The 144,179-nt window shown below is 43.5% G+C and overlaps 1 protein-coding gene across 2 annotated transcripts; it reads left to right on the top strand.

The window, feature by feature from the left end:
* Positions 1-33,879: 33,879 nt before the first annotated feature.
* Positions 33,880-112,456, top strand: TSC22D1 (TSC22 domain family member 1; the record flags this gene model as incomplete). Of its 2 annotated transcripts, none has more annotated exons than XM_079549045.1 (3): positions 33,880-36,743; positions 111,582-111,633; positions 112,199-112,456. In XM_079549045.1, the coding sequence occupies 3 exons, from the start codon at positions 33,880-33,882 to the stop codon at positions 112,454-112,456; spliced, it is 3,174 nt and encodes a 1,057-aa protein (XP_079405171.1). The 2 variants fall into 2 exon arrangements, with proteins under 2 accessions (XP_079405171.1, XP_079405172.1); XM_079549046.1 differs by lacking the exon at positions 33,880-36,743 and adding an exon at positions 111,327-111,451.
* Positions 112,457-144,179: the final 31,723 nt, after the last annotated feature.

Genomic DNA, 144,179 nt, shown 5'->3' on the forward strand with positions numbered 1-144,179 from the left:
TCCCCCCCAAGTATGGAATGTTGCTGTATTTTAATATATTACAGAAATAAACAAATTATATACATGTGGGGGATGAGTATAAATCAGACATTACTTGAAAGGCAAAATGGCCAAACAGAGTTCTCTGGGCCAGGAAATCTCTGGAGAATGGGGGTTGCGTGGGGTGGGGGTGGCTATGATGACGCCCCCACCTCACTCTTTCAGCCATGTCTGGCTCTACATGTTGCCAGGTTTCCAGTCCATGCAAGCTTTCTGTGCTGGTGGTTACAGAGCTTGAGATATATGATATGGTTTGGGTCGTGTGGTCCATGCAGCAGGCAGTGATGCTCCATCTGCTTCATCTCAAAGCACTGCATGAGGAGCCCCCCATTCCTGCTGTGCCGTCTCCTCACCATACGCTGCAGCTCTCAGCACCAAAGCCTCTTGAGAGCCACAGCCAGGCTCTGGGTACTCCCATACCCACCTTCATCCATCCACTGCCACGGTGTCCACATTTCTTCTTGTTGAAAGGAGTGAAGGCTGGTGCCTGAGTGCCTATAGATGTTGGCTTTCTCCCCTTCCGGCCATCCAGGTCTTGCATTTCTCCTTTCATTAGTGACCTTGTTTGCAAAGGAAGACTGTGGCTATGCTCTTCCCTGTGGAGTTGTGACTTCAGCATCCTCAGCTTGAGGAGGGAGCCAGACCTTTTGATGACACACTGATGGTGTCACCTGGTGGTGTCCTGCCACTGAAAGGGCCAGAGCTTTTTCAGAGAGCCCTTCAGGTGTGGGCCTGAATCCATGGGCTCCGTCCACTCGCTGGCCTAGCTGTAAGACACCAAACTCACCCCTAAACATGCTGTGCAGGCAATGTAGTTCCTACCTTGGGTCATCAGAGAGAGCTGGTTGGTGGCCACCAAGCGCTAAGCATTGCAGCACATCTCCCCACGATGCCCAAGTCCCTTTGGCTCTGACTTCGAGTTTGCCATGACGAACTTCCCAGCCCAAACATTTGCACTTTGATCAATTCTCTGTCACAGAGGGAGAAGGGAAAAAAAAAAAAATTGTATTCCTCCTGCAAGAGCCTTTTCTTCCCTCTGGATCAATGCGTACAACTTCATTTGACATCAGTGGGAGTTCTGTCACAGCTCAAGAACAGTAAATGGCCTAATGGAAAGAATAATAATGCATCCGAACCACTTCTCATCTATCTTGTGGTTTTACAGATCTTCTTCCAGCAAGCTCGCTGGCCATAATGCTCACCCTCAGCTAAATCAGATCTTTTAATTATCTTTCAAAAAGCACTACTGAAAATCAGGATGAAAGCGGAAAAGCACAGAATACGCCGATTGTAAGCTGAAATGAGAAGATCTAAAATGTGAGTCTTTCTGCCTTTGAAACATAATAGGCAATACAAGATTAAAAAAAAAAAACAAAAAACAAAAAACAACAAACCCAGCAACTTTTATTAAAAGCACCTCTATTTAAATATTGTGAGCCTGATTTTAATTTCATCCATAAGCTGCAGTGCCATACTTAGTGACCTCGAGTTGTTTCATACTGCATTTTTCTTCTACCTCTTAATGCTAAGAAGCATATATTTATGAGCCCCTAGATTACTTGCTAATGCAACATTTTCATTGTATTTCAAGTGGGAAGCAAATCTATTTGTTATAGGATTTTATTTTTCATAGGGATTTTTCTATCAATGTTGCTTTGCACGTGCCTTTTGTCTGATATGATATTATCATTTACAATGGGGCTGGCTGCTTTGCTGATATTCATTGAACTTGGAAAGTAAACTGGGAAAGGGTAAGAAGACAATAGAAACAGTAAAGCCTTACTTATAGGTGATGGCTACTTGTCTTTCAGCAGCATCATTACATCCTAAGAAAAGTGTCTCTGACATTTCACTCTTGTTTTGATTGGCTCAGTTTGATTTTGTGGCTCAGTGGACACATAATAATAATAATAATAATAATAATAATAATAATAAATTTTTCTTTATCAAATAGCAAAAATAATGCTGACTTTCTCAGAAATGCAGTGGTCTCATACATTTATAGTTCCAGAAGTTGAATTGTCAGAGAATATATTGTAGGACAGTGTGCAGTGATCCAAATAGCGCACACAGAAGGGACGTGAGTCAAGCTCATATTTTCTCTATGCATTTTATAATCTAGAAATATATAAATCAGCATTTTGTTACTGTAAATGGTAGCTGTGAAGTGAGTTTCTTGATCAGACAACTGATGACTTCTTAAAAATGAAGACATCAAACGAGTGTGATTGTGTTAACAAATTGATTGATTCTCAAGAAATATTCTATGTCAGGAACATATATTCACATTACGGAAGACTTCCTACACAGTGAATAAATAATATTAGTCTGAACTTGAGGAATCCCGTTAAAAACATTTCATTTCACAATGTACCAAAAAGCTAAAATTACACCCATGCTTCCCCTCCTTCATCAGCTGATTCATCTCAGTCTTCAAGAACGAAGCAGGAGCACATCTGTATGTGACACGATAAAATGCAGAAATTGAGACTACTGGTAGAAGATGATTTTGGGGTAATTACTGTTTGCATTTATCCCGCTCCATGGAGATGAATGAGTTGTTGCTAACCAAACATTCGACAAGGTTATGTGTAGGACTGCATTCCTCACATGGCTCGTGAGATGAGCTTTGGATGACACAAAGGGTTACTGGGATGAGAAAGGCATTGTAACAGGAAGCCTGCTGCAGTGTGCCACAGTTCTCAAACAAAAGAGGCAACTTCCTCTGCAGCAGGGGAAGAAATTCATTCAGGAATTCTGAAATTTTCAGAGCGGGCAACTAGGGCTGAATTCACACAGTGAGGATGAGGAGTGCACCAGGAGGCGAGATACACAGCAGTAGGGCAGGGGAGAACTCAGTTGCTCAGCAAAGCCTCGGGATGAAGGCAAAAAGATATGGAAATGTTTGGTACGTTCCTTGCAAACGTCTGGGTGAGAGAGAGCACAGCGCCGAAATGCCACGTGAGCATGGGGGCCCTGCCAGCCCCATGGCGGGAGATGCGCGGCTCCCACGGCTCCTCGTGAAGGCCCAGAACATGCAGGTCAGGTAGCGGGGCACAGCGCAGGCATCAGAAGGGATTATCGGGGTCATATGCTATTTCTTTCTCCACTTTTAACTCCGCTGAGCTCTCGTTAACGAGCAAAAGCAGCTCATTCCCAGCTTCCAGAGCACTTCTTGCGTGAGGCTGTGGAACAGTTTCTTTCACAGAGGTCACAACTGAATCGCAGGGAGGTTAAGTGCCTTTCCCAGGACTTGAGGGCGACAGCAATCAGGGCTATGGGGAGCGATGACGGAGATAGGTCATGGAGCAGAACAATTGCAAGTCAGGAAAGGAATCTGGGCCATGCGATGCTCAGACCCCCGCACGGCCGCGCAGCCGGACGTACGCTCACCATGGTGGGAATCTGAAAGAAGATATTGTTTCCTCAAACGTCTTGGGCCCGAGCGTTTATTAACACTGAGCCGTCTTCAGATTTTTTTCTTTTTCCCCAAAGCAAAGTGAAGCGCATTTACTGGATACCAGGGAAAGGCTTGGAAGGAGTTCATAAAAAGCAGTGAAGACTGTGAGCGTTCATCTGACGACGCAATCCAAGCTCCTCTTTCAAAAAGGAAATAAAAGGTAGCTACGCCAACTTCCTTAAACCATACTTATTATATATAGCATTCTCAGTTCTGCTTTTAAAAGTAGATTAGGATGATGGGAAGTGATTGAAAAAAAAATGATTTGAAATGAGTGAAAGAGCTCTGAATAGGAACACAGCTTTGGGAACACCTGCATCAAGATGAAGGAATTCTTCCCATGAAGTTCAATTGTAGATGGAGGGTGTTGTTGCAAAGCCCTTGCAAGCTAAAGATGCTAGGGAAGGCATTCAGACATCCAGACATGTGGACACAGGGAGGGCCTTGTGTTGTGAGAAGTACAACCATAAGCAGAGGGAGCCCAAAGGATAGCCCAAAGAAGAGAAGGCTGAGATTCTAGCAGAGAGAAATGAAAAGAATCTCAGTGTAAAATCTCTTTTTCCTTTTATATTACATTAAATATATTAAATATAATATAATAAATGCACGTGAGAGACAGAGAGAGCATTTGAGTTGCCTTTTAGTATGGCTTCCCCTTTTTTTCTCACCATGTCCCAAAGATACTCAAGCACAATAAGCTGAGGTAGGGCTGGGAAATGAGGTGCCTTACCCTCTGCATGCAGCTCAGCCACACGGACGGATGCAAAGCTGTTCCTTTTGGCTGGGACTCATGGACATTTTCTAACTTCTACAATTGTCGTAAAGGTTCATCAGTGGCCTTATTTCACCAAAAGATCTGAGTATGCTAGATCATCCCCAGGGATTGTATAAAAGCTCCTCTGTAGACTTTACACACACTGTCTGGGTTTCAAGGGTAGGAGGGAGAAGCAGGTAATGGGGGAAGACACCTGCTTGGAAAAGGCTTAACATGGAGGCAATTCCTAACTGATCTTTTTTGACCAGTTGAGTTCTCTTTGCACCATTTGCAACGATGAAAATGATGTGGTTGGGTTGTATGAGTGAAGGCGTGTAACATAGAGAAGGTCCAGGGCAAGCTGGATGCAGCCTGGCTCCAGAAAGGAGGAGCTTCACCCAGCTCCATGGCGCTAGCACCACGCTCAAGGGAGAAACTTTGAGAGCTGAGGGCACCAGCCTGCGCCACCATCAGACCCCATCACCTCAGGCGTCACATAACCACAGGTCAGAATCACCTGGTGTGTTTTCTTCAGCTGCATCCTTTGCTTCCCATCACTCCCAGCTCTCCTCCTGAGCTCCAACTTTCTAGGATTCTCATCCCCTGGAACATCTGTGTTTCAGCTGCTTTTTCCCCAGATGTATCATGTTTCCTTTTCTGAGTGAATGTCACTTGTTATTTTTCAGCCGGTATGTGCAGACTCTTTCCATCCCACTGGTGTTTGCAGCAGCATTGTCTGTGCATCTCAGTAAAGCAGAGCAGGGCTACCAAAGGCAAGCGTGTGGGACTTGGGGAACACAAGCTTCCACTGAGCTGTGGAAATGGGAAGACCTGCCCATGACCTCAGTGGTGGGCTCGGGCTCTGATGGCACGAAGGGTGTCTGAGCTGAGGTTGTGCCTGATTTGTGAGGATAAGGTTTTAATCTGAAAAGAAAACAACAGCAGCGATGACCCCTGTCTCCAACTGTTTGTATAAATGCATAGGGGTAAAGACAAAAAGTGCTGCAGATGGAAGAGGAGCAGCCACCCCTCGTCAAAGCACAACGGGCATTTCAGATGCTGCTTTTGCTTTTAAATGTATGGGTTTTGGAAACGACATGCTACTCAGTGCTATAAAAGATTATTTTTTGTGGAGCGGGTCGGTTTGGTGCTGTGTAGATGGGCAGGTGGGAGGCAGGCACTGCCCAAAGGAGTTACAGACTCAGCCTGGCATTGCTGTGGCATAGAGAGGTGAGCTCTGGGACAGCCAGCAGCCCGGGGCTCTCCCAGGAACCAGTGGGATCTCTCCAACATGTGCTGGGCTCTGGGAGGACACTCAGAGCCTGGCTGGAGCTGATTGCTAAAGGCAGCTTTAGTCTGGGACAGCCTGACACTCCCTCTGCATGGGGATCCTCTCTTTTCCTTTGGAGAGGACTGTTTTCCTCATCCCCATTTCGATGTGCATCTGCATGTCATGTCTATCCCTTAGCCATGAGATACAGTAGAGAGTTTTTTAAAACACCATTGGCGTATCTCTTTAAAAGACATTTCTTCTTCCCTTTTCTTCTCACCTTTCACATCTTTCTTTGCTGGCTTCAGGGTGAATGGTCAAGGGCAAACTCAATTTCACAGGCTGGGTATTATGTATGGTAGGCTGGAGAGCAACAGCTTTCTAAAGCAAGTATAAATATGGAAGATCTCGTGGGAAAAGAACGCAGAGCACACATATAGAAAAAAGGAAGGCTGGGATGAATGAAAAATGAAATACTGGGGGTGATTTCCTTACTGCTGGTGAGTGCTTGTTTAGTTTTAGACAAAAGGTATTATTCTAAAATATATTAGCTAGCGTGTTCTAACCAGTACCTTTTAACATTCATATTAAAGAACATTTTCAACTGTAACATATTATCATATATTTAAGAGTACAGCTCAGACTGAAGCGAAGGCTAATGAGGAGGCACCTTTTCTCCAGCTGGCTGGTCTGTGCTGGAATAGTTCCCTTGCCTGGATGAAGGGCGTAGGTCTGTGGCTGTGAGCAGCTGGAGGAGCTGCCCTTTCTCAGCTGACCTGTAGCACTGGTTGAGTGCCTGCTCTGAGCTCATCCTGACATTGAACTCACCTGATTTTTTCCAAGGGGACCCCCATGGAAAGCCTTAGCCACAGATTCTGTTGAGATGAGTGGGACAGGCAGTCACTGTGATCCTGTTAGGCACTTTCAGCAAAGGATCTACCTAATTTGTGTGCCAGGGTTACGTCTCCTGATGCCGTAAGGTCTGGGATCTGGATCACTCATCAGTGCTTTGATCCTTTAAGAATCACAGCTCGTATGTGAGGCTCTCCTGATAGCAGTCTGAATAAAGCCCCTTTCTCTATCTAATCTGACTGGACTGATGTAATGCACGATATGAGCCAGCATCTTCACGAGATAGGAATCTAGGAGCTGCTTATGTGGCTAAGCCTTATACCACACACTGCTTGGTAATGCTGACTGGATGGGGGAATTAACTAGAGGAACAGTCAAGGTTCTTTGATTAAGGGATTGCATCAATTGTCAGAAGATAAATTTGCAACAAAATCTGTGGCTCCTGCTAGTAGGTCAGTATCACTTGTGACTAAGAACACTATCTTGCCATCTGTTTTTGGCAGCAATTGTACAATCCTTTCTTTCAAGTTGCAGATATTATTACACTTACTCAGCCTTTGTCAGCTCAGGACTTGACCATTATAATGCTCTCTGCAGGATGCTGCTTGCTGTGGCCATCTGGAAAATGAAGCCAGATATACAGTATACAGCTGCTTGCTTATTCAGTAGCATTTCATACTGCAAATATCTTACACATCTGCCTTATCGACTGTCCAAGCTATTGGTAGGAGGAATCTATACAAAGCTGTGCATACACATTGAAAGCTGTTGAAAGAGCCCTGAGTCGCAAAGTGGGGTACATCTAGGAAATGTCAGTGTGAAAGCTGGCTGTGAAATCTTTCTATTAATCGTGTGACCATTTACAAAGGAGTATTCACACCTCCTGTTGAGGTACATGGGCACAGCCTCTCGCTACTGACCTGACCTCTCAACTGACCCTGAGTCAGCTTGCTGTGACATCTCCAGCCACTGTCAATACTCACCACCAAGCCCTTCCCTCTTTGCTTGCACAGAAGGGATGGTGCCCACTAATTGAGGACAGCTCAGTGTGTTGCTTTTCACCATGCTCAATGCATAGCCTGATGCCCCAACGACCTTAACAGAAGAAGTCTCTGAGGATCAGAAGCTTCTCAGGGAGAGGAAGGGAGAGACATTTCAGAGGAACAGAGGTTGTGACTGGGGCAAAGTTTTGCAGGCCAGCGTTGTGCAGAAACCACACCAAGAGCTGGGAGGAGAGGACAGGCCAAGGGTAAAGAGCTCACAGACTGAAAAACAGGAAAGGCTGGAAAGGTTGAGAGGCTGGGAAAGGAAATCAGGAATGAGAAAAGAAACAGAACAGGGACCAGAAGAATCTGGAGCATGTTCTCCACCAGGCTCTGGGAAAGACAAAGCCCATCCTGGCACTCCTCCATTAGTAAGAAACAGCCATGAAACTCACCCATTGGCTGTGCTGTCACCTTCATCTTCTCACTGGTCCAAGGATTGGATGGCAACCTTCTGCTGCTATCAGTTTCTCCCTCAGATCAAATGTCTGAGCTACTTCAAGTCTCGGAGAATCAATCTACCACAGGCCACATCTAATCTGCTGGCTTTTCAAGGCAGATCTTACCGGTAGACACAAAGTGGAAGCTAAAATTCAATCCACAGTGAAAAATCCTTGGCTCTATGGCCATACTAAATGTATTTTCCCAATTAATGCTCCTGTAAGTTGTAGCAGCAATGAACACGAAGCTTTCCTGTATGCAGTTATAACTGCATAAGGAAATCACACAGTCTATTTGCACAGCCACTTAGCTGCATAACTGGTCTTTTGTACACAAAATCTCTGATTCAGCAAGTTCTTTAATCATGTGTCCTACTTTAGGCATGTCTCTGAAAATCAGGCACGTACCTTGGTAAAATCAATTTTTAGAACAAGTTGCAAGTTTTTCTGTCATTTTAGCCCTCGTGTTGGATTTCTCTAAAATTTTGTGCCCGGAGCAAAGCATTAAGCAAATGTAAATGGTCACATAAGTTAATGCTTGTCAAACAATTACCTTTCTGATGGCTTAAATTAACACTAAAATCACTTTCCATTTTTTTTCTGCATTATTATCCTTCAAGAAGGGACTACCTACAGCTGTAAAATACAACAAACTGCTGCTAAGACTACTTGCTGTTTCTAACCTACTGGATGTTAATGGTTGAATCAAACACCTGCAAAAGCCACGTTTTATGAGAGCTGTGTATTTCTGTGTCTTCTCTCAAGGTTTATGGGTGTATCACACAAGCTTCCACTTTTCAAGCATGCAGGCTAGCATGTTATTGTTCTAGTATTTTTCCTACAGATTTTCAGCCACTAATGATAATATTTTTTCAGTTATCTAAAATGCATCCTGTTGCCCTATCCTTATCATGTGCCCATGTTATGTACTCCTTATTATGTACCCATGTCTTCCTTGCTGGCTTCCCTAGAGATAACCAATTGTACCTGGGTAACAGAGAGAATATTCTCACGTCAGGCAGCTTTGAAGGCAAGCAGTGTGAGCATCTCCAGGTGACTCTCACAGGATGTATAAGGCAAGTGTGATGGAAAGAAGAGATGAGCTCTCTTTTTGTCTTCGGAAACTTTATAGATCTACCCATGGAAAGCTAATTTGGGGAAATTGAATAACCTTTGCATTCTCTAGACTGCTGCCTGAATAAGCAGACAAGGAGGAAACCACTGTCAATAAATGCAAAGCTAAAAATAGGCAGACCAAAAGCCTCAGCAGAGCTCTGGAAAAAATCTGAAGGTGGAAGTAAGGGTTATTTATAAGGTTGGGAACTGAGAGGGGAGAAAGAGGTCAGTAGAAGATTTTATTTACATAGTTTGGGTTCCAGAAATTACTTTCTAGTACATACAGCATCATTAGGAAGTGTTTTTGCTCATGTCCTGAGTCCCGGCTACTTTTTTATGCCTACACAATGTGCCGTGCCATGCCAGGAAGCAGGACTCAGGAGCTGCGACTCCACTTCACAGAACAGAGGAGATTATTATTTATCCATGCATGTTGTACAAAAGCACCTTCTGTTAAGCTGTGTCCATGGCCATGCTCCTAGATGGTAGATGTTAAGTAGGTAGGTAAGTAATAGGTAATAGAGAGAAAGATACATAGATAGATGATAGATAGATAGATAGATAGACAGACAGACAGACAGACAGATAGATAGATAGATAGATGCATGCCCACGGGTGAAGTCATTTTCTCTAACCTAAACAGCCAAGAATTGAGTGTTCTAAGTTACCTAGCCAGGGTATTTTCAGACATGTGAACTTTGCATGTGAACTGCCCCTCTACTCGGCTCCTGTGAGACACCACCTGCGTCCAGTTCTGGAGCCTTCAACACAAGTAGGACATGGAGATGTTGAAGCAGGTCCAGAGGAGGGCCATGAAGACGATCAGAGGGCTGGAGCACCTCCACTATGAGGACAGGCTGAGAGAGCTGTGGCTTGTCAGACTGGAGAAGAGATGGCTCCGAGGAGACCTTATAGCAGCCTTCCAGTAGTGAAGGGTGCTTAGAGGAAAGCTGAGGAGGAACTTTTTATAAGAACATGTAGCGACAGGATGAGGGGAAGTGGTTTTAAACTGGAAGAGGGTAGATTTAGATTGGATATTAGGAAGAAATTCTTTATTGTGAGGGTGGTGAGACACTGGAACAGGTTGCCCAGAGAGGCTGTGGATGCGCCTTCCCTGGAAGCATTCAAGGCCAGGCTCGATGGGGCTTTGAGAAACCTGGTCTAGAGGGAGATGTCCTGCCTATAGCAGGGGGTTGGAACTAAATGATCTTAAAGGTCCCTCCCAACCCAAACCATTCTATGATTTCATGATAATTAGCACTGACTTAAGCCACAGAAATCTCACAGCACTGCGCGAGAGCAGTGCTGCAAAAGGGAGGAACTGTGCTGAAAGTTTGATATTTACTGATGTGGGTTGCTTTGGTCTCACTCCAGTCTCATCCCATTGTCACATCAGATATGTCTCCAGGGAACATCTTTTGGTTTAGCTTCATCAGCAAAGTATTCAGCTGGTGGCTCTGAGGCCGCTCCATGGCGTGAACCATAGCATAGTCAACAGGGGTGACAGGGAGATGTATTCCAGGAGTACTCCATCACTCCAAACAAAAAATATGCCATAGACATATCCTGAGATTAGTAATTTTTGTACAACTAAAATAGCTACCATTATACCTATCTCCCAGTCTGAGTAGTCCAGCACAACTGTGAGATCTGAGACAAAAGCAAGGAGATCAATGCCACATTGGAAATCTGAAAAATATGTAGGTTTTCCCTGTCATATTTTCAAAGGAATACAGAGAACATTTATTTCACACGAGATCATCTGTAATTCTTTTTTCTATTTTTACACTTGCAGGTAATTAAAATAGCTAGCTATTTTGCTTGAGGCAGATAATCAACATGAAAAAAATCTGCATTGTAACCACTGTCACAATTTTATTTAATGAGAAGTCTTGGGCAAGCTTAACAACAGATGGATCTCCCAGACTAATGTAATGCAATACAGTATAAATGACCAGAAAGTGTGCATTTAAATACATCTCCTCTTGGGTATATTAAATTGGCTATTTACATTAATTATGAGTTTAATTGCGAAAGATCACCAGCTAATTTAACGAGGAGTTTAATCTAGCTTGTCACATATAAGGAAGAAGCACAGCAGTTGTGCAGGTGCTGTGCCCTGTTAGTTGGTTTGGGTGGATCTGCTTGGCAGCTGGAAAGGCTTCTTTGAGAAGCTGCTGCACAGGTGGGCATCAGGAGGAAATGCTGGGACAGCCAGCACATTTCCTCCTAGCCCAGCTCCTGGTTGAAAACACTGACAGTGTCCTGCAGCCAGGATCCTTCCAGCTCACGACAATCTATTGTTTTAGGATTCCACGATTTACTGCTTGATCCCATGAATGATCACGCTGGTGCAAATAGGGGACAGTGAGTGGTGGCCTGGGTTAGGTGTCACCGAAACCAGCCTCGTTGCACAAGGACCTGGGGAAGCGAAGCAGTGATGAGGTGAGAAACATCCTTTGCCGAGGCTGGAGCTGGAAAGGCACCACTAGTCCTTCAGCAGCTTGTTTAGCAGTCTTCCTGCGCACCAAAAGGATTTGCTGACTTTTGGAGCACATGGAATAAATAATTGATACCTCATGAAGGGGACTATAAGGTCTCAGCATCAAGATAGGAATTATCCTCTTTGCAGGCCAAGGCCAGCATGAATGCAATTCTGCTGCTCTGTGTCTGACTGTGACGTAATGCAGGAGTTAATGATGTGTCAATATTTTCATATACCAGTTTACTGTCTCCTCTTCATTAAACTCTTTTAGTGTCTGAAAAATCATTTCTCCCCAGTCGCTATGGAACTTGGTAGAGCTTTCCATTCAGGGCTCATTCTTGGAGAGGCTCTCCAGATTTTACTGCTGGAACAAAGCAGTGTATGTGCAGGCAAGAGGGATCCAGCAAAGGCCACCTCCAGCTCTGCTGCGAAGCTTCTCAGACTTCATAGTGTTTGGGAATGCAAAGACTGTTGCCTAGCAGTTGCAGATGAAAGCCTGTATCACAGAGGCTTCTTCATCTCAGTTAGTCTGGGGAGGCGCTGACCCCTGTGAGGTATGTGAAAATAATCTGTGAACACCACACAAACTGCAGGGAACAGCTGTGATCCACTGGGGCCAAAGCTCGGCGATGAGGGGCAGAATGTCCTGAACCACCATCTTGAGGGCCGAGCAGTCCCAGCACCTCTCATTCACATCTCATGAACCACCGCTGCAGCTCTTCGCTGTGAAAAGCACCCCAGTCATCCGCCGCACCTGGAGTGTGCCCCAGGGCTTGGCCCTGCATGCCATGCGTGCCTTCGATCCCAGCAGGGGCGGCTGCAGGGGAACCAAGGGTCAAGCCCGTCCCATGAACTGCTAATGAGCAAACAGGCAAAGAGAGGGGCGTTTTTTGGCTTCCTCCCGTGTCGTGTAACTAGATATGAGGATAAAGGTGACAAGGTCACTCCTTCTTTTAGTGGAGACCCGGTCAGCCTCGAGTCACAACTCTTTCCATTGGCAGCCGGTGCAGGAGGGAGAGCCTGGTTAAATCCCTGCATTTGCCTCATGTCAATCACAGGAGGGGCAGGGAAAGGCCATGCAGTCCTCTATGCCATGGGTGCTGTGTCCCCTGTGGTGCTGCTCATCATTGACAGCAATGCTTAGGTGACCTCCGAAGAGAGCTGGAATCTGAGAATCATAGAATCGTTAAGGTTGGAAAAGATCACAAAGATCACCTAGTCCAACCATCAACCCATCACCACCGTGCCTGTTAACCACATCCCTCAGTGCCACATCTCCTTGTTTCTTGAACACCTCCACGGATGGTGACCCCAGCACCTCCCTGGGCAGTCTGTTCCAATTCATTACCAGTCTTTCTGAGAAGAAATTTTTCCTAATATCCAACCTGAAACTTTTCTGGTTCAACTTAAGGCTGTTACCTCTCGTTCTGAGATTTTGGATTCAGGGAGATGTGTGTAAAAAGCTGTACCACATCAGGAAACTGTGCCTCTCCTGAAACACTGTCCAGCACCCTCATAGTGACATTAATTGCTATTCCGACCTGGACTGGGCTGTCTGGGATGGATTTAGTCTGTGATGGAGAATGTTTGCATTTCACAATCTGCCTCTAAATTCTTCCAATAATCCACTATAACCGCTGTAATAGACTCTTCAAATTAAAATGCTGTTTAACAGGAAAATGAAGTTCTAGAAATGTATTGCAAAATTAGAATTACCCACAAAATGAAATAATTTTGACATGACATATCTGGCTGTAAATTTGCCTTGCAACAGAAATATTCATAATTACAGTAATTTGCAGCTCAGCCTCTTACTGTAGTTATATGATCCCGTAATTGCTGAGTTGTCTGCAAAGTGCTGGTTGTGCTAGCTAAACCAGTTTGCAGCTTTGAAAGAACAGACAGCGAGCCACTCCAGCGCATCCTGAAGCCATGAAAAACTTCCCAGCAACTGCAATGAGCAGCAGGCTGGACCCCAGCTGGAAAGGGAGATGCCAGCCTCCTGCAGAATGGTGCTTGGAAGGCCAAAACACTGGGATGGAGGCAGGAACTGCTTAAAATGTACACTGAATCTACTGTGATTTGCTCCATCGTCTGAGTAATTCTGGGTTTATACTAATACAAATGGAGAATACTCTGATAGGCATCATGAATTAACCGGCCTGTAGTTAGGATACAACAAAGCTGTTTCCTCAAATTGAGAACTGAATGTTCACTTCCTAGAAACTGAAATTAGGAGAGATATAATTCAAGTAAATCCTTTGAGCTTAGAGGAAGATGCCCAGCACAATCATGAATGTTCTGGTTCTGCTGTAATTAATGGCCTTGAGAAGAAAGTTTTTCTGTTTCTGACCGTATGTGAAATGGTGTATCTCACAGAGCTACATTCTGAATAACACAGTGAAGAAGGAAAGCATAGGAAAGGAGAGCCTGAGGTTTGAGTCCTTGATGCCAGAGCAGCATCCGCATTTAATGCTGGGTAAAGCAGAACAGCTAACACCTCTGCTCCTAAACCCCAAGTCTTCAGAGCCACCCTTCAGCACTCACTATCATCTTGGCTCCATGAATCTCTATGGCGGAGTGATTCATACTCAGCCAGAATCCTGCAGTCTCTTTGGACATGGACACAATGGCTGTGAACTTCCCTAGATTGAGGTGCAAAAAGATTTAATACACAATGCTGGAAAGACCGTAAATAACAGATAGTTGGTGATGGATTCTATTTTCCCTTTTTTTTTTTTTTTTTTTTTTTTTAATGAAGCATGAAAAATTTTGAGTAGTACTATTCAAGCTATTTTTTGTTCTGGTATAGAAAATAAATCCTGATTACACCCATTCTCGTATTTTATAATATTAGGCAAGAAAATACATGTTTTTATATTTACACCAATGTTATAGTCATCCTTGTTCAGTTATCTTTATGGAGTGCAGTGTTTCAATGATAACTCCTCTACTGAAATACATTGGATAATAAAGATCACCCACTTACAAAGCATTTTTCCTTGCAGCCAACAGCACGAGATGTCTTAGATAAAGTTCTGTGACCAGGGCTGGCAATGTACCAACCTAATTCAGCTAAGAGACATACCCAATAAGAACTGTCTGCTGTGTCTGGGGAAGAGGCAATAACAAGCTAATTTATCAGTGAGTTTAGGTGAGCATCAAGATCCAGTGCCACCATGCCTGCTGGCAGCCTGAATCTTCCTGCTGATGGGCTGCCTCCCTCCAAGTGCATTCTCAGTCCTGGCTCACGTTACAACATTTCATTACGTTAATTGTAAGTTAATACATCTTGCACTAAGCAGGCTCCCAGCACACAAAAACATAATTGACTTGCATGGACTCTACTGCTACGATGAACCCTGGATAAAGTGCATACTACGCAGTTTATGGCAGTTGGGTACAAATACTAATACCATCAGAGAAATAAAGTATGGCCTCTTCAGATTGTGGAAATCCTCTCAAAACACTGTTTCAGTATGTGACCTCTGAAAGGAGAGTCCAGGTGCAGGTGTTGCACATCCTCCCTTGCAGTCAGCCAAGCAGGGAATTTGCCAGTCAGGCTTTGTCCAACGTGTTTTAGAAACACGTTCCTTTCTCTGATCAGTCCCACCAAGCTTTTCTCATCATTTAACCAGGTCTTCTGCTACCACAGCTTGCAATACTTGCAAGACTTGCAAGTGCTGGCCTTTCTGTCCAGGGAGCAGTCCAACCTTGGAAGTCAACACACTTGGGATTGTTCACCCACACTCTGCACTGCACTCCTTGCTCCCCAGTCTGCACTGAGAGCTGCATGCCCTTCTCCCTGTTATCCCTTTTCTTCTGGAAACATGTCTTCTGAAATTTCTTCAGGAAGCAATGGTCTTTATTGGGACTCCAGTGCAGGAATGTGAGGGCCTGGGGCACTCCTGCAAGCTACAATAAGGCAAATCTTCCCACCCTGTTCTTTCCTCTCTGCATGCCCACCATCCCACGTACTGATGCCAACAGCAATCAGAGCACCATCAAGAGCTGCAGCCTCACCACTCCGACAGAAAACCCTTTTAGAGTATGACCTTATTCAACCCTCATTATCCCGTTGGTTTTGTTTTGCCTCTGTTAAGTCTTTGTGATAGCAGGAATCCAGATTCTTCGTTTAGGACATTTCCTTCCTCTTCTTCCCCATCTTTTAAAAAATTTTTTTTTAAGCCACCATTACATCTACAGTTTTTAACTGTAAGAACCTTTCTCCACATGAAGACCCGTGGGTACTGATTCCTGGTGCCTAATACCATGTTGCCTACATGGGGACACACTGGTGCCTGCAGAGACAGAGCTCATTGCACAGCTGGGCTTTGTGATGGGTCCCATGACGACCTGCAGCACGTGACACCAAGGATCTGTCTTCTCAGCAGTTGTCTTGGCTTTATTCCAAATCCCGGCTCAAGTTTATGCTTCTCCATGGACAACCAGCAATCATTGCATTAAGTTATCATCCTGTATCATCTCTGGTTTCCACCCTCTTAAAAAAAAAAAAAAAAAAAAAAAAAAAGAATAAAGAAGAGAAAAGCTACATGACAAGAGGGTTGTTATATCAATAAGGAAAGCAATAAAAACATTGACTTTATGGAGTCTCCTGCCCTGGGGTGTATGTTTTGTAAAGCACTTTTTCAGTCGGTGCCAGGCTGGGATTACTAAATGTGATAACCAGATTCTGATAATCTGTATGTACAACGAGCTGAATAGCTGGATAGTGCAAATTGCACTGATTTTTGTCATACTTAATGAAAGTTATTATTCTGTCCTTAACGCTTCCTTAACTTTCAAAGCAATGTGTGGTGCTTTAGCCTGGCTCCATGCTGTTCCTGTTCAAGACAGTACAAATTTCATCTTTGATTTCAAAGGGAACAAGCTCAGAGCAATGGAGCCAATAGCAACTGCACTACAAGGCTATTCTCCTTGTGGAAAAATAGGCTACTATATCAGATTACTTCTAACTGTGAAGCACCACGGTGATGGTACCATTCAAATATTTGCCCTGTGACACACCATGCAGCTCAACGCACTTCCAGCTGGTGCTGGAGGCTTCCCAGCTAGCGTGGTGCAGAGTAGGTGCCCAATTGGGCTCGTTTTCAGGTGCCCACTTCCTCTAGGTCATAGCCAAAGTCCAACTCTGTTGGCAGTGACTCCATAAAATGTCAGTAGAGCTTGCTCTGCTGTGGTCAAAGGTAAATTGAGTCATTCTTGATGAAGTATTCCTTAATTTCCTTTATTTCACTGAATAGCACAGTAAACAAACCATACATTTCAAAAAGAGATTATAGAGAAGGAAAGTTGCCAATGCAATTTGCAAATGCTAAACCTGAAATTGCCTTTTGTTGGCTGCTTTATAGTGCATCTTTTCTTCATGCCCTCTAGAGCTGACAGAATAGCACTTGTTTAAAAAATATGTGACAGAAAATACCATGGGAAGAAATGTATTGTTAAATCTCAGCCAACCCGCAAGAAGGCTCAAGCCGGGACTGTCAACACATACAATCCCGATTTAATGTCTGCTCTTTGCAGCAAAAGAAGGCAGGGTAGCTAAGCACAAATTAATTAAAAGACTGAAAGGAAAGAACAGAGCAAATTTTATTCTTTTCTAATCCCAACCCAAATGCAGTTGGCAAATATCTATCTAGTGCACAGGGAAGTGGCTTCATTCTGTAGTCCCTACCTAGTGAAAGCTATAACCCAGTTTATGGTGGAATCATCATTTTATTTGCAGTCACAAACAAAACTCCTGCTGATTTCAGTGGAGCTAGGCTTTCATTTGAGAAGTTTATCTTGTGCTGTTTCAGCACTTCCAAGAAACCAGTATTAGTATTTTTTTTCAGAATCATGTATTTCTTGGTCCGTATATTTCAAGCAACTCATCATGATCACGCTGCACATACAGTGTGACAATATTTATTTCTCAGAGCTGCAGGATGCCTTTTTACTGCTTGGCCCTCATTTGAAACACACTACATCAGCCAGGCAAAAGACTCTGGCACTTAAACTGACCTTTCCAAGAAGAGATGTGCTCAGGCTCTTGGGATTGCCAAACTCCTCGATGGCTGAAGGTACCCACACTATTGGTCTGCAAATGCCTCTTTGTTTGGCTTGGTTCCACCAGAGAAAACAACATGTGTCACACCCGGTCAGAATCACTTGAATCCATTCTGGACACTCTGGACATTTGCCAAATGAAAGCAGCTAGTTTCACTATAGCAAAGCAGAGGTTTGAACTTGTGGATTGAAAACACTGCAGTGGAAGCAATGCACAAAACCAAAACAAGTAAGCAAACAAACAAAAAAGCACGTTGAAAGTTAAAGGATGTTTGATAGCCACCTCTGCCCATGCCATCACTTAAACCTCCTCTGAAGCATCACTGAGCACTGGAGAATAAGCCTAAAGCAGTGAGAAGTCAGTTTTGGAGGTGCTTTTTTTTTTGGCACTTCAATATTCCCAGATTGCCATTGAACCCAACTGTGTCAGGGTTTCACAATCTCAGAGTTCACAGGTTCCTTTCTTCTACTGAGCAACTGAAGGAAACCTATGTTGTTTCTGTGAGAATAAAGCATGCTTTAGTAGTGTTCTGGATGGAGGATGTTAGTGCCAGGCTAATGTTCCTGATCCAGAAGTTAAACTCACCCTAGATTGCCCTTCACTGATGACATGACTTGCCCAGAGAATTTCTGATGGCGTCACAGCAATGTACACTCTGCTTATCATAGAAAGAATTACACACCGTGTTTTGAAAGCCTCTTGGATTTGTAGGAGACTAGTGCTGGCTTTCCATGGACACTGTATGATGTTATGGTAGGTGTGGAGTTGGCTTGTCACCTCCCCACCCACCTTACATCAGTATTACAGAGCCATCGTAACATGTGCTATTGTACCAGCAATGGCTGTACAGTCACCTTCTGCAGCTGGTGCTGTGCAGGGCTGCAGTCAGTCTGCAGCAGGCTAGGAAAGCCTGGTCCCCTGCAGTTGTGTCTTTCAGCTCTGAAACTCCGGAGGGCTTTAACTATAGGGTTTTCATGCAATATCCTTGCCTTTTCTCCCTGTCTTCGACTCGTCTCCATCCTCACGCCGTATCAGAACAAAATGTTGCACTGTAACCCTTTTCCTTTGTACTAAGCTCATACAAACCAAATATGATTGGGATCTCTATGTTTTTGACAAAAATTGTAGAAATCGCATATAGCTCAGAAATAGGAAGAAAAAATGGAAAAAAATATGCATTTATAGAAGACAACTATCCAAACTGAAAGACCTATGGAAAGTAGGTTAAAAAAAGTAATATTCTAGAAGCGAGGCTTTCATTTTCTACCATATTGCTGAACAAAGGGAGTAAAATGGTAACAGCACTTTATTTATAGCCAGTGCTGGAGCAGTGGTGTTCTGTAGAGCACAAGTGTCCCTTGTGCTCTACAGAAAAACATCAGTGGGAAGCTGATCTTCATCATTTCCCAACAATCCTATTTATTGGGCACACCAGAAGCAGGAGGCACAGGACTGTAGTATGTTGCCACCAAAACTTGAATAATGCCATATTAATTCAATTCAAATATTCAATTAACTTGAATAATGCCATATATAAGCCCACCTTAATAGCTCTATGAAGCTATTCAAGTGTCTGTCTGAATGATGGGCTTTTGCACAAGGCAGGACATTGTACTTGTTCAGATGTGACTTGTTCAGACGAGTGGAGGCAGAGGCTCTAAGTTGCCAAGTGTTCCCAAAGAACTGTGGATATCCCCGGAGTTGCTGCCTACACTTTTTGGTTTTGCTGTCTTTTCTACTAGCTACCCAGGTGAGCAGGTAGTCTGCACAGAGTCTGGTGCATCTGAGCAAACAAAAGCCCTCACACAGCAAGAATGGAGCCTGAGGGTTTTGTTTGTTTGTTTGTTTTCTAAATACACACTTTTTTTGTCCATCAGGAATTCAACAACTGATTATGTGGCTTTCTAACAAGTTACTGGCTCAAAAAATATCCAAAGAAGTATCAACAGAACAGACTTTAAGTCCTCTAAGACTCTATGATCTTTGCCAAAGTAGGTCAAAGTGTTGCACGTCAATTTTAGCAAAACTCCTGGAAGAGTCCTGAAAGAGGTAAGAAACTGAAAACATTTTATTTCTTGCTGACTTTGCAATCTGCTTTGCCTTACTTAAAGAAGCAGTTAAAAATACACTGTAATAACAATTATGGCAACTGAGGCAATAGCAGTTGTGTTGAAGAGAGAAGCAACACGTTCATATAATTATGCAAAGGTCTAAATTATTTTTCCAGTAGATTGCAAATGCTTCTGATTTAGTCCCAGATGTTTCTTGCATTCATTACAAACTTCTGCCTGAAGATCCAACAAATTATGAGGCCAACAGTAACGCCAACTGCTCTAGAAAAAAATATTTGGTTTACCTGAAACGTCCTCAAACAACAAGAAGAAACCAGAAAACTTCTAAGACGTTTAGTGAAAGATGCGCTGATCCAAATTCCAGTCTGAATCTAGGAGCATTTTCTGCATCCTAAATACACTAAAGACTGGATGTAAAGCATCTGATAAAATACCGTTATACTCCAGCATACTGTGCAAATTCTCCAGTGCCTTCATATTTTTCTCACAAACTTGTATACTTTCTACACAGACTCCTAAATTTACTTCTGCTTTCCCATTCTCCTGCAGCTAAATTTAATACCTTACCTATTTTTTTTTCCAACTCTGTTAAACAGCTGCAACTCATAGACTGTTATAATTGTTAAGCTGTGTTTTTTAGCTGAAGAGATGGGTTTGGGGCTCTGGAATGTGAAAACTCAAGCAGGGCATTTGTATCACACATGATTGCAAGCCTTCCCTATAAATAGCTGGTGCAGGAGAGCACCTGTGCTTTTTCCTCCTAGCATTCTGACGGTTAGCATTGTTGGCATCTCTGCAACTGACACTACACTAAATTCAAAAAAGAGGCTGAGTCAGTCCTAAGTAATGGAATGTGTCCAAATTCTCCTTGGCTTTGATTCTAACAGAGAAAGACTTAATTTTCTTGCATCCTTCCAGATTAAACTCCATTCCATTTTCTGCTGCCCTCAAAGATCACTCCTGAAAATCCCACAGATGCATTAACATTCAGTCAATGAGATATTTCTAGCAGTTGGACTACTATGATGTTTAGGTTTTTCTGTAGTTTCAAGGCCTTGATTTTACCCTGTCCTTGCAATGGAAAATTTGTCTTTAATATAGCAGTCCATAATGTCTTGTACCCTTGCTGGCTGCACCATCCTATATTAAATGCTGTCACTTTGATCTGATCTGTTGTTTCCTGACAGAGGTTTCTTAAAAAAAAAAACCAACAAATAAACAGAATCACTGTTGCAGTCATAAGGAATCTGGATTTTCATGACTGGTCATGGAAATTCATGAGGAATCTTTCCTTTTTCAAGAGCAGATTGTTTGGAAATTACTCGGAATGCAGCTGAAAAATCACAATGTTGATGTGTTCTTTCTTTCTCTTTGGGCATGATAAAGAAACCAGACCCAGCAGGCATCAGGGGAAGCAGATGAAAGGAGGGAGAGTGTATCAAGGGAAGCGTGAGAATCGGGTTCAGACCATGAGCAGAAGCTGTATCTGCTGAAGAGCCCAGATATGAACCACCTAACATGGCTGACCTTTTAAATCCTCCTTTTGAGGATTCATGTTCTCATGCTACAGAAAGTACAAACTATTCTCCTGATGCTCGAAACCTTTGCTTCAGCTGCCTGCAGACTTGGGAAGATTTGCTGCACAAGGTTGCAGCAGGACAAGGTTTTTCTTTGCAAGGTTTTCTTTTCAAAAAGCAGGAGGGTACTTCAGGCTGCAAATGGACAGCTGCAGCAGCGCAAGCTCTGGACTGTGCAGAGGGCTGCTACTGTCCTGGTGCAGCTCTTTCAGACACTGCAACAGTTCTGCCCTAACTCTGTGTTTGCCATTCTGCATATGCTAACGTATGCATTCACTTGAGCCTGGGACAGGCGTACCAGACAAGAAATTATCCCAACATTCAAGTGTCTTCTACTCCTAGTGCTTGGCTTCATATTTCTACACTCCTAAGGGCCCCCAAGCTGATTTGGTAGTAGCAGCTCGCACACATGCACATACCCACAGCCAGGGATTGTTTGCTACATAACATAAACAGCGCACATGTTCAAAAGCCTGTGTTAGTTCTTAGTGACCTTCTTTCTGCTTAAGATTCAGTTCAATTGATATCATTCAAGGGGCTAGGTGCCATGAGAAATGGCAGCACACCTTAAGCCTGACCTTAACATTCCTACTTCAAACTTTCCCAAGACTGGCACTAAAGTCAGCTGGCAGTGAACAGCCCATGCCACATACTTATAAAAGCTGTTGTTCTCCAGACAAGTCCCCAAATACGGGCTGCCTGTTGGAAGTGGCTTTGACCTAAGCTTTTTTCTAAGCTGTGTTCAGGAATCATTTGGGAGATTGCTGACGAACAGAGGCCAGAACAGTGCCAAGAATCACTTGGACATCTTAATAGCACAGATGACTGAACTTCAGTGGCCAGCAAGGTTCTCTGGGACTATTCAACTTAGTACACTGGCAGAGAAACTCTCCAGGAAAGAAGTGAGGTGGGCCCCATCCACAAGAAAAGCTTGGCTCAAGGTTGGTTCCATATTAGACAACGGAGAACCCAAGTATGAAGTGCAAATCCCCAGGAAATAGGCCTCATTAAAGCTGTAGCTGACAGAATGACTTGTTTGGCTGATGGCACCTTATTTAGAATTCACTCCCACTAGCAACCCACTTTGGATATAATATAGCAACTCTCAGCCCTGGATGCCAGATGCATGAGCCACATTTAGCTGTTCATATTTTGTTCCCCGGTTTCATTTGTATTAGTTGCTACCACGACTGGTGTTTCAGACACTGCAATTATGTGAACCTTTATTGCTTAACATGTGAATCAGATGATTTATCGTATTTGCTATTTGTGGCCATGACTGAGAATTCAGACCATGACCTCCAAAGCTAAAGCACAAAGATGTTAAAATCTTAGACTATGAAATCTGTTAACCAGCAGCTGCAAAGTCTCATCTTCCACAGCACAAAGGAAGACAGAGGACAAATATTGAGTATCTGGACACTGGATATCTGGATACTAGCCTGTTGCAAGAATAAACAGCTGAAAATTGTTTCAGTGCTGAGCAGAAGATTAAGAGTTAGAGGAGATGGAAACTTGAATGCCCAGGAGGACTCTGAAAATTGCAAGCAGTAGGCAACTTCTCTTGGATACCAAAGGACAGAGTCTAACACTCCTCCTGCAATATTATTAACATCTCATGTTTGTATTTCAGAGGCACCTAGTGACCCAGATCCCAGACTGAGCCATTCAGCTGAAAAATGAATACATACACACACTGTGAGTCTATTACACGCACACACTCTTTCCAAGAAAAGAAAGACTTCTATTTAAAAAAAAAAAAAAACCCTTTTAGCAAGCTTTTTTTCTTTGTCATAAATACATACATTTCACAAACAGCAGCAATAACGAAGCTCAACTGCCCACACAACTTTGTACCCCATACTGAGTAGGTCTCCTTCCTTCCCAGTTTGTTGGTGTTTTTCCATTCTGCAGCAGAATTCCCCTCTTGAAGCTCCTCATTCCTAGAGAAGGGATGTGTGGTGGCTGACCAGAGCCAACAGCACCGACTGTGAGACCATGGTTGCTGCTGCCCAGAATGACCGCAGGGATGCCACAAAAGCAGGGTGTTAGGACTTTGTCCACTGCCAAACTGTAAAAGTGCATGAACTTTAGGGTGAGCATACCTTTATGATCTCTCTCTATCCCAGGCTGAAATCAGCCAACAGGTTCAAAGTTATTAAAGAGAAGCTGACAGACAAGCAGATGGACAGCCAGGCAGAACAGTTGTGTAAGCTTTGTTTTCTTAGGAAAGCAGGCTAAAAAAAGAAACAAAATGCAGTATTCACTCATCATTGTCTACAAAAACACTGAAATCAGCTATTTAACACTTTGTAATGAGTGTAATGGCTCAGCAGAGTTATTTATTCTGCTCGAAAAACCTGTTTCTAGGCCTCAGAGGATTAGCTGAGAAGCAGAGAGGCAGCATAACCTCTCTGTGACCCTCTCTGAGAAGAAGCTGGTCTGACTGGAAGTCTGAAAGCAGCACTCTGAAAGTGGTGGCAGCTACGGGTACATGAGCTACAGCTGATCTAAACTGGGGTGAAGTTTTACAAAGAAAGAAAATAACCCAAGCATCAAAAAAGAGAAAAAGTAGGATAGAAGACAAATGAGAAAAAGAAGAAACTAACAGCACAGCAATGAACGCATTTCAGTGTGCTTGGGAACACGGCAAATAATGTAAATGACAGGTAAAATGTATGTTAGGATAGTAGATACAAACTGAGCAATGAAGAAGTTTGCAGAATTCAGATTTGGTCTTGTACAGTCTTTAAATCAACACGAAGCAGCACCTTATTCAAACACAGCGGATGAATAGCAGAGAAGAACAGGCAATGCCACTGAAGCCAGAGCCCAGCCCACAAGTCTGTGTTCATCTACCTGCCAGTGTTTGCTTTGGGAGGTCGTCTTTATGCGGATGGTAGTGAGTTTAGCGTGAATGAGAACAAAAAACAGAGGAAGGAGCTCTCAGGTGTCCAGGAGAGTCTGATCCTGACTCAGAGAAGATGTTTATGACATCTGACAGCACATGGATTCAGAAGAGTCAGTGAGCTGGTGCTCAAAGCACCACCAAATTGTAGTTAGGAAATTAAAAGTAGGTATCTTTATTATTTATGCAACATTAAAGACACCTTTTTATGTATATAAAATGTGCATGTTTATACATATATATGTTACTGCGTATAAAGAATGAGATTTCATTTCTCAGCACTATGCTGGGGAATAAAACCACAGTATTTCCTGCACTGGCTAATCACCTGTAATCCTGGTATCAGGCAAGCACCTTTAATTACAGATTATTGTTCTTTCCCAAATAAGATTATTGTATTTATTAATAATATAAATAATTTTACAGGTTATGCAAGATCTCTCAGCACAGGATTGTTCTCTACAGGAACAGGATTATTCTCTACAGCCAGGTATATTCTGGCTTATTTTGGGTGCCTCCATAGTTGATTTTCTATCACTTTCATACAGGCTGTGTTTCACTGTGAGCACCTCTAATGTATTTTCAAAACTCTTTGTTCTGATGTCCAGTTTAAATGCCTCCCACCTTATCTAGGTCCCTGCTTAGATACATACAGGAAGCACCTAATTAGACTGGGATCTCCTAGCAGCTGATGGAGAGAAATGAGCAGCTTCAGAAGATTAGAGGTTGCAGGTGAAGGTTCCTGTCCCTTACCACACATTTTACAGCAACACTGCTCAATTACTTTACTGGGGATGTGGGGCAGCTGAATCTGGGTCTGAAATATTTTCCTGCTTCGACAGATCTCCCCTCCTCTTTCAACAGCCAGAGATTATTATCATGTGGTTGAATGCTTCGACCTGCAGCCACATGCAACACAAACACAGATTATCCCCAGAAAACTCCAGCATTCTCCAACATTGCTTTTACTGCATTTCTCTGGACACCTAGTACCACTATGTCCTTAAATTATTACAATTTATAGGTATACTAGCAACAGCATCTTTGCAGATGTCATCAAACATTATTATTGAATATAAAATCATATATAATCTCATGTTTACTAAATGTGTGAACTAAGCAATTGAACTATTTTCCTGGAAATATTAAGTGCCCATGTTTTATCCTGCACCAGTCTGGTTTCCAAACTGCCTCAGCTTCATGTCTGTGAATATCATTTATATCCTATTAACTCCTTCTATTCACAAAGTAAAAAAGTACTGCAACCAACCTGATGGAGAGCTGCTAAAACCCATCTCACCAAGGATTCCCCTTTGATGATCTTCAGTAGCTGCTGGAAAGACACCTACAATTCAAAGGGAAGCACTCTGGGTGTTTCTGAATGAGATTTACCGTGCAAATTGTCCATGTTTGTCTCATTTCTTACAGAAGGTTTGAATGAGACAACTGAGTCATTGGGAGACACCAGGCAGGGAATGATAGCTGCAGAAACAATGCCCTCAGTTAGGGCAGTGCAGTATTTTGTCCCACAGGGTAGGTGCAGTAGCATAAAAGTAGGATAGGTTCCTTGATCAGCACAGTTCGAAGCCCCTTTTGACATCATTTCTTGCTTTTCTCATTTATTACCTAAGAATTCACCTTGCAGAAAGATGTGACAAGTAAGGCTGATGGGTTTCAAACTCTCATCAGTGCTTCTACACTGAACTAGAGGAGGTATTACATACAAGTTGCATACAAATTACATACAAGAAGAAATAAAGCATTCTCTAATCAACAGGAACATACTTCTTAGTGTGATACTCCATTTAAAAAAGTTAATTTTCAAGCAGTTAGAACACCTTAGTGATTGGTAAAACTGGCAGTGAGGTAATGTGACTTGATGCTAAAGCAGTGAAATATTCAGGGCTGGTTGTTAAGCTAATACACAAAGCTTATATAAAACAAAGAGCTAACATCTTTCAAAAACAGTGGAGAATCCCTGAGCTAAGCAGTACCTCAAGTAACTTAAAAAAGGACTCAGTGCTGTTACCAGCCGAAGATCAGCATAATCCTAAGGCTACAAAAGGCCGCACCTAGGCAAATACTTCATCTTTTTGTCTTCTGAGTCTGCAAATATTTACATATTTTATGTTAAGCTTTTAGGGGTTTGGTGACTAAAAATTAATAGTCAGAGACTTCACCTGACTGAAGTTGAGCCTTTGACTACAATGTTTGAATCATCTGGATTTTTTTTTTCCCTACTGGAGGTAGAGTCAAGTTTTTTTGGTGCTTGAATTGGGAATCCCCAAACCTACTCCTCACTAAATTTTATTACAAGAGCATTTAATTCAGCTTTTCAGTGCATGTCAGTGAATATGTGCAGAGGCAAAAATGTCACAGCAACTTAAAATGTGGGAATAATCCAAGAGAAAATGCCTACACAATTATAAAATAGGGAAGAAAATCAAAGACCTCAGATAAGCAGAGGAATCCAATAGTCTGCTTTTACTATTACTGTGAACAAGCTTGCTTGTCCTTCAGTAGTGAAATAACAGTTCAGAAATAGATGATTTTTATTACTTTATGCCCACAAAAATAATATTTATTTCTTCTGTGCTCATGACCAGCCTCTGCTTGCTTTCAGTAAGCTGTCCAGTTATGCTATGACTAATGCATATACAAAATAAATTCTAATTCTCATTCTAATTGAAAATTTTAGATTTGCACAAACAAATATTTGCTTCCACAGAATATATTTTAGGTGGGAAGATGTAGTGTTGGCCCAGTAGAAAGGGAGATGAAGATACACAAGTCTCAATTAAATGAGTTCAAGAAGAACTGTTCTGTACCCTTTACAACTAGGAATTATTATTTGCCTCTAGTTACTATATTATAACAGCAAAAACTATGTGATTGTGCTAAATACCAACTGGCATCACATTCTGCTTTAGTAAAGAATTCTGTATTGAACAAGCCTGGTGTTTGAGGGAAAAAATAATAATTCAAAAATCTACTTATTTACTCCTAATCCTAAGATTTCTGCCTCAGTGAAATGGATACACTCACCTCTGATCATTCATCAAGAAGATCACACAGAATCATAAATCATAGAATGGCTTGGTTTGGGAAGGACATCAAGGATCACCAAGCTCCAACCCCCTGCTGCAGGCAGGGCCACCAACCTCAACCATTTAACACTCCACCAGGCTGCCCAGGGCCCCATTCAACCTGGCCTTGAGCACCTCCTAGATGGGGCATCCACAACCTCTCTGGGCAGCCTGTGCCAGCACCTCACCACTCTCTCTGTAAAGAACTTCCCCCTGACATCCAACCTAAATCTTCCGTCCTTCAACTTCAAACCATTTCCCCTTGTCCTGCTGTTATCTACCCTTATTACCAGAAACTGCAGAACTTTTACACATCACAGAATTTCTAGTGCAATCAGTGGAAATGAGCACGTTCTTAAATTAATCTTTTTTTTCTGAAATGCTTTCCTCTATCAGTTAGGACCTGCAAGAAGAACAACTGTGCACAGTCTTTGTCACAGAGACCTAAAAGGGCTCCACTTTCCAATACTATTAAACAATCTTGTGAAAAAAAATCTTTCTGATTAACTCATGAAAACTAAAACTAACAACAACAACAAAAAAAACATACCAAAAAACTACAAACCCAACAAACCAAACCTGTTGGACTTTCCACTTTGCACACAGATTTTGCAGAGGTAAAAAAGGGGAGGGCCTATTTAGCAACAGGACAATGTTTCAATTATTTGGTCACTGTTCTATTTGATCTTCAGTTTAATTACATGTACCACTTGGCTGACTAATCAAATATCAAACAGTTAACAATCTACAAACTACATTTTGCAAAAATCTAATTAAATGACCTCAGACTACCATAGAACTGCACTATCACAGTTACAGGTTGAAGTACCTGAGAGAGACTTCCCAGAACTTGGCTCAGCTGACTACAAATACAGGTGAAAATGGAGAAGGAAAGGAAGACAATAACAGTGATCAAACCACAGCGTTGGTTTGGTTGGTAATGCATCAGACACGGAATGGCAGAGGATTTACTTTTATCCATTGTTTCTGTACTGTGTTGCTATGCATGTGGTCTGTACAGTTTCAAGTGATGATAAAAGCTTCTATAAGTCTTTAATAAAAGCTGAATTTGAATGCAATACTTAATTAAAATAGAAAGGGACTACTGACTTGGCTTCATTCCCCAAGGGCAGGTATAATGACTGTTTTTAAATGACTTCTCCAGATGATCTACAAAGATACGATTTTGAGGATACTGGCATTGGAACGGACCAACATAGAGGAAATCAATTAAAAAAAAAAAAAAAGTGCTAAAATTGTCAATTTCTGTGATCATTTAATAGAAACTTGTGAGAAAACTTCCCGTTCCAAAAGGTTTGACATTATTTCATAAGAATTAAAATAAAGACTGAAAAACATCTCAGTAGGTGTTTTGGAACCAGTCAATAAACCCAATCAACCAACTAATCAGCCAGCTGAAAACAAAACAAGAAAGGAAGATCAAGATTTGACCTGAACTTTCCAAGAAAACACAGAAAACAGAACTACATCTTTTTCAACAGAAAGGCGAGTTTTCTTATGAATACTACTCTAAGAAGGAAGAAAATAGTTGCACACACCTCTGCAAATCAATCAACTTAGGAGACTATAGTCAGCAATATTAATGAACACAGAAAAGCTTTCTGTTTAAAATAACAGTAGATTCATATAATAAAAATTTCTTTACATTAAAGTTTAAAGAAAATACTTATGAGCAGCTACACTTGATTTTAAATGCTTGTCAGATTGATTTGCTGTGATTCTGATTTTATCTTGAGTTAAAAAACCACAGCATTATTCCTGTTTGCTGGTTTTGTAACTACATACAAAAATATAAAACACTGCACACAGCTGGAAGAACACACAACTGCGTCACATAGTAAAGGAGCCAAAGAAAGGAAATATTAAAACACTGCTTCTTCTGGTATCCTTGAAGAACCTGTGGTGGCAACAAGGCTTGTTGTTTCCTGCCTAAAGAAATATTGCATATTTGGAATGCTGAGTTGCAAATATCTACACTGCAAAGATCTTGCTTTCTTGAACTAACCTCAATTACAAGATTTTAACATTGAAACAGAGTTCTTCTAGACACTCACTCTCCCAGTCTGGCAGCAAGGTCTCCATCAGTCCCACCTGCGCTTGCTCATTTGCAAAGTGCATACACAGGAGATGCAATCTGAGGGATTCCTTTATACTTGCAACCCTCCAGCAGTCTTCAGTCTCCAGATGAGTTAATGAAGGCAATGCAGGACTGCCCTGTAGTCACCAGCACTGACCATGGTGGACAAGGTGCTGGATCCACCAAGCGATGGAGCACCTCTGCTTCCAAAATTAGACCGATAACAGCCTATTAAAAAACAGCAGGTGGACTTCTTTGGAATAACTGCAGAGTAATTTCACTAACAGCCCAACATCCCCTGATTGAAGGTGGTTAATTTTGTTGTTGCCTGATTTTGAACTATCTGGTCTTTTAAGTTAGAAACTTCTTTTCCCACTTCGAACAACTGAATAAAATTTATAGCAAACAAATTATGAATTTCAACAGTTTATTTTCAATTTCACAATTCCTAATGAATGTGAAAATAAATCTTTTGAACTGAGAAATCCATTTTTAAACAGGTTTGCACAAAAATAGTATACTTGTAAGCGTGTACCCAGATGAAAAATGATAAGCAAGGAAAAAAATGTCTTACGTGACATTAATTTTTATGAATAACATTTATAAAATATTTCCATCAGGCTACTTCAGATGTGCTTTGTCTAGTCTAAACTGATATTTGGATTGTTAACTGACCATTGATCATATAATGCAAGTTACTTAACGCTTGTCTAAATATCATTTTCTATTTCTTCAGTTCCTCTTGTGGAATAAAATAACTATGTAGAGCTAATCTAAAGATGTTTCACATGCTGTACTAAGAAGCATGTAACCCAAAACGATGACAGGTAACTTACTTGAATAAGCTTTTGCAAGCTTATTGATGTCTACGAGGCGCATACAAACTCCACACCTCAATCTGAGTAACTTCTGCACAGATTTTGAAGGTTAAAAAGAGATTTATCCATCTCCATAAACCACGTGCTTTTAGTTGGCCTTTGTTCAAACATTCAAAAATATCATCTTTGAGCTGAGACTAATCATAGAAGGCTTAATCCCTCAAGGAAATTGTTCTGGGAAAGTTGTAAGCAGACAGAACAGGAATTTATAATGGCAGTTGGCTTGCAACCTCAGGCTCTCATCCTAAAAATGTTTACACACACTTAGCATCTCAAAAACTTGTAAGTCCTCAGTGTTGCATCAATTTCCATGTAGATAGACTGTGGGCACCTTTGTGACTTTTCCTGAAATCTGTGAGGGTTACATGAAAATGCCTTCCTGTATGCAACTCACAACATGTTCAGGTAGTTCAATCTTTTCTGATTATCATCTTTAAAAAATAATATTGCCTTGTTCTCAGAAAAGGAAGAATCTTATCTAATTACATGCCAAGTGCTTCAAAGAGTGCACTGCTGTCTGTAAATAGGCAGCATGCTAGAGGCATGGACAGAGCAAGGGCTACAGGTCTACCTTTTAGGCACCTAGAGACATGAGCTGAACATCTGCACAGATATAAAAGCAATTGGGCTGCAAAAGGTGGGATATTCTCAGAACTACATGTCTTCCACTCTGACTGAGAACTGAATAATCTACTTGACAGAGATAGCCAAGACGGAAGGCTGAAATTCAGGGACAGCAAAAAGCTCCCACTGTGTGTGACCTTGAATCCTCACCCTTTTCATGAAATAGAGCTAGAAAAACAGCTTTTTTAGTATCTTGGTGATTAAGCACCACACAGTGAACATGGGAGACTCAAATCTCCTCTCTGCCTGAAGGAATGCACATTTACATCTCCCACAAGAACTCTACTGACTCAGCTATGTGATATCATAGTTTGGACTCTCCCAACTTCTCCCGTTAAAGCCCTACTACTCCTCACAATGTATTTACATATTCACTTGCAGTAAACGCTAAATTCTTGCCTTTTTCCAATTGTCCCGTTGACTGTCAGGTTATAGAATTAGCCCGAGTCAGTCAAGCTCTGCCCTTCATGAAAGCTAAACAATTTCAAAGCCGTGACTGAGATGATACCAGCTCATGAAAATCTACAATTGGAAATGAGGATGTGCTGCCAGAAGGTGGGAAACATGAGCACCTCTCCTGGCACGGATGTACACTCCATCCACCTCGAGAACAAGAGAATCTTAGATCATAGAGTATACTGAGTTGGAAGTGACCCAAAAGGATCACTGAGTCCAGCTCTGACAAAAATAATCTGCCAAGCCCTTCCACTCCTAAGTGGTCCCCAGTAGCACAGACTCAGGTGGGGTAAGCCTAAACCTGCATGCTTTTAAAGGATATCTATCTTCAACTCCCACCTGCAGCCAAGGTACAGATCTTTCCCTCTCTGTAGGAAAGCAGAACACCCAATCTATGAAGCTCTGAAAGTGCTCCTGGAGATAGTCCTGCTGAAGAGAGGTGGAGCAGTGACTGGGGTGTGAATTCATTGTGCTTGTGTTGCAGCAAGGTACCTACCTACCTGCTGGGCACTCACTAGAGCACACTAGCAGCCATGTTGGTGCTAAAGGAAACCTCAAGGCCAATACACAAGCATTATTGTCTTCAGAGATCCGATGGCAGCCATGTCAGGTTGAGTTTTGGACAGGGGAGGACTAAAGCAGCACTAACGTGACAAGATGCAGGTAGCCCAGGCCCATGTCAAGCTTCAATACCTGACTCTGGGATGGAATAGGAGCTCTTTCTTCCCTGCTGAGACACCATCACTGAAACAGAGACCGCGTATCAGTTGGATGTCACCTCAGTTTTATTGAGCAATTTAAAAATATCCTAAGGAGGTGTCATTTTAGTTTGAAACATTCCCTCTCGTGCTCTTTTCAGAAGCTCCTGTATACACGCTGCTTAAAAAATTTAGGAAGATTAAGAATTCAGGATTTTCTTTTTCTCAGAGTGGTGAGGCATTGGAACAGGCTGCCCAGGGAGGTGGTGGAGTCACTGTCCCTGCAGCTGTGCTCGAGAACCGTGTGGATGTGGCACCGATGGTCGTGGTCAGTGGGCACGGTGGGGATGGGCTGATGGTTGGACCAGATGACCTTAGCAGTCTTTTCCAACCTTAATAATTCTATGATCGATTCTACAAAGCCACAGGCGCAATTTCACCCAGAATAGCAGCCTCCAGCTACCCGGCACCAGGCTCACCCCATCAGCCCCGGGGCACCGAGACGCCGTCCCCACGGCAGCCATTTCGGGGGGCGGGGGACGCTCCGCCAGGGGGATGCGCGGCGGCACAAAGGGAGCGCGGCCCCGAGCGAGGCGGCTCCAGCTTCCCCGTGCACGGGAGGGAGGAGGATGGAGGAATATTCTGGACCGAGGGAGGGGAGGAAGACGAAGGTGATGAATAACTTGAATAAATCTGCGGCGGAGGGGGGGGGCGGGCGCGTCATGTGAGGCAGAGTCATGCTGCGGGACGGAGAAGAGAAGCACCTGGGGCGCCAGGCGCCCGCCCGCCATTTCCACAGCGCGCGCCCCCCCGGCCACCTCACGCCCCCTCCCCACTCAGGAGCGCCGCCACGCGGGAACACCCCCACCCTTCCTCCTCCTCCCGCACGGAGCTCGGCGCCGCTCGGCAATTTCCGCCACGCGAGCCGAGCCTATTTCCGTCAGTCCGAGCCAGACGGGCTTTATGTCTGCCAGCGGGGCGCGCATGCGCGGCCGCCGCCATCTTACGTTGTCTCTCGCCTGCCCTCCCCTTTGGCGAGCTTTCCCCTCCCCCCCGCAGCCCCGCGCAGCGCCCTCCTCCTCCTCAGCGCTCCGCGAGGAGACGGGGCCGGGCGGGGAGAGACCCGCGGCGGCCGGGGAGCCGCGAGAGCCCGAGGGAAAGAAGAAAGGAAGGCAAGGGCAGGCCGGGCGTTGCGGAGGAAGAGCGGTACCGCCTGTTATAAAGGGGAGGAGGCGGAGGGGGAAGGAAGAGCGTGCGGAGCGGAGCCGCCTCCAGAGACAGCCAGACACAGGGAGGAGAGCGGCTGCCCGCCCGGCTCCCCCTCCCTCCTCCTTTTCATGGACTCTCTCGTCGGGCTGCCGTCGCTTTTCTTCCCTCCTCGCTCCGTCTCTCTCCTACCCAAAATGATTCAGCTCCATGGCTGCCACTGACGGGGATGTCCCTGCCCGGCTCAGCCCGCCGCTGCCGCCCCGCTGTGCGCCAGTCCCGTACGTATCTCCGCCGCGCTCCGGCCGCGCTGCCCCGAGGCCCGCCGGCTGCTCTCGCTCCGCTGAGGCGGCGGCCCGGCGCGGGGAGGGCGGTTCTGCCGGTTGCCGGCTCGGGGAGGGCAGAAGCTCGGCCCCGGGCTAACGCGGGCATTTCCTCCGGCCTCAGCCCACCCCGCGGAGAGGCGCCGGCGGGGGGTGGGGAGGTGAGGAGGGGGGAGCGAAAAGGGGGTGGGGGATGGCGGGGGGGGGGGGGAGTGGGGTTGGAGAGGGAGAAAGAAAGTGAATGGCGGAGGATTGGAAGTGTGACATTCAGAGGCGGCGGAGGAAAGCTCCTCGCCCCCTCCCTGTCTCGGAGGAGGGGGGTGGCGGCGGTGCCGGGGTGCTGCGTGGCTCCGCGCCCCGCTAACTGTGTGCGTGTCTGTCTCTCTCCATGCCGGGGGATCGCTCTTAAAATACGCCTGATACAATGCACCAGCCTGACTCAGCCGCAGACATTAGTGCTAGGAAGATGGCGCACCCGGCAATGTTTCCTAGAAGGGGCAGCAGCAGTAGCAGCGGCAGCAGCTGCGTTACTGCTCCCACTGCACCAGGTACCGGCGTTGGGAGCGCTGCCCTCTCCGCCGAGGATTACCAGCCGCCCCTGCTGGTCCAGCCGCCGCCTCCATCTCCTGCAGCATCCTCATCGGCGGGCCTGCAGCCGACACCCCCTCCTCCACAAAGCCTGAACCTCCTCTCGCAGTCTCAGCTCCAGCCGCAGCCTCTCGCGCAGACCGGAGCACAGATGAAAAAGAAAAGTGGCTTCCAGATTACCAGCGTGACCCCTGCTCAAATATCTGCCAGTATGAGCTCTAATAACAGCATAGCTGAAGATACGGAAAGCTACGATGACCTGGATGAGTCTCACACGGAAGACCTGTCTTCTTCAGAAATCTTGGATGTTTCTTTATCCAGGGCCACTGACTTGGGTGAACCTGAGAGGAGCTCTTCTGAAGAGACTTTAAATAACTTCCAAGAGGCAGAGACTCCCGGGGCCGTTTCTCCAAACCAGCCTCATCTTCCTCAGCAGCACCCTTCTCTGCCTCATCATCCGCAGCAGAGCGTTGTGATCAACGGAAGCGTTCACCCCCATCACGTCCATCACCACCATCATCTTCACCACCACCATCATGGACACCATCACCCATCGCATCCCGGGGTGGGCAGCGCCCCAGTTTCTGGAGGACCACCACCCAGCCCATCATTTAGAAAGCTGTCGACAACTGGAAGCTCTGACAATGTTATATCAGCTGCGCCAGGTTCTGCTGCATCATCCACCGGTCCCCCTGCATCTGTCGTGTCTAATATCCGCACTACGAGTACACCTGGCAGTCTAGGTGTAAGTTCTGCTACTGGAACTAGTACCTTGAATAATATGGGCGGAGGTAGTTCTAGTGTGGCAAGCAGCGTGCTTGGTACTATGAATTTAAGCAACATCACAAGTACTGGTAATGTAAATGCTTTGTCTGGAACTAGTGGCAATGTTAATGTGAATATCTTGAGTGGTGTTGGCAATGGTACGAGTGCTTCCTCTAGTGTCGTTAACAATGTTACTAATCCTAGTGCAGGAGTGGCCGCGGGATCCAGCCAACAGCAGCCCGCATCTGGCACCTCAAGGTTTAGGGTTGTAAAATTAGATTCTAGTTCTGAACCTTTCAAAAAAGGTAGATGGACATGCACTGAGTTCTATGATAAAGAAAACACTGTTGCAGCTTCAGAAGGAGTAGCAGTAAACAAAGCAGTAGAGACGATAAAACAAAACCCGCTTGAAGCGACTTCTGAAAGGGAGAGCACCAGTGGGAGTTCTGTTAGCAGCAATGTAAGCACACTGAGTCACTATACAGAAAGTGTGGGAAGTGGAGAAATGGGAGCACCTACTGTGGTACAGCAGCAAGCCTTTCAAGGTGTGGGTCCTCAGCAGATGGATTTTAGCAGCGCTGCTCCTCCAGCAATTCCAGCATCTAGTATACCACAGAGTGTTTCCCAATCACAGCTTGCACAAGTCCAGCTGCATTCTCAAGAGATAAACTATCCGCAGCAGAAGCCAGGGGTCCAACCTCCTGCACAGGCCAGTCTAACCACTGTTACTGGGGTTCAGCCAGCCCCGGTTAATCTACTAGGTGTATCCCCAGCTCTGGGCCACCAGCAGCCTGCCATTCAAAGTATGGCTCAACAGCAGTTACCTTATTCTCAGCCGGCGCAGCCTGTGCAGACTCTGCCAGTTGTACAACAGCAGCAGTTGCAGTACGGACAGCAGCAGCAGCAAGCGGTTCCTACGCAGATGGCCACAGGTCACGTTAAGTCGGTGAACCAAAACGCTGTCACGGGGGCTGTGCCAGAGTATATTCAGCATCAGCAGATCCTTCAGCCCCCGGCACCTGCTATGCAGCCCAGTCCTGCAGGAGTAGGGGCAGGGCCGCCGGTTCCTGTTGCCCAGGTCCCGAGCATGCAGCCTGCGGTCCCGGCGCACCCAGCCGCTGCCCCGGCTCAGCCTGCTGCGCACGCCCCGGCAGCGATACCAGGTGTGGGTACCAGTGGGCAGATGTTGAGCGTTGGGCAGCAAGCAAATGTGGCCACTGTGGTGCAACCACCACCTGCTGCAAACCAAATTCCACCTCCAGTTATGCCGTCAACCGCTGCTCCTCCATCTTCGCAAGTGGTGCAGCCTGTGCAGACAGGAATAATGCAGCAGGGATTACAGGCTAGCGCTTCAGGCCTTCCTCAGCAAATGGTTATTGCTCAGCAAAACACTTTGTTACCTGTACAGCCGCAGGCACAAGCGGTGGAATCAGTGGTGCAAGGAATGACTGGCCAGCAGCTGCCTGCAGTTAGCCCCATACCTTCTGCTAGTACTGTTGCTGCACCGAGTCAAGCTGGTTCGGCTGTGCCCCCTGGCATACCTTCTGCTTCTATAGGTTTGGGACAGCCACAGAGCATAGCCCAGGCTTCAGCTGTGCAGAATGGGAATCTGGCTCAGAACGTTAGTCAACCTCCTTTGGTATCAACAAGTATAGGTATGCCGGTGGCACCCAGCGTGCCGCAGCAGATACCGCTGAGCTCTACCCAGTTCCCAGCACAATCACTAGCCCAGCCAGTTGTAAGCCAAATGGAAGATGGCAGGCGCCCTACAGAACCTTCCCTCGTTGGTTTACCTCAAGCTGCCAGCGGGGAGAGCGGCGTTGGAGCGTCGGCCATCGCTGATGGCAGTAGCAGTAACGTGCCAGCCTCGGCCTCCCTCTTCCCACTGAAGGTGCTGCCCTTGGCGACGCCCCTCGTAGATGGGGAAGATGAGAGGTAAGGCCACCTGTAACTTTATTTCAGTGATGAACAGTTTGATGTGTGCTAACTTGCAGCTCTCGTTACAGCTGTTCTGCGAGGTGGAGCGGTGCAGTGGTTTTGTCTAACTAGAAATGGTGTTTGTCAGGTCCCTGCGTATGCAGGTACCCTATGAAAATGCTTGTATTTCTCATGAGGGGGTGGGTTGTATTGATTATGTTCTGAAACTACTGCGTGGGTAAATTGTGTTTAACAATCTGTGACAGTGTGTATATTCCCATTGTACAGAGGAAGACAAAAGAACACCGTGGAACGTGGGTATGCTGGTGGTGATTGTAGTTCAGATTATTTATCATAATGACATAATTAATATTTATTCTCAGGTAGATTTCCTTTTTTTTTTTTTTCCTTCCCCAAACCTGGACTTCATTCTGCCCCAGCTTCTCTTTTCAAGTATTGCCTTCACTCAGGTTGAACTTGTTGTGAAGCTGTGGTGTGCCTTCCCTTTGGCATCCAAGAGATGCTGTAGGAGAGTGAGTATGGTGGGAGAAGGAAGGTCAGCAATGCTGTTGTGGCTCTTCCAGTTGAACTTGGGGCAATTTTGGTCTCAGTGGTTTTGCTTCGAAGCATTCATGCATTGTGGGAGCAGCTCAGGCCTGCGAGGGGCGGTGAGCCTGCGAAGTCAGTGACAAACTGTGCGCCTTCCCCCACCTCCACTTCTCTGATAAATGAGGGCTGGTTGGTCCTACTGGTACGTGCTTGTGAATATTCTCATTTCTTTGACAGTGTGTGTGAAGGAGCTGTGTCAGTGGTGAAAGGCCCTCGAGTCTGCAGGATCAAGTGATCTTAGCAGCAGATCTGCAGTGTGATTGTTTAATATTAATTATGTCTGGAAATTCCTAACTCTCTCGGGGGCCTCTTGTGATAGTGCCTTACAAGTGGACAGGAAGGCTGTGGTGGTTTTCCAAAAACCTTGTTTAAGAAGAAACTGTGCTAATGGGAGAAGGAGATAACTTTAAAATAAATAGCCTGCCTTGAAGATGGGGGAGAGGACAAAAAGGAGCACTGAAGGGAAGGAGGAAAAAAAAAAAGAAGCTGAGACTTGAGGAAGGAGACAAAACAAAGAACCCAATGCATACAAGGTGAGAAAGAACTGCGATGGTGATGGGAGGCGAGGTAATGTTTAAATATTTTCTTGGTGCCGTAGTTTAAATCAGAAGAAATAGCAGTGGCCAAACTCTATTTTTAAAAGTATTAATAAACAGGTTTCTGGGAGAGGCTGGGTTCTTAATATTGAAAATACTAACTCTATCAGCAGTCTCTGATTATGTTGATCATGAGGTGTTGACTGTCTTAGTGGCTTTCATCATGTCTTCCTGAGATGCCAGAGAGTTCTAATGAGTAGCAGCTTGTCTTTGAGGAGTGCTGGAAGACAAGTTCCAACACTGCTTCATTTTGATTATATTTTTTAGTCAATACATACGTGAAGGTGGTAGAAGACAGATGGAGGTATTGCAGCTCACAGTGTCACCATTGTGCTGTTAGCAGTCAATTTTCTCAGGAACTTTTTATTTGCTTTTCTTTCCTCTGACCTTTCTAAACTCGGACACTGATCCTTCTCTTTGCTGGTCCTATTTTTTTTTTTTTTTTAATTAATACCAACCAATGAAAAACAAAACAAAACCCAAACCCTAAGCTTTCAGGGGATCCCAGCTAAATAAGAATTTTAAGCTCATTGATACTCAGTGTTTTGGAAAATCACGTCTACCACGTGACTGTACCCTGATTTTAAGAGCATATGTTGGCTGTTCGTCAGGATGGGCAGTTTTTCCCAGCCTGTTTAAATCCCTCTGGGTAACAATAGCCAGAAATACCTCCTTCCTCTGTTATTTGGCCAGCTAAAGATCATATCCTTTCTTCTCCCATACACGTTGTGTCTTTGTTTCTATCTGTCATCTCCAGGTAGACTGTACTTTTGTTTAGCTGCAGTTGGAAAATCATTTAGATGCTTTACATGGAGCAGGATATGGCTATCAAATGGAGACCAAAAATAATTATTCTGCGTGGCAGCAGCGGTCGGTTGGCTTGGATAACAGGCAGTGGCGTTTCTCCCTGTATATCTGCCTGTAAAATTAAAAACATTGTGAGATTTGCTTCTGTTTCTACTGCCAAAGTGTCTCTAGACAGGGGATCGTGTTGTCTCGACCGTGGCATTTCTTTAGCTGTGGAGCTCAGAGCTCATCCCTCCCTGAAGGCAGTGCAGGGTTTGCTGCTGCTGCTCCCTTGCTCCTCACTTGTATCTCTGGCCAGTGAACGTCTCTAACTAGAGCTCTCTTGGGAATTTTGTGCTGATTAGTTACATTATTCCCTCTCTTTTACAGGAAATGAAGGGGTAGTGTGTTGTAAAATTGTACACAATTATGTAAAATTGTTGGAAGTACGTAAGCATTTAAGGAAACGTACTGTAAATATATATGCAAGTGTGTGCATATAAAATGTCTCTCTTGCACACACATGCGTGCGCATATTTATATCATTTAAGATCTTATCAATACATCCCAAGTGATTCTGAGCCTCGCAAAGGAAGATCTGGGAGAAAAAAGCAAGTGATGACATAATTGGGCCAGTGAAGAAGCTGTAAAATTCCATGTAGTGTGCCTTTGAAGAAACATCTGACCCATGTAATACCTTGTTTAGATTAACTCCCAGCTTTCCTTAAACCTGTGTGTAATTGCATTTAAAGACCAGTATCTAAGTCTTTAGCCCCGTTTGATTTTAGAATACCGTTTGCAGCTCTTTCTGTGCCTGTTATCAGGATGTGTCCTTTTAATTATAAGCACTGTGGAGTCTGTCTGCTTTGAAAAACACTAACCTTTATTTCCCCTGTACGGATCAGGGTTTTTTTTTCCTCCTCACCGCTGTGACTTGAAGAGATATTAAAAATGAACTACTTGGCAGAGCGTGCCATGGAAAATTAATTTGCAAACTTCATTTATGAAAGAGGATACAAATAAGAGTTGGTGTCTGTATTTAAAAAATGAATTCGGCCCTGTGTTTCCTCAGCCTGTCAGGTGTGCCATCATGGTCATATATTGGTGTTGCTCTTCTATTATTTCAGTCTATAAAAATGCCAGCCCTTTTTTTTTTGGGTATTAAATGTCTTTTTTGCTTATTAGCTTGAATCCTGGTATGAGCTCTTTTTAATGCATGATTCTCATCTGGTTCCTCCCTTAAATTTACTGCAGTTACCTGAATTTATTCAGTTATTATCTCTTCTCAATTTTAGACGCGGTAATTTGAGATCAGTATTTCATCTTAAAACCAGAGAAATCTAGTTCAAATTTCAGTGCTTTTGAAATCTTTTGAAGTATGGAAACATATGCATTCGTATTGCAGCAGATTCTTTTGTGTATTTATTCTGTATTGCAAAACTGATTAATTTTGCATCTTTGTAGAGAATGCTCAGTGATGCTATATGTACTTGCAATGAGGGTTTGCACGGATTTGCACAATTCTTTAACTGGAAAGGGAAAACTTCTTTTTAAAAGCATATTTACAGCACTTATATGGGCTGCTGTAAATGAGGTTTAAAATGACTTCATCTGAGTACCTTTACTCAAAAGCAGATTTTATGAATGAAAGATGAGAGAGCTGTCTCCCTGTCCTTGATGCTTTCTGTAGAATTGCTTTCAGTCTTTCATCTGATGTAAGTTGTTTTCACCTGTTTATGCATTTCATCGCAGAGTAAAGCAAAAGAGGAAGGAGAAAAAGATGATAAACATGTCAAAGTGGTACAGAGACTTGAAGTATCCTTTATTATCTGACAGCCTCTCCTACAATTCCCTTTCTAAAGGGAAATTTTAAGCAGAAGATCTCTTTATCACTGGACAGGTAGCAAAACAAATTTTTGGAGGATGTTTTTCTGTGTAGTTTGTGTTCTGACAGTGGAGCAATGGCTGGGAGCTTGTAGCTGAAAGCAAGAATTGAAAGGCTTGTGAACAGTATTGTGAGACTCTGGGAGCAGTAACTAGGAGCAGCAGCTTGTAAAGCAAGTTCACAGGAGATGGGATGGAGTTTCATGCACACGAGTGTACAGTAGGAGGGTTGGTTGGATTTTTACAGATGTAATTTAATACTTGTTGAAGATGTTAGCAGCAAAGTGAACGTGCTGCAGTGAAGCTGGGAGCTGCAATTAAGTGTCATTTTTGATGCAGTAATTAATTTGCATGCCTTTTTATTTTGTAAGCTGTTTTGGTGCTTATGTGGAATTCGTTATTGGCTGTTAATTTTGCTTCTGTGTATTTAAGGAAAAGAGAGGAAGATACTTTCAGAAGATACTTTCCAGCTAATGATTTGGATGGATGTATGGAGGGTTTCCTATGTGCATCATAATCACTGTCTTCCATTTCTCAGATGTTAAAGCTTGCTTTAAAGTCTTACCACCAATTTGAAAATGGCATAACTTGATTTCCAGAATACCGACTCGGTAAAAAGTCTCTTCATATCTTCAACTTGGCTATTTTTGGAGCTTGAAAAAATAGTTACCCTCAGTAAATGGCAAATCACATGAGTGAAAAGAGTGATTTGGCAAAGCAAATGTGGTTGCTGCCACGTGGTGCCGACAAGTTCAGCTTCTCATTTCAGCTGAGGAAATAAAACGGCCTCCGTTGGCAGTATTGAGTTTGATAGTTCTCTGCTGGAAGGCAAGAAGAGTGAGGGATATAAAGTCTGCAGGAGGTGTCTGCTGGCCAGCTGCAAGCAGAAGAGTGCTGCTCTCCCTGCTGCCTGCGACTCATCAGCTGAGTTTGGTGACACTTGGGCTATGGTTATCCCAAACCACAGCTTGGGATAGTTAGTACTGTTCTGTGTGTGTAACGACAGCAAATGCTTTGCCTTTGTGTGGTTGGAAAGGTGAACTCAGTGCAGGCAGGAAAGTGGTGACCTTTCTTTGGGCGGACCTCTTTCAGGTGCCTCTTTATAGGTGCATTTTCTGCATGCTTGGTGTTATGTTGTATTTAAAGACAGGAAGGACCGATAGGTTAAAGGGGGTTGTAAAAGCAGTAATGGAATGCTGAGGTGCTGTGATTTCCAGAAGATGTTTGTTATCTCTGTAGTTTTGTCTGCTCTCTGGAAATTGTTGGTGTACATGCAGGCTAAATAGCTATGGATGTGGAAACAAAGAAAAGGTTCTTAATTCAATACTGAAAAGCAATTGTTACTTTCAGATGCATTCCTTAAGCTACAGGCTGAACTAGAAATTAGATCCGTCAGTCTCTCTTGGTAGTTTCAACCTTGACAAGTTACTGTGGTCTGGATAATGCTATAGCAGAGCAATGTCTGTCTTGTTCTTGGTAAGCTAGCAAAGTTTTGAAGACAAGGGGGTAACCATGAAAATACACCTTGCTTTAATGCAAGAAGATGTATGGATAGCACACCTGTGCTAAGATGACAGCTGTAACAATGCTGTTCAGTTTACAAAGAGTAATAAAGAATATGAGCTATTAGACAGCTCTGAGAGGTGTAGGAAATAGATCAGCTGTAAATAGTAGTGCTGCAAGTGTAGTGTCGTAAAAGAAAGGAAATGTCAGTATAATAATAAGTGTATTCTTGGTGTGATCAGTGTATGCATCTCCGTTTACATAAGCAGGAATTGAACAGTGTGTTTTTGTTCTCATTGATTTTTATGAGCTATTTCCCTTCTGTTGATTAATATATGAGAAGAAAATGTGCCGTGTGCGTAATAAGTCAGCATTAAACTTTAACAAATACTGGAAACTTTTTAAAAAATGGGCCTTCTTTTGCTTAGTGCATGTGGGCCACCCAAGGGGGTGCTGTTAAGCAATGGCAGCTTACTGAGCATAGGCTGTGGGTACAGTCAGTCAGTAAATTATTTCATGGCAATGATCACTGTAAATAAGGAACTATTTTCTTCTCAGTGTGCTCGTGTAAGAAACTGTAGCCTAAAAGTCAGATGGAAAGAGCTCCTGAGTGACTGGAGATATCTCTATTTTAGTCTATTCTAAAACATTCGTAGACTTATGATTGGAATGATGGAAGTGCAGAATAAAATATGGTGTCATGCTGGGCTCCTCTTCCTTCTGGTCTTGATGTGTTACCAAAATTTAACTCTTGGCCTGTATCAGGAAATTAACTAACAAAAATAGAAGTCATGCTATTGTCTTTTGCAGTGTAGGAGCCTTTATCAGCTCGTTTTGTGCAAGCTTTTTAACACCTGCCCTGAATTACCAGCATTAGAAGCAGGATTTGGTTTGTGGTTGCAGTTGTATGCAAAAGTCTCAATCTTCCTTTGAAGCCTGGCTTTGCTAAGGGAGAGATTGAGTAGTTACTGCTGTTCGACTGGCAGGGATTGTAACAATCCTTTCCATGCAAATGCGGTGATATTTTGGATATTCTATCGTTGCTGGTTACCTTCTGGATGGAATGACTTGTTAGCACCTACTGAATGAGGATTTCCCACTTTGGTACTGTACAGACATTAAGAATGACTTGTCATAGCTCAAATGCAGCACCTGTGCTAATATTGTTCAATTTCATGAAAATGTACCTGCAAAGCAAATGGCAAAACACTTGGTTAGTGTTGAAGAATCTGAAGAATCACAGTAAACTTATTTACCATTTTTCTTTGGGCAAACAACTTCTTTGTTCTTTACATTTCTTGTATTTCAGAAGGGACTCCTGATCTCTTCTTACTCCAGTCTTAACTTAGTGGTTTTTACTCTGAGTTGTTTGAATGCTGCTGGTAGTTTCACATGATTGCTCAGCGATTCCTTTAGCCTGGTGTGTGGTCTTAAAATGTTTGGGAGTGTCTATTATACTGTTATCGTGAGATGCACGGTGTTGAGGAGAGTTGATAGAAGCAAGAAGATGGATGTGGATGCCGTTTCTGGTAAGGTACAGATTCAGTACTGGCTGAAGGTTGTTTGTAGAGTATTTTCTCATGTGCTGTTTTGTGCACTAACTCATTTGGCCAAGCAAGCTGCTCAAGCTTTTGTGTGACTTGTCCAACCTCCTGTTTGTAGGCCTATTGTTGTAGCTTTAATTAGCATGGATATCCAGCAGGAACCTTTCAGAACTTTTCAGGTTTCTTCGTGTGCAATGGAGATTTGAACTTCTCTATCAGTTGCTTAAGCAACAGTGCTAAATAATAAGGACAGCACTTAAAGCAGCTGAAAATGTGGGTACGCATTCAGCAGTGCCCTGTTTTCGAGCCCTTAATAATTGCTTTTTGTTGTTTTTTATTGCTATACTGTAGCACAGCTCTTAAAGATGAGTTAGGAGGGTAAAGTTATTTCAGTGCTTGTGTTAGCTCAGCAGCCCTTTTTAATGCCATGAAATGTGAAGTTCTTAGCCCCAGTGGTGAGTTTTGTGCTCGGTTTATGAATGGTATTTTCCTTTACGTTGCTGTAAACAAATGTATGGCATAGAAAAACCTGTTAATGTTCATCCAGCAACTGTGAACTCCCCGTGCACTGCAGAGGGCTGAAATCCCTGTCAAGATGAGAGAGAACTTAAAAGCCTTTTAAGCTTCCTCTGACCTTCTCTTCACCCGGCTCTGTCACAGTTGTGTATAGATAGAAGAGGGATGATGACTGGCAGCCATAACTGATGTGTAAGAAACAGAAGAAATCCGTGTTAGGAACTTAAACACGTGCTTCTGAACATTGAGTCCTGTTAGTAGGAGAGTTTTGTGATAAAACCCAATCACTTGTGTGATTGCTCTGACTTCCCTTGTGACTGCAGTTTTGAAATCTTTTTTTTTTTTTTTTTTTCTCTCTCAAGATCAAATGAAGACTTTTCAGGCAGAGTCAAAATTGGGCATGACTTGTTTGGCATGTATTGCAGTCAAATAAGGATAAACCAAGTGAAAAAATGAATGTCCATAGGTTTCCTGAAAGATGATTTCCCACTTGGTAATTTTATTGAATGCATGAATGTGGAGCAGTCTCATAACATGGTGCTGTGCCTTCTTTCTCCGAGGAAGTCAGGTGGCAAGCTCTGGGCACTGTCTTAAGGTAGAAGTAGAGGAGTTGGGTCTGGTCTCAGTTCTTGTGAGGCTTCATCATGCCTGCCCCATGGAAAGCAGAGCAGCTCGGGGTCCTTAATTATTGTACGTGTGTGTATGGGAACGTGGCAAGGGAATAACTGACATTGTCCCCCAGTGTCACTTGCAGTTCCAGATTCTCATGAACTCTGAGCATCTCTGATATCTGGCAAGGAAGGATTTGGTAGTAGTAATAAGTAAAACCAAAACCAAATAAAACCACACAACAGCAGTACCGGCGGGAGAGAAATGGAGAGATTGCTGCTCTTACAGTTTCGTTTCTTGCATTCGTACAAAATAAGACCAAATGAAAATAAAAGCAACCGTGAGTTAATGACTGCATATTTTAAGTTCTTCTTAAATAATTTACTGTACTGCTTGAATTCAAGGCATAAGTGTACCTCTTTAATCTATTGAATGAGGTTATTATGTTAAGAATGGATCGGTCTATTGCGCTGCCAAGTGTTCCTTTAGTAGGCCTAATATCCTAAATTAGGTGAAATGGCAAGTTACTCATAAATGCTCAGGGAATGGGGCAGGATGTGCGTGTGCCTCCATGTTCTTTTCTTTCTTTCCAAGTTTTTAGTTTTTTTTTTCCAATTCCGTAATTGCTTGTAAAAGAGGAGTTCCCGAGCGTGGATTTGATTGGAGAGAGAGGAGGGAGGAAAGAAGGTGTGAAATGTTTATGATGGTTTTGGTTTTCTTCTTTTCTTAGTGGGGAAGGAGATTTCAATCTTGTGAAACTGTGTCAGCCTTTATGTGTTTGAGCCAAGTGCACGCAGTTGTTGGCAACACGGCTTCTTACTGGTGGGATAGGAGCTGAAAGGCCCTGTCATTTGGGATTCCACACTGCTGGCTGCTTTATAACCAAGAGTGAGGAAAAGGATCATAAAAGACTTGCTGTCTGATGTCTGTGTTCGCTTTGAAATGATTTTAAGATAGCGATGCTTTAAAGCTGGGAAAAGAGTTTGCTGTGGTTTGTGAAGAAACGGCAGCAATGCAGGATCGTGATCTGTCTATTCCTGTCGAGGTGTATCCTGCCAGCAGTGAAGGACACACTGTAATACTGCTGCACCAGAACTGGATTATTTCAGTTGTCATTATGTCCTGAAAGCATGGGTTAGCCTCTTCTGTAAGGTTGCACTGCCTCGGCTCTTGGGATGTGTGCTCTTTGTGCTGAGGCACAGCAGTGTGATTGAGCAGTCTTCTTATTTCGTTGGAAATTAACATGTAAGTGGATGATGATGACTTGCACGAAGATATTTTCAGCTTCTGAAGAGAACTGTGATCTGCGGATGAGGAAAAATAAATATTAACAAGTTGTAGCAGACAGTTGTGGCTAGCAGTAGTTCTCTCTTTTGCATTCGTTTGACTGATAATCTGCTTGCTGAGAGTTTTCAGTGTACGTGTAATTTACTGTCAAAATACTTGAGCGACTTAGAACATGCATTTCTAATAGTGTGCAGCTATTGGATGGAAATGTTTTGCCCAAAGGTGTCCTCCGAAGAATTCTTTGAGGGGCTTATGAGCATTTCCAGTACAATTTCAGTCTGCTTCCAAATATTGTGGCAAGGTTTACGAACAAAACAGTGTTTAAGAAAGCCATGCAACCTTCTCTCTTAATACCCTTTAATTGAATAGCTGTAGAAGGAAGCTTTTGTAACTTTTAGGAAGTTACTCCAGCCTACAAACAAGACAGTCTTAAACCATCCTTCGTATTTCATGAACGTAAAACATAAAAGTGAATAAAATATTTTAGATAATTGTTGCTGTACATTTTATAAATTGAGCATTGGGGTAGCTCTTTAAATGCACTGTGCATGTTATATTTGACTATAGATAGAAGATCAACTCAAATCAAGGTAAAAGACATGCAGTTATTCAAGCTCTGAAACATTTTCTTTCTTACTGCACTTTAGCTTTTAAAAATCCTATAACTCCGTGACGTAAGTGCCCTTTAATGTTGCTTTCTCAAAGTTGCTTCCATAGTTTTGTTGCTCTGGTTGCAAGAACAGTAACACAGACTGCGTTCACCTATTAATATTGCCTTGGAGCTTTGCACAGTTTGGCATGGATAGGTTGGCAGTGTGAGATCAGTGTTCAGAAATGGTCAAATGCGTGTTTTAGTTTTCTGTAGTATGTCTGTGTAGAGCTCTTGTAAGTTACGCTAGAACTTCTTAAACCATGCTACTTCTACTAAAGATTCCCTTTCTTGTACATCCTTAAAAGATGACTGTAATAAGGACAGAACTAAGAAGTAGTAACTACCACAAGCAATCTAATCTACCTGAAGTGACCACAAAAGAAATGTACCAAACGTAATTGCTGGTAAGAATAAGTGGTTTTTTTCTTAATGAAAGAAAAGCCAGCCTTATCTAAATACTATGTAATTATAGTGTTTGTGAATGTGACCAGTTTCTGTGGGGCTGTCATTAGGTAGTTAACAAAGGTTGTTATTAATCTTGGATGGAAATTAAGACCATCTCTGGCATCCTGGCTCTTCTGAAAGCTAAAATAAAATACAAAAATGTTTATAACTAAGGCAATGAACACCTATAATGTCAGGATGGCTGCTGTTAATGTGGCAACTTTGTCTTGAAGTTAAACTTGTGTTAGTCCATCTTATCGAGTAAATGACAACATTAATAGAACAGACTTCCAAAAGTGGCACGTAGGCCTATGAAGTGGTGAGGTTGCCAGCCCTCCGTTCAGAATCATGTTCTGGAGGAGTTTGTGCAGTGGGAATTTCTGAGCCTGTTGCCTTCTACGAGAAAGGCATTGAGAGATGTATGTGCTTTTTTTTTTTTTTTTTTTTTTTTTTTCTTTCAGTACTGTTCACAGAATCACAGAATGGCCAGGCTTGGAAGGGCCCTCAAGGATCATGAATCTCCAACCCCCCTGTCACATGCATGGCCACCAACCTCCACATTTAATACTAACTAGGCCAGGCTGCCCAGGGCCCCATCCAACCTGGCCTTGGATGCCTCCAGGGATGGGGCATCCACAACCTCCTTGGGCAACCTGTTCCAGTGCATCACCACCCTCTGTGTGAAAAACTTCCTTCTAGTATCTAACCTAAACCTTCCCTGTCTTATTTTAAAACCATTTCCCCTTCTCCTATCTCTGTCCACCCTTGTAAACAGCCGTTCCCCCTCCTGTTTACATGCTCCCATCAAGTACTGGAAGGCCACAATGAGGTCTCCTTGGAGTCTTCTCTTTTCCAAGCTAAACAAGCCCAGTTTCCTCAACCTTTCTTCATAGGAGAGGTGCTTCAGCCCTCTGATTATTTTAGTAGCCCTCCTCTGGACTTCCTAGTTTGTGTTTCTTCATATATAATCTGTGGTAGCTCCAATGTATTGCTTAGAATACATACTGAATGCTGGCATGCAGCCTTTTGTCCCTTCCCTTGTATCACGGACAAAACGTAACACTTGTAGAGCTGGATTATGCTGCTTGTGGGAACTCATTACGAAAAATCAAGTCCTCACCATGCTATTCTTAAGCCTGGAATAGTGTCTTGCAGTACATCAGCACTGTGTGCTTTTTCTTTTGGGATTTCATTCAGCATCTCTTGTTCTTTGCTAGGGAACTCTCAAAGTAGAATAATGAATACTTTGGTTCAGGAAAACTAGGCTCTCTGGTCTTTTACAGCAGAAGCAATGAAAAGAGTTAGAAGAAAGGATAATGTTTGTGATTTGCTCTCTATAACTTCCTGAAGGGAGGCTGTAGTGAGCTGGGGGTCGGCCTCTTCTCTCGTGTCATTAGTGATAGGACCAGGGGGAATGGTTTCAAGCTACGCCAGGGGAAATTCAGGCTGGACATGAGGAAGTATTACTTTTCAGAAAGGGTGGTCAGGCACTGGAATGGACTGCCCAGGGAGGTGGTGGAATCACCGACCCTGGGGGTGTTCAAGGAAAGACTGGATGTTGCGTTGAGGGACATGGTTTAGTAGGAGCTATTGGGAATAGGTGAACGGTTGGACTGGGTGATCTTTTAGGTCTTTTCCAACCTTAGTGATTCTATGATTCTATGATTCTATGATTAACCGAATGATATGTTTGTGTCAGTTAGCTTGTCTTTTCAGACAGTGGGAAGGCTTCCTTTTGTATTGTTTTCCCTTCTTTGTTTTCATAGAGTCACTTTTACTTAATCAGAAATCCTTTGTCTTGTCCTTATGGGGTAGGCTTGCTTGCTCCTGACTCGAGCAGAAAGCCGGAGAGTTGCTGTAGTTTACTAGAACACTGCAGAATTCACTTAGTGTTGTAGTTCGTTTTAATGACTGAGTGTGATCTACTGGGATTAGAAAGAATTCAAAATAACATAAAATAAAACCTGAAACAAGAAATGTAAATCTTTAAAGCTGAATAGTAAACTTGTGTCAGACTTTTGGTTGAGTGGTAACTCTGAAGGAACCTCAAGCTGTCATAACATACTTCTTTTATACTTTAAATTATAAATAAACTAGTTTGGAACAAGATCTGGATCTTATGTTTCAGGAATGAGAGGATGTAGGTGAAATTACCTTGGCTAATTCCAAGTCTGAAGTAAAGGGCCATACGTTGTTTTTTTTTTGCCAGTGGAACTCATTGCCACAAGATGCTGTGCAGGCCCAGCAACTAGTAGTGCTAGAGAATATGTGTGTATGTAGGTATGGTTGCAGAGGGAGGTATGCAAAACTGTGAATAGCATATGGGAAGGCGTGTGACTTGGGGCTTATGCTCCTGTGACTACTTGTAGCTCATTTGGGGAAAGGAAATGTATTTGTCTGAGTCAGGTTAGCCATGGCTGCCTTCTGCAGCAGCGTCAGAAGCATCTGGTGCTGTCAGTTGCTGATGACAGGATACTTCTTCATGCCTTCATATGTTTTGCTTTTTAATTGAAGCTTCATTTTGAGGATAGGTTGAAGCATGAAGATAGCGGAAGAGGAAACTGATAGAGTCAAATGGAAAAAGAGGTGCAGAAGAAGGCCGTACCTGTGACTGCTTACAGAAAAGTGAATGATCACGATTGCTGTGGCTTCTAAGAGGTAGCTGGGATGCAAGGATGTGTTGATGACTTCATGGAGTAGCGAAAGCTGTGAGGTTGTGGTACCTTTGAAGCAGGGAAAGGTGTAACAACTGCCATGCCATTTCAAAGCATAGCTCAGAAATTGAGATGTCATGTAAGCATGAAGTAGGATATTTACGGTTTCATTAACAACAAAAGCACTCATTCACAATCGTTATTTTTCAGGAAGCTGTTCTCGTGCTTGAAAAATGTAATGGTCAGCACAGCAATGACTTAAAATAGCACTTGGTGTGATACAGCACTGGCCTTAGAGCCCCATTGGCAAGCATCCAAGAGGCCTGTAAAAGAGGAAAAACGTTTTAAGTTTCAGAAGGCAATTTGATGTGTAATTTCTTAAAAACAATGAAATTATGTGCACACTTAACAAAAGTACTGCTGATTTTAATATCCTGTGAACAACCACCATATAGAAACCATTCTTATTGGCAGAATGAAAATAGCTTGATCATAGATAGGTAGAGTAGGTAGGGAACTAACTGCAAAGGAATACTGGAGTTGTTCAGAGTGAAGTGATACCTGCACCTGTAAGGAAGGTCAAAAGAAGTAAAGTTCAGCTGTTATGTTTCTTTGTTTTTCCTCTTTGCATATATTCCAAGCACTTGGTTGTCTTATCAGGATATGCTATAGGCATTTCTAGGCAAATTCGTCATCTTGGAAGTATATTTAGTGGTTATATTATGGAATTGAAATGTGCTGTTTGTCCTTCTGTGTATCAGGAGAAGGGAAGTTCTTCCACATCCTTCCTTTCTCCTGTCCCACGAGGGGAGGGAAAGATGCCTTCTGTTGGTTGATAGCCCTTTTTCAAACTTCTGTGAATAACTCTGGTAGCTGTTGCTAATGCATAAATAGGCTGCTAGCGAGCATGTAAAATTGCCTGTTTCTCAATTCTACTGCTGCACATGGAGGACTTTAAATAGAAGATGAAATGCTTCCCCTGCTTTCCTTCCTAATTCTGCCAGGTAAGTGCTGTTACTAAAGCTGCTGTGGACTGTGTCTGCAGAGTGAGAAGGAGAACAGGCTGTCTCCAGTTGGTTCATGACTGCTTGCTGTGGGAAATGGGGTGCTAATAGTTACTTTGAGAGCACTGCAAGGATGCTGTGGCCTGGCAGAATTTATTAAAAATGTTTCCTCATCACAGTGTTTCTTTTTTAGATGCATTTATTACTGCTTCAGAAAGAAAGACATGCTAGAATAAGGCATAATAAGAACGTGCAAGTACCTTTACTAGTAACTTCTCAAACATGTTTTTCAGGACTTCTAGATTTCCAGGATAGCTGGTGTGTCAGGTGCTCTGTGGATCAGTGCAATGTCAGAGATTGCTAAATCCTAAAGGAGACAAGTAATCGACTTAAGCTTTTTATGATTTTATTTAGAGCACCTACATTTCTGATATATTGACAATAACTTTCTTTTTGTTGCATTTGCTCCATTCAACAGCAGAACGTTTACACAAAGTAGATTTGTTTTGTCCAGTCATTCTGTGCAAGTTCATGTTCTGCTTAATAAACTTGTTTAGGAGAGACCTGGGTACGCTCCGTAAAGGAGTACCACTGTGGGGAGGACTTGAGTCAAAGCCTGGGTGAAGGCAGACCCCAACTACCATCCCAGTCCCTCTTTGTATCTTCACATGGCTACCAGCTGCTTTGCTGTGTGGTATTTGATTACAACACCTGTCCCACCAGCAGAGGACTCCTACTTTAGAAGCAGGAGAGTTTTGCGAACTTACCCCAGCAACTGTGTTTGGTGTTTGAAAAAGGTACTTGATTTCACTTCAGTGTGATGTTGGATATGCAAAAATAATGCAATTACTTTGCAAGTTAACAGTAAAATGAGTGGTAACTTCTGAAATTTTGGAAGCCTGGTGATCTAATCATAATTCTTATGTCAGTGCTTTCTACATACAATGTCTTCTTAGCAACTGCAGGAAGAGGAACAGATGTGAACATAATGCATTGTGCAAGATAAAATATGCCCAAAGGACTGGGAGAGGGATGTGACCAACTGTATGAACTTTTGTGTGGCCTGCTCTCAAGGAAGCTATACCTGACCCTCTTTGTCTGATACAACTTTACTTATCTCTGTAAAACATCCTGGCAGAAGGAGTCTGAAGATGTTGGTGACTTCATTAATCAGTGTTTTGATGACCTGATCTGTGCCATAGAAAAAGACAGCGATTTTATTTAATGTTGCTGAGCAGTGCAAGACAGGGCCTTTGAAGATCAGAAGTAAAATCATTTGACCAAAGGGGAAAGCTGTATCTTCCTGAGGATGATTAAATAGACAAAATAAAGATGAGGAAGGGGTGTTGATGATCTGGTATGTTCTTACAAATTTTCTGGCAAGGTAAGGAGGGGTGGGTTGGAAGATCGAGCATGTCCATTGGCTGTGGATATATCTTTGTTCAAATATTACTTTGTAGGAGTAAGCTTTGTTTTTAACCCTTTAAGCTGTGATACCTATGCAGTGTGTTTCGATCTCACAAGCTTCGATCCATCAAATTAGATTGACAAGCTCCTTTTCAAGAAGTATTTTCCATTGCAGCATTGACTGCAGGCTTTTTTTCCTGATGTTAAAAGCTTCAATCTTTAATATTTATGATTGGAAACATTTTTAAGATATACATGTAAGGATTGTACATACATGGACTGCTTCTTGTGTACAACAGGATATTCCTGTGTTAAGTGAACAGTTCCAAAGTAAAAATGGACTGAACTGCTCTGATGTGTGTTTCACAGCACAGAATGAGCTCCTTCTTCCTGTAGCCAAGTAATTCTGTAGGTCGTTGTCTGCTGGGCTGGATAAGTTTATATGTCTAATTAGCCTAATTAATGCAGTGCCAATAATGTTAATAGGTGGCTTTTGCAGAAACTCCTATTACCCAATCAGTTATGATTTCTTCAGATGTGATTGCTTGAAGGATGCAGGATGGTTGTGGAGATGAACGGAATGTTATTCCTGCTGCATGAGGCAAGGTGCTCCTGACACACTTAGTTTAAGTCGTTAAGAAGAAAAATAACAATGTGGTGACTCTGTTTTGCCATTGAAAAAGAATTGTCACAGCTGTTTGCATTTGGGAAACAATCCTAATCTTGTAGTCACGAGCTTGAGCCTAAGAGAAGAAAGCAATAGAATCACTGAGTCTTTAAACATTTTGGTTTGGTTAGTTGGTATGGCTTAGACACTTCTAGAAACTATCTACGTGGAATGGACATAATGGGTGTAGGTGGAGCCAGGGGAGGTTCAGGTTGGGTATTAGGAAGAATTTCATCTCAGAAGGAGTGGTAATGCTTTGGAACATGCTGCTGTCACCATCCCTGGAGGTAGCTGACATCTACTGTGCCGTGAAGATGTGACACTGAGGGACGTGGTTTAGTGGGCATGGTGCGATGGGTCAGTGGCTTGACTTGATGATTTTAGTGGTCTTCTCCAGTCTTAATGATTCTGTAATTCTGTATTTGTTGAAATGAGACTGAAATGCAAATATTTTTCGCGTTGTTTGAAACTTGCATGGGAAATATGAACTGTTCTAAGGACTGTTGAACCTGAATCAGATTGTTGTGTGCTACATTTTCCATTTGTGTTTGGATCATCTGATCTCCCATATTATGTGAGCTTTTCAGTTGCTGCACAAAAGAGCCTTACATCATGTTCCAACATCGAGAGTTGTTAAATTCTTAGTACTAATAGTTTGTGTCCTTTTAAGGTTAATACAATCAGTTCAAATAATTAACTATGTAAAAAAGAAAAAAAAAAATTAAAATCCTAGCAACTGAGGTTTTGGAAGTTTGCTTTGGAAAGAGATCAACAAACAAACCTGTTGCTTAACTTTTTAATCGATACTCTGTCATTCTTGCAATCCTGCATCTGTGCAGGAAAAGGGTTGCTAACATATTTCGGATATGATGCGATGGTTATTTCTGTGCTGTGCCGATGCAGGGTTAATTTCAAAGGCCCTGGCACATGCTTATTGTTTCTAGATATATTGGACCCATTTTTCTCTGGAGGATAAGGAAGAGTGACGTAGCCAGGGAAGAATTTTCAACTGGAATTTGTTCATAGCTGTCTGAAAAGTCATAAAGCTTTTGTACCGCAACTGCCTATTTCTGCTTTTATCTAGGGGAGTGTTAGCAGAAAGGTTGAGAAAAATGTGAATTGCCATAGTTTGACACTGAGCTGATTATATTTGTTCTTTGAACCTTATGTGTTTACCTTTTGTACCAATCAACTCTAGGAACAAGAAGTTGAATGCCTTTCTTTAGGGGCTTCTCATTTTTCACAATTTTCACCATTATTTTGAGTTGTTTCTCATTGCTGTTTGCTCTACTTAGCTAACATTTCATTTTTAAAACAAATTGTGTATCCTAAAGTTTTTTAATGACGTGGCTTTAGCTTAAATAACAATTGTACCCATTGAGTTTCTGATGAAGTCAGTGGAGTGATTTGTTGGTTGTGTTACATCTCTTCCACGTTTGCAGTATTTGTTTTCTCTATCATTAATAAGACCATGAGCTTTATAAAAGCTAAAACAGACTTCATGGTATTGTCTCCAGATCTTTGATGTTTAAAGCGTTATTTTATAGCAGTACAAAAATGGAATATGAAATGTGTGTGTTAATTTCAGCCTCTTCAAAGGGTCCCAAGAGCATTTACTTAAGAAGAGGGATGAGCAATGTAGTCATCTGTTTTTGATAATCCTCTTAATTCTGCTGATGGACTTTAATTAACAATAATTAAAAACACAACACTTCAGTATGAGATACTGTTAATATTCGTACTTCAGCAAGGATTATGTTATTTGCTTTCTTTTCTCTTTTAGTTTATTTAGTGTTCTTGGCACGTTTTTTTCCTAAAAACAGTGAGGCCCAGAGCCATCCTGCTGAAAATCAACCAAAGTCTCTGAATATTACTTGCTATCTTCTGCTCTTTCTGGAACTGGCTCTTGAAAGCTTCTTTTTCTGTTCGCTTTTGTCATGTATTTTGATGCTTCCTGAGTTAAGCCATACAGATGGGTAAAAGATTCAAACGTTTTCTATAATTGCCTCTTCAAAACAGGTAGTTAGCAATTAAAAAAAAGTTACTGGAGGAGGATTTATAGTCTTCACTAGAATAAAAGCTTTAAGATGCAGCTTTTTGTGTGAGGCCTTGGACTTGCTGGGTATAGATTTGTGAGTTATGAATCAATAATAGCTTTTCCCATCAGTTAAGGTCTGACATGTTGCCTGGAAGAGGTTCTCAGCAAATAGAAAGAGGCTTCACGTAAATTGGGAAATACCAAATTGTGACACTTGTATAAACAAGAAAGTTTGCTGATTTGATAATCAGGTGTCAGAAAGAGATGTTAAATATAGTTACTTATATAGTTGACCTTGTGACACACTGTACTTCACTGAATGTGTAAAGGAAAAGCTTCCTAAGATGGAGATGCACATCTCCTACCTGCAATTTTTGCTTTTGTTAATGGATTACTGTTGTTTTAATAGGAAGGAGGAGAGGAAGGTAGGGGCTAAGTTAGCTCCTCGCCATACTTGTTTCTCAGTCTTAGGGATCAGTATGGTGGGGTATCTTCAGGTTGGATATTTGGAGAAATTTCTTCTCAGAAAGCAGTGAAGCTTTGGCCCGGGCTGCCCAGGGAGGTGGTAGAATCATCATCCCTGGAGGTGTAGCTGTGGCACTGAGGGATGTGGTTGGTGGGCACAGTGGGGATGGGGTAATTGCTGGGCTAGGTGATCCTAGTGGTCTTACTGAACCTTAATGATTCTGTGAAACAGAGATGCCATTCTTTCTCCATCAGATTGAAACTGGAAGTCTTAAATAACTTAACTTGGTGTGCAGATAGCAATTTGGAATGAATTTGGTTTACTGCGTAGTTTGAGCAAGGGAGAGTATCTAGTGTTCAGTAAACAAAACTTTCCTAAAGGGCCATAAGAAAGCCAACCGTTTTGTCTGCTGTCCATAATTCTCTCTTTCTTGTTGGAGCCTTTGCGTCCTTAGAGCCATATCGTGTTCCCCTTCCTGGCTCCTTCAGTCTTGGAATCTGCAGTGCGATCAACAAAGCTGCCTTCAGCTCAGCTCCTTGGGATGGAGGGGCTTTAATGTTTTTACGCTGACTTTTTGGGAGGCATCTTTGGGGACGGACAGTCTTGCTTTACTTTCTTGCATTCTAAACTCTCTTTCACTGGTGCTTACAGAGGGCGGAAGCCTGAAGTAAAATTTGACAGAATTATCAAAAGAGAACCAGTTGTCCTGGCTTTGTCTGCATGCCAACTTTTTTTATTGCGTGGCATGCTGTTATCCTGTTGGTTCAGGCTGCAGCCTGCAAGTTTCTGTGCAAGTTTCTAGGCAGCTTTCAACCTATGCAACTACAAAATTCCTTGCAGAGGAAGCTGCAGCTGGGTGTATGTACATGAGTTACAGGAACAGTGAGATGTATTTGTTGGACTTGCCATATGCATCTAAGTGAAGTCCTAGGATGACCAGTGACTTCATCTAACACCTGTTTCAAGCTTGAGTATTTTAGCATTGGAATGCACCTATTTTCCACTTTCCTGTTCTCAGTTTGCACCTTCTGAATTTGTAGAGCATGTAGTGCACTGGGTGCTAGGGTGAAAATGACATGTTCAGACTTCAGTTATAGTAGTAATTCAGAATTGGTGAGGATTTTTTTTTCGTGGTTTGACTTTGGCCAGTGAGCAGACCAGAGCTGGGTGTATTGGAGCCAAGAAAATGAGATATGCTATTGAATCCTTGTTTGGATTTATTCAAACTATTTTATTGCCTGCTTGTGAAATACCTAAATGACTTTGGCAGATAACTCAAGGCACAACAAAGGTGGGAGGGCTGGCAATTGCTTGCCCTCTTCATACATTCTGCGTAGAGCCTGATGATTACCTTTTCATGAACTTCTGTGAAGCTTTTTGGAAATGCTAGAATGCTGAATATTAAAATAAATGAGGGAGAGCAGATATCTGCAACTCTTGCCAGGTCCTGTATTTTGTATCTTGTAATATCACCATGACAGCAGGAGTTTCATAAATGATAAATCTGGTTTTCTCCCATGATACTTTTTTTAAGATACGTTGATGTTATGACTGAGAAATTTCTTATACTTAAATGTCATCTTGCATGTAACAAGGTGAAAGCGAGTCTCAGGATAAAGTCAGCTTGAAAAGCAAAGCAGTAATTATAGCAGTTGCATTACCCAACAAACCAAACTGTCTGAAAACCGAAGGAGGGCCCCCTTCTTGATACGCTGCTTAGAAAGCTGTGGAAAGCTTTCATAAATATTAGTATAAATGGGATTTTGCTTCTGTAGAAATATTTTGAGCTTTGATTTGTGTTAGGTGCATAAACATAAGGTAATAGTGAGGGGCACTTGTTCCCCTTGACTGAAAGACTGCCAAGAAACTTTTCTTCAGCGTAGCTCTCATTTGTACTTTTGACTCATTTGTTGCATTCCATTTTATCACAGCTTCATGTTCTCATAAAACCTTCTTTGTTTTTAGCTAATTGTTTTTCATGCTGCCTCTAAGTAGTAGTAATTCTAGCGCAGAACAGTTCTCACTTCATATTTTTCTAAAGTGCACTTCTATTGGTGGTCTCAAAGGAGGAATGCTTCTGGAACTGAGCCAAGGATACTTCAAACTGGGCACTCAAAACCATTTGCAGTTGGAGGATGCTTTCAAAATATTTGTCTGTGCTTTGGTTGATTGAGGGTGAGGGGATTCATGAAAATTTAGGTGCTTAAATTCAGATATTAGTGGCCTTCTCCCCCAGCACATGCTGTTAAAGTAGCATGGAAGTTCTCTGGCAATCCCACTAATGTGATATGTTTTAATTCTTGTTAATGATTTTCTTTTTTCCTTGCTTCTGTTTTAAATAGCCATGCTTTTTATTTGTTGAGTGTGTTATTCTATGTTGGAAAGCATCAGGGTTTGGTTGCTATGATGCCTTTTATGTTTTTTGTAACATGATGCATGACTTTCCATACTGTTATTCATGCAGCCTGAAGAAGTAAAATGGGAGTAACAACAAAAAAAAGTTTTCTTAAATGTATCCTGTTAAGGAATATGTAAAGTTAATGTTAGTATCTCTCTTGTCAAGCGTAACAATCACAGCTTTTAATTAATTATTCCAGCAATTGGCATTGCTACATGAAATTTGTCTCAAAACCATTTGGCAAATGAGTCGAACAAACTGCACTTGAGCAGTGTTATTTAAAAAAAGAAAACATTCCCTTCCCCCCCCCCCCCCCCCCCCCAAAAAAAAAAAAAAAAAAAAGTAGGCTTGAAAGAAAAGCTGAACTGTGCTTAAAAATAGTAAGGGTGATGCAATGCTCAGGTTCGTGCTCAAGCCTGAGTACCCTACCCGTAACTCGGGCTGCATCCTCCAAGTGGCTTAACAAATGGAGGTGGACACTGTTGCACTGTTGCTCTTGTGGCTGTAGCTCAGTAAGTTTCAGTTGGTGGCTGTGCTTCAGGGGGGAGCACAGGATGCAGGGACCCAAACGAAAGGATTCGACTTCCGTGTGCCTGCTTTTCCCTTCCCTTTGCCCCCCATAGTTTCCCTTGCATCCCTTTCCTCTTCCTTCCCCGCTGTGGTTTCCCTCTGGCTCTCTGTGCCTCTTGGCTCGCAGCTGCCCAGTGCAGGCAGGCTGTGCTGCTCTCAGCTCAGGGCACGTTGCCCAGCTGCTGCGTGCTGTCACGCAGGAGGAGTGCTGCCCTGCTCCTTGCCCTTCTTTGCTGCAGCAGAGACCTGCTTGTGTGCTCTGCTGTCATGCTTCCTGTGGCTCCCCTTTTCTTTGGGACTACCCAACTGGATGTAAATTGAACCCTGGATTCAAAAGTAGCTGTTCTGTGGCAAAGATGCAGCAGAAATAGTTTCGTTCTTTTATGACCCTGTTGAGAGTATGGTAGAGTGACACCAGTGATAATCTTGTGGAGTCTGGAATGGTTTATTGCTTGTGTGCAATACATGCAAGTGTGGTAGCTGGTAATTTGCAAGTTCATCGAGTTTTGAACTGTGTGTGTGAACTAAACTCCTGGTAATGTTTAGTCCCTGGCTAAATAAAATGAGCAATCCTAATAAAATCTGTAGAAGGGTTTATAGCTACAAGAGCTTTGAGCCCACTCTTCCTAAGATCATTTATTTATGTGTTTAGAGGGAGGTGTCCCTGCCTATAGCAGGGGGTTGGAACTAGATGGCCTTAAGGGTTCCTTCCAACCCAAACCATTCTATGATTCTGTGATATTTAAAACTAGCTGCAGTTCTGAAGTGGGCTGTCAGGCTTGTTGGAATTCATTTTCCTCCCAGTAACTGAGCTTCTTCCCATTGAGTCGTGTGCTTTGTGGCTCATCTGTGTGTGTGGGGATGGATTTACTCTCACTGACATCTGTGTCCATGGTGTCATGTCTCTTACCTAACACTGTTTAGCCCTGCCTGTGGCGTGGGGCTTGGAACTTGATGATCCTTGGGGTCCATTCCAACCTAAGCCATTCTATGATTTTTCACACTTATGCTCTGAATTAATAATAGTTTAAATTTAGTTTACAATAGATAGAAAGAAGGAGAGTCAGATTTCACTGGCATCTCTGATTGTTGGCTGCTAAATAGGCTTAATTGTGTTTTACATCAGTATGTAGGACGTTGCTCAAATAGCCATTTGCTGTGGTGGGTCTTAGGTGAGAAAGAAGAGGGAAGGAATATGCATTGCATCAATGCATGCTGGGGAATGGGTGAGGGAAGAAGACATGGAACTGTTGTCTGTAGTGGGAATTTAGACATTGATCCTCCCTCTTGACCTTGCTTTTAAAATGCTCATACATCAGTACTACCTCTTGCTGCCCATGAAGTTGCAGCTAGATTCGTCATATGTTGATGTAATTTTTTTGGCTTTGATTGGTATTATGAAAGCTAAAGCAGCTCTTTGTAGAGCTCGGAAATCTATGCACCCCGTTTAATGATCCCTTTCTATAGAGAGCAGGGTTGTTGTGTTTAAATTGCTTGCTCTTTGACAATGCAACACTCTGCTAGCATGCATGCTGCTGGAGGGGGGTGAAGTGCTTCTTTTGCAGTAGTGGAGTACTGCTCCCTCCACCTTCCTTCTCTTCCCTCCTTCCCCAGTCCTTTTCTTCCATTTCAGAGATAGGAGCCATCCTCCTCCTTGTTTTGTTGAATTCAAAATATGCTTCACTGCATGGTGTTTTTTTTTTTTTTTTTTTTCTTTTTGGTAACAATCTGCAGAAAGTATGAAAACAAATTCTTACTTGCTCATGGTGGTGAGAGACTATCAATATTTTGTTAGTGCTTTTGTTTTTGCTAACACACCCTTCTTTTCAGTCTACATATTTTCAATGTACAAGAAGAGGGGAAAAACTGAATCAAAATATTGAGTCATAATATCAAGATACATTGCCTGAAAACCAGACTTCTGCTCAGTGCAGGCTTGAGTATGCCGTGTTTCTGAAAGCTACATTCAGTTCATGTAAAGTCTGTTTTAATCCTGTATTGTAGCTTGGCACTTAGTTCTCACCAAAATACTTCCTACGGCTCCCCTTCAACAAAATTACACAGTTGCCTATGCAAGTACCATTTAAAAGGCTTTGTATTGGGTGCTTTGTGCGAGTCTTCTGTCCTACAGACTGCTGGAATACGTGTGCGTGCTGTGTTTTAGGAAATAGAGTGCAAAAATTTGACTGGTAGAAAGCACTTCCCTGATGACTTTGGGGGGTGAGGAAAGACTAGAGCTCAGACAGAGTGCAGTTGCCTTTAAGCTGGCTGTGTCGGGCTTTGTCACGTGCACTGTGCTTTCCTTTTTGCAGTTTTGGCAATCTAGAAGATGGAGTTCTATTTAAGTAACGCTTTAAGAGTCTGTAGGATTAGATCTGATACAAACTTTCTTGTATGTAGAAATAATTGCATCATGCAATACTTGAGATTGTGGCTTTTACTTGCTAGCTGGGAAGCCCTTCAGCTGAGAATAAACTATTTTGTTCATGTACATCATACAGCTAAAATCTAGTATCTTCAATGCAGACCTTTTTCCATCCTGGTGCAGACTAATTTTAGAATCTTGCCTTAAAAAGAAAACGTGATGGAAGGAAGAGAGTCTTGCTGGTCTTTTATAGGAGAACTGACCTTAGGAACTTAAAGACAGAAGCATTTTATTAAACAGCTAGTTTGGAGAAACACTGATTTTCTTTTTTTTTTTTTTTTTTTTTTTTTTTAAATCTCTTTGTACACAAAGAAATAAGTGATCAGACAACTAATTTTATGCTAAAAATGAACCTCCTGTCCAGAATTTCTGCTGTATGTGGTTGTCAAACTTACTTTCAAAATAAGCTTTGCACGTCATACGTCTTACTCATATACAGAGGTGTTTGGTAATGATTGAAATGATGTTTTGCTGTCAAAGTGGCTGATAGTCTCTACGTATTTGCCTGAGTGTGTGGGAAGCTCTTTTTATCTGTCCCGGATTGTATTTTTTTTTTTTGTCAATGAAGTCTTAAATGAAGAAAGGAGGATCCTGTGAGGTTCGGGGTGTGGTTAAACATCTCCAGCCCAGGTCAGTCAGTGGGGTAAGTTTCTGTTTTGGTATGGACGTTTGGTGTCTGTTTTCCATGCTCTGTATGATTCTGTGCAAGCAGTGAGCCTGGCCTAGGATCAGATCTTTATGTTCATCTCTGCTTTATCGTTATACGTGACTTGACACTGTTTTTCTTTCTTTCACGCAACCTAAAACAAGTGCTAATATTTCAGCAGGTACAGAATGGCAGTCAGACACTGCACACTGGTATGCCTGTGAAGAAGCACTGGCAAAATTAATGGTGTCTAGTGCAAAAGCTGGGAGTTGTGGCTGATGAAAGCAGGTAGGTGTGAAGGTGCTTGTGTGAAGAAGAGACAGGGGAAATCAGTGAAAACACAACTCCACTGAAGCAGAGACAATATATTTCAGGTGTCCTTCATTTCAGCTGTACAATGAATGTTTTATTATGAAGCATGTGGTGGTCTTCAAGTAACGATTAGAGAGAATGAGACAGTTTTAACTTGATATTAAGATATGGGTGAATTATAGGCACTGGTCTAGTAAGGAGAGTAATCGTCAGCAAACCTTTAGAGAGTGTGTTTTTGTGTGGTGGTAGCAGTACAAGATAATCAAGAACACATTTTCCATGTACAGCTAGCAGTTACTAGGGGGAAAAAAAAAAAGTAATGTAGTTGTAATGTAAGTCAGAATTGCCATGGGACATTTTTGGTTGAATTTTGACCTGAATGGCCAGGCTTCACATTGTGGAAGTATTATGGTATGCTTGCGCATTGTTTGCAAGTAAGGACTCGAAATTGGTGTCTGTCTCCACTGTCACTAGCTCATGTTAAACAAAAAATAAGCCTTAGTTACATCACACTGCTTCTCAGTATTGGAGAGCCAACACAGCTTAGAATAACATTTAGCATCAGGTTGTGCCTCAGCATTGGGAGTGTTTGTAGGACACGCAGTCCAGTTTTGGCTGTGGAGTTCTTTTAGCTGCTAAAAAAGAGAACATCAAGCCTGCTGATCAGATTGTGCTGCATTTGTAAGATCAAGAGTTAGGAGCATCTAACAGAAAAAGATGTAGCAATTATTATTTGATGTGGAAAGTAACATAGTAAGGATTCAGTTCTGAAATAGGTTCTTTGAACGCTTTTCGTTGTAGAACTTCTTAAAACTGAGGACTTCATATTTAAAAAAAAAAAAAAAAAGCAGATTACTTATTCAGCTTTCTTTTTTTTTCCCTAGCGCATCCATGTTGCCATTTACTAACATTAACCCATTAAATTTCTGTATGTGTTTGAGTAAATACTTGTGTGAAAGGAATTTCGTTTTTGCTGTATTGGAGTTCTCCAGAGATCATCCCTATCAGGGGAGAATTGTGAAGAAGAGCAAGGGCCAAAAAGTGCAGGAAAAGCCTTGAGCCATTTTCACCTGAAAATTCAGTTTAGGGAAAAGTAAAAACCCAACCCAGCAAATAATCAGTCCAAAACCAGCACCAGCGTTCAGTCTGGTGTGGCTGTTGAGCAGTATTGGGATCTTTCTTCTCCACATTGATAGCATGTAATATTTCAGCTTCCAAGTCTCACAGGAATGCTTGTCTTTCAACCGGCCCAGGAGTTATATGAAGACAGAAAACTAAGAAAAAGAATGCTCTAAAATAATTGTGCAATGTACTTGTATGAGTTTGTAGCATTTAAATTGAAACAAATCAGCTAACTCATGTATTTAGTGCTGAGAAGGAAAACACAAAGATAGATAATATTAAGAAATACTTTGTATCATTTCTTCAGATAAATTGGAGGTATGTAGTACCTAGATTACTGTAACCTGTATCACTATAGTTAACTTTCTTATTCTTGCAATGTAAAGAATTTTTTAAAAAATGGAAATATTTATATCATTGTTTAACAAATGGCTCACTTTAATTTTGCAAAATTGACACATGTGTTAAAGGAAGTGATTTTTACCAAGTATTATTTTTCTGAAATCAACCAATCATTTGATTTTCCTGCTCTTACATGTGCTGGATGAAATGCAGAGAGCATTTCTCAAATGTGTGGTGCTTTGACAGCTGCGTGCAATTTTGGAATTCTGTCATGCTGAATTTGGAGAAGCCACAGCTTCTTACTGCTCTTTAAAATGGAAACAAGAAAGGTCTGTCAGTGAATGTCACCTGTGTGGATCTCAAATAGGTCGGAACCCCTTTGGTGATAACGTAGGCAGAACTGTGGCCCTTAGTGGTGTTTAGCATGCTGTTAAAGAAGTTAAACCCAAAGTATTTCTGGAAGAAAGCCAAATACTATAAAAAGAAACTCTGAAATTTTGCAAGTCACGATTCCGGTAATTCCAGCTGCCTGGAGGTTTAGCTTTTAATGATGGGTTGCATGATAATTTTGTTTTTAAATTGATGCTTTGGTAAATTGTGTTTGCCCACTTCTCTCTTTCCTGAGGCTTGATAGCAATGTTTCCTGATGCAATAGTTGTAATCTTCAGTGGCATCTTCCTTTCTGTCCCCTCAGTTTCCCCCTCCCAAAAACTGAAATTCAGCAGGAAGCTTTGGGAAACCAGTCTTTTGTTTTCCTCAGCGTTGTGCTTGAAATTTAGACAGATAACACCAGTGATGTAAAGCTGCTGTTTCAGTATCTGTGTCATGTTGGTGCTATTTGCCAGAGAAAGGTACTTTGCTAAAATTTGTTGTTGTAATGTTCACTTTGTGTAACAGTTCAACCAGTTGTTGGTGTGTAGATCCTGCTGCGGGTTTGCAGCCTGCATGTTTTTAGAGATAGGACCAAGCCAATGAATAGCAACAGAGCAATGATGACTCTTCAACCGAGAAGGCTCTGTTTTTGCAGTTGCAAATATTCCATGTGACCAGCACCACTTCAAATTTAAAACATTTGCATGATAATAAATATAAAACTTGTATACATCTTGTTTTGAGACTGAGACGTAGTTGATTGCGATGCAAGTATCTTGAGTAAGATAAGGCAGTTTGCTTTTTCATTCCATGCTCTTTCACTTTGGTCTTGGAGTTGTTGAAGCTGCAGTGTTACAACAAAAAATGTGTTGCTGTTTCTGCTCTGTGCCACTTAACAAATGCATGGATTCCGTGTTTCCTGATAGGTAACCAGTGTTATCTTGGGGTCTCTCTCTACAATTAGGTCACTGTGGAAAGGCAAAGACCCTGCAAACATCCCTTTCTTCCCTCAGAGAAGATGGAAACATTTATTGTAACTGCATTCTGTATGTTCACGTGTGAAGCCATAAAGGCCTTTCCCAACTTCATCTTCTGGGGATTATCTGCATAAGTTGTTCCTGTGTCATCCCAGCCAGAATTTTGCCTTTTCCAACAGGAAGGATCCCATCACTTGAGATGGGCCAGTAAACAACAGACTGAGAAGAGCCATGTTTGTTCAGCTCCTTATGCTGGTCTAACATCCCATTTCTGTAGCAGGAATCAATTGTGATTGCTGAGGCAGCAAAAAACCTCTCCCAGAATTCCCTAACGGGGGATTCACTTGTTTTTGGATGATCTGTTCAAGATTTGTTCTGCTCTTCTTAATCTTAGAAGAACAAAGGAGCATTTATTAGCATTTATCTCTTCAAAATGCAGAGTGATGCAGTGGTTTTGGCGTGAAGTTTGTGTTTGTATAGACATCAGGCTGGTATTTTTCAAAGCTACAACACAAACATGAGCAATCTTTAGAGTTCCATGCAAGTCTATGTGGAAAGAAAAATATGCAAAAAGATAAAAAAGTAAAAATAAAGGTTTGGCTCTTCGTAGAAAAAAGAAATACTATGACCTTGATGCAAGGAAGGAGCTTACAAACAAGTTATTCCTAGTAGCTCAATTCAGGATGATCTCCCAGAAACTGTTCTGCTGCTTATCTGTTTTCATGAGGAAAACAGCAGTGCACGATGTTCTCATGCATGCCTTTTTTCCTTAAGTGTTGTCTTGGATTTTTGTATCCTCTACTGAACTACTGCATGAACTGAATTACATGAAGTAATATCTTCTGCACCCCTGAAGCCTGAGTACATGATTTCATAGCAGCCTGTATACCAGAGGTTTTCTGGAGTTGTCTTTTCCCGGTGAATGAGATCTTTCATTATAGAGGATCCTTCAAAAGGCAGCCTTTTGATCACACTGGGACATGGACAGATTCCTGTTTCAAGCAGCCTCCACAAAGCTGGGTCATGCCACTTCATTTGAGTTGTCTCTGATATCTTCTGTTGCTTTGAGCTGGAAAGGAATCTTAAGGGTATTACTAGCGTTTCCAACTTTGGCACCTATCATCTGAGATTAAGCCTGTAATGCTGTATATGGCATTGTGCTTGCACAAAGTGTGTTGGCAAGTAAGTAGTAAGGGTCAGCAACTTAAAAAGTTACTGAGTCAAGGTATTTGCAACCTAAGAAGAAAGAACCTTATTATTCACTGTTTCATCTGGGAGGAGAATTGTATCGTCCTGCTGTTTTTTCAGTCAGAGAATAGATAGCAGTAGAAATTCTTTCTTTGAGCACATCCTGTGCATTATATTTTTCTCTCTTGTTTTTATCTTGTACCACCTGCCTTACTGGAAGAAGAGCATAAACATAATCCTAGGGACATCTAATGGCCAATTACATTTATGTTTTGGTCGGTTCCTCTTCTTTGCAGACAAACTGTCACAGAAATATGCATGTGGAATGAGAGGACTGAACCCAACTCTCTAACCTTTTGAAAGCTGATCTTAATAGAAAAGTCAGTATCTTGTCAAATTGAAAGATGTAGGAACACATGGTCTCATGTTAAAAATGGAAATAGCTAAGCAGATGTCATGGAGTTCTGCTAAAAGATAATTAATCCTACTTTTTTTTTTTTTTTAAAATAAAATAGTCTATTTAGAGCAAGAACTTCAGCCTTAAATTGAAATAATATCGCCATGTTTGTTGTCCTTGGAGGAATCAAGAGGCAGAATATCTTTCTGTGTACCCAAATAGTATATTTGGAACTAATTTACTGATTCTTTTTTTGTTGTTGTTGTTGTAATTAGTGTGGGTTATCAGATTCTGTTAGTTTTTAAGAACATCTCACATGATGCATTCCTGTTTACTACTCTAACTGCAAAAGCTTAAAGATGCCCCTTTCAGAATATATTATTGAAGCTATTTGAATCACAAAACCTGTCTTTTGTTCCAACTTCTTTTTTATATTATTTGTAGCAGAATGAAGACTTGTTTTTTGAGGATGGGAGGGCAGTTCAGGTATCTAACTATACAGAATGTTTTGGTTAGATATAGTCTAAATATAGATATAGTCTGAAAGAGAGAATGAGGGGAGGAAAAAAAAAAAAGCACAGTAAACCTTCCCTGAGATGATAATTGAAATTGGAGCAAGCATGAGTAGATTGCCTTCTTTAACTATTGGATCACATTTTACCTGGTGTCCTGCAAGCACTGCAGATAAAACAGAAGATGTGCAGCTCAACAATTACCCTGTATACAAACACCAGGCACTACTGCTGCTGTTTGAAAGCTTATTGCAATGAGTAATAACCAGTAAGCAAATACAAAGCTGTACATGCAGTTGTTTTAAGTCCTGCCACTTCCACTTCTCTACTATTCTATTGCTCATTGGCTCCACGCTACTGATAATATTTCACTGGAGTCTATCAGTTTTCAGGGTTTGTGAAGAGGAAAATTTCTGCTTTTATTCATTAATATTTTGTATATAAAAGTTAACTCCTAGGGCAGCTAGATCCTCAGGAAGATGGGAATATCCTACAAATTGAGAAACTCAGTGAGAAATTGGGGTAATTTCTCAGCTTCTACAGCAATATCATGAGGCACCGATGTTGAGTAGAGAAGTTGAAATTGGAATAAGGCCTTTTCCAGAGGAGGTGGAAGTAGGGTTAGGAAGTTGTTGATAAGGGAAACATCCAGGTAAGTATGATTGCTTCTTAAAGAGCCTTCTGTCTGCGATCACGGGGAGGTGTTCTCCACATTGCGGTAGATGCCATTTTTCACTTTCTTGAGAGAACAGAGGAGAAATTTGGGAAGTTTTTCCCAGAAATAATCTCATAAATTTTTTTTGCCCACCTTACATCTTGTAACAAAGGAGAGAACTTTCTGGACAAAAAAATCTTATTGTTCTCATCTATGGGTAGATGTCTTAACAGTTTTGAAAGTTAACAATTCAGCTTTGGGGTGGGTTTTTTTTTTTTTTATTTTTTGCATCAGAGCATGAAAAAACTGCATGTCTAGTCCTCATCTCTTGTCATCCTTCCCTATTGCAGTGACGCTGTGTATGTCTCTGTGTGGCCAAGAATGAGGGAATGCAGGTCATTATTCAAGAAGTTACCAACTAGCCTTTTCCTTCCCCTCCAGTCTTTCTGCCTCCCTATCCTGGAAGTATGGAGTCCCTGCCTCAGCCTTCGGCTTCATTCTTTTTCCAGCTGCCCACAAAAGTAAAGAACCAGTGTGAAAGTTTGAAGAAAGAAACCACTCAGAGGACTGAGTTTCAAGCAAAAGCTCCAGGTTGCAGACTCAGAAAGAAACTTCCTTTGGGGAAGGATCTGCTTCCAGGATTTGCTCGTCTCTTTTTCCTTGGGCAAACAGAGTTCTTGAAGCAAACAACAGGGTTGCAGGTAGGTAGGGCCCCTTTAAACTGCCATCCACTCAGGTGTGGAGGATGAACTTTATACTGTTTCTTTATGCTTTTTTTTTTTGTTGATGTTGTCTTCTACTTCTCTAGGCTGCTGAGAAGAGAGAGAGTGAGGGTTTAAAGAAAAAAACGTGGGGGAGAGAGAGAGAGGAGAAAAAAAAATTCCCTGGGTGCTTGGAAAGAATGTTTTTACACCTCTGAATAATTTTCCTGTACATGGGGTCATATTTGCACAGGAGTTCTTTAAGGCTCTGATAATGATCTTCTTCTGTCCCTTTTCTATGCAGGGGACAAAGTCGCAGAAATTGGTGGCGAGGGCATAAATAAGGCCAGTGATTGTATATGACCCCATGCCACGTAACTTTCGTCTCCTCCCTGTCTCTTTACACCAGCGTTAGCTTTGGATACACAGTGAGGTGGAGGTCACCAAGAGGATTTGAAATCCTGCTTGATTCCCAATGGTGACAGCGTTCCCCATTTTTGAATGTGTAAATATGCTCTTCCTTCAGAGGAGTCTTTGGCTGTTGGGTCTAAGTCCTGTTTCTTTGTGAAGGAAACAGACTGGGATGCTCTGAGTAGGGAAGGGGATGTGCTGCTAACTGACTTGATCGGCAATTCCTGAGGCCCACATAAGGGATATCAGTAAAGTCAGCTTTGGGAAAACTCTGCCTTCCTTGCTTCATGCTGTGCAGAGCGACAGCCTCTTGCTTGCAAACATCAGTAGCCCGAAGTCAGATTTTTCTTTCTCCAGCCATGTCATTGCTGACAAAGGAAGTTTATTCTAAATTTTTGATTTTCAGCAAATGATGTCACCTGAAAACTGGCAGTGAAGTTTAAGGAGTTTTTCAGGTCCTCTTTCATGCTGAATGAAGTCATTTGGAACTATGTTACGTGCATTATTACTTTGGTGCATCTTATGACTATTCTCTTCTTCTTCATTCCCTCCAACTTGCTTCAGGACACCTTGTAACCTTTATACTGCTTCACAAGCCTTCGGCAGAAGATTATGAGAGCCATTTATGTTGCTGGAAGATGACTGGGTTTGGATCTTGGCATTCCTTAAGCAGGATCTCCTGACAAAAATGGGATTGGGAAAGAAATGACTCCTTTTTCCATCATACAGAGCCACCCTAGAAATGGAAGCGTAGGCAGAATGTTTCTTCTAATACGTGATTCTGTAGGGCATGCATTTGGCTTCCCATGGTCCTTTTGATACGACATCATAAAGATGTTTTTATAAAAACCTAAACCTGGCATCTTGCTATCTGATGAAGATCAAATGGGTAAATCCAACCTGAGGAGTTTACAGGTCTCGTAACGTGATGAGATCTTGCTAACTTCTGTATAGGAGATGCCATGTGAAACTGGGTTCTGCTGTGGTTCAGATTGATATGTTTGTAAAGCCTTTTCTACTTACGGTCTATTTAAATGATTGCAAAGCATATTGATGAGGAATTATGGAAACTGTATTTAATTAGGCTTCTATCTCTTCAATTTTATTTAAAAAAAAAAAAAAAAAAAAAAAAGGACAAATGTCCACGGCTATATAAAAAGCATTGGGTCTTTTGAGGTTCTGTGTTACTTCTGTAGAAAAAAGGTATATTGGAAGTGCTGAAAGTGGAAAAACATAGATTTTTCTTCAAGATGGAAAAGTTGTTAGAAAGCAGAATGCTTTAATTTTTTTCCCTCAGGGATTCTGTAGTCAAACTTGAATGTCTTGCGAGATCTCAAATAAAAACCTTATGTTTGGCAGTAGCGTACGACACATTCGTGTGTGTCTACTCTTGTTCTTTTCACTGTAGGAAATTAATTTTGAACAATAGGACATTTTAACGTTCTAACTAGGAAAGAGGAAAGCTTTGTTCTGACTCCGGAGTTGAAGAAGGGCTGGCAGGTAAAGAGCTCTTCTATTTTTCTGTTTTCTGCTTCTGGCAGTTGGAGTAAAGTAGACACTTGTGCTTGAATCCAATTAATTTCTTACATCGGTTACTGTGCTAACACTGTTTTTAACTACTGCCTGGATCTTTCATTAAATGCACCAGCGTGCTTACGTTGTTGAGTGGTCTTAACGTAGCCCTGAGGCTACTGCTTCATGGCAATTGTGACTTCTTAATATGCTGGAATGCATCGCAGCCTTAGTGCATTCTAAAAATAATTGTTCAGATGGTGCTGTTTAAGTACATTCTTATGTAGTGAGCCATTTTGACTGGACTTTCTGAAATTTGGCTGTCAGTTGGATGCCTTTAATATCTTTATTTCTTTTTCCATGGATATCAGAGTACTTTGTCTTGCTTCTTCTGTGGTTATCAAGAGAAATGCTAAATTTATGACCTGATGTTATTAGGAAACAGTCTGATACATGTGTTAAACTATGCAACTGCAGGAACACTTGTGCACTTTGAAGTTTAAAGGAACTGTTTTCATGTGACAAATGTTTCTTAAAAAAAAGTGGAAGTGTGTGTGTATGCATATGGTGACTTCAAAATGGAGCAGTTGTCATAGGTACAGATCTTTGGGCATAAATTGCGTGCTTAACAGGAGCAATCTGGAGGTTATAAGCTGAAGATCTGTGAGTCTTAGAAATAAATACTAACATCTGTGGCTTGAGATGTGTGCCAGCACTTCTCTTAGTTGAAAATACCTGTGTGTTTCTGGCTTCTAGTCTGCTGAAGGTTTGATATGGTTTGTGCCTTCCTTAAAAGGTGCATCTCCTCAGCCGCAGTTCTTGGTCGTTTTGTTCTGCAGTGTAATACAAATTTAAGACCATTAAACACTTGTGAAAACTGAATACTTCTAGTAAAATAACAGAGGTACTGAGAGCTTACTAATGTTATTGTCCCAATCCCTGTCTCTAGGGAAACAAAATGATTTCACTCATCCCCCTCCCTTCCATAGTAACAATTAAAGAACAAGAAAGAAAAAAAGAGACAACAACAACCAAAAGATCAACCAAAAACCACACACAGAGAAAACTCTCCAAAATCTGTTGTTTTTATTAAGTCAGCATTTTAATCCTACTTGTGTATCAGCATTGTTAGCGTACCACTGTTGTGCTCTGGGCTTTGCAGCTGGCATCTTGGATTCTTAATAAGTTGTTTAGAGTGATAACTCCTGCCTTTGTGTTTATTAAATAATAAAGATGTCTAAAACCATTTTCTTCTTGTTTATATTGTACCTAATATAATTGTATGAGTATTGAGTGACGCTTTTCTGATCTGCCCCAGAATGTCAGGAAACATGGAAAAGCATGGTGTGGTTTTAGAGTGTATGGTTTTAGAGGTTTTGTAATACCAGCTACTAATGGAATTTCAGAAGATAGGCTTGCAGTATTTCTGTTTTTCCTCTTTCTGCTCCCTTTAAGATTCCTTGTGCATTAGAGCTTCCTGACTCATTTTGTGTAATCTTTTACATCTTCTTTACCAGATGCCAGCTCCTCACTGTTTTATATCCAGTGAATAAAATCCTGGCTGTTGACATGTCATTTTTTCTGTCTCAGAAAAGCTATCTTGTTTAACATGAAAGATTTGCTTTCTTCTTCCCGTCTTCCATCTCCACTTTTTGTGACTCTGTGTTGCAACTCTGCTATGGGATGCTTTGAAAGCAGTGGAGCCTTCTGTAAAGATTGAGAAATTCCAGGAAGAAACTTACTAATACTGCTGCTTCTGCCAGAGCTGAACCTGTTTCCCTATGTGTGTGTGTGTGTGTGTGTGTGTGTGTGAGTGTGAGTGTGAGTGATGAGCTGCCAATCCAGGGTATCTTTTTCAAAGGAAGGACCAAAAGCATTATTCCTATATAACAAAATCAGAATAAACAGCATGGATTCTGGGGTGTTTTTCCTTGCTTTGCAGTGAGGGGGATGCATAACAAACCATCAGCAGACTGACTCTGTCAGTAATAGCATACTGTGAACTGGATTAGATTCTCACTCTCATCTCTCCAGCCCTGTCTGCAGAGCATTGGGATTTGGTCAAGTAGAAATGATCAAAATGTTGCTTTTTTTTTTTTTCTTAGCTTTTTTTTTGCCTGTTGAGAAAAGCAGATACCTTGGTTTGCTTGTTGGTGATCCCTGAAGGAATGAATATGATTTGAGGGTTAGCTGAGAAAAGTGTTTTTCATTGAAAATTGAAAAAGGCATAATCTGAACAACAGTGCTAACAGCTGAAACTGCCCCAGGTTTGTTTGTTACATGGATTTTCTGAAGAACTGGAATCAGCACAGCTCCTAGGCCAAGGCCCATAAATGATACAGGTTGATATCAACAGTGTGAGGTGAGTTGATGGGTTGGTTCAGGAACTGTCGCGCTTTGCTGCTTAAGAAATTGCATTGTCAAAATGGCATGCAAGTAATTACAAACCAGCTCTTGGAAAGATGGCTTTGAAGACCTTAATAAGTTTGGTTTTTCTAATGACAGTGAGACTTCCTTGATCCCTCCCAACACCTTTTTTTGAAGGGTATGACGTTACTGTTCTGACAGACTGTCCTGTTATTTCATTCCTGTGGTCTACTCTCACAAGTGGTTGGTTTGCCTCTTCTCACCAGCAGAAATGGACGTTTCTGCTTTTTCTATGTGTTGAGTGGATGCCAGGAAAAGATGTGGGTTCGGGGCTTCTGTCACAGAACAGTAAATGAAGAAATCTGTCTTACACAAACGGGTATCACCTTTATGGGGAGAAATGATTTTGTTTCTTCTAATGGGACATTAGAAGAGTTTGTTCCAGTGACTGCAGAGGCATATGGATGGTGTGGTACTTTTCTTAGTTCCGTTGCTTTAATACTGTTAAAAATATGTTGGAATTTAACGCGGCTTCTGCATATGTTAGAGATGTTACTCTGATTAAAATTAACTGTCTAGGTAGTTGAATTTTGCAAACCTTTTGGTTTTTGTTGTTGGAAAGGTTTTTTAATACAAAGTGAACTATACTTGTTTCCCCCCTTCTAGGTGGGGCTGCAGAAAGATTGGAAAGACTGAGTATCAGATTTTACAGAAATTACTGTTAAGCTGGAGAGTTCTGTCTGTTCTTCTCATTTGATTCCTATTCTGTATTGCTATAAGTCTGATGGCCAGGTGGTTAGGTTCTTTGGTGCCTAATAAAGTATGCTGGCACTGTTTTCCTTGAGTATTTTGGGGAGCAATAGCACTTCCTTGTATTATGCTGAGGAGCATTCCAGCAAGAGTTTTCTATATTGAAATTTGTTTATCTTATGCTGGTATTGGTAATATCTTCCAAGTGTCTGTTCCCCTGTATTAATGCTAAATTTTATCTAATTACTTTCAGTTATTTTTAGGAGGAAGTTTTTCACCCAGAGGGTGGTGAGGCACTGGAACAGGTTGCCCAAGGAGGCTGTGGATGCCCCATCCCTGGAGGCATTCAAGGCCAGGCTGGATGTGGCTCTGGGCAGCCTGGTCTGGTGGTTGGCGACCCTGCACATAGCAGGGGGTTGAAACAAATGATCATTGTGATCCTTTTCAACCCAGGCCATTCCATGATTCTGTGATTATCTTTTTTTCCCCCATACTCGTGGTTGCAGACTTTTCCCATCTGCCCTCCTTTAATAAGACGATGCTAGTCAGGTCTTGTACTTCCCCCAACCAGTTCAAAATGGTTGTTTCACTTCTTACTAAATTTGAATGGGAATGATGAACAGTAATACATTTTTCCTGAGAATAAATGCTTAAGAATAATCTAGGGAACTTTCACCTGATATCCTTTCCTTTGTATTTTTGGAGAACACCCAACTTAGAAGACCAGAGCATTTCCCTGTGGCTAGCAGTCAAACCAGTGCTTCCAGTGTGGAGTGCTTTGACTGCAGGGCATTCTGCTTCTCTTCCCAGGTAATCTTAGCACCCCAATTCTGCTTGTTGTTGGTCTCACATGACTGCTTCACATCAACTTTGTCTCCTTAAGAAGCTTTTTAAAAAATTCTAAACTTGGAGGCCATGTGACAGTGCTAAAAAGGGCTGTGCTCCTGTTATTCCTTCTGACTTTACTGCAAATGAAACATTTTTCTAAGGTCTTGTACACCATATATGGATCAGAGATAAATCCAGGATCTTCACTTGCCTGTACACTTAAGCAAATGAATGGTTTTATGTTGCCACACTTTGTTCCCCTGAACTACCATCTGTTTCCCCCCTCCTCCCCCTCTTGGAACTCCTGCTGTTTCAAAGTCAGGCTTACTCTGTGATTCGGTGTGCTTCAGAGAGAGTTTTTCCTGTCTGCCTATGGAAATACTGAAATGTATGCAAGATGTTGTGACTTGAGCTGTTTATATTTGTTTCTTTGCACAGAGCGTAGTTTTAAGTTGGGGATGCTTGAGAACCAGGTATGTGTAAGGGCTGTGCTCAGTGATCAGTCTCACCAGTTTGATGGGCATGTGATACTCTGGAGTAGTCGGTATACTGACTGACTCCAGCAGGGCAAGGTGCCTTCTTGCCCAAAGCTTTTTGCTTTCTTTAGCTAAAAGCAATTACAGCAGTACTGCCTGAGCCTCTTATTTCTTTTGCCTATCTTCCTTCTGTTTGCTCTTCAATTTTTGTCATGATGAAGAGATGATGTACCTAGCAAACTCTCCCTGCTCTTCTGTGAGTCTGAACAGTTTGGTTAAGTCTTTGATTGTATGGAATTTTATTTAATGACAATATTTATGAAATACAGTAATGCTGATGCTCAGAACAAAACAAAACCCCTCATCGTACAAGAATTTAACTTCTAGAATTACAGTGACTATAATGTACTGTGAGTGCTGTTTCCATTTCTCCCCGAAAATCTACAGTTACATTTAGTCTGTATAAAGTGACTAAGGCATGTCATTTCTCCCCCCCCACCCCCCCTTCATTGCATGATGCCAAAAAGAATGAGGTTTTGCTTATTAAGTGAGCCCAGGGGTGGTATTTCAGTACAAATTTGAACAGCTTGGTTTATAAGAGTTTATCTGCTTTCTGGACAAACTCATGTTTCCTTATACCTGAAGTTGGAAACTGTTCCTTTGAAGCTCTGGTTTAGGTCAGACAGCACAACAGACTGTTGTACAGGCACTTCTTCTGAACAAAAATCACACTAGGGTGACAGCAGACACCTAAAATATAGAATAAAATATGATAGATTTCTTTTTCTTTTTAACATGACTAAGAATAGTCTTTGAAAACTGGGGATTTTCTATTGTATCCAGTAGCTGAGATTTTAAAAAAGGAATAATTAGTACTTGTGAGTGTTGTGAAGCTTTGCTAATGAAGACCTGCTTAAAATAGGCTGCCTCCCCTTGTTGCCTATCTTGTCTGTTCATCACACCGATCTTATTTATTTGACTAGGTTTGTGGTATTCTTTCTTGCTCCTTTCAGGCAGCAGAAAACCTTTTAGATAAACATTTAAAAGCTAATATATATATATGTATATGTATATATATATATGCATATATTTCCTCTGCTGTGCTGTCTGTGACAGCTCTGTCTAATTTTAAATATTCATGCGGGTAAAAGAACTAACTGCATATTATTGTAGTCTTCTACGTAACATTTTATACTCTTGTCTGCAGAGCAGGACGGTATCTTTGTAGCCCATGAATACTGTGCTGGGTTGTGCATACTGGCACACATGCACAAGTATGTGTCGATGAAGTTCTGAAAGGATCTGCAGTTGAGTAACACTGTGTAGTATATGATGTTACCCTACAGAGTTCTGGCAATGAGGCAGTACAGTGTGTAGGACTCACACTGAAGTGCAGAAGTGGTACACATCGTCCATGTAAGATGTCCTAAAAGCTGCTGTGGCATTGTACTAGATGCTGATGCTTGTGATGACCATCAAAACAGAAGCTAAATGCAACAAAAGCCCATGCTAAGTAGACTGATGTGAGTAGTTGCAGAAAGCTGACTGAGATAATGTTCTGCTGTGAGAATTCCTGCTGAAGTTGCACTTCAGCTTATAGGTAAGGCAAGCTAAGGATGTGGATGACTGTTTTTAAAGTGAGGGCATTATGAGAGAGATGATTGCTTCCTGCAGCTTCAGAATCTTTATGTATACTTCTGATTGCTCAAAAGTGAAGAACGTGAATTGATAGCAACTTCAAACTCCTACAAGAGCATATTGGTGTGTCAGGTATATTTTGTGTGCATATGTAGTGCTGGTGCAGACTGTTTTATGGGCAGCTCTGAAGATTCAACTTGTAGTTCTTCTTTCTGACTTTTAAATTCCACCAAAGCCAGGATGAATTTTTAAATAGAACCTTTAAAGTAACTGATTTCTGTCCTCCTGCACTGATACTGTGCTGCATCTCTCTGCTTAATGAATCTGCAGTAATGTTTAATGGCTCCGTCCCTGCAAGGAGCTGTGCTGTCGCTGCAGCGGTGGCACTCCTTTGTCATTAGATAGGGCTGTAGGAAGCTTCTTTGTGCCATCTGTCACTCGTGTGTGCTGCTTTTTTGACTTGACCTGAATGCTCTTGCCCTGTCAAGGTTTAAATGCTGAGCACAGACTGATTAACAGGCATTAAGTCATTTAATTCTTTCATTTTTAAATAAAGTATTAATGTAGTTCTGGTAGTCTCTGATTTGCATTTTAAGGAAAAGAGATGGCTTATATAAGCAGTATGGCTTTTTTACCTGCTCGTGATGGTTGGTAGTTTGCAGTTCTGTGCTGAATCTGCTTGCTCATCGTAACTGCTGCAATGAAGAAAAAGCAGAAATTCTACTAATTTTAAACACAAAACACTTGTTAATGTATATGCAGAAGTGCAAGCATGGTTTGTAGTGAGTATTCATGAATTTGTGGGGTTTTATCTAAATGATAAGGTTATGAAGCAACTCAGTATTTATTATCAAGTGTTGGCCTTGCCACTCCTGTGGCTGAGTACCTCATACCTAAGCCAGCTCAGTGGAAACTGAAGTAGAGTGTGTTCAGACTTCGAGGAAGATGGTGCCTGCTGGAAATGGTAACAAAATGAGTTGTGTGTGGCCTGGAGCTTGTTTCTTTAGCAGTTTATAAAATTCAAATGCAGCAGAGTGGGTGTTTCATGGTCACAGCCACAGCAGTCTGTAAGGTTGAAGGTCCCTCTGGGGAGGAAGGGGGAATGAAAGTATTGAAATCTTTCTGTGTTAGAAGTGGGTTTGAATGCTGAAGTGGCTCTTCTACTTGTATGTTATATTTACACGAGTATCAACTCAGGGTTTCTATTTTGAGGTGATGCTTTTGAATCCTGAAGCTACCTATATAAAGATTTTCGTAAAGGATCTTTCCTTCCTCTAAGATCTCAAGAGGATTCGTTAATACCACTTTAATTTCCTGTTCATGGCAGGGCCATAAGAGCAGCTGAACCTCTTGCCCCCTGCAGGGCTCAGCCAAGGACCATTCCTGCAGTGCAGCCTGGCTCTGGGAGATGGCTGCTCCCTTCTCACCCTCACCTTTGGTCTTTGTGGACTAGCAGATTCTCTCTAACACTGCAACCAACCCGTGGGATCTGATGGGCTTCAGTTCTTACTTTATGAACTGATGTGCTCTCAAAAGGTGTGTTGGTGTGGCTTGGTAGTCATAGAATCGTAGAGTTGTTAAGGTTGGAGAAGGCCTCTAACATTAACAAGTCCAACTGTTGACCTGTCCCCACCATGCCACTAACCCATGTCCCTCAGTGCCTCATACACTCTTTGCTTGAAAACCTCCAAGGGCAGTGACTCCACCACTTCCCTGGACTGGCTGTTGTGTTTTGCACCCAGGTTCTCAGGTACGTGTTGGCCCCAAATGTGCTGATCTGACACAGTTTGGTCAGCTCCTTTACTCAGGTGCTTTGCGGAGCAGTCCTGCCACGGCTGTTCTGGCAGCTCAGCTGGAGATCCCAGGCCTCTTCTTGTGGTGTGTTTCGGCTTCTGTTTCATACTGAGGTTTTTGTTTCAACGTGTCAGAGTAGAGGTGGTGTGGTTAGAGCATGTGTAAGAACAAGCAAGGCACAAGTTTCCAGGAGAGGCTTTCCGTGAGAGATCTTAAAGATCATTCAGGGCTTGATACTGTAAACACAAGTACACCAGCTTCACTGTCCCCTCCCTGGCTTGCGTTCTGTGTATGCAGGGCCATTATTCATGTTCCAAGAGGCCTGAAGGAGATAGGGAAGCTTATTGCTTGCAGGTGGTGGGTAACATGCAGAAGTACACGCTTTCTGCTTTTACACGTGCATCTTACTCTGCCTAATTGTGACTTCTTAATTGTTGTAGCACAGGTCTAAGGTTGGAGTTCTTGTTTCTTTACTAAAGCTTTGACTAGAGCTTATTTTCATGTTGTGTAAGCCAAATGAAAGTTTTTACTACAGTGGCTGCTAAGATAAATGAACTACAGTTCACTGAAGTTGACTCATTCATTGTCTTTTAAATTAAAACTGAAAGTATAAGTGAAACCAGGAAATGATCTTTGGGCCATAAAGACTTTGCTGTTGCATTTTATATATGTATAATTTGGACTAAGAACTGTACCTATGATTTTATGTGAAAGGAGAAGCTGCATGCAGAACAATTAAAGGATGTTGCCCCAAGTATATGGGATACTTGCTCTTGTTGCATTAGTTGTTTCTTTTGAAGATGGCTGATGAAATGAGAAGTTGGATTAGGGATTTTTAAGTTCATGTTTCTCTGATGAACGACATTAACTTTGGTGACATTTGCTTACTTCCTTTTATAACACTTCATTCTGAGAATTGTAGGCCATATATAACCACTTTGTAAATCTTGAAGCATCTTGAGAGGCTTCTTTTCATGCCTTCATATTTTTCTGGGATATCCAAGTCCCATCCTAACTGTATGTGCCAAAATTTGTTGTTTGGCAATAGGATCAAACCTGTACAAATCTAACACACTCTTTCAAATATTAAAATCACCCTTGAACCGTCAGTATGTGAGCTGTTCTCCTCTGACACTGATAGCAGGAGCTTTGTTTTCCTCCTTTCTTACTGTTATACTGAAAAAGAATGTGTTTGTGATGATTTCAAAGCCTCTTATGATCTAAGTAAACATACGTATGCATTGAAAAGCATCTTGTAGCACTTCCTTCTGTATTCCTTGTGATCCCTGGAAAGGTTCAGAGATATCTTCATACTTCACATTTTCACATGCAAATACAGAATTGATGTGTGCACTATTAACAGGCTTAATTCCCCTGTGACTCCAGGTGCTGTTATAATATATACTGTGTATGTGTATTTAGTACATCTGTTGAAACTGTGAGTGATCAATTCATTGTACTGGGCAGTTCTTCTTTAACTTACACACTGTATGTTGAATAGAGGTTCTAGGGGTGGCATAGTAGGTGGTTGTCTTTTCTAAGCCTTTGTCTGGTTCCAGTTCTTGCCATTACCTGTACCTCTTGAAACTTGAAAAGCCTTTTTCTTCCCTTTTAACAAGTGTAGGAATATTCTTCTCTTTGGCTATTCACTTCCACTTGGTGGCTATGACATTTTTTTGCCATTTGCCTCCTTCTAGCTCTGCTGTTGCAGTGTTGACTTTACTGGTGAACTAGAACTTCCTCTCTCACGTTAGGTATGAAAACCACATTCACTTAGCATTGTTTCTGTGATGCTTCTAACAGGGCAGCATTTGCAGAAAAGTGGCTCAAGTCTGTTGTGTATCCTATTGCATGGTCTGTGCATGTGATTCTTTGCGTTGCTGCTGTCCATGTTGAGCTGTAGGCTGCTAGTGGTGGTGTGGTGCCACAGCTTCCCCAATCCTAGTTACAGGTGAAAAATCAGTAACGATGAGAGAAGGATCAATCCAAAGGAAAGGCATTCTATATTGGAAATATCTGATGTCAGCTAAGCATATGGTTGTGTGGGTGGTGTCAGCTTTCTGAAGCTCCACGCTTAGAAAACTTGCCTAACTAATATTTGGGTTAATCTCTAGCTAGTAGAGCATTCAATTCCAGACGCTTGGTAATCAGAATTTTTGCAGTCTCACCCACCGCTCCAGATCAGTATCATTCATCTGTCTATTTTAAATGCCTCTCTCATGGAGTAGTTGTAAAATTACCCACTGTTTTGACCTGATGGTAACAGAAACAAGTGAGCTCCTCCTGCTGCTATTCAGCCAGCAAATGGCTGCTTGCACCATTCATCAGTGATGGTACTTGTGCACAGAAATACAGGGCATTTAACATCCTGGGCTGACTCCTGGTGTATATTTGATTTTTCCTTTGATGTGACCGATGGGGTTTCAATTTACCATTGCAGTGACAAAAACATATCTTGTCTGGTATGTTGGATACTCAGTGCCCCTCACCAAAATTTGGATGTTGACTCTTTGCTCCCTATGTAAGCCCTGTGAGAAGTGAGCTTGTTCATTGCTCTTAGTGAATTTTACTAGAATTTCTTGAACGTAAGTGAAGGAAGGAGTGTTGGAGTACAGTTCCATAACAGTAGCTGTCTTGCCAGTGTTTGTAAGTCAGTCAACATTGAAGTTGTAATAGAAATAAAAATGAAAATGAATCTCTACTTTTCAGAACAGAAACATGGAAATGGAGAGGATATGGAAGAACCATCACTCCTTGCATGACTAGAAAAGGACAGTGTTAGGGTTTCTGGAGAAAGTAAGATATGGGAGGTAATGGAACGGTTTTTCACTTGTGACATAAGTGCTGCCGTTGTTCCTCTTTGCGTGTTCCTTTTCCATTTTCTGATTAATTTTTTTCTTTCCATTGTGTGTGAACAGATTTGCACCTTTGTAGCTGCTCTAACAGCTACTAAGACAAGCAAGAGACCCCTCACTTTCAACGTTTAAAACTTTGCTTTGCTAATGCCTTTGATTTTGTTTCTTCTACCTTGCAGAGCTGCTGTATAATTAAAACTTCAGCTGTCATCTCCCATGCAACTCAAACCTCCCATCCTTTAAAATCTTTACAGTCCCAACCTTTTAAATGCTAGCAGTGAATGAGTTTTTGTGAGATGATTTAGATAACTTATCAAAGTCCAAGAACAAACAAACATCTGCCTAGTGGTAGTTACACGTAATTCTGTTGTGAATTGTGAGTTAGAACAGTTCAAAACCATTTGTTTGCTGATACAGCACTGCACAATTGGTGCGTGTTACGTAGTTCAGTTGCTTAGCAATAACGTTAACAGTCATGAGTGTTTATAAAGCAAATATAATGTGATATGTTTAACAAGGTATGTGGTGCTTTTGTATTGCTTAAGTGTCCTGATAACTGTTGGAAAACGTTTATTGGGATTACACATGAGCAAGCACCTGACACTTAAGAGCAACAACTTGAGTAAGTAAATCCGATAGATGATGTGCTTGTGGCTTTTTCACCTCCCGCCCCCAACATAAGGCAAGTGGTGAGCATGGTGATTTTCCAAACACACTAGCTTTGAACTTTGAAGTGTTACTTTCAGGGCATTGATAAATGCTCTTGGAATAGCTTTGGATGTTCAGGCTGGGAACACTAAGAGTGGTGGGCTATGTGATGAATAGGCTCATCTCCAGGCATGCACAAACCCAGAGCGCAAACACACACAAACCCAGAGGCACGGTGGTGGTAGGGATGATCCCACCCCCTCATAACCTCACTTAAGAAGGATCCCCCTGACCTGGTTCCCATCAGGGCTGTCCCTGGAGCTTAAGATCCCAGGCACCTGGGCAGCAGCCACCTGATTTGAGGAGTCCACAAGGCTCTCCTGGCCAACCTGCAGCCTGGGACAGGCAGATGAGACCACACGGGACTTGCTGTGGGATGATAGGAAGAGTGTTTGGGACTACAGTCAAGTCAGTGTGGGATACTTAGGGAAAGGACCAAAGCGAGGTGGGAAAGAGCAGGATCCCTTGGGTGATTTTGTGGATAAGGAACAGCTGGCTTTCAGGGGAACAGAGTGTGAAATTTGTGCATGCTGGGAACAAGAATCTCCAGGGCCACCTCAGCCTCACTTTTGAGTCAGACTATGGGATGTGAAGTTGTGGTTGCCTTGCCTCTGTCAGGCTGCTAAGTTCAGCAGCTCCTAGCAAAGGGCTCTGATGCTGAGGCTACTTGAAAAGTCTCTCCTATTACATCTCAAAGTAATGTTTGAGACCATTTACTTCAGAAGGTTCTGACTGTGGCTTTCCAATAGGCTATGCTGATGAAAAGCAGGGGAAGGATAAGAAGCTTGGTAATAGTATTATAAATATTACACAAATAGAGCAATGGAAAAATGGCTTAAATGTAAAGATATGCAGCTGCTGTGGCTTTTGAGAAGTCAGCAGTATGAGGTGATGCTGTTTACAACTGACTGTCTTCCAAATAATCTGTGTTCACAGCTTGATTTAAAATATCACTCTAAATGGGCGTACTGAGTTCAACAGCATCATTCCTCTGCTGCTCCTCTCCTAAGTGGATTTTCAACTTGCTCAGGAGATATTTTTGGTATTGTCACTTATGTGTTATTATTAAACTCAGGTTTTTTTGTTTTTTTAGACTACTTAGGTGAAGCTCAAGGTCCCAAATTTGACCTGAGGCTTTCTCCCTTCACTCTTGTTCTAAACAAAAATACAGGTATGCTGATGGGAGAAGCACTGCAATTAAGTGTCATCAGTTTCTTGGATAGTCTTCTGCTCTGATTTAGTGGAAATTGCAAATCATATTTAACCTGTAACAAACCATTAGTCATAAAACCTAAATGCTTAAACTATTTATAAGTAATATTGTTTAATTTTATGGAAGTTGACAGCATTTCAAATGTATTTTACCTTGGTGCATTCTCTCAGCCACCTCTTTGGCTTGGAGGACTGAAGAAAAAAGTGGGAGGCTACGTGCAGTAAGTGTGTGAACAGATGATGCTGTTGTGCTGCATGGAGCCTTGGATGTTTTGCTGCAAGGCTGTTTCCAGATGTTGCAGGTACTATTTAAATAGGTTGCTATTGTATTTAACCATACTCTTGTCACCTTCAGCAAGCACATTTTTATCTTTAAAACGCGGTCAGTTCTCTAGAGAAGCTCAAGGTGGGTGCTGACACATTGTTTTAAAGTCTCAACTATTTCAGAGCTGCTAATGTAGGGGAAAAATGGGGAGCACTGTTTGATTCATGTGAGAGGAAAAAAAAACCTAAAGCCCTGAATGACTCGTGCTATTTGGGGAGTGGTGTGCAGCCCAGTGACTGCATACTGATGAAGCACTAGAAAAGAGTTAAAGGTCTCTGATTGCTTAATGTGCAGTGTGGAATAAATAAGTCAATGGGGCATATAGAAGGTGAGAGCAATCCTGAATCTGGAAAGAATTGGCTTCAGACATAATGTTTAGGGTGGAAGGATGTTTGCATGCCGTGTAAAAATGGAAGGGTCGTCTTCTGAATTTAAGATGAAAAAATTAAATTGAATTTTGGAAACTGAAAGCCAACAGCCTTATCTTTAATAAAAGAAAAACCCATATATTTATTTCAGCAGACGAATCTTTGGAAAAGAATGTGTTACACAAACCAAGTTTCCAAGGAGTCTGTAGACAAAACAGACATTAGAGCTGGAATACACAAGATAGCTTGTCTTCTAGTGTAGTTATTGGGGCAGATGTACATTGTCAGTAAGTTAATGTGAAGGATTATGTGAATCTTGGAAAAATGATTTTGAATGCTTAGAAAGACTGGCGTTTGACCTTGTGTGACACAGTGGATTGTGAGTAAGGTGATGATTGGTTCAGATGGCTGGTGAAGTTCTGTGTCTTTGGAATATGGAGAGGATCTTTGAGTGCTTTGGGAAGGCCTTGATTCTAGATAGTAGTGAGCTACTGAAATAATTCTCATAGCCAATCTTGTGTTGGTTTGCTGAGAATCCTAGGGGTGTGCATCCCTTTGGTCTTTCTGCACATTTTTCCTCTATGGGTACAAGGCACATCTTGATTTGGTGCTGTTTCCTGGCTTGCTTAGCACATGAATTGCGGAGATGAATCCTGCTTGTCCTTAAAATTGAACATTAGAGGATTAAATTTTGATTCAGAAGTCATTAGCTTCATCCTCTTTGACCACGAAGTACCAAAATAAATATTTTCCATTGTATATTGTTATCTTCTACAAGATACAACTTGCCTTCTAAGGCATCTTAACATTTAATCATCACTTAACAAAAAAAAAAAAAAAAAGAAAAAAGTAAATCCCTTAGCTGAATATCTAGATAAGCACCTTTTCTTTTTGTCAGTGTAGTGTCTGCTTACTCATTACTTTAAAGTACAAAACATCGCAGTATGGGAACGATTGTCTGCAGTGGTTCTGGATTCCATTCCATGATAATATTTTCCCTTCTACTTGTTAAGATACCTGCATGTCTATTCCTGCCTTCACTGATGTTATATAAAAGCTATCGGTTCTTTCCTATTCTTGCTTGCCAAAAAGTCTTAAACTAAATTAGCTGATGAAAATGTCTCTATTCTACTGATGCTGAGTCAGAAGTGTTTATTTAAAGATGATGAATTTAGTAATCATCAGACCATGTTTAAATCATCAGGAATGCTAATTATAGATAGGCTAACCTATATTTCTGAAATACTTAATGACCTGACGCCCAAATCCTTCCCTCTTGTGTTAATAAATGAATCAGTTTCAGTTGGAAATGGGTGACACTGTTATTCACACAAAAATTGAAGTAGTTATGTAGAAGAAAGCATGAAACTTGCATCCCATGAAACTGGAGGAGAGAATCCAAATGAGATTCTCTCTCCTGTAGGTTCTTTAGAATAAGAAAAGAAGAAAAGTCTTTTGAGATTTTCTTTATGCTATAAACACAACTTTGAATATTTTATGTTGATCGGTGCTTTTCTCCGTTTTGGTGTATTCTGCATGCTTTTACAGCTGTGTTTCTCCAACTTTGTTATCTTTTATTTTCTTAACACTAACAAAATCACAAAAATAATTAGCTAATCTGTGAGGATCATAGTGCTTATTATAGTTATTGTATTGAGAATCAAGTAATCGGGTAGCTAATAAGGAAGAAAACAAGTTTTCCATCTAGTTTAACAATTAATTCAACATCTCACTTTCAGTAACTGTAGTGCTGGTATCCATCACTTACTAACTTAACTTTGCAGTGAAATAAAGTCAGAGCTGGAGTTGTTTTAGAGAAGTCTTCAGTTTCTTTTAGGTGCAGAGTATGAGATGGTTTTTGAGGTGAAGCCTCTGAAATGCTGATCTCTTGCGTACCACATATCTTTGTATTTGTGTTTGGTCTGCATATTCCAGGTGTTTGTTTGGAGGATCCATTTTCTTGATGATTGTGCAACGTAATGATGATGTAATAGACTTCCATATTGGTGTGGAACTGCATTATTTTATTGAAAATAGGAACGGCTTGTGTTGTGTGGGATGATTTTTGTTTTCAGAAAGTATTTTGTTTTCTGAAGTACTTTTTGGTACGGTAACATTTCAACTGAATGGACTTTTCCACATTAGGCAACCTGGTGGTAAATAAAATGTGGAGCAGGTGCAATCACTCTTACTTAAATCACTGTTAGTGTCTGTATTCAGGGTGTCTGTGCATGTTTGTATATGAGTTTCTAAGCTGAAATGTGTGACAGGCTGTACAAGTATAGGCAGGACCTAAGGTGAGGGGTCTGGAGTGCAGGTCTGATGAGGAGTGGGTGAAGGAGCTGGGATTGTTCAGTCTGGAGAAGAGGAGGCTCAGGGGAGACCTCATTGCACTCTACAAATGCCTGCAGGGAGGTTGTGGTGAGGAGGGGTTTGGCCTCTTCTCCCAGGCAACAAACAGCACCTGAGGAAATGGCCACAAGTTGTGCCAGAGGAGGTTTAGATTAGACATAAGGAAAACTTTTTTTCTCAGAGAGTGGTCAGGCACTGGAATGGCTGCCCAGGGAGGTGGTGGAGTCGCCGTCCCTGGCAGTGTTCAAGAGGCGCCTGGATGAGGAGCTGTGAGATTTGGTTTAGTGCTTGTGGTAGCAGAGGTGATGGGAGAATGGTTGGACTAGATGATCTTCCAGGTCCTTTCCAACCTTGTAATTCTGTGATTATGCAGTGGGAAAATTCTGTGGTTGTAATGGAGATAGGTTCAGTATGCCAGATGTATTGGTGAAAGGCAGGCCAATGCAATCACTGTGGCCAATCTCACACGCATTGCTGCGCCTCTCCTTTCCCTACCAACCTATCCCCTTCACATGCAATATGGTTTATGGCTTACATGTAAGTGTTAAGACTTGCTTTGTGACAATTCTAGCTTTTCAAGTCTTCAGGAGAAAAATTGTGCGGGCTGACTGTCCTGAAAAGAGTGGGTGAACTTGAGCTTTTCTTTAAATCCTTCCAATGATTCAAGAATCAAATTTATAAAACTTGTCTGACACCAAGTACAAGCTTTCTCTTCTAATGTTTATTTTAAATAAAATTAGTTTTTTATCTTGATAGGGGATAAAAAATCCCAGCTCCCACCACCTGTTATTTAAGTCCCTTCCCGTTGTGTAAAATAATGTGTTTTTTTTTTTTTTCCTTCTGTGGCCTGAATCTCTCAGAACTTTGTGACAACAGAGGATTGTCACCTCATTAAACTTTTGCATGGCTTTGGAGCCAGGACAGTCAGTGTTTGAGAACAAATGAGTCTGAGCATCAGAAGAATGTTTTGTGCCTGTGTACAGTACCAGTTCATTACTGCCAAGTTTAGGCAAGTGCTTATCTTTGGGCTATTCTTAACCTCTGCAAACATGTATTGCAAACATTTCTAGCACGGCTTTAACCTTGCTGTAAAGAGTTCAGGCCACGGTACGATTTCTGGCATTAAATGAAGCTCCGTCATAACTTTTCTGACCATAGAATTACCAAAAGTGTGGAAACTTCAATCTCTAACTCGTAAAAGTGGCAGGAAGCTAGATTCAGTTAAGCAAGTGGCTGTTGTCTGTCCATGCAGGCAGGAGTGTGTGGTGCGCAAAAGGTAACTGCATTTTGCACTGTAACAAACTGTTAATGGTGGCTTAGTTTCGGCAGCCTTAATCCAAACACTTGGTCTGAAGCAGCGGTTCTAACAGACGATGAACAAAGTAGTCCCGAATTGTGCAGCTGTTGAACTCTGTGAAAGTTCTGTAATGGCAAAATGACTGCTTTTGCAAAGTGTGTAAGATTTATATAAATCTCGTATAGATTTTGAATGTTAAGACCAAAGAAATCTAATTTCTGCCTGCTAAACAAGATGGTAATATTACCTACAGTTCCCTGTTAATCAGTCAATGGGTTTTTGTATGTTGTATTAAGTCTGCAGTCTTCAAAGCATTAAGCTTTTAGATCAGTTTCTTCAGGTTGTTTTTTTTAATAAGATATCTCTTCCTGATTTGGACAGTCCTTTAATGCTGTGTGCGCTCCAGAAACTGTGCCTGTTGTTTTTAAACAGGTGATTGGACCTTGTTAGCATGATCCGATGCTGCAGTTGTGTTGTTGGGTTTTTGAGGTCTCAGGGTTACTTGGAGCTAGAATTGAGTTGGATTTCCATCTGCAAGGCACATGAGCAGAGCATCACCTGGGGCGGTACTCCAACATACGTTCTGTTTGATGGGTCTGTTTGGTACTTGTCATCTTTCACTTCAGTTCTGTCTGCAGCTCAAATCCCACTTGTGTCTTTCTGAAAAGCTTGCATGAGCTGAGCATCTTCTCTTCAGCTTCTGGCTCACCAGTGGAGGACCTGGGGAATGTGAAGCAGCCAGGAGAAAGCTGTGTGTGCTCCCTTTTTTCAGACTGTTACGATCTCTTAGCTTGAACAGGTTTAAGAAAGTGTGTGCCACAGATGAAGGCTACTGCAGTTGAAGAGCTAAGTTTGTGGCTTGGCTTTCACCCAGGAGTGCAAAAATCAAATAGGTGAAGTAATTTTTAAAATATAACTTCAATGTAAGGAGTGTTGTGAGGAGTTGCTTGCTGTACCTCTGAACTGCTTTTCATGAGCCATATGATTTCTCCTGTGTCCTCGTGTCTTGGAGCTGTAACGTTTTGGGGACTGATTGCAACTGTCTGATGTTCTTTCTTTCAGTGGTTTCAGAAAATTGCTTGTTCTGTTCAGTCGGTGAGTGGCTTTTGTTCACCTAAACTACATACAGGTCCATACAGAGTTGTGACCAGTTTTCTCTTTGCTGCACTTGAGCATTCCCAAGGATGTGTCTTTTAGATGGCACCTTCCAGCCGTGGCGATCTGCTGGGGCACTAGCACTTGTGAATTTTGTGTTGTCTGTTGAATTGCTTCAGAAGGCCATAAGTGACCAATACGATTTTGAAGTTGGCCATCATCTGAGCAGGCATAGGTCTAGATGAACTCCAAAGAAACCTTCCAACCCAAGTTTTTCTTACTCTGTGGTTTGCAGCGGCACACGATTGTGCATTGAGTTGCACTTCACTAAGTGGTTTCTAAGGCTTCAGTGTTAGCTAATTTTCTTGGTAGCTTTTTTCTTTAATTTGCCCTGCTGTGTCATTACTGGCTCTCATACCTTAAAGTTGCACACTGCAGTTGTCCCAGCCTATAGCAAAAGGCACTTGGTCAGTTAAGAATACTACTGCAGCCCATGTGTTCTTGTGTGTTCCAGTCAAAGTCTATTTTCAGAGTGTTCTTGTAACTTCACGTGAAGTGGACAGTAGTAGAGAGCTTGACTGCTTGAGTAATTAAGAAAGCCAAGGCAATTCTTTTAGATGAGTAAAATACTGCTGTGATAATTAAAATCATAAATGTTCTTGCTGGGAAAACTCATGGAGTCTGTGAAGTATTGAAACAACAGTAGACAAAGCTCTGGCTTAGCACAGTAACAAAAGATCCAAACTCTTGTGTCAGCTCCTGCTATGATAGTTGGTTCATTACTAAATTTGGAGTGTAGATTTCATAAAACCCCTCTTTTTTGTTGAGTTCAAAATCTTGTAGGGCCAAACTTTATGCAGGACCCCATGTTCCATTGCACATATAGGTAAATCAATTGGGGGGGGGGGGATGGGGGTGTCCAGGAGCCCCAGAAAGTGAAGGTTTCATCCCTTTTGTCTGTTTACCTCCTCAAGGTTCATACACGTTTTGTGAATTGGATTCCTGATCTTTGGAAGTGAGCCGGTGTGATGAAGTTTTAGGTGATCCCAGACCTTTTCTGATGCTGTCTTGTTTTACAAGCTTTCCCGCTGCTGGGCTGAGTAAACTAACAATAGTTTAATTAACGCTTGACCTGGCAAAGTGTACGTTCTGCCTCTTCCGAGGGAAGGCCAGCTCCCGAACAAAACAGTGCTGACATCACTTCTGCACTAGGGATGCTTTTGGCAATTGAAGAACAAGTCTTTGCCATGTTGGCTGATGGTGGTTTTTTTTGTTTTTGTTTTTAAAAGAGCAGGAGGGGAGGAATCCAAAACAAAACTCAATACCTCAAGTGTTTCGGTGTTCGTGAAGGACGAACGCAGAATAGTACTCACTAGCATGGTGGAAATGATGGTGTGTTGGAGGGGAAGCTTTTTAGGAAAAAGCCGATGTGAAATCTGATTTGAAACAATTCTAGTATTGTCAGCAAGCACTCCTAGATTTTAGGGAAAGTGAATTTCTGGCTTTTTTGGTGTCCCAGACCCGTGTGTTTCCATCAGGTAGGTTCCATGCGAATCTCTTTTCCCCGTGCTGTCCCCGGCCCGAGGGGAGGCCTAGGGAAGCCGCGGCCGGTCCCGGAGCGCCCCCTGGCGGCGCGGCGGACAGCGGGGATCGGCGGCGGCTTCTCTCCTGCTGCGGCCGCCAGGTGGCGGGGTGGGACCGCGGCCCGGCTGCGTGCGGGGAGCTGCGCCGGGAGCACGGCGATCCTTTGCCTCGGGCATCGAGGCCCCGAGCTGCGGCTTTGCCGGGGAGCGCGAGCAGGGTAATCCTGCTTAACCGAAATGGTGCTCCTGTGGAAGTGGTGCCTTCAGGAATCGTGAGAAACTCCGTAATTCGAGGTTTTATGTGGTGTAAACGTAAGAGTGCAGTTACAGCCCAGTGGGCTGTTGGAGGAATGGCACTGTACAAGAGAAGATGAAGCCATAGGTTTCTTGGGGGAAAAAGTAGGCTGTGGAGCTCAGAAATCACAGCACAAAGTGCGCAGAAAATACTGTGATTTTGCACGACTTGGGTTCTTGGTTTTAATGTTTTACTAAGCCCAGTTTAGCAAGGAGTGGGATGGGGAAAGGATGGCCGTGCTCCTTCGTGATCCTATAGGATGTCAGCCTGACAGAGTTCAGGAAGCACTGGGACAATGCTTGTACATAGGGTTGGATTTTTGGTGGCTCAGTGAGCAGCCAGGTTTTGGGCTCAGTGATTGTTGTGGGTCTGTCCAGCTCGAGACATGCTGTGATGCAAGCTCTGCTGTGTATGGCACTGTGGTGTAACGTTGCTTGAGGGGCATTTGAGCTTTTGGATGACTGCATACGTGTACTTCTGTGCTGTTAGTTTATAGAAGTAGGTGCTGGCTGCTTTAGTGCTGTTGTTTTGGGCAGCAAATCTGTCTGTTTTGCACTTCTGTGCGATGATGGTGATTGTTTGACATTATTAGGGATTGATTCTCCAGAGTCCTGCTTCAGGACTTTCTGTTTAAATTTCATTTATGCCTGGCTTTTCCCTTTGAAACTGCTTAGTGTTGGACCTCCAGGAAGAGCGGTGCCTCCCCAAGCCCCCAGACCCCAACAGGAGGGAGAGAAGCAGCAGAGAGGGGGCAGGCACTGCTCTGACAAGGCAGGGCTGGCTTATTTATAGCTCAGGTTGCAGTACCAGCAGCATAGCGTATTTGAACAGAATTCTCTTAGGTATGATAGTGTTGAAGCAGTCTTAATTATTACTGCAGTTGAATAACGCTCCCAAATGATATGATGCTTGGGGGAAAAATAGGTGAGTGATCTTATTTGTGCTGATACGGCTTTATTTCTCTTGTTTCAGGTTCCTGGCTGTAAGCAAGGAGGCTTTGCTGACATAGTGTGCTTGTAGAAGTGAATTACAGGATGTCAGGAGGCCTTCGGGGGCGGCTCAGTGCGGGCAGAGCTCAGCTGTGCTGCAGTGAGACCAAGGGCTTGCTGCTTACATAAGCTCTGTGCACTGCTGATTCCTGTATTTGTGCCTTGTGCTGGATGGGGAGCATGACAATATGCACCTTACCTCTTCGGTTCTCCTCAAACATTGTGCACGTGGTCAGAGGGGACAGGCTCTTGTTTTAGTATTTAAAAGGCGTGTGGTTATTTTATGTGCTTAGTGAGATTGGAGGCAATTTTATCGTGCTGCAAAATGTAGCTGGTGCAGAAGTAAAGAATAACATCTCCCCTTCCCCAGCTCCCCCTCCCCCCCAAAAAAGCTGGCTTTGTACATTTTGTGGATTTGTTCATCTGCAGCAAAAATAGATATTTTTTTCTCGCTTTTTTTTGGATGGTGATGTGTGATGTTCTGCAGGCAGCCAAGCTGTTACATAACGTGGGCCTCGAAGGAGAAAGCAGCAGCCACTCGCCATCAAAAACAGTGAGAATGGGTTTTATGGAATAGCATTTAGTTCTAGAAGAAGCTTTCTTTTAGACACATCAGCAGCAGTTTTTGACTGAAGGCTATCTAATTTCCTCTTAATTTGGGTTTGGCAAGGAAATAATTGAGACTAATTATGAAACAGAACAAGGACTGCAAGGTAGTGTCTTCAAATACTTTTTGCTACTTGATTTAGCAAAGGTCTAGGACTTTAAAAGAACAGTATCCAACTCTTTGGAGCACTTCTTGGAGCATCTGAGACTGCTGTTGAGTTGAGTGTAAAAAAAATCGGAGCCTGAAATGGCTTTGGACTTAGGATAACAAGGAATTATTTTTGTTTTCTCCTTCTCTTGTTACCTTTGGCTTTTTTAAGAGTGAAATGGATCTGTTCTTGCAGGCTTTGTGCCTCGACCCTTCACACAGTGGTTGTGTTTAAAAACAACAACAAAAACACACACAACAAAATTTTTCTCCATGCTCAGGACGTATCAGCAACTCAAGTGATTTATGCATGCTTGGTATCCACTGCCCTCCCCTCTTCTCTTTGCCTTTTGCTTCCTTCATGGTAGCAAGGTGACTGCTGAATGTCTCCTGGGGTGGGAGGGAACACCTGGGAAATTCAGTAAGTGCCAGACCACAAAATGGGGGGGAAAGGACATAGAGAAGAGAGTGGAGAAGAAGAGGATGGGCTGACAGCCAGGAGAACAAAGCAGAGGAACAGCAAAGGTGTGACTCAGCTCCTTCCCAAAAAGGGCATCATCCTTAGTTACCTTGCAGAGTGCCATTAGGTACTGTGCCTGATGGCTTTGCCTGTTAGAGGTTTCATTTTATCCATTGATTTTATTTTTTTGGTATTAGTTGAAGAGCTTCCCGTTCAGAGTTTGAATTATACTGGACAATGGGGGGGGGGGAGCTGCTTTATACAAGGGGAGGTTTTCTTTTTATTGGGCTGCTTCCATGTCTAGTGAGGAGAACAGCAGGGACAAGTGCCTCAGGCTGGGCTCAGCGCTCTGGACATCTGACCTTGCCTGTGCTGAAGTAAGCTTTGGAAAACACTGCTATCAGTGTGTTAATTTACTTCAGTAATATCGAAAGCAGACTTTTTTCTTTTAATTATGGGATTGTCGTGTCCTTGACAGGACAAGATGGAATGGTTTTAAACTGAGACAGGGGAGGTTCACGTTAGATATTAGGAGGAAGTTTTTCACACAGCGGGTGGTGATGTGCTGGAACAGGTTGCCCAAGGAGGCTGTGGATGCCCCATCCCTGGAGGCATTCAAGGCCAGGCTGGATGTGGCTCTGGGCAGCCTGGTCTGGTGGTTGGTGACCCTGCACATAGCAGGGGGTTGAAACTGGATGAGCATTGTGGTCCTTTTCAACCCAGGCCATTCCATGATTTTATGATGTTGACAAATCACAGAACTCTTAAGGTTGGAAAAGACCTCTAAGATCATTCAGTCTGTCAGCCCATCACCACCACGCCCACTAAACTATGTTCTTAAAGGGCTCCTTTAGATGGACCAGACAGTGTAGCAAATAAAAAAAAATGTGGATTTTTAGTTAAAAAAAATAATAATAATTGGATAATATTAATGTCAATAAGTCTTTGTTTGGGAAGGCAGAGATGATTCAGTCACTTGTCAGATAACCTTGAAATAGTCAGCAGGCTTAATTTTACTCATACTTACTGTTTTGTTTCTGTTAATGTGACAGCTTTGATTATAATTTTGTTTTTGCTCTCTTCTGCTGTTCCTTCTGCTTATTTTTCTACTTACCTTCTTTGGAATGTGGCTCTTAACTGTCCTGATAATCTTCTGACATACGTAAATATTAGTCTGTTGATACCGATATTTACTGAGCGTACCTGCTGCTTGGCAGTGTGCAATGAATCTTTAATCAGATGTTGCATGCATTTAGCTGCAGACTGGGAAAGGGCAATCCCCCTGCCATGATGAGCATCCTCAGAAGAGAAGATTAGTCAGGGAGATGCCCTGAATGTTTCCTTCCTTATCTGCTTTTCTTTTTCCTCTTTCTAACCTCCTTCCCTCGCCCCCTCCTTTCAAAAACATCTGATGTGCTCTGGAAGACTTTACCCTGACAGTATCGATGGTGTAAGTGTGAGGAAGAGGAAACCAAACCTGCCTGGAATGAGTAATGTTTATGTGTTTGCTCTTTCCCTCTGTCAGCCTCATTTCTGCCTTTGCTGCTGTCCCATCCACGCGGTAGGTAGCACAAAGTACTTTTGGTAGGCTAGTTTTGCCATTGGATCCAGTACAAAGGAGAAGGCAAGAACACCTCAGCAGGAGAAGCTTTCATATGCAACAAATTTGAGCCCATTGAGAAATACAATAGCGCAATACATTGGTAGAGTGAGAGGAAAAGAATGTTATTTAACTTGTCTTGTTAGCTGTGTTCTTGTCTCTTACTAAAACATGGAGTTCAACTTCTGTCAATGGGAAGCTTGTTGACATGAATGCCTGAGCAGATTGCTTCCTTGGCCTTGGGTCTGTATGTGTGTACCTACAGGGATCACTGCAGATGCTGAATGGGATATTGAGCAGTTCAGCGAAGGAGAAAATAATAAACTTGGAAACAAGAACTCTCAGTCCTTAGAACTTGATAAACTGATATTCAGAAGCCAGAAGCACAGAGGCTTTTGGAATGTGTTTAGAACATATAATCCTTACGTCAGGCTTTACTTTTGTTGAGTGTTATAAAGTGATAGCCATTATTAACTTAAACCAGAATGCAGATGTGTTTGTAAGCTTTGTTTTTTTTTTTTTTGTCTTGCCTCCCCATGGAAACGCCTGCTCTCTCCCTCCCACCCCATGGAATTAAGATGATGCTGTATTATGTGGAGCTCACACAGTGCTGTTCTCTTGAAAATCCTCCTGCTTGCTGTGCCTAAATGGGTTGTGATTGTGAAAAGACAAGTGTAGGCTGGCTTTTAGCTTCTAATTGCTGCCCTGTGTAAGCCACCTCCACTGAAGGAGTGTTAAGGCCAGGTCTGCTGGTGTGGGGCTGACCTGCACCTCCAGGCTGCCAAAATAGGCTGTGGGAAGGGTTTACGTGTGTGGCTGTGCAGTGCTGGACAGCTTGGGCAGAGCTCTGTGAAGCATTGTGGGATGGGCTGTGCAAGCATTAGCCCTTTCTGGTGGGATAAGCAGAGCGATCCTGGCTGACATAACCTGAGGTATCAGAAGTATAATGGCTGAAGTGAGTTTTTAGGATTGGAGCATGAACTGAGGAGTCATAGCAGGCTTCCATGTTCCTGCTCACTTAGAGAAGGGCGACAGAGTAGCATACTTGTGTTTCTGTTTAGCTCTCACTGTAAGACAGTGATGTCATGGTGCTGGGTAATGAATTGAAGCCCTGCTCTGCCAAGGGAAATTGCAGGGCTTTGGCAACCGCTTATCGTAGATTTAGTTTCTTAATCCTTCCTTTCCTATATTTTGCCTTTCCCAGAAAAATCTGGAGTTTTCAGAAGTGTTCTATTTTTTTCCTGCTGTTGTATTAAATGTGCTAAAAAATAACATCCCCTGTTACCTTTCTTTTGGGTATTTTTAGCCCGTAATTCCTTTATCCTCTTCACTCCCACATACAGTTCCTGACCCTTCTGTCTTTAATGCCTTGCTCTCCTTGCTATTTTCTCTGTCTACATTTTCTCCCTATTCCTTCCCTGCTTCTATTTGCCTTTTTATTTCTATTTTCTTGTCTTGTTGTTATGTCTTTCTTTAGTTCATTGGCATGTTTTTCCTCATCTGTAGCTAGCTGTTTTTTTCTATTGTACTATTACTTAATATTTAATTTCATCATAAATACAACCTTTCATTTTGCAGTCTCATTCATAATAGTGCATATAATCTCTCATCCTCTGTGAGATACAGTAATACCCTTGCAAATCTTCATGCATTCAGCTCCCCAGAATGACCTCCATAGAATCACAGATTACCCCAAATGGGAAGGGACCCACGAGGATCTTCGAGTCCAACTCCTGTGTTTGCACTAAAGTCATAGCTCTTATTTACCTGCTTAGAGAGATTTTCAGAGTTTCTGTTTCAGCAGTGAGTTATACCCTTCTTCCTTCGTGTGGTGCTTTGGTTGTGCTGTAGGAAAGCCTGACTGCAACACCTGCGCTGCTGCTGCATGGGTTCCTGGAGGTGAAAGGCAGCACTTAACTCTGGTTTAGACAGCTTGTTTTGTGAGCTTATTTTAGCTGCATCGCACCTTGCGGAGCCTCTGCCCTAAATGAGGAAGGATCAGGATGGTAGAGCTGTGAGGAGAGGCTACTAACAGCTCCCAGCCTGTGAAGGCAGCATGACAGAGATTTCCCCCCCTCTGGTATCAGCAACTTCTTGGGAATATCAGAGGTCACTCTGCAGCTTGCCGTACTGGAGGGGGATTAGTGCTATAGGAACTTGTGCCTGTGTGGTGGCTCGGAGGTGATGCTGCACTGCTTGGCCTTTGTAAGGTTGGCTTCTTGAAAATGTGTTGCCAACATCCCAGAGCCTCAGCAGTTTGGGCCTGAACTGCTGTCTGAGCAGGGTCTGAAGGAAAGGGAAAGCAGTGGTGCTGTGAGTTCTACCAAGTGCTCAAGTAATGTCAGATCCTATTTAGTTTCACGAACCTCCTGGCATCCAGGAATATTTGTCATTGGTTACCACTAGCTCACATCTAGTGATGCACCTGGGTTAGAGGCGTGAATGTTTTGGGTACTGAGATCCAACCTTTGCTTCCTCGTAGATCAAAAAGCAAATATGCACATTTTGTTGGGGGATTGCCTACTCCAGCCTAGCTGGTATCCATAAATCCTTCATTATTGGTTTTGTATTCAGCTGATGTAACATGCCAAATAAATTGACTGTCCCCTGCAGCAGAAAGTGCTGTGTCAGTCTGTTAATCATGGTCCTTGTTAATCAGAGATGCTGCTGGCTTGAGTTTCACGGGTGCCAGGGACAGCTGATCTCCTGAGGTAGATGGGGTTTGATAAAAATACAAAGCATGCCTAGCAGAGCAGGTTAATTCTGTGCTATTGTAATGCTCATCTTTAACTCAAAGCCTTACCTTATCACTTGGTGGCTATCAAGGAGTTAAAAGACTATTGCTAAGATCCACAACTGGGATGTTAGTAGCCAAAGACACAGTTCTTTAGTGGGGAAAGGCTGCTTAGTTGTGAACTGAAATAAGTCTCTAACTGCAGTTTATAACATCAGCTCGAAACACAAGGGTAGCAAAGGTGCAGCCATGAATGTTGCTGCTGGCATTTGAAACGAGGCACTGCCCAAACTTGGCATCCACACGCTTGTCTTTCACTTCAGTGCCAATGTACAGCCTCTTGTGCTTTTTCAGTTCTTCTCATCAGCTTCATTTCCCTTGGTATTTCTGCGTGCATCTTTTCACTGCTGGGTACTAATGAATGTTTTCTGAAGTCAGGTTTGTTTGTGTGCTGCTGTCTCTGCTGAGCAGCCTTGCGGAACGCACCATGCCGAAGTGCACCATGAGAATTGATTGAGGTGTGTAGTGGGAACCAAGCATAAAAAATGCATAAATTGTGATGCAAATGGTATCTAGAACGCCTCTTACAACAGCAAGCACTGCAAGTTCATTGCGTTGTGTTTTTCTGGCTTCTAAAATAGTGTTCTCTGGAAACAGTTGTAATCACAACAGACTTCAGAGATCCTAAGTAGTGGCTTCTATCAGTCTTCCATCACTGTTTTTATAATCGTTAACACTCTCAAATATTAAGGATTGTAGGTTTGTAATTTTAAAACTTTGAGAAGAGCTGGAATGCTTTGTTAGGTGTGCGTTCTACTTGAACAAGCACCAGTGTTCACATCAGAATTTGAAATTCCTCCTTATTTTACTGTTTCATATCAAAACTAATATATATATATTTAACTGTAGTGCTGCAATGTAAAGATTAGCTGGCTGTTAGTTAGTTAGTTTCGCATTTTCCTTTGGTAAAGTCTGGATTATTGGGGCTCTCTCAAAGCACTCCCTGGTACATGGAAGATAAACCAAACCTGCAGTGTTTACTCCCTGGCGTGGGGCAGCTAGCTCACTGATGTGTGACACGCGCGGGGATCGGTGCCTGAGTGCTGAACTTCATTCAGACTGACAGAAATGGTAAATGTTGCTGGCTGAAGGCCAGATTAATTCACTTAGGTTGAATCCAAACTGAAGCTGCTGTATTTTCTTTTTTTTTTTTTTTTTTTTTTTTAAAGCAAAACTGTTGAGTACAGCAAGCGAAATACCTTGAAATGCTCTGCCTCCTCCCCTTTGGGTATTGCAGCTACTGTGGGGAAGCTAGGTACCCTGATGCGATCACGCATGAAATCTTGTTGTTTTTTGTTTCATTAAATGCTAAAACTTATCCATATCTGACATCCTGGTGTACCCACAGTGATAATTCATCTGTGCGCAATCTGTCACTTTATATAACAGCCAGAATGGTTCAGGACAAAGGAAGGAAAGCATAGCTTGGTGCTGAATTCTTGAATGTGACAGGAGAAGAAAGAAGATCCTTGTACTTTGGGCTTTTTTTTTTTCAGTTGCAGCTAGAGGCTGTTTTTCAAAGCAGTAAAAATGTTCCGTCACTTAGTTAATCCAGTTGACTTACGATTTTTTTGTGGTTTCTATTACCTGTAAGTTGTTGACCTACACGTAACTGAGCAATATTTTTAATTAGTTGTGTAACCAGAATCGGGAAATTTATGGGAACGATTGCAAGAGAAATCAGTTATTGGAATACCTCCCTCTGAAGCAGTTATGTTTTAAAATTTAATTTGGTCTCAGTCCAGTAACTGACAAAGCAAATCCTTTGCTATTTTTCGTGCAGGTGATGAATCGAACCGATAAAACTCCTTTGGGTCACAAACGCCCCGAATAAAAAGGGTGATGCCTTGGGATGATGAATTTGTGCTTTTGCATCGGGAATGAAGAAACAATTTTATTTGTAATAACTGGAGAATTAGTGTCAAATGGAGCTTGTGAGTGCTGCTGTACTGTGAAGTTGTCAGCACAAATAGGGCTGAAGCATGAGGGAAGGCAAGCAGCATTGCTGGAGCTACCTGTGACTCCTCTTTGTGAGCCCAGCAGCACAGCTGCCTTTCTGCTGGACAAAGCAGCTGAATTTATTCAGTAGTCCTGCATCATATGTGTGCATATCTTATATCTATATAAAGATACATTATATATAAAAATCTGTATCTTTACATGTGTATCTAACATCTACTTTTCACCTTTTTTCAAACTGACTCTGCAGTGACTTTTAACAATCAGAGCAAATTTTAACATAAGCTCACGAGGAGGAGGATGATGAAAAGATAACGTTTACGGTATCCTTTTATTTGTGTGGGCATTAGTTGATAGTACATATGGCTGTTTATATTTCATGAATTATATTTAGCACGTAAAGGTTGGTCTCTGAAAAATGGATTTTTCAGAGCTAACATGTTGTGTTCCTTCTGGCTACTGAGGAAACCCAGGTTTGAGGCAGAGCTGCAGAGGAGCTAAGCAGTATGTAGGTGAGATGTGCATAACTTACTGGACCTGGTTTGTAGTGGTCTTGGTGTAGCCCTAGGATGATGGAGCTCCTGTTCAGAAAAACATCTTGGAATAAGAAAGGGAGAAGCAGAGACCATTCAAGAAAAAGGCTAAGAACACTGCATTCATCTCTTTTCCGTGCCAACATACTTGTAATGTGTGTTTCTTTGTTTAGACATTCTGAAGAACATCTGTGACCACAGTGCTTATAGAGATGGGCTGTCTTCCTTGCTGGTATCAACAGTGCGACTTTAGAGAGAGGAATGCAGGCAGCACAGATGGCAAGAAGAGTGTTGAAGTTTGTAAGAAGGGCAGCTTGAAATCTGAAGCCTTTGGGTCTTGATGCAGTTCTGTGGGGTATGGCTTCAGCCAAGCCTGCCTGCTGCTGATGGCAATCCTACCCTAAGCTGTGTGGGTCATGGAATTGGGAATGGAGGCTGTAGGATAATTGCTCAGAGATGTGATGGATGCTCCGTAGAGTCATTAAAGCTGGAAAAGACCCCTAAGATTATCTAGTCCAATCGTGCACCTACCACCAACATTGCCCACTAAACTGTGGTTCTTAGTACTATCCCTGGAGGCACTCAGCATCAGACTGGAGTGGGCTCTGAGCAACCTGATCTAGCTGTTTATTGCAGGGAATTGGACTAGAGGACCTTCAGGGATCCCTTTGAACTTGAATAATCCTATGATTCTGTTCTATTCAGCTTGATGTTTCAGCTCATTAAAGAAAGAAATACTTCCTCTTGATTTTTGAAGTAATTCAACAATCCTAAGCCAGACTTTCTCATCCTCATAGTTGTTGATGTCAATCATTGTTGACTCCTTTGTTTCCAGTTTACTGCTGAAAGTCCTGCTACTTCTAAAAATTATTCCATCTCTTTTTTTATGCACTTGTAGCATGTTTTCATTTGAAGCTTTTGAAGGTATATTTGTGCTTTCAAAGCAAGGAGCATCTTGGTAGTGCCGTTATACCTTATTGCTGCTTCTCTAGGGATCGAGGTACAATGCCCTGCAATCTGACTGACCCTACCAAATCGAGTTTTGGTGGGAATGCAGGGAGGAAGCTCAAGTTTGCCTTGGCTGTTCCCATCTAAGTGCTGTGGTGAGGGAGACAAACTTGGTGTAATGAGAGAAAAACAAATATTTTGAAGTGTGACTTGCCTGTTTCAATTTGCTTGGCATGCCTTGAAAGAAACATGATGCCCTGTCCTTACAAGCAAGGCTTACCAGGTTCTGGGAAGACCAATGAGAAATATTCTGCACTGTTTCACACGACAGCTCTGATGCCAGTTTAACTTATCTGAGCTCCCTCTTGGCTTTGGGAACAAGCAGCTAATCCCCCTTCTGGCCAGACCAAGATATTATTTCTGTTGATTTGCTTCCTTTCTGGTTCCTAGCCAAAATACTGCCTTTACATGATGGCTGGTTTTGTTGGTGCAGATAGGTTGGGTTGGGCTTCCCCCTTCCTGTCATTCCCTCCCCTGAGCTGGGCAAGGTTTTGTTTTTATCATGTAATACCTGGCTCTGTTGCCATCAGTCATCTCTTCAGTGTCACAACAAGGCAGAGCAGAAAGGCAGCTAAATAACAGACAGCCATGCCCTGAGCCGATTTGCTTGGTCTTTCTTTTTAGTTTATTTGCAATTTAGTCTTACGAGACAAACATACTGGAAATGCATCTGATATTGATTTAGCAATCAGAGGTGAGCCCAAGTAACACTTGCTAGGTTTGATTTCTGGTGTTGCCCCTCCATTTTTGTGACTTCCATCTGATTGAGGTGTGTAATCAATGCCCGCTGTCCCTGTGCTGTGGGGGTTCTTGCTGTCGTGCCTTCAGTAGCCTGTGACCTCTTCACAGAGGGTAATTTCTGGCAGTAAACTTGTTTGCAGCGCAAGCTCTCACTGTGACAGAGGATGGAGAATGCTAAATGTCCCTGTTCAGTGCAGGGGAGTTGGACTGGATGGCTTTCAGAGGTCCCTTCCAGCTCTTAGGATTCTATGACTATGAATCAGGGTTAGATGGTGGTAGGTGTGCAAGTAAGTTTGCAGTCAGCTTGGTGTTACATTTGTGCTAGAAGGCACTGACATTCCTTACGGCAGTGTGTTTCTGTGAGGAGGAATATACAGTATTCAGTTGTGTCCAGGTCTGGAGCCCTCAGTACGAGAAAGCTGTTGGAGAAGGTTCAGAGGAGAGATACAAAGACGATCAGGGGACTGGAGCACCTCCGCTACGAAGACAGGCTGAGGGAGCTGGGCTCGTTCAGCCTGGAGAAGGGAAGGCTGTGGGGTGACCTCATTGCAGCCTTTCAGAACCTAAAAGGTATTGAACAGGGGTACCTACAAACAGGAGGGGAGTCAACTCTTTGTTGAAGAGTTGATAACAGCAGGACAAGGGGAAATGGTTTTAAGTTGAGGGAGGGGAGATTTAGGTTGGATGTCAGGGGGAAGTTCTTTACTATGAGAGTGGTGAGGTGCTGGAACAGGCTGCCCAGAGAGGTTGTGGATGCCCCATCCCTGGAGGTGTTCAAGGCCAGGATGGATGGGGCCCTGGGCAGCCTGGTCTGGTATTAAATGTGGAAATTTGTGGCCCTGCATGTGGCAGCGGGATTGGAGATCCATGAATTTTTGAGGTCCTTTCCAACCTGGGCCATTCTTTGAACCTGTGATTCAGTTGTGTGTTGAAGCGATACGCAGCTTGGCCCAACTGATGAGTCGTCTTAATCTGGTCTGCAGAAGGCTCAGTCGCATCGTGTCTGCAGTTGTCATCCATAGTGCTTGTGGTGATAGCAGCAGGACTGGGATTTGCCTGGGTAACACATTTTTTTGGAGGGGCTGACCCAGTACTGTTAGTTCTGTGACTAATTACTGTTGTCATTAAGTGCTGGATCTTTGAGAAATAGTGTAGCTCAGCTCTTTCTCTAAACAGTGCTAGCAACCTGTAGCAATTACCGTCTGCTTTACGGAACGTGGGAGCTGGCTGCATTAGAGAAATTGGCACTGCTGCAAGCAGATGCGTTGCTCTGAGATGTGAAAACCTAATCGAGAAGATTTTAATCGCTCTTGATGCTTTATGTAACAAAATCACATGATCTTGAGAGCTGCGGTGTCGTCACCATTTGCCCTTCTTGTTTTTGTTGATCGTGACCAACCGCTATTAAACTGTGCCAACTTTGAATAGAAGCAGGTGGATAATCTTTAACGGGCAAGGCTTTGTGATTCTTGAAAGTGCTGCAGAGCTCAGCACTCGCGGTTAATAGTGGAATGCTAATGCTAATCTCATGGCTGCCAAGGATTGAAAGGTATTTCTTCAGGCTGTGGCTCTGGGAAAGCTAATCAGCAGGTACTAAATAGATACATCAATGAAAGTGACATTTCTCCAGAAACGGGGCTGTGGCAGAATAACCATGAAGGTGTTGTTCTTGGAACTGCAGCAACACCTAAAGAGGTATTTATGATGTTTTTAGATGCTTGGTTTACTTGTCTCTTTTATTGTTTCAGTGGTTTCTTAAGCAATCTTCTTTGAGCAAGTACGTAGAAATGCTTCTAAACTTTAGTTTAGACTTTAAGTTCAGACTTTTAACAAGTTTGGGACTTGTTAAAACCATTTCCAACTACATTAATGGCTGAGAGTACTGTGCCATACAGAGTGGCTTACTTATTTACCAGCCTTGAAATATCTTTACTGTCACATACTCTTAGTTGCCAGCCTTCTTAAATGCTTGGAAAGGTGATGAAATGCAGCTTGCTCTTCTGCAGCTGACATTTGTTAGCCTTCTTTTGCACGTAATGAAATGTGCAGTGCATGTTTTATTTTGATCTGATGCCTTTCTAACATTTAAAAGAAATACCATGCAACTCAGTGAATGGGAAGGGCTGCTTTACGCTGCTGATTTAAAATACATTTTGCGGGACGAAATACCTCACTTTGCACATTGCACAGTTGTGTGCACAAAAGGCAAACAGCCTGTGGTGGGAGGAAACACAAAATGTGTTCCTCATAGCTTCAGACCTCCGCACTGGTGCTCTTGTTATGCCACACCTTGGGATAGTTAATGCGTTTTGCCTTGTCACGCTGTTTGTGTGAGTGCCTGCAGAGAATGGTTTTCCCCTGTGAGTGCTGCCTTCTTAAAAAAAAAAAAAGAGATTCATACCTTGGAAAGCCTTCTTTTTAAGTTTTAATACTGTACTGTGGCTGACAGTTTCTGAAAATACACATGAGCTTTCAAATGAATGTTCAGCTATGCTACATTAATTCATCTGGATGCCTGTGGAACCAGTGTAATGGAAATCTTTTATAATAGCAGTTGAAAATAATGACGAGTCTTTTATATTTGAGCAACGCGTGTGTGCAGTCACAAACTGTCCCTGTGTTACAGAACGAGAAATGTAGTACTGAGAAGGTGGTTTCCTACCAGAAGTCATTGTATCACACAGCGCATAGTGAAAACATGATGACCAGGCTGGATGTGGCTCTGGGCAGCCTGGTCTAGTGGTTGGCCACCCTACCCATGGCAGAGGGGTTGAAACTGTGTGGTCACTGTGGTCCTTTTCAACCCAGGCCATTGTGTGATTCTATAGGGTGGAATAGAGGGGTGTGATGTTTTGTTTTGTTTTGTTTCAGCTTTGCTGTGTTGTTGAAGTGCTTTACCTAATTTTCACTGATAGAGATAGCAGTACGCTGTGACGCCTCTGAAGCATGCTGGCTTCATACAGGGTGTTTGGATGCTCTGTTATTTTTCAGCAAGCCGTTTCCTGTTTGCTTCTCATGGTGTTGTTGACTTTATTTCTCTTGCAGAGGCGCTCTGATTGTTTTTCTGAGTTAAGACTGTGACTGTCAACATTGGTTGCAAATGAAGGAAAAACTCCCTAACCACTTTTGCAGTTGTTCTTGGCTAATATTGCCAAGTACAGTTATTTTCCTTCCTAGACTGACCCTACTGAATGTGTAGGCCAAATCCAAGGAAGCATTTGGCCTTCTCCAAGTTACGCGCAGCAACTTCTGGGAGGCTGAAGTTGTGTACATCTTGCTAAGAAAGAGCAACGAATCCCAGGTCTTATTTTGAGTTCTCAGGGTGCAACACTCGGTGGTTTTGGGGTGAAGGGAATGCTGAGTGCAGGAGCCAATGACTGGGTTTGCTAAGGTGTTGGCTTGGTTACAGTACATACAAAAAAACCCTGAAGGCAGGATCAAAAGCTTCAGTATGTCTTGTACTGTTATATTTCAATTGCTATTGTCTGGACTTGAGGATCTTCAGTTTGTTTGAAGTGTACCTCAGTGAAGGGCGTTCAGGCTTTGTGGTGATAGGCCCTGTCACATACACTGGATAGAAATCCCACCATACTTCTGGGCTGGTCCTTCCTACTGGTTTTAGAAGGAAGGCTTTAATTCATCATTAGACAGATACTAAGTGGATGCCCTCTAATACGTAAACATAAACCCAAAGATCTGACAGCCTCTTAAACTTCTCTGTTTAAAGGAAATGGTTCCCTCTACCTGAACCAGATCTCAGTCCTTCCCAGGATTGTTTCAGGCACACTGACATCTTTCTGTCCATCGGTGTAAGTCAGTTCCCTCAACTCCAATCTCTGATTCATTTCAGTGATTCTTCTTCAGTGGCATGTTTCAGAATGCTGAGCTCTGCAGAAACAGAGCTGAGAAACAGGTTTTGGCAAATGAACTGAAGGCGGGAGCCTACTCAGCTGCACCAGTGCTGCCCTGTGACTCAAACATTCACTTAGAAATATTTTTGTTTGTAAGTTGTCGTGCCTGCTTGTACTCAACATACTGATTGATGGATCCTTTTGCCTGCCCAGAGCCTCCAGCGTTGGGCAGCAGTAGGGAAGAGACAGAGGAATTCCCCTGCTCTGCACCTTGCAGGGCACGAGTGGTGCATGAGATTGAGGAAATTGGATCCGAGAGCTGTTTTGGACTCCCATGCATGACTAAGTGGGTTGCTCATCTCACCCTTCTGATGCTGGAGTTAGTTTTGTTTTCGTGGGGTTTTTGTTTGGAGGGTTGTTTTTTCAGTCATAAAGATTCAAGGTGTCATCTCAGTGACTGGTTTCTGGAGGATTATGTAATTGCTTCATGCCTGGTGCCGTATAGGAAGGAATTCAGACCTTTTTGCATAAGGCTCTTCAAATAGCTTACAAAGTATACTTTAGGCAGGTATATACCAGAAGAGTGTCATCAGCAGTGTTGAGGGAATGGAGTGGACTGCTTCATAAGCAGGGCACCATTCATAAACTCAGCCAGCTCTGCGCAAAGACGATTACCCAGGTGTTGAATATGCATGAAATAATATGCTGTAATCTTTCCTTCGCAAGTTGTGTATTAAAAGATTATCTTCTGCTGTCTGCAGAATGTCTGGCTCAAGGGTGGCTAAATGTTAGTGCTCAGGGTGCTTTCACAGGTCTCCATCTTCCAGTCTGTAAACTGAGAGCTTTGTAGGAAATCCCTCTGTTCCTCTGATGTAGCTGTAGGGGTACTTGGGGATGCTGAGCCCCCAGCTGAAGGAAAGTGAGGTCTTTGTGTTCTACAGGCTTTGTTCTGCAGGTGACGTGGATCTGTGCCAGCTTCTTGCACTCTCTGGCCTGGAAGGGGGCTACAGGGGCAAATTCAAGATATGCTGAGCTTGCACATCTGTGTTCTGGCTCCTTTTTGGTACACATGGGACAGAACCGCAGGGAAGAAATGCTGCGATAGAGTGAGCAGCCCCAAGGCAAAGTCAGGTTGGATCAAAAAACTTATTTATCTGTCTTCAGTTCGTAGTCTTCAGGTCTTGCAGGTAATTTGCATTCTTCTAAATTGGTATTGCTTCAAAATTTCTTCCTTAAGCACGGAAAACTGAAATGGAAGTACCATGAGGTTTCTTGCAGTTGTGAATCAGTGGGACTTGTGCTTCTGAGCCCCTGAAGGTGTGCCCGGAGCACTTTCCCTGTGCTGGCTGTAGCTGTGCACCCTGATCCTCAGCACTCAGTTCTTCTTGTCCTCATTCCCACAGGAAGGGAAAACAAAAGCATGGGCTGGGCAGGAAAAAGGCATCGTTCAGCAGATGCCTGACTCAGTGATTGATGAGGAGAGCAAGACTTCAGGCTGCACTGCACTGCACAGTAAAGCTGATATTTCTTGCATGTTTGTGGGAATTCCCTCCTGCTTCCTGAATGGGTGGAGGTACTTGGTTTTTGGTTCCTGTAAATGAAAGTTTCCATTCAGGTATGAGCACACCAGAGACTGAAGTTGTGGGAGTGCTGGACATCTGGAGAGAAGCCCTATCAGTGTATCTGCTGAGGAAGAAAAGCAGCATTGAATTCACCTTTTCTTCCACACATGATTTGTGAAGATACAAGTCTGTCAGTGTGCAAGTTGCAGGAAGAACTGTAATCATCTCTACAACTAACTTTGGTCTCCAGAAGGTATCGTAAGATATCTCTGTGTGAAATATGGGCTTGGTTTCAAGTACTGAGTTGAAGTGTCACCATCAAAGGAAAAACAGTGTTCCATGAGAAGTATATGCTGGCTGTTAGGCCAAATAACTTCTTGATGAGCGTGACTGAATTATTAACTTGTCCAGGATTTCCAATATAGCTTCAGAGGGCATAATTAGAAAAAAAAAGGACAGGAGGTGGAAGACAGAGGAAGGAAAGGATTAGTGGTATTAAAAAAAAAAAAAAAAAAAAAAAAGTGTAAGGGACACAGGCTTTAGAGGGCTTAGCGACAAGGGAGGTGGAAGGAATAAGGTCTGTGCCCCCCCCCTCTGCTCAGCACCAGCAAGTGCTCCCACAGGTGTGACTTGGCTGTGACCAGGTGACTTCAAAAACAGACAAACACAATACAGCACAATACAGTGGCACTTCTCAGTCCCAGGTGAAATAGGATGGTTTTGAAGGTAGTGATGAAATCGCAGCGTGCTGTGCCAGCTGGGGTCAGGGGATGTCACACTGTCCTGGGGACCTGGCCATTCCCCAGCCAGCCCTTACTGGCTGTTAAGCATGGAGAACTTGGGCTTTCCAAGCACTCCTTGTGTCACTGCCAGACCACTTGCTATAGTAGTGAAACCTAAAATTGTGACATTTTCTGACTTTTCTGTGTATGCTGCTTTACAGCACAAAATATGTTTCTTCTCTGCCGTTGAAAGGATTGCAGCAGCAAGGTGTGAGGTTGCGTGCAGCTTTTTTGGTGGTGGGAGAAACAATTCTTAGATATGTATACTTGTAAGGTGCTAGAGTGGTGGATGTGTTTCTGCTGCAGTCTCTGGTCAAGAGCAGGACTAAGGAGAGCTTCTAGTTAAAGCAAATATTTTACACTTTGTCATTTTAAGCTTGGATTACACAGTTAGTGAAGCCTGTCGTTCCCAGACTGTGTGTTCTTGCAGACATGTACTTTCTGAAAGATAGGTGGTGAGTAGCAACTGACTCCAGTTTCAGGATTTGGATTGTGATAAACCTTGCTTAATTCTGAGACAATGAAACAGAACCCACTGGATGTATATGGGACAGAGCCCTTATCCCAGCTGTGCTGCTAGTAAGTTATCTGTGGGTAAGCTCATAAAATATCCCAAGTCCCTCTCCCAGCACCAGAGTTGCTGTAAGGTGGATCATATTTTCTTGCAGAGTGCTCTCAGAGCAGTAGGAGTGGATTCTCTGTCTATATCCAAGTATAATACAAACCTTATATTTTATTTTGCCAACATTAAAATGAGTAGATTCATTATACTTCTCTCATTAAAACAACTGGGTTTGACTTTGCAATTAGTTCCCTGTCAAAAAGAAAGATGATATCCTCAGAGGAGCCAAGTGAGCACCACTCCTTGTTCATCTTTTGATCTTCTATGGCTTTCTCCTTGCTTCTGAATGCACCCTGCTGCCTCCCATGCGGTGTGCACAGCAGGATGCCTCTGTGTGTGTACTGCAATCAGAGATGCTGCCGGGTTATTTCCAGAATCCCAGTGGGGCATATGTATTCTTTCCTCTGAATATTTATTTAGCTTTGCTTGCACATCAGGCAACAACAAAACAAAGCAAGCACACACGGAGTACATCACTTTACTAGCAGAAGATCCTGCGTAGCTTTCCCCCCTTTTTGTGTTTTTTTTTTTCCTTAGGTGTAAAACCAACTTCCCCAGAAACTAATAGATGCCAATATCTTTATCGCTTTGTAGGAGAAAAAACAGTTGGAAAAGTGAAAGAACTGCTTACTACTCGGTGCTGTTTTGTTTAGAGAGATGAATGTAGCAATCTGCAGAAGTCAAACCAGAAGATAAAGTATCTGTTGGCCATTGGAGCTGAGCAGTAAGTTCTCCTCGGCTTGATGTCGTTAAAGAAAAATCATAGCTGCAAGTTGGAGGCTGGAAGAGGAAGCTGGCTGAGATTTTGTGTTCTTAATTTAGACTCTCTGAATGTTTTTGCTTTTTTTTTCATGGTCCTTAGTGTTTAAAAAAAAAATAATCTGACTTACTGAGGGGAAAACCTTTCTGTGCAGCTTCTTCACTCTTTTATCCTCACTGAAATGGGGAAAATGTCATGGCCTATTGAGATAAATAACCCTTGATTTTAACTGCAGCCAGCCTGTCCTCCAAGTTGCTACTTTGAGCAGTTTCTGAAAGTTTAATACTGAAGGAGTTGCTGCTAACACAAGGCTTTGAATCGTTGAATATTACAGCAGAATACTGCTTTGTCATTTACTGTCCTGCAGAATCTAATTAATGTGGTCCTCTCTTGAGTAATTTAACCTTATGAGTTTTTCTGTTGCTTTAGTTGAAAGCTGCAGTCTGCAGGATGTCAGCCTGTCTGTGTAGCATAAGATGAAGGTGTGTTGTGATGGTATTGCTTGTGTGATTCCTGGTGTGGTTTCTGTGGCATAATTTGAAGATGAAGTGCAGTTGGAGTTCAGGAGGCGCTTGCATGGGATGTTCAGAGGTGGCACTTGAAGGAAGCATCCATTGATAAGGTACTTGCAAGGTAAAGCGCTTTGTAATGAGTACTCAGGTTGTGCCAAAGCAGAGCTGTGTAGAGACAAAGTAGTTCCGTGCTGCATGTCATTATATGCTTACAATGAAAAGCACTTCACAAGCAGTGCTTAGCGTGATTAAATTGAGACAAGAGGAAATAACTTAATGGGAGCAACAGAGCTAAAACACTGCGAGTGGTGAAGTTTGCTAAGAAAGAAGAAAATCTTCGGCTGTGGCATATGTTTCAATGTGAGCAGTTAGTTTCTTTCTGAAGTGTGCCTATGGGCTCCTTGCTGAGTGCTCTGCTGAGCACACGTCTGTCAGTGTGTGCCCTGGGATGTGCATCAGGGTGGCCTGGCTGTGCATGGGACAGGAGCTCTGCTGAAGGAGCAGGGGTAGCCTGTGGGAGTCTGTGTCTAAAATGCTGCCTCGTGTCCCTGAGTGAGGTGTTGGAGATGGTGAGAAGGCTTTGGGTGACACCACGGTCACCTCCCTGCCTCTCTTCTGATGCTGTGGGATAGCAAGCGAGTCCAAATGGCAGCAGTGTGTGTGCAGCATAGTGCAGTGTGTGCTGATATCATGGTGGGATGGCAGGACAGGAGGCAAATCGCTGAACAGGTAAGGAGAAGGGGAGTTTGGAGGAGTCTTTGGAGGGGTTAGGGAAAAGTTCTGACCCAGAGGGCAGTGGACGCAGCCCCGAGTGCCAGAGTTCAAAGAGACATAGGGTTTCAGTTTTGAGTGATTCCATGTGCAGCCAGGAGTTGGGTTTATTGGTCCTCGTGGGTCCCAATATCCCAAATTGGGATATTCTATGATTCTCTCAGTGCTGTCTTGCTCCTCCTCCCCACCAGATGTTTGGGATGGAGGCAGCACGTGTCGTGTTTGCTGTTGCCTGGCTGATTTGAGAGCTTGCTGCTTTTCCCAGCCATAAAGGGACACTTGAGGCTGCCTTTTCTATGGGGTGGGACAAGCAGAACATGCGTGTGGGTACACAGTCCTGCTTGCGCAGCTGACAGCTTTGTTGAATCACAGCTCAGGCTTGTAGGCAGCTAAAAATAAAGGAAGGAATTTGCTGAAAGCTATCTGAAGTTAATGGAATATGGTTAATGCCTTTAAGTGGGGATGGGACTGAGAATCGTATCTCTCTCGTTCGTGAGGATTTTTTAATATAGATTAGAAGGGGGCAGTGTTGTTTGTTGTTAATTTAGCCCGAGGATGATGTCATTTTGCTGTCATTATTAAATGGCATCATTCCACTTATTTCATAACGATCAATCATTGTGGCAGCAGCAGCAATCATCTTAGAATGCAGCCACTGCTCTATTTTTACATGTGCCAATGAAGGTGCATGCAAATGCCTGCTGATGTCCTGCAGCAGGACAGTAATAATTCACATCATTTGTGCCAATCTCAGAGCAGCAGTCGCTGCAAATGCCGGCGCGGGCAGTAATCTGGGGTGGATGATGTAGCTACGCAAGTGCTATATTTGGCCTTAAGGTGATTATTGGGTGCCTTCAGCTTCCCACTGAGAGCAGCACCTGCGATACGCAAGGGACCGGAGGTCTTGCCCTCTAACCACCCGAAGTGGGTTTTTTTCTTTGGCTTTAGTTTTCCTGAGTTATCGATGCTTGGTATGATGTGATGTGCGTGTGTGTGTGTGTGTGTGTGTGTGTGTGTGTGTGTGTGTATAAGGCGGGCAGCGCGGGCGCTACGCGGGCGTGCAGCAGCCCCGCACGCGTGCCCGGGGGAGCGGCCGTGCGGCCGCGGGCCGATAGGTGGCGCTGTCGGAGCGGGAAGGAGCCCGGCCACCACCGCACGGGCCGGGCCGCCGGGCGGGCATCCCCGCGCCTCCTTACTGTTGATTATTTGGTATTTCTCTAATGATTACGAGTAATACTTCGGTTGTTTTTCTTAATTCCTTCCATTCTCGCGGGTGGGAGAATGGAAGGGATTAAGGGCTCCTCTCGCACGGAGCCGCGCTCCTCTTCCCGATTGCTCCCGGCGTGGGCACGGCCCCCGCTCCCCCCCGTCCGCATCTCCGCGCCCCCCACGCGTGCGGGGTCGTCCCGCGTGGGCGCCGCGGGGCGCTGCCGGCCGAAGCGGGGGGCGGTGGGGGGGCTGGGGGGGGGGGGGGGAACGACGACGACGACGACGACTCTGCCGGTGGGCGGTGCGACGGGCTAATGAGATGCCCGGGGGGGCGGGCCCGCGCGGCGGCTCAGCCAATAGACGGCGGCGGCCCCGCATAAATTATAGGGGGGGCCGGGATGGCCAGGTTTTGTGCGGCGCGGCGGAGCGCTGACCCCGGAGCTCGCCCAGCGCAGCCCCGCCGCCGGCCGCCCCGCGCAGCCCCGCCGCCGCCCCGCCCAGCGCGTGTGCCCGGGGAGCAGGGCAGCGCTCCCGGCCGCGGTCGCATGAATGCCCAATGTTGTAGACCGGTGGCAATGGATCTAGGAGTTTATCAACTGAGGCATTTCTCCATTTCTTTCCTCTCGTCCCTGTTGGGTACCGACAGCTCCTCCCTGAGGCTCGACAGTAGGTAAATACGCGCCGCGGGCGGGCGGGTGCCTTTGTCCGCGGGGCCGCAGCATCCCGCAGCCCGCGCCCGGATCCGCGTCCCCGCGCCGCCGCTAACGCGCCCCGTGCGCTTCTCTCTGTGTCTCCCGCAGCTCCTCCGGTGCGAGCGTGGTAGCCATCGACAACAAGATCGAGCAGGCCATGGTACGTACCGCCGGGGGTCGCGGGCTGTGGGGAGCGGTGCCTTCACTTATTGCGGGTTTTTTTTTCCCCCCCCCCCTGATTTTTACTTTATTTTCATTCTTTTTATTATGATCGCTTCTCGGCCCTTTAACGCTTTCACGGCTGTTATTTTTTGAACTCGCCCGCAGCATCGCGCATCCCCCCGCCCTAACGCGGAGCAGAGCGGAGCGCCCCGGCCCGGCCGCCCTTTGTTGGCGGAGCGCAGCCCGGAGCCGTTCTCACGGGAGCCTCCGCCGACTGTTGCTAGGCAAACTCCGAGCCTTTAACTCCCGGCTATAAATAACTCGGCCGCTCATTGGTCGCCCCGCGCTCTGACGTCACTCGCGGCCGCGCACGGCCGGCGGGAGGGAGGGAAATGCGGCAACCTGCGCCCAGAACTGGCTGCAGCCGGTGCGCGGGGGGCGGGGCTCGGGGCGGGGCTGCGGGCGGTGGGGGCGGGGCCTGCGCGTCCCCCCGAGGCGCACGTGTGCGGCGGGACCCGCGCCCCCGGGCCGCCCCCTGACGCCCTGCCCGCCCGTTCCCGCAGGACTTGGTGAAGAGCCACCTGATGTACGCCGTGAGGGAGGAGGTGGAGGTCCTGAAGGAGCAGATCAAGGAGCTCATAGAGAAGAACTCGCAGCTGGAACAAGAGAACACGCTGCTCAAAACGCTCGCGAGCCCGGAGCAGCTCGCTCAGTTCCAGGCGCAGCTGCAGACTGGTTCCCCGCCGTCCTCCGGCCAGGCGCAGGGCACGGCGCAGCAGCCCGCCCAGCCGGCCTCACAGGGCTCGGGGCCCTCGGCGTAGCCATGGGTGGCACCGCCACCCCACCGGCCTCTGGACTGCCTGCAGAAGGGCTGGTGGCGTGCGGCCCATCCCCGGCACCTTGCAGGACTCTGCACCCCGCGTCGCAGCGAGGGGCTCCCCGCACTCATCTGCCTCCCTCCTGCCTTCCTCCCCTCTGGTTCGAAGGAGGCTCCGTTCTTAGGTTGATCGAGTGAAACAAACTTCTTCCAGACAATTAGCACGAGGACGCTGGGACGCGAGCAGCTTCCGCAGGTGGCCGAGAAACGAAGCTGCATGCCTGAATTTTTTTTTGTTTGTTTGTTTTTAAATCTGCTCATCCAGTGACACGACCCATACAAGTGCTTTTCCAGCTTGGAAACGTGAAGAAATAGACTGGAGTGAAAAACCAAAAGTGATGGCTCAACCCCCATAGTGCACCTGAGTTCTGAGTGAGGACCGGTGCATTAGGACCTCAGAGGAAGAGGGAGAAAGGTAAACTCAGTGTTTAACACTTAACTGTCACCTGAAACCTTAAGTGCAAATATTTGCACCGTTTTCTGAAGCAGTGGACAGGTGCATAAAGCTGTATTATATATAGAAGGCAGGTAGGTGACGTACAGCTGGGTCATAGGAGAATTACAATGAAGGTTATTTGCCTACTGTATATTTGTGTATTTAGTGTAATTACTTTGTAAAATAGCAAACTGTAACTATTTAGGTTGTACAGATTGAGGTTTAGTTGTTTCATTGGCTGATCTGAAGAAGTTTGGGAAGTTTTTTTTTTTTTTAATGCTACATAAATAAGAATGCACCTACGCAACTGTTCAGAATTTGGCAGATTTATGCTGTTTGTGTAACTTCTGAAGTTCCCTGATTGCTGATTATCTTGAAGTAAATCTTTGTTCATTGTAGTTTGGTTCAAGACAGGAAAAACCACTCCAAAAATTACCAAGCCCCGCTAGCAAAGAATTAAAAAAAGAAAAAAAAAATTGATTTCCCAGTATGAATTTTTGCATATGATCTGTATAGTAGTATGCATATGTTTTTGTGCATGTTCTCTAAACAGTTGTAACACGTCAATGTATTTAACTGTTGCACTTGTCAACTTTCAATAAAGCATACAATGTTGATAAATCACTGTTTGCATATTGTAATAATGTTAATTGCAGTCATTTCAACATGTTGCAATTGGGCTTGGCATGAGCAGACCAGGAAGCAGTGCTGAAATGCCAGGAGGCTTGAGTGCTTTCCCCAAGCTGTGAGCAGAAGAGCGCAAGCAGCACCCATGCTGGCAGCCATCCTGCAGCTCAGCGTGGCTGGTGTGGGGGCATTACATCTACAGCACCATGAGACCGGGCTGAAGCTTGTGGACGTCCAAGGATACCTCATTTCCACACCCACAGCTCTTACCTTGATTCTTTGTTGATTGTTTGTGAGCTGAAATTGTGTGAACTTGACGCATGGTGCGACATCTACATTTTGGGGTTTTGGAGGAGGACTTCAGCTCTGCACGAAGATAAAAGAGTTTTCCTCCATTTTGGAAAACAAAACAAAACAAAACAAGATTTCTTTCCTCTTTGGTAGTCACGATTATAACGTGGCCAAATTTAAACCTACAAGTGAAAGGCTGCAGGTATGGCATAGCAGTAGCCTGCAGCTGGGGTAGTGGAGGGGTTTGCATTTTTACAGTGGGTCCTATTCAGTGGTGTTAAGGATACGAATCCCAGGTACTTGCAGTATTCATCGCTGATGAAATTAAATATAAAGTGATCACTCCTTGTTGGAGGCACTTAAAAGCATCCAACTTGCAGGATGGTGCTGGAATTTGACTTTAAATGTAAAGGTTAATTATAAAGTTGTTGGAGAGTTTTCTACACGGTAGCGTATAGAAGTATGAAGGGATGCATTTCTTGGGTTTGCATTTCTTGGGATGCATTTCTCCCATCTTTGAGAATAAGTAGGTGTAGCAGAGGAAATGAGAAGGCAGTGGGTTCAAAGTCAGGGTAGACCATCTTTTTTTTTTTTTTTCCTGTGACTTAAAGCTAAATTCTTGTGTTGGGTTCAGGTCGTGCACTGTTCTGCTGTGCTGCTGCACCAGTGGTGTTACCCTCCCTGGGATCAGCATATCAAAGCAACTGCATGAGCATGTCCCTGTGGGAATGTGAGCTTTAATTCATAGTTTGCATTCTCAAGGTTTCAGTATGTAATTTAAAAGGATTCTTAATGAGCAAACAACAGAGGGAAAGGCTAGATGCTTTTTTTTTCTGAGGGATTAAGCTAAAATTAGAAATTGATGATAGCCTTTGTGGCAGAACAGCACTTGAATTATCTGAATCTGACAAAAGGAATGCTAATTCTGGTGCTTTGTAAGTGGTTTAATTGTCTCCAGTTGCCTTTATATTCTGAATGTCTCAAGCACTTCCAGGCAGTAATGTTGAGTACATAAGAAGTTGATGTTAATGTGCAGATAGGCCTTTTCACCCGCTTCGCTCACCAAAATTTGCCAACAATGTTTTATGCTCAGAAATGAGATCAAGCTCTGGGTTTATTTCTCCATTTAAAAAACAGCCTGAGCATATTCAGGATTTTTTTTGTGTGTCATCTGTTCTTTAATACAGTGTCCAAAAGCTTGAAGGCTTTATGTTAGATAACACATCGATAATTTTAGTACGCTGTGCTTCACTGTTGGCAAATCTGGGCATTTGTTCTTTGCAGGATTGTTTTAATTGCCTTAAAACCACGGAGCCAGCTTCTGGAGCTGGTTATTAAGTTGCTAAAGTTAGGCAGCAGAACTTTGTGCGGAGATGATGTTAGCAATCACTCTGTCAAAACTGAAGCCTCTCAGTGAAACAGACTCCGTTTGACCAAAATTTCACTTGAGACCAAAACAAAGAGTGGACTTCTCAGCTTGTTGTGTTGTAATACTGCTGGAATGAATTGTTTTGATTTTTGCTTTTGTTCTACAACAAGTCATTTTTCAGAGCACTTTAAATCAAGTGGCCTCAATAGCCAAGATCTGGCAAGTAATTCTAAGTCCAGATTGCCTGCATTCTGAAGGCTTTGGAAATGCTTCAGAAAGAGAAGTCTGAAGCTGTCCGGAGAGCATGGAGACCAAACCTGCAATACTGCAGCAAGCACAGTGCCTTAGAGATGCCTCTCCCTAATTCTTTTGGAAGAAATCAGTGCCTGGAAGGCAGCTTCCTATCCTCCAGCTGGAGGAAAAAACCCAATGAGGCTATTTGGGAATTACCGCCCTTGGTTTCTGTAGCTCCAGCAAATGTATTGAGATTAATACAAACAAGTTTAATTACTATTTATTCTTTGTGGGGTGGAATAGCAGTACTCAGCTTGCTGGCTGCAGGCATGCTTGTTTAGCGTGACATAGCATCTTGAGTAGTAACAACAGTTCATGTCTTAGGTGTTGAAATACTTCTTGCTTTTCTCCCTTGGATGATGTTTTTTAACATTCTGGAGAGTTTTCTGCTGGAATGGACCCGAAACAAATTGCAAGTCTGAGGCATGAGGCTGGAAGCCTGCCCAGCTCCAGACCTGCCGGTCAGCGTGGTTTCAGATGTATGGAACTGAGCTGAGCAAGACTGACTGCAGGAGGGAGCTCTGGGGAGGCCTGGAACAAGCTGTGGAGCTGCAAGTGCGTGTTTGAGGAGACCGAAAAACACTTGCCACTGGCCAAACTCTTCTGCTGTGATGAGTAAGCAGGAGACTTCCGACTGCATTTACTTTGTACCGAGCTAGGCCAATAAACAGCACGGCTGAAAATCCCATGGCAAGGAGTTTCCAGCAGACACTGGCAACTGCCCTCCTGAATCGAGGTCCGTATTCCAACAGGAGCAAAGCCAAGCTCAACAATGAAGTTAAAAGCCAAACTGAGGAGAAACTAGCTTCCTTACATTGGAAATACATAAAAAAAGGGCAGCAGTTCACAAGGGAAAATGAGCAAATCTGCAAAGACTTTCCTTGAAGCTCAGCCCCAGGTTGCTGTTCCTTGAGATGACCCCAGGAGAGCTGAGTGAGAACAAGAAGCAGTGAGACTTGGCCAAGGGGCCCCCAAAAGCTGCTTGGGTGCAGACAGCTGAGCATAGGGATAGCAGTTCTCTGAAACCTTATTCTTGGGCTGAGCCAGATTTTTAGGTCATCCTGAAGTTTGCTTCTTCAGCTGCCTTGGGTGGTGGTGTTTTTTTCAGTGATGTGTGCAGTAATACATATTGGATGTGGTTTAAGTTGTCATGAGGTGGACGGGGAAAAAAAAAAGGTCACAAAGCTCTGATTCAATCTTTTAGTTTGGATGGGCTGAGAGCTCCTCCCCATTAGGAGCTCTGAAGGCACCATGAAATCTGAAGGGGCTCCATGAGATCCAGCACGTACAAGCTCAGGACAAATCCATCTGAATCTTGGGAATAATTGATGGCTTTAAACTGGAAGAGGGTAGATTTAAAATAGTTATTAGGAAGAAATTCCCTACTGAGTGTGGTGAGACACTGGAACAGGTTGCCCAGTGAGGCTGTGGATGCCCCCTCCCTGGTGGCATTCAAGGCCAGGCTGGATGGGGCTTTGAGCAACTTGGTCTAGAGGGAGGTGTCCCTGCCTATGGTGTGGGCTGGAGGTGGATGATCTGCAAGGTCCCTTCCAGCCCAAATCATTCTATGAGTCTGTAAGGACGGAGAATAAAAATGGTCAGCCTTTAAAAACAAAGAAGAAACCTATCTGACCTTCCAGAAAAGTAGCAGATCTGTTGTTGGTCAAGGAGTATGGGAAGGGGGTGGGGAGAAGAGTTTGTGGATTATTTAAATCATTTAAGTCAGCTGCTATCTAGCCCTACAAATTCAGGATCTTCAGGAGCTGGAAGCTGGGTATTGGTGCCAAGCTTTTGAATCTCAAGAAGAAAGTCTTGTATAGAGTATCTGCTTGCTTTATGCTCCCTGAGGAGGCCACAGTAAGTGGTCGTTCTTCCTTCCATTAGTTTTATTACCCAGAGCAAGCCTGTTCTGCCTCTCTGTTGCTGCTGCTTTAATCAAAGCCTTGTTCCCAGATAGCCATCAGAAGAGACATCTGCAATTCAATTAGATCTGTACACTCACAGTCTCTGTGAAGCCAACTGCTGCCGGAGCGCCATGCCCTCCACCTTGTGCTCACTGTGGCTGCAGCCTGTGGGGCTCAGCTCTGATGCTCAGCCCTTTCTGCCTCCTCCATGGGTTCATTTTCCTGCTGGGCCTCTGGCCTGCACAGAAACTGTGGTGGCATGCAGGGGCTTGAGACAAGGACCTGTGTCTCATAGGATACTTTTAGGAGTGCTTCCTCCATACCAGCACTCCTTTCTTCTCATGGACTTCAGCCTGTAAAAGCATATCCTCTGTTGGTGGCTGCCTTGATCTTCTACAGGATCACCAGACTCAAAAGCTGAGCATCTGTAAGGAATGACTCTTCTGAAATACTTCCTTGACCTCCTCTGTAAGCTGCTGACCCAGAGATGAAGATGTCCTCACGATGGTGTCAGGCTGTCCCCACACACATATTACAGCCTTGTGTAAAAGCGCTCTGAAGGGTTATTGAGTGATTTAATGGTCTCTTTTAAAGTGTTTCTTAGAGCTGGTTATAAAGGCTCAGAAAATCACAAGTGAAAGGGGTCAGAAGAGAAGTTTGTGTGGGTTTTTGTTTAGAAAAGATACAGCCAAAAACCCCAGACCAGGAGAAGAGAAACGCAAAGGTGAGTAGTGGGAGTGGATGTGGTTTGCAGCTTGCTGCCGGCTTTGCCTCCTTCAGTTTATTGCTTGATGGAGAGGCAGATGGAATGCTTCCTTGGGAGAAAAAGCAGATGTGGCTCAGACCAACAGAGCTGACCTCACCGCTGATGGATCAGGGTTGCTGTGCTGCCTGGATCTGGGGGCAGAACGGAGATTGCTGTACCTCACCACGGTCATGCCAGGAGATTGGATGTGTCTGCTTTGAATTTGAGGACACATTTGTCATTTCCTTCAAATAGAATTGTGACATTAATTCTCTTGGCTGCAGTAAACATAGCTCCATTTAAGACTTCCCACAAAGCACGTGGTCCAACTTCAGAAGAGGACAAGGGGAGTGTGCAGCAGTGAAAATACTCAGCAGCGCCTTGGTCAGGAGGCTGCTACCATTCTCCATCTGCTCTTTATAAGGGATTCACTCCAATTTGGACAAAAAAAGTGCTTTGGGACAGTCTGGATGAGATGAGGAGAGGATGGAAATGTAAATACTCATAGGTGGAGTAGGAAAATGTGCCCCAGTCCTTCTTCCTATCTCCATAGGCTTCACCTTCAAACCTGGGATTGGGAATGGTGGTGGGTCAGGTTCAGTCATGCTCTTAATGAATGCCAGCTATCAGTTTAATGGATTTGTGTGGAGGACCTGAGCCAGGACAGCCTGTTTTCTGAGAAGGCCATTATTCCTGTTTACTTCTTAAGGCCCACGAACAAACTCAGGCTTTTCAAGGAATGCCAGAATATGTAGGGAAAGCTGAAGCAGCTCCAGCCTATGATAGACATGAGTAAAACATGGCTGGGGATGTGAAGGCAGATTTAGGGTACAGGGTGACTATAAGAGCCATTGTATGTGACCCGTGTTGGAAAAGTCATAGCTGAACAATCTTTATTGCAGCTCTGAACTGCTACTGGCATTTGATGGCCTTGGTAGCCAGCAAGGTCCCCTTCCTCAGGGAGGCACGGTTGGGGGACAGGGTCCTGAAATGCCACCTGGCTTAATGAGAACAGGTTTCTGGAGCTGCTCTGAGCTCTTGGTATTTAGATTGCCTGGGGCAAGTGAGGATGCAGCCTCATCTACTCCAGGATTGGCTCCCAAATCCCTGTGGGATAAAGGGATCTTAACATTCTTATTACATTTTTACTGCCTGGACATGGCCGTGGGCATTTTGCTCTGGGTGTCCTTGCTGGAGCAGAGGTTGGACCACATAGATCCAGAGGGCCGCTGCCAGCTTCAGCTGTGCTGTGAGTCTGTGTCTTTTAATAAATGAAGAGGAATGTCAGTGGGGAAGGGAAGTCTTCTATGGGCCTCTATTTGTTTCACAAGGCTGCCATTGGAGGTCTGGGGATATTTCTGGGACACGTTTCCTGGCTCGCAGCTGTAATCTATGTATCTACAACAAGCCTTCCCCTTGCCTGCCTATCGGAAAGTCCCATGGAGTATAGGAGTGTATTTGAGTAGCCTAGGTAAAGTGACATCTGCATTTTTGATTGGTGTTGGTGCTGCTGTCTTCCATCCTATTGCTGAAGTACTGTTTCTGGCATTGGGGACAGAAGCAACAGCACTGGCAGTTCCATGATGGAAGTGAAATTTAGCAGGCTGCTAAAGGATGTTGTTTGCAGCAGAGCTGGATCCTTTTTCCCCAAATAAACTTAAGGTAGGCATTTGAATTAGTTGGGAGGAATGCAAAATGTAAACAAACAAACAAACAAACGAAAAAGAACAAAACAAAACAACAAGCAACCCCAAACCAGGAACCCACCAAACCATTCCACCCAAACCAAAATAAACAAAAAACACTCTGCAGAAGGCAAGGGCAGTGCTGCCCGTAGTGATTTTTGTTTGCTCTGGTCATGAAAATGTATTTCAGTAATGGCTGTTCCTATTAATCTGTCCGCAATCACTGATGTTGCTACAGTTGAAGTAATGCTTTCTGCTCTTTTCATCCACAGCACCCTTACCTGGGTTATTGGTGAGGGCTGACTTAGCCCATCTGTCTCAGCACCTCCAACTGATGAGGATCAGCAGCAGGTTATGGATGAAGGTGCAGAGCTGTCCTTGATTCTGAGCATCTTCTCACCTTCCAACAGCCAGCAATTAAAGGACTACCCCAAGTGGAACACTGCACCAAGATGTTAAATAATTGCCATTGGACATATCTTCCAGTCATGCATTAAAGCTCATTTCCACCCTTGTATTTTGGGATATTCTGTGAGGAAACAGTGCAGCCCCGGCCTCCTTGTGTGATAGCCAGTGCCATGCTTGCCTTGTTGTCCTATCCCAGCCTGTCTCTCCGGCCCCCGCAGGGTGTACAGGCTGCTCCTCTTTTGGAACAGGAGAGAACTTTGGGTATTGGCGCTCCTTATTGACATTGATTTGCTCTGCTTTTGTGGGCAAGATAGCAGATGAGATATTGTTAAATGGGTCACTTTCACTTCTGGTTAAAGTTTTACTTCCTCTTTCTGATGAGAATGTAATCCTGGCAGGGCTGAGAGAAAAGCCCACCAAAGAAAACACCCACCTTTTTGAGATGATGCATGTGAACCTCATAGACATCAATTTCCCTTTTCTTTCTCAAAGGAAGGAGAAGAAAAACACCCTCGCTTTTGATCTAAACTTTCACCAAATGCAATTTTTACCTATACTTACCTCCAAAATGTGCTGCTGCAGCTCCAGGTGATGTCAGTACAGACAGATACATATCAGCTATCAGATCTGTGTTAGAAGGACACCCAGGGTGTGCCTTTGGTGTTGCTAATTTCTGATGGCCTTATCACAATGCCAGGTGCATTTGATGTTCCCATGATAGTCTGAGCTCCTGAAATCATGTTGCTCCTAGCAGGCTTTTATACTTTCTATTAACAGTGAGTCAGCTTTCAGCCTTTGGCTGCTGAGTAGAAAATATAAATGACCTGCACTGTACAGAGCCAGAAACCTGAAAAGGAAAAAAAGAAAAAAAAATCCCAAATTGTTTTTTAATATTAAATGACACATCAGGCCTGATTTATGAATTTTTTTTTGATGCTTTGAAAGTACTGGTGCTATAATGGGACTAAGTTTCTCCCCTGTCCCCTGACAGTTGCACAAGCTACCTTTGCTGTTACGGTGCTCCGATCCAGCAACAAATTAATCAAGGGCTTGAGGTTAAACAGAACTACGAGGTTAGTCTTTCCTGCTCACAAAGCGAAGCTGTAGGGTTTTTCTTGATCAGTGATAGCTTTGTGGTATAAGATCATAGAATCATTAGGGTTGGAAAAGAGCACTAAGATCAACCAGTCCAACCATCAGGCCGTCCCCACCATGCCCACTGACCACGTCCCTCAGTGCCACATCTGCACGGTTCTTGAACACCTCCAGGGACGGTGACTCCACCACTTCCACCGTATCCTTATGCTTCAATATGTTCTATCAATTTCTCTATGAAGGAGCATACCCACAATATTTTGTCCCGTGACTCGTATGCACATAATCATGCCAAAACACAAACCGCTTTTGTAGAGGGAACATAGGATCATAAAAAGCGATTCAGTCTCTTCCTCGAGGAAGGAATAAAGGGTGCAATCTATTTCCCAGAAAATTGGAAGGGAAAAACAGCCTGTTGCTTTTAGCTGTGCTAACAGGTAAAGAAAGCAGTATTCAAGGGGGTGTTTCATAATACTGCAATTGTACTGAGCATCACAAGATTAGACTCCACTTCTGCTTCAGAAGTGATGGCATTTGTTCCTTAACCCCTAAACACTCTCCAAAGCACTTTTATTCCAGCATCTGCAATCTGAGCAGTGTACAGGACCAACCATTCCCATCAGATGGCTTCCTTGCAGAAAGGGCTCTCACAAAGCAGGCTCAGGCAGCTGGGGCTGGTGTCCCTCTGTCCCCAGCAGGATGATAGCCATGATGTCCTCAGTGTTCTCTCGTGCCACGAATGGCAAGGGCAGCCAGAACCTTCTGACCACAAGTTTCTGAAATCTCAGGTTGTGTTTCACAATAAAAGATCGAGAGAAGGCACTGTTTTGGTTTGGTTTTTTTTTGTTCTCTTGAAACCCACTGGCTAAATCAACGGGATGGAAAAATAGCAACAGCCATTTCCAACAAAAATAACCAGCCACAGCAAGAACTCCATCTTGAGTCCTCTCTGCGTGCTATAGGCATTGAAGGACAACATCAGGAGCATTTTGAATGAGGGAAAGCTATTTTTTGAAGACACAGAACTTAGACCTCTTTTTTCCCTATAAAACTTCTCTCTATCATGAGCATGCCAGGAGATTTGGTTTATCTTGAGTGTCCTCAAATGTGTGGACAGGGAGATTTCCAAGGGAACAGCCTTTTAGGCAGCTGTATTCTACTGTCATCAGAATAATTAAGCAAAGCAGCCCAACCCTATGATCCCATGTAGGCATTTCTCATGCACCACGTTATATCTGGCAACTGCTAACAAAGGTCCACGTTCACATGGGACTGCTCCATCTGGAAGGTGGCTGTGTAGGCAGCCTGTTTCCTCAAACCATGCAAATAGAGAGGCAGAACATGCCGCACGTTACCACTTGGCAGATGCTTCCCAACCCAGACAAAGTGCTTTGCTGGAGCGTGTGAACAAGAAGTGCTTCCTCCCCTGTTTGCTTAGGGGGCAAGGCACTTCAAAGGGAGCGGTGGAATGATAGACCAGTCCTTCTAGGGATGCCTTTTGTTCTGGGAAAAGCACAAACATTGTATGAGAAGGTGTTCTAGCAACAGATAAGTGACACAAAGACCTGCAGACCTCAGGGTGCTGAGTTTTATCTGTGACTCCCATTCCTATGATGGCTGTAACTCCACGACCATGTTTAGTCCTCTCTGGTTTGGAGGACAGGCAGGATTAGGAGCTCTTAGATGGAAGCTGAGGAACGTGGGGTGGTTTGGAGCTGGTAAACACTCATTCTCTTTTGGCCACAGCTTCAAAATACTTTCATTTGGGAAGAGATGGGATCTTCAGAAGCTGTAGTTGTCTTTTCCAGGTTTCAGTCTTCTGGTGAGGAGGGAAGCCCTTGGGCACACTGGACTCAGTAATCTTCTGGGTCTTTCAGCACACAGGATGCTTGGAGGGATGGCAAAAGCTAATGGATAACCCTATGAGGTTAGAGAGCATCACGGGCAGTGAGAAATGCTATGATTTTTACCTAGAGAAGGAGAGGGTAATAGGAAGAGATGCCTGCAGGCAAGCAGTAACAATAAACAGCCCATGAAAGGTGAGTCCTCTTTATAGGGGAGAAAATACTGAATTCGTAACTTTCCAAAATGAAGTAAAACTTTGCTTAGTGCTGATGAACTTTTGAAAGCAATCTTGTGTGAAGAAAAGCATGGAAGTGGTGAGCCCTAGGGAATGAAACACCCGACTTGAATTCCTTCTGGTTGGACCTACACGCCTAGCCTCCCAGCCTGGATTTCTGTCTTTTTCTCTCAATAATGATTTATGGCATACTAAAATACTACTATTGACTTGAAATGGCAATTGTACACGATACTACAGCTTTTGTTTCTAAATAGCCTGTTAAAAAGGGGAGAAGATGAGCTAAGACTCAACACTTCTTGAGCAACAAGTGCTATGCAGATGCTGGAGTCACCCTCGGGACAGTGACCTCCCTGACCCAAAGCATCAGGGGAGGAAAGTAGATCTAAATGTGGAGTGTCCATGCTTGGCCTCTGTTTATAATGCACATACTGACACAAAACCCCGGGGTGTGGAGTCAGGGCTGTGTGCTGGACGTGCTCTGACTGTTGATGCTGCACCAGCATGTGGCTTTATTGCTACAAACACTTCCAGCAGTGAAATCCCTGAAGATCAGCACTCTGCCTGTGGTCTCTGTGTGACCTTATGCTGTGTGATGTGAGTCCTTCAAGCCAAGGGTGGTTCCAGTACGTGTTTGAAATTATGCTATCTGAGCAACCAAGGACTTTGTCTCAGAAGGGTTGAGTGCTGTTCCTTGAATGACGTATCAGACATTGGATGCAGAAATTCACATGGCCACCAGTACAGCCTACATCATTGCTGTAATGAGGTGTGGACAGGGACATGAGCCCAGGGTCAGGCACACCTCAAACGTGTTATCTCCTGAGCTGGAATCCATCCCACTTACATTTAGGTGTTTCCTAATGCAGATGTAGAATAGCCGAAGCTGTCAGGGAGACCTGTGGAGACCATCTGATTCAACAACCCACTCAGAGCCAGGCTAACTTGAATTAACTTCAGGCTAACTTGAACTAATTGATATTAGAACAAGCCACTTAGGGCCATATATGGTAGATCTGGGCATCCCTCCAAGGACAGAGATCCCACAACCCCTCTACGCAACTGGTGTTTGTGAAGGTTTCTTTCCTAATACCCAACTGAACTTCTTTTTGATGCAACTTCTGTCCAATTTCTCCAACAGAGTCATATTGGAGAACAAAACTTAGGACATCTGCAGTTCCTCACCTCTGTTAGGGTGTGCTAAATGGATGTCTGAAGAGTCAGTGCCCATCTCTCCCCGCTGGTGAGACAAGCTCTCCTTGTTCACACTGTTGCCTTTCTGCTACCATTTTTCTGGGCTATGGAGGCCCATAGGAGACAGCCAGCCCTTCCAGCTATGCTTTTCCCCAGGAAAAGCTAAATGGTACCTATTGACAGGCCAGGAGATGACCTGCATTCAGGAGAAGGGAGCGGAGCTGATCATCTCCGCCTGCTCCCCACGCAGCTCCCATGTTCAGGGCCATGTACCCACACTCACGCATAGCCTCTCTTTGGTGCCCAGGTGCTTGGTGCCTTGCAAAGGGGCAGGAGACGTACATGGCTATGGAAGAGCCCTTGTCAGCATGCAAATTAAGACAGAAATGACAATGTGCAAGGTTTTTTCCTCAGTGTGTAGCTTCAGCAGTTTGTTATTCCAGAGCCAGGGCTCTCTGTAAAGAGGAGCATGGCAGCATATAAGGAAAACATGTGTATGAGGGCCAGTGGGGAGTGTCTGTTTGGGAAACACTGATGGGATAATCCTAAAGCAATTAGTTTATTTAGGAATGACAGAAAAGCCAGCAGGTGATTGTTTTGTTCTCTGACAGGGGCAATAATCTTTCGTGTATGAAAAGGCTTTCGGGGAAAAGCTTTTTAAGTTGAATACATCAGAATTTTTTCAATGGAACATTTTTGACAGAAGATACTGTTTGGTTGTTGTTTTTTTTTTTCTTTGTTTTTGGGTTATTTAAAGGAGATGGATTAAAAATGGTTAAAAATGCTAACAAAAAGTCAAAGTTATGTGAAAGCAAAATAGAAAAGGCACACTTTCAATGAATGCATTGCTTGTTTTAAAGAAATCTGGAATTTCACAACGGTATTTGAATGTTACATGCTATGGAGGGCTTTTTTTTTTTACATTACTGCTGACATGTAATGAAATCATCACAGTGCATAATAACATCTTATCATTTCTAGCTCAGAGTGTTGCCTGTTTGTTGTAGTGAAACAGTTTGGCACCTGATCAAAGTGTCTCCTGACTGTCTTGTAAAAAAAATAATGTCAAACTTCCACTACAACACAGACAGGAGACACTTTGATCTAGAAAAGAAAATATGTTAGTGTTTACTAAGTGGCAGATGGTTTTAATAGTTTTCAAATGAAACAGAATAGAAAGAAAAAAAACAGAAATAGTACAATATTCTTATATAATGTGCAATACTAATGAAATGCCACAAAATACTATGAAAATAAAACAAAGGAAAAGCGAGGCACTGGCACAGGTTGTTCCAGAGAAGCTGTGGATGCCCCATCCCTAGAGGTGCTCAAGGCCAGGCTGGATGAGGCCTTGGGCAGCCTGAGCTGGTGGGTGGTAACCCTGCCCACAGCAGGGGTTTGGAACTAGATGGTCTTTAAGGTCTTTTCCAACCCAAACTGTTCTATAGTTCTGTGATTCTATGGTTATATAATTCTGTGAAGCGAAAGAATGAAAGAACATTTCTAGAGAGAGCTTCTCTGGACATGCCTTGCCATTTTCCAAGTAACTCAAAACCACACTTTTCCTTCCAAATCGTCATGGATCATAGAATCATAGAATCCTAGAGCTATTAAGGTTGGAAAAGACCACTAAGATCACCTAGTCCAACCGTCAGCCCATCCCCACGTCTCTCAGTGCCACATCTCCAGTACTCCTGAACATGGTGACTCCACCTCCCTGGGCAGCCTGTGCCACTGCATCACCACTCCTGAGAAAAAAACGTTTCCTAATATCCGACCTGAACCTCCCCTTTGCAACTTAAGTCCATCACTTCTCATCTTACAACTGTTACCTGGGAGAAGAAGCTGACCTCTACCTCACCACAGCCTCCTTTCAGGTGTTGTGGAGAGTGATCAAGTCTTCCCTGAGCTCCTCTTATTCAGACTGAACAATCCCCCACAGCACTGCTTTGTGTGACAGGGAGCCACCAGCCTAGTCTTCGTCCCCACCACTAGGCAGTGAGACCTGCTCTAGAGTAAGTGGCTTTTCCTTCAGGATGCCCCTGGAGGGGACACCTCTCCTGGTCCTGATGGCAGGCAAGGCCAGAGAGCAGGACTTAAATTCAGTTCTTCAGGAGAACTGAATGCTAGGCACTGCATAATATTGCTCCTCAACTTTGAAATGGAAGAGGGTTTGTTTGTTTTTTTTTGTAAAGTGTGCAGGGGATGTAGTCTCCATGGGACTGCTCCTGGAGTGGGGCTGGTAAGCACCATATTTCACAGAATCACAGAATCACAGAATTGTAGGGGTTGGAAGGGACCTCCAGAGATCATCGAGTCCAACCCCCCTGCCAAAGCAGGTTCCCTACAGCAGGTCGCACAGGTAGGCATCCAGGCAGGTCTTGAACATCTCCAGAGAAGGAGACTCCACCACCTCCCTGGGCAGCCTGTTCCAGTGCTCCGTCACCTCACTGTAAAGAAGTTCTTGCGCATGTTTGTGCGGAACTTCCTATGCTGCAGTTTCCAGCCGTTTCCCCTTGTCCTGTCTCCACTCACCACTGAAAACAGTCTGGCCTCGCCATTCTGCCCCCCACACCTTAGATATTTATAGACCTGGATCAGGTCCCCTCTCAGTCTTCTCTTCCCAAGGCTGAACAGACCCAGTTCACTCAGCCTTTCCTCATAGGAGAATATTTGGGAGGTGTTTAAAAAGAGATGAGGTCCACCAGTCCAACTGGGGTGACTCTTGCTACTGGTTTGTTTAACATTCAAAAACAAAAAGCAAAACAAAAAATCCAGATAAGCAAGAGCATATTTTTGGTGCACACATTTCTCAAGCAAAAAAAAACCAAACACCTCAAAGAGGTGCCTGGTCTGCTGTTTACGAGCACGAACTTGAGATTACTAACCGTGGCCCATTGAGGTCTGTTCCAGTAGGTGCCTGAATCAGCAGACTGACTCAAGCCATCAGGCACCGACTATCTGGGAAGCGGACGCAGACGTCACAGGGCTGTGCATGGGCATTCCTTTGTAATAACAATAATATTTTTAAAAGCACCAGCGTCAAACAGAATGGTGTTGTTGTGTACACACAGCGTCATCAACACAGCCCACGGGGAGCGGGGGGAAATCGGAGCAGTGCTGGGACAGAATGCAAGCCTGTGATGCACGAAGGGTTACTGCAGGAGGAAGCTTGGGGAAGAGGAAAAGCGGATTTCAAGCCCAGCATCAGCCAAAAAGCTGAGTCTGAAGGAAGCTGCACTGGAAAGAAAGAAAATAAAGGGGAATTGAATAGATCCAAGCCTGCTGAGAGGGATGGAGAAGGAGAAAAGCGCTGCAGGAATGAAACCGTTCCAGTACTTTCCGCAGACAGAACAGGGCAAATCTGTCACAGGAAAAGAACAGAGAAAGGGACTGTGAAGGGGACAGGAAGGAGCATGATGAGGGGATGCCCCCAGGGTGCTTCCAGTCCCCTCAACGCGTCAGGCTGAGCTCTGGCTACAGCCAGACGTGGATTTCGAGTTCTTGTGGGGATACGCAGTGGGGATGCTGATGTGATGGGGTCAGGTGGAGACAGCTGATGGGGCATCACACCCCAGCATGACATCCCCTAGGCACTGGCAGTGAAAACTGCTGAAGGAATAGACCTGAGAGAAGCTGAGACAGGAGTGGATCTGGCTATCTGGCCTGACGCCTGCAGTCCTTGAATGTGCCATGCCCCCTGTGAGCATGTGGGAAAATGATGCTCCTCATTCCTTGATGCAGAACATGCTGTAAGAGCTGTCAATCCCTCCCTTTGTGTGATAGCTAAATTAGCAAATAAAACAAATGGAAAGGGAGATGTCACTGGATTCCCTCAACAGCTTCAGTTCGCCGAGTTGGGCTTTGGTGTCCCACTACTGTCTGGACACTTGGGGACTCATTTAGCTATCATGATGTTGTGCACCCACAGGCTGATTTTCACTCCTGGGCGATTTCATAAAATCATAGAATCATAGCACCATTAAGGTTGGAAAAGACCTTAATCATATAGTCCAACCATCAGCCCATCCTGACCATGCCCACTAACCACATCTATGCGATTCCCGAACACCTCCAGGGATGTTATCTCCACCACTTCCCTGGGCAGCCTGTTCTAATGCATTACCACTCTTTCTGAGAATAATTTCTTCTAATATCCAACCTGAACCTCCCTTGAGCAGCTGAAGGACATCACCTCTCATCACTGTTACCTGGGAGAAGAAGCTGATTCCCACCTCATCACAGCCTCCTTTCAGGCAGCTGAAGAGGACAGTAAGGTGAACAATCCCACTTCCCTCAACCACTAGCCATAAGATTTGTGCTCCAGATCCTTCACAGCTTTATTGCCCTTTTCTAGACATGCTCCAGGGCCTCCACATCTTTGTTGTAACAAGGGGCCCTTTGCTTTTTAGGAAAGACACATGAAAACCAGTTCAGATGCATAGAAGACTGACACACATAATTTTTTAGTGACATGAAGGTCCCTTTTTGGGAATAAGGGAGGAAAAGAGGATGAGGGAAGTTCTAGTGACAGGTACTGGTGGAAATAAAGGAAGGAAATTACTCTGCTGGTGGATGAAGAGCAGTGGCAGAAGAAACATTAGTCAGGTTATACTTTGCAATAAAGCTCTTGGAAGGTCAGCGGCTGGGAGAAGTCCTGGCAGAGGAGATGGGCTCCTAGTTGAGAAGCTTGCAAGAACCAGGTGGAGACTTGTTCTGCAAAACACAGGGTTCAGCTGGTGTTGCCTAAGTGGAGTTCCCCACCTACACCATAAGCTTTGTGCCCTGTGTCCCTGCACACAGCACCAGGACAGCTCTGCTGAGGTGGGGGCCCAGCAGGCACCGTGGAACAGCCATTTGAGAAGGCAAGGGCCGGGTTGAGGTTGGCTGGGGTCACAGAACTCAACGTGCAATTCAGAAAGTGTTTCCATGAGAGGGAAGTGTTTGTCCAAACACAGCCCCTGTGGCTATTTTGCTCAAGAGTGAAGTCTGATTTTCTGAGAGCCAGAGCTAAACAGAGGCAATTATTAGCTCTGTGTTTTTGAGATGAGCCTCAAGATAATGAAACTAATTCAGCTTCTCATGCGAAATTCCCATGTAACTCACTGTCAGCTGAGTGCGAATAATGAGCACCTCTTGTGGTTCGATGCTACACATGTTTTTACTCAGAAATCAATCCATTGATGGAGACCATCATTTACCACTTGGACAATCGTGTCATCTCGCTCCTCATCTGGATGTGAGTTTTAGGAGATGAGGCTGCCTTTTTGGCTGTGCTGGGGACTTCTTTGAGCCACAACATGCTCCTGCTGCCCCTGCGTCCTTCTCCTCTATCTCTCAGTTCTCAAGTGCTATGGGGTGGGTTTTGAGCCAGTCATCCCTATGGGTCATGGTGGTGGTTCCAGCACTACCAATGGAACCAGTGCCAGTGGATGATATGGTGGACACACAGGAGGCAATGTTTAATCTTCTTAAGTGCTTGAAATGGCCATATGACTTGTCATGGAAAGGAACAACTGCTTGGAGATAAACAGAAAGGACCAGATGTACCTAAGAAGCTGCTTTTTTTTTTTTTTTCTTTTCCTTTTTCTTTCTGTGCTTAGTTAGTTGACTAACTAACTAGTTAGTCTACTTAGTTACTTGAAAGTCACGGAGACAGAAATCCATGGAAGACCAAGTATGGCAGCTGTTAAAAGCAAAGACTAATCACTGAACCTGCCTTTGTTGAACCCGAGCAAGGAGGTGTTGGGGTATATCCAACACGACTACTGGAGCATGTGGTATAAATTGCCTACAAAACACACTTCAAGGCTTCTGAAGATGTGGGTTGGAAAGGTCCATAGGTACCATCAGTGCATGGTACAACCTGGAAAGGTGACCCCGTTCAGCCCAGTTAGAAGGGTCTTCTCCCAGATGTGCCTCAACTAAAATTGAATCTCAGAAGCACATTTTGTTACTTTTTCTCACGCCAAGGTCTGCTTCCCAAGGGTTACCAGAGCTGCTGCAGGCTGTGAATGCAGCAAACTTCCACCTGCAGCCCCATGCCCTGCAGTGGGCAGCTGGAACAATTTGCTAGCAAAACTTGACAGCAATAAAACAGCAAGTGCTAAAGTGGACTTTTTGCCTTTTTCTAGATCTTTTCCCAAGCAACAGACACAGGTTTCAGTGGAACCATGCCAGGTGGTGACTGCTTTCCATCCATCTCCCAGCTCAGCCCCTGCCTGCAGCCTTTCAGAGGTCAGACCATGCTTGGTTTGCAGGCAGCAAAACCTGCAGCTGGGACCTGCAGGGCTCTTCTCCTCCCATGGTCTTGGTGATATGGATGAGAGAACAACAAAAGGAGATTTCAGTTGTTAGCTCTTTGCTCTTTTGCCCTGCTTTTCATTCGAAAACAGTCGCGGAAAGACAAGATAAGAAACTGTGGTTTCAGCTTCTAACCTCAAACAGCAAACACTCCTCAAAAACAGTTTACTATGCGGTCACGTTGCTTCAAAGAAAGGATGAGGAGCCCAACTGAAAAAAATAAAATATAGTAATTGGAAAATAGTGTTTAGTCACAGAGGAGCTGTGAATACAATAGAGGATGCTCCGAGATCGGAAAGCCTCTGTGGTTCAATAAGCTTTCTCTCCTGGGAGTTTTCTTCTTTTTCTGTTGTTGAGGTGCCACAGTCACTGTCAATACGAGCACCTCCTGCTGACTTCTACTTCCAGCCAACAGCCAAATTGGTAAACCCCTCCCTCAGACCTCATTACAATAATTCTTTCTTTCTTTCTTTTTTTCTTTTTTTTCAGCCTTTGCCAGGAATATCTTCATGTGGAATTTGCTGAGATGTTGCAACTTCTATTCAGTTCATTTCAAGTCAGGACAATGAAAAAGTGCAGGGCAGGGTGCTGAAGCTGGAGAGGATCACAGAAGGGAGAAGTTCATACATTTATGGTCACTTCGGACTGCTGAATTTCACTTTCACACATATTGCAGCACAGTACTCGTGGAACAGGTTTGAGATTTTAAAAAAGAGGAATTAACTACTAATGCCTCCTTGTATTACTAAGTATTCAGTTTAAGTTTTAAATAATTTATTAAATATTAATTAAGAATAGATACAATTAACATGAATCCATATAACTGTCATAGTGGTTACAACTCAGAGAAAGAGGCAGATGTTCTCTAAATGCGGGTGTTGCCAGGATTGTGAGCTAAAAGTTTACTTATACCAATAGCTACTCGTTAGACTCAAGGCTGTGTCTGAAGGGTGGAATTTCCCCTTTTTTTCCCCTTTCTTTCTGTTCTTCATTGGAGTGAGCAGTGAGACAGTGGCACAGGCTGCCCACGGAGGTGGTGGAGTAACCGTCCCTGGAGGTGTCCAAGAACTGTGTAGAGGTGGCACTGAGGGATATAGTTAGTGGGCATGGTGGGGATGGGTTGATGGCTGGACTAGGTGATCTTAGTGGTCTTTACTTTTAAGGCAGCATTTCAGGTCGTCTTTAGAGCTGTGAGAGTGAAGTGGCATTGAAGCTTTTGGTGGCCAAGGGCTGCTGAGGAGATCCCTTCTGTTGGGGGCTTTGCTTCAGTGGCCCTGGGAGACTACACCAACTGCCTGTCTGTGAGCTCCTCTGCCGTATCACAGCCTTAATGAACAGCAGGGACAAAAATACACATGTGCACGTATATACAAAATGTATATAGACATACATACTCGTTTGCTTTTTTTTTTTCATTCCCCAAAGCAGGTCTGACACTTCCTCTGCAGGCTTTGCTGAGGAAAATGCACGCTATGCAGTGAACAGGCAGCTTTCCCCCTCCCAAAGAGTGTCATGGAAAAGAGCACAGCTGAGAAACCCTGTGTGTTGCTTCTTCATCACACCTGCCAACCCCTAGATGTCCCCCACTTGTCCCCCATGCACCCACACGTCCCTTATGCCATCCTGTCTTGCTGCATCCCCTTGTGTTCTGTGTCTTCCCACACCACCCCCCACGCTCTTCTGCATGTCCTTCCATGCTCCTGTGTCCCACCACATGGGTGTCCATCTTCACCCTCATGCCTCCCGTGCCCCAACATGCACCTTCTATATGTGCTGCCACACCCTGTCCCCCAGCACCTTCATTTGTGTCCCTATGTGCCCCGCACATCCTCTGCACTGACAAGTATCCCACCAAACCACACACCTCACCAAACCCCATGCATGACTCACCAGAACCCATGCGTGTATCCAGGATGGGAAACTGGAGTGTTTTGGTGTAACTGGCTCCTTGTGACACACTGAAATGTTCTTGAAATGAGAGTGAAGGTGGCTCTGCAGATCTCTCAATACAGACTATCTCAGCTTTCAGGATCACAGAATCACAGAATTGTAGGGGTTGGAAGGGACCTCCAGAGATCATCGAGTCCAACCCCCAACGTCTCCAGGAATTATTTCAAGCTGTAGTAAGAAAACCACATGATGAACTGTTCAGATGCTGGCAGTAGCCCTGCAATAACATCTGTGTCATAAAAGGCAGAGAGTACCCAATGGCATAGTTGCGTGGCCAGGTGACTTCTCCCATAGCCTGAAAATCAGTTGCAAGTAACAATCTAAAGGCAACAAGCCTATTGCTAAATGCTTCAAAAAATCAGCTTTCATCTTACAAACAAAGTGACAGACCCTCCCAGGTCAATATTCTGATGTTTGGTTTGGGTATGGGTATTCTAAAGAACGTCCTTAAGGGCTGGGGAAAACTTCAGCCATTGGTTGGGGTTGTTCTGTCTTTGTGGAAAAACATACTTGAAAATTTTCCTCTTTTACGGGCCATGGAGAGACGAAGCCCATGACCATGATGCTGCGTGGTGCAGGGTCACCCCACCATAGGCATGAGCCAAGGTGACACTGCAGCCACACGGGTTGAACCCTGCTGCATCCTGTGGCCAGATATTTCAGGAGAAGGGAGAACAGGGCTCATGATGCTTCCCCCTCCTTCCCCTGGGATCCTATCCCCAAGGCTCCTGCTTTACTCTTGTGACTGCTGCGAGTCCTGAGCCCACGTGTTGGTGGGCACCAAGGGCAGGACCCAGCTGTTGGATGGCAGTCGTCTGTGCAGAGCCTGTAGGAGCTAGGGCTGCTCCCTACCCTCCAGCCCAATTTTGCAGTTCTCTGTTGACCTTCTCTCTCTCACTGTGGTTCCCACAGCACGTCCTTACCCTTAGCTAACTTCTTATCAGCAGCAGCCTCTGACTCCTCACCCCTCACCCTTTTTAGGCATTTTGCAAAGATGCTGAGCTGCAGATCCCTGTGGAAGGTCACTGCTGTCACCCTGTGCTGTGAGAAACGCTGTTTACTCCTGACCCCACTTCCTGTTTTTCAGCCTATTATCTGCACACAGCAGGACCCACTTTCTGGTGCCTGAAGGGCTGCGTTTCCGGAGGAGCTCTCTCTGCAGAGTCACCTCGTCCTGCACTGCTGGAGCTGTTGTGCCCACAGGCATGGATGCACCGGTCCGGAGTCACTCCAGCTGGTTGGGGACACCTCACAGCTGCCTGTGTAGGAGCACATCAGTTTTAGGTTCTCTCTGTAGTCAAGGAGGGTAACTCTGTACCCTCAAAGGGGCCGAATTTCACCCCTTTCAGTGCTGCTGTTTTGTTTTCCATGGAGCTGTGAGTCAAGTCCAAAACCTTTTCTGGCTTTGTTCCTACCGTGACCGGTTCCTGCTGGCCACCATTAACTTCTCAAGGCACAGAAGCAGCAGCTGCATTGAGTTGCTCCACAATAACAGCATGAGAAATCTGTGCAGCACCTATAATAGCATCAGACTTTTGTTCACATAACACATACTGGAGAAGCCCGGCTTATTTCTCTTCACTCAGCTTTGGAAGACAAAAATAACATGAAATGGCAACAATCCTCTTATTGTTTTACTTAATGATCATTTTCTTCTCCCTCATCTCCCTGCCCCTGTGAGGGACATTTTGGCAGTTTGAAAACATCCCCCTGTTCACATTCAGTGAGTGTTACTGCAGGCATTTCTTTCATGTGACAGCTTGAAAAAAGGGATGTGAAAGCTTTCCTTCTTGTCTTCCTGGCCTTTCCCTCCATCATCTGACCCTCGTGAATGCTATCCAGCAAACAGTTTGCCTTTCTTACACGGTAAGATCTGGAAATAATTGCCTGCCACAGCACTTATTTCCATCAGTGAATAAGCTTGTGTAATCACACTGTGGTCTTTGCTCCACAATTCATTTTCTTAAATCAAAAATGTGCTTTTATTTTTCTTTTTGTACCATTGCATGTATTTGGTTTATGCAAACATTTCACCTTTGAAAATAAAGCAGGAAAATAAGGGATAATCTACCAAACACTTCAGGTATTTCTTCACCATCTCTGGAGGTGTTCAAGAACTCTGTAGATGTGGCATTGAGGGACATGGTCAGCAGGCGTGGTGGGGATGAGCTAGATGGTTGGACTGGATGATCTTGGTAGTCTTTTCCAACCTTAATGGTTCTATGATTCTAGGATTCCAAACCAATGCCATGCATGGGGGAGAAATCCCAAAGCAAAGGAAAAGTCCTAGCATCCTCAAAAGAATATACAAAGATTGGTTGTACTCTAGCTGAAGTGCCCAGTTTGTCTGATGGATGTCAGTACTCAGGGCCCTGACAACCTGATAAGCCACCTTTTGTTTCACCAAATCTCCAGCCATAGATCAAAGGTTGGCTCAGTTAAGAGGCTATCTGGTTATGGTTCTTCCCGATTATTTGTTTGTGTTTGATATAGCAAACTCTGGGAATGTCATAATTTTGTGTCATTATAAAACTCTAAGGTGTTAATAAATACAATAAATACATACAATAAAAAATAATAATATACACAGATATGATAAACGAAGATGGTAGCCAAACAAGAGAATAACTGCTGTCTTGATGGAGCTTGTTAACATCAATTAAGCAGAAACAAGTTTTGGGGTAGATTCCATCTTCTTTAATTTCCTGAAAATACAAGGGCCAGTATATGTATTTCAAAATTTGTGCCCTGAGGAATTTGTTTCCCATCACAGGGAAAGGGCTGTGCATTTGCATGTGCTTTCTTTGATGGGTTCCAGTATCTGACCCAGGACCAACCCCTGGAGAAGAAAAGTTTATGAGGAGACCTCATTGCAGCCTTCCAGTATTTAAAAGGGAATTATAAAAAGGAGGGGAATCAACTTTTTATAAGGGTAGACAGTGATAAGACAATGGGGAATGTTTTTAAGATCAAGGAAGGAAGGTTTAGACTGGATGTCAGGGGGAAGTTCTTTACAGAGAGAGTGGTGAGGTGCTGGCACAGGCTGCCCAGAGAGGCTGTGGATGCCCCATCCCTGGAAGTGTTCAAGGCCAGGATGGATGGCGCTCTGGGCAGCCTGGTCTAGTGCCAGATTTGGAGGTTGGTGGCCCTGCCTGTGGCAGGGTGATTGGAACCTGATGATCCTTGAGGTCCCTTCCAACCCAAAGAATTCTATGATTCTAAGCCTGAAAGAAAAAGGTGAAGTCTTGATTACATTGAAACTTAAGAGTTTTTTTTTTAAGTTTTCTCCCCTGCTTTCCTGCAATTCCTGTCTGAGACTCAACACCAAGCCCTTAGGTTAATCTCTCCAGGTGCTAGAGCTCAGTTAAATCACAGCCGAAGCTCATCTCAGGTTGACAACTGTCAAGGCAGACTGTGAGTCAGATTTTGATCTCTATTAGCTGGTGTGAGTGTGAAGTCAGAGGAGCTGTTCATAGTACATAGGTTTAATTGAATTGAATCAAATCCTCCATGACTGGAAATCAGCAAAGGGGGAAGTGTTAGGGAATTCCTTGCTATTGAGCTGCATAGAGACGTATGCAGCAGAGGGATCCCCAGCTCCTTGTTGGGCTGATGAGGTCTGCACATGGACCAGGTCCTGTGACACCACCACGGGACAGTCCATACAACCTGAAGCCACAAGCCTGGGCCTGAAGTGCTCTCACACCGTGGTTTGCATCGTCTCCCATTGCAAGTTAATAATGAACACAGCCCAGTGAAATGATATACGGGACACGTTTATTACCATGTCCTTTAAAAGTAATTTCCTTTCTGCTCTGTTTTCTCACAAGCAGTGTAATTACCGAGTTAAGGAGAACAGGGGGAAAAAAAAAATAATCCAGATTTGATCCTTCCCAGATGAAATGACAAAAATTAATGAACCGGTGTATCCTCTTCAGAGATGTAAGGAGATATACCTTGGGGTTAACAGCTGCATTTCAGCAAGTCTTCAAATGCACGGACGCAGCAAAATCAACTCCACAAAGGTGTGGTTTAGCAACACGAGATTTGTGACTGATGATATCCAAAGCCACTGCCTTGTGCTTACATGGGAAGCAGGCATTGTGGCATATCCAGCCCTGCTTTGCTTAACAAACCCAGCCACCACCATTCCTCACATAACAGCGTACCCATGTTTTGTACAGAAATGTAAAGACGGAGTCACAACCCTAACAGTACTGAAGCTAGCTGCCCTTTAGCTTTACCCTAGCTAGGATTGCCCCGTTGATGCCTTGATGTGTGTTGTGCAGGGAAATGCCATGCGTTTTGTGTTGCATGTCTGCATAGCCCCATCTCCAGGGGGTCTGTTTAACAGAGAACAACCCCTTCTGCAAATCACTCATCAGCAGGTGCCTTAAACTGCATTAATAATCACAGAAGCCAGAAGGCTGAGAGAAGTGTAAGTGAGGGTGTGCAGGCGGAAAGCATGGGACCGTAGGATTTCTCTACACCAATGAACCCAGTGAGAAATAGTTTCCATGCATGCTTTCAAACTCTTCTGCTTGGAAAGAAAGGACGCAGCCTTAAGGCACGATCCTTACAATGGGCTCTGTGTAAGATGCTGCTTATACGCATTTGTCAAGCTGCAGTGAGTGCAGGACGGCATGGCAACGTGTCCTCATTCAGCAGTGCTTCCCATGGGCAATGGGTCATGCTGGGAGCTGGGCAGGCTGCTGCTTGGCGCTGGCAGAGGAAGCAATCTAAGGAGCAACCCCGTGACTCTGAGAGCCCTGTTACGTGGCCCTTTCTGGCCTAACCAGCTGGCCGTTCGGCCCGGTGCACAGCTTCTGCTTTTCACTGCGGCGGTGGTGTTGTGAATGGGAATGTTTACTACAGCTGAGGGGAGAGATGGGTGCCCTCGGGTTGGTGCTGGTGCTGCTGGGACATCCTCACTCTGCAGGTCGGGCATAGAGAAGTAATTAAGCTTTGTCCTTCCGATCAGGTCAGATTTCAGCTGGTGTAAATCAGCACGGCTCTGCTGGGGTCCATGGAACAAGCCTTGCCTGTGCCAGTGCGGGCGCTGGACCAGTGCCTCCTATTGTGCGCAGTCACAAACACCACTGAGTGCCATGAAATAAGAATGAAAGTTTAATAAAATCATATTTTGCATTGTCCTCAGTGCGGGCAGGCCATGGGGAATGGCACAGCAGCCACGTATTGCCTATGGCTTTGCCCCATGTTGTTTTCAAATCTCACTAGAGTGTACAGAAATTAATATTAATGTGGCTCCGTGATGAAAAGTATTATTCTCTGAGCTATTCATTATTTTAGCCTTATGGCTAAGCAATTCACTCAATTTAGCCTTATAGTTTTTATCTTAATTTGCACATGGCACTTCCGACTGCCTCTCAAGCTGAGCTGCTCTCCATTTGGCCTTCCTGGGAACCCAGGAGCTGCTGCCCTTCCTCTCCTCTGCTGTCCCCACAGGGTGCATCCTCATCCACAATTGCTATGAGCTAACGACTCATTACAATTTATGATAACTGTGTTCACTCGGCAAATTCTAGTCCTCTCCTTTGCTTTTACAATGTGCACAACATTGATCCAGTGGAATATTTAGCATGTAGATTGTTTTATGAAGCAACCCCTCAGGATTCTGTACTAGCCTGATCCTTTTTCCCCTCCATATATACATATATTTTTTCTTTTTTTCCTGAGATCCAGTCATTTGCTGCTTGAAGTTTAGACTCCTGTCCCAAAATTGTAATTAAATGTTGCAAGTTCTATCATCTCAAACGCAGATGGTTTGGTGCAGCTTGAGATATTACCTTAAAAACAGTAACGGTAGATTTGATAATTAATCATATTAGACGTCTGATTTTTAACAGAAGCAATTTTGTGGTCCAACTGAATATTAGAGATGAGAAAAAAGCAAATTAAATTCTATTTCTTGAAAATGTAATTGCCTTTTCTCGTGCAATTAGTCACCTATGTCTTCTTGGATTAGAGTTAATTGCTGAAAAAGATAAGCTGTTCTTGCTTTTGCTGCTACAGATTGGACAGTGCTGGGTCAGGAAGACACGGTGCATGTTCGTTATCCTTAGAAAGACACATTCTCAAGTGAAAATTGACAGAACAATTTCAGCAGCCATAAAGCCTTTTCCTGAAGCTGAACAAAGGCCTGCAGATGCTGCTGCTGCAGAGTAAGTTTTTGCTGTATTTTCTTTAAAGATGGATCAGCAGAATCAAGGGAGTGATGTTGTCTTGAGAATGCATTGGTGCTCAAATGCTCTAGCACTTCAATTTATGTCCTTGACAGGCTTCAAGGTGGCTCACTCTGTATTTCCATATACAAAACAAGCCTTGCTAGGCCAAGTGGATGACAACAGACACCTTAACAGGCACGCCTGGGACCTGCTAAGGGGTTGTCAGGCATCTGCAGTACTCAGGATCCCAGTTTGATTTATCCCAAGCTGGCAAAGATCTCCCAAACTAAGGGGTTTCCAAGCAGCTGTTGCTGGAACACAAGTTTTGCCCCCTGTATTGCAAAGAGCACCTTCATAACTCAGATTGGAAAACCATGAGTTCTTCCCATTCCATGTCTTACAAAGTAAGAAGGGTATCTAGTGTTTGGGCCACTGAGTCTGAATTGCACAGATTATCCCTATCCCAGCAGGTGTGTGAAGATGAAGCATGAATCCCTTTGGCAAGATTAACGCTTGCACTTCAAGAGGTTACTCCCTGATCTTAAGGAGCCCAGTGTCTCTTTTTTCACACAGGAAGAATGGGAGGTAAAAAAAATTGTCAGAAGGGGAGCAAAGATGCCCACATCCCCTCTCTGTTGACCCACCTGGAGCAGAGCTTTCACCCAGCTTTGTAAAACCTCTCCTGCCATAGATGGACAGCACTTTCCGGGCATTTCTATATGGATTATCACCCCAATGTGCTTGGCTTCCCTCCTGTCTTCATTTAAATCCCCCTTGAACACTCACTCCTTCCAAGAGGCCTATAAATGCTAACCTATGTCAAGATAATGTCATTATCACTACCATCTATGGAGTAACTCATCAACTGCTGAAATAAATCACTTTCCCCGGGGATTACTGCCTAAAAGCCAAATGTAATCAGTAAAGCTTGGGTTTGACAAGGCTGTCACAGATAGAATTCATTTACTAATGAGTTGCAGCCTGAAGTCCACATTGGTTATGTGGCTGTGGTTTTGATGAAACATTAGAGAGACCTTCTTCTGAGCATTTGTTGCTTGTTAGAAGTGCTGTTTGTCAGATCTCCTTCCCCCTTGATGGGAAAGTTTTTTTTCCTCCTGTTCACCCAACAGAATGATAGGGCTCTGAACACTGCACTGCTAAATACTGCTTTCTAAAATAATTTTTGGCCCTGTGGAATAACGTGCCTCTCCTGCCTAAATCAACATGGCAGCTCAACTATTGCTTGTCTGGGGAGGGATGCTCCCTTCTGCAGTGCTTTTTTTTTAAATAAAGTAGTTTATCCTGACAACTGCTTGGAGAAAAATAAAGGTGTTCTCCTTTTACGATGCCGTAAGGAGAAAACTTGAATCATCGATAAGGATGGTTCCTAAGCAACCAAATGCAGACTACAGCCATAATAACAGCACTTTGAAAGTAAATCACTTATTCTGGTACATGTGAAGCCCCACTCTCCAATTAATGGCGAATTTGTATCAGCTCCACTGTCTGGCAGACGCACATTAACAGCCCTGGAGTGATTCTAGAGCATCACTTTAAGCACAGAACAAAACTCAGATACATTTGGATTTCCCAAAGACTAACTGTTCAAAACAGGTTTTGCAGTAAATGTCCAAAAGGATTTAAAGGAAAAGAACATTTGTTACATTTATCTACCCTGCAGAATACCATAGTGAGTTGTGTCACCATTCAGGGAGAACTCCTAAAAGCTGTTTTAAGTTTTTTTTAATATTTTGCCTAAGTTTCCCAATAGAAAATTGGCTTAAATACCATTAAGTGGTGTGTTTATTATGGTGTGGCATTTTTCTGAAGAAAATCCACTCTTTGTAACAGAACCATATACTGCAGCATTGTTCTGCTGAAGTAGAAGCAAAGGTGAAAAAGGGTGAAAAGTGATGTTTTTGAGTAGAGAATAAGTTAACCCGTGAAAAATATATTTCCCTGTCTCAGCTCGCTGCCCAAAGCCATCACTCCTCAGCTCTGCTCCTTGACATGAATCTTCTTTTCTCATCTGCTCCTCTCCTCCTGTGTCATGTCTGAGAACGGCTGAGCTGAGAGCTGCTCCAGGAGGAGATCCTGGAGGAGATTCTGTGTGTGACTGAGGATGGAGGCAGAAACAAAGTTTCTCTTAGCTGGAGAAAGATCTAAGGAGTTTTATGTGTTCTTTCTCACACTCCTGCTGCACATTATTCGCAGAGAGGGATGGTCTTGGGAAACCTGATGGGCCATGAGCATGAGCCAGCAGTGTGCCCAGCTGGCCAAGAAGGACAGTGGCATCTTGGCTTGTTTCGGAAATAGTGTTACCAGCAGGAGCAGGGAGGTAACCGTCCCTTTGAACTCAGCACTGGTGAGGCTGCACCTCGAGTACTGTGTTCAGTTTTGGGTTCCTCAGTACAAGAAAGACAAAAATCTGAAAGGGGGTTGTGGCAAGGTGGGGATCGGCCTCTCCTCGCAGTGATAGGATGAGAGGAAATAGCCTCAAGTTGTATCAGGGGAGATTCAGGTTGGATATTAGGAAACATTTCTTCTCAGAATGAGTGGTGAGGCAGTGGCACAGGCTGCGCAGGGAGGTGGTGCAGTCACTGTCCCTGGAGATGTTCAAGAACTTTGTGGACGTGGCACAGAGGGATGCGGTCAGTGGGCATGGTGGGGATGGGCTGATGGTTGGACTAAATGATCTCGGTAGTCCTTTCCAACCTTAATGATTCTATGATTCTCTGGTTCTGTAAGAAAAAGGCAACATTTGAAAATGCCCTGCAGATGAGAGCATCGTCCAAGCCAGTCATACTTCCTCATGCTTTGTGTGGAGAGGACACGGGATGCAGTGGACACGTCACTGAGAACTGGACTCTGCCACCACAGGGCATTGGAAATGGGGCATCCTGCAGGCAGCCCAGGAATTCTGCTCCCTCCCTTGTGTGCAGCACTCACAAGGTCACAGACATGCAGCCCACGTGGCAACAAGGAACAGGGCTTCAAAACACTGGAAGATGTTTGCTGGGAAACACACAGGCCCTGTGGCCACCCAGGAACTCCAGCAGCTTACAAAGAGCTTTTCATGCTGCAGTTTGGGGCCTTTTAAGTGATGTGCTAAGAACTCCCCGTAATTTCTCTCTGCCTAGCTGTGAAACGGGGGTGGAAACATTACAGGCGCCCTTTCTTTGTTAGACAGAGTCTGACACAGCGATAGTTGTGAACACCAGCAAAATACAAATAATACCAAATAAGACCAAGCTAGAGAAGTTATAAAAGCTGAAGGATACAGCAAACAAGAGTGGAAGTCTAGGTCTGGCAGTGAGGGGAAAGAATGACTGTCACTCTGCAAGTTTTAGGTGCAGACTCATCTCAGCTAACACAGCAATGACAAATACTCAAAAATGGATGATGGCATCACAGGCTCTGTCCATCCTTAAGGGTGCAATAGGTCCTTGAGCTCACGGGAAGGTGCTCATGGAGGAATCAGAGATTTGGTGGAAATGTCAGAAGAGGAGGAAGGCGGTGAGGACTCCTTTCACAGCAGAGCTGATGCCATCCTTAGCTGAACGTCCTTTAGTGCAAACTGAGTCAGAACAGATTTGGAGACTTGAAGAGAAGCCAGAGGTTTCAAAAAGAAGATTTTGAATACCAATATGTGTTTTTCCTTCTTAGATCTCATACTGCCTAGATAAAGAGCATATTCTGAGCTACAGACCAAAGTGAATCATATGGGCACTACCTGTCCTGAAAGAAAGGAGCCTGAGGAATGTTTGCATTTGTGTAGGTATTATTTCATGGCTGATTTCTCATGGCTGTATGAAGAAAGGAAGCTATTTAGTGTTGCCCATGAACATTAAGGTACAAAGGACACAGGCAAGCCCATTCAAATGCCACTCATGAACTCAAGGGCAAGATATTCTTCAGATGAAACTCAAGTAAGAACTTGTAAGAGTGACTTTTCTGTTACTTCTGCAGCTATATCTGGGCCATAAAATCCAGCCTGGAGGTGAGTTTTGGCCCTGGGCCATCTCCTGTCCTGCTGTCTGCTGGAGGAACTCCTGAGCATAGGAGTAAGTTAGAAATCTGTGACTACCAGCTACGCTGGGAGCAAGGAAGAGGACCAAAGGGGCTGCTCAGAAAATCAAATGGTATCCCTGGACTTACAGCAGAGGAGGGGCTGTAGGAGATGCTAGGGTAGGAGACTCTAGCATTGCACACCCATCTCTGCTGTCCCAGACCAACCATAGTGATGCAAATCCATGTGAGGAGTGGCTGCTATTTGCCTATTCCTTGTCTGCTGTGAAGGTGTTCTCATGGCACAGGACCAAAACCAAATAGCATCTGGGCTGTGGAGAGGCCACAAGGAGAGGAAAGCTCAAACTCCTACACCCCCATCACTGTCGTTCATGTTATTAATGACCTGCAAATAGAAAATTCAAAAGTGCAGACATAAGAGATCTCTGGGGTGTCCACAGCTCTTGCACAAGCAGAGTTAAAAAGCCCAGAACATCTTTCTTGGGGCAGCTTCAGAGGTTTCTTTCTTAAAAAAAAAAAAAAATCTATGTCAGCTTCTCAGCTGTACTTGCATATGTGGTACATATGGAGGGGGAAAAAAAGAAATGTCTGGCGCCAAATGGGGCCTGCTGCAGTTTTTAACAGTCCTCTCCACTTACTATTAAAATGCAGCTTTGCCCAGTGAAAATGCTGCTTTATTGCTGCAAAAATACTTACCAAAGGCACAGCCCTTGGAGCACAGCCCTCATGTCAGCAGGGAAATACGCCACAAAGCAGACGGCTTTGTGCTGTCCCTGGTGTCCCAGAGGCACTGAGCCCCACTTTGCAGCCTGGGAACACAGTGGCGATGGATGGGCTTAGGCTGTTTTGGGAGAAAGTTATGGGATGCAAGGTGTGCATGCTGAGGTTTTCCTGATCTAAGTGCCTGGAGAATGCTTAAATCTTGGGGCTGGATGATCCTCACCATGGCCTGTATGCTGCATGAATTACATTTTAAAAGCAATCTGGGAGAACGATGTGATTATGATCATTGCTTGACCTTCCCTGCTGCCCAGGAAGGGTGCTGGTGTCACTTTTGGTGCTCAGGTGGGCA

This window comes from Tetrao urogallus (assembly GCF_951394365.1).
Source record: "Tetrao urogallus genome assembly, chromosome: 1".
Lineage (NCBI taxonomy): Eukaryota > Metazoa > Chordata > Aves > Galliformes > Phasianidae > Tetrao > Tetrao urogallus.